This window comes from Bubalus kerabau, chromosome 1 (assembly GCF_029407905.1).
Source record: "Bubalus kerabau isolate K-KA32 ecotype Philippines breed swamp buffalo chromosome 1, PCC_UOA_SB_1v2, whole genome shotgun sequence".
Classification (NCBI taxonomy): domain Eukaryota; kingdom Metazoa; phylum Chordata; class Mammalia; order Artiodactyla; family Bovidae; genus Bubalus; species Bubalus kerabau.
This window is the reverse complement of record NC_073624.1, coordinates 95,307,319-95,446,742: the sequence shown is the minus strand read 5'-3', so window position 1 is coordinate 95,446,742 and position 139,424 is coordinate 95,307,319. Positions and strand designations below refer to the sequence as shown.

Genomic DNA, 139,424 nt, shown 5'->3' with positions numbered 1-139,424 from the left:
ATGGCAGGGAGTTGGAGAATTTCTCAGGGCCACAGACAGCAAGGAACACTGCCTCTTCTCTCCTCCTTCCTTCACGGAAGCCAGGGCTCCACTCAGGGGGGAAGGGGGACAGACTGGAATCAGGATTGGGCTCCCTGCTGGGTCCTGCTCCAATACTCCAAGAAAGAGGGCGAGTCAACTGCCATTTTTGAAGCTGGAGAAGTAGTTGATGGTGGCAGAGAGAGGGAAAACCCACAGGCCACAAGAAATTCACTGTCCTGAATGTCCAAAGTTGCTGCCTGCAATACAGTGCTGTCCAGCCCCGGGACCTAACTTTCTTGGGAGGGAAATTTCTGGCTAGGGGCTGGCTGATAGGAATCCAAGACACTTAGCCTTTGTTGGCATCAGCGATCCTGGCCACCCTTTGCTCCAACTTCATTTCCGGATGGACCACCCATGCTGGGGTGACTCAGGTATATGGCCCAGGCCTCCCAACCCCCAGGGCTGACTCAGCCTGAATTCCGGGGAATGCGGAGATAGCTCTCCCCAGCTCTCCGGGGGTGGAGAGATAAGGTTTACGGCTGGTTCTCTGCAAGGTGGTGCGGACATCCCTCCAATTGCATTCTTCTTGGGCCTGACCTTGTGTTACACAGACTTTTCCAGGAATTTCAGGCATTTCAGCACCATATTCAGAAATCTGTTCCTTGGCACCTCCTCCCCCAGGAGGTCTCCTCACCAGCCAGGCTGTGGCTTGCTCTTGTCCCCTAGAGGCACGCTGTTCCCACTCTCCTCTGGGCCTTGGACTCTGGGCCCCATGTTCCACTGTAGGTCTGAGTGAAAAGAGATCCCCCCGCCAACCCCTCACCGCTCCTTTTGCAAAGGAACATCCCCTCCTTTCCTTTTCCCTCATTCTACTCCTCCTCCTTGCATCAGCCGGTCCTTCCTTCAGTCTAGCCTTTTCTCCCTTTCAATACTTAAACTTCCACTTAATTTAATATTTATTTTCATTTTATCTCCAGGTCACATTCTCTATATTAAAAAATAGTCATATAATAACAATAGATGGAGTATAACCTTTCAAAATTGTGACTATATTATATATGCCTTTAACTTGTATGATATTGTACAGCATTAAAAAAGACTTTGTGAGTATTGGGACTTCCTTGGTGGTCCAGTGGCTATGACTCCAGGCTCCCAATGCAGGGGGCCTGAGTTCCATCCCTAGTTGAGGAACTAGATCCCACATACCACAAGTAAAGATCCCACGTGCCACAACTAATACCTGGTGTGGAGAAGGCAATGGCACCCCACTCTAGTACTCTTGCCCGGAAAATCCCATGGACGGAGGAGCCTGGTGGGCTGCAGTCCATGGGGTCGCTAAGAGTTGGGCACTACTGAGCGACTTCACTTTCACTTTTCACTTTCATGCATGGGAGAAGGAAATGGCAGCCCACTCCAGCGTTCTTGCCTGGAGAATCCCAGGGACGGGGGAGCCTGATGGGCTGCTGTCTATGGGGTCGTACAGAGTCGGACACGACTGAAACGACTTAGCAGCAGTAGCAGCAGCCAAGTAAATAAATAAATATATATATACACACACACACTTTGTAGATATTGAAAAAATTTGGATTTAGGGAAAAATTATATATGATCATACTCCACTTCCTGCATCCCCTACACTGTCAGAGAAAAAAGTGAACTTTACACACTTTGAAAGATGGGATGCACAGAGAAAGATACACCCAAGTAACAACACAGAGACCAAACAGCAGACATGTCAGAAGCACAGATGAGACAGCTCAGGGCTCACAGCAGAGAGGAGGAGTCACAAAAACACTCAAGCTTTGAAATACCATCGCTGGGGCCTTATTGAAAGGGAGAAAAGACCAGACTGAAGGGAGGACTGGCTAATTCAAGGAATAGCAGGAGCAGAAATCAGTGAAGTAGGGCGGTGATGCTCCTTTGAAAGGGAGGAAGGCATTACATTGGAGAAGGAAATGGCAGCTTGCTCCAGTATTGTTGCCTGGAGAATCCCGTGGACAGAGGAGCCTGGCAGGCTACAGTTGATGGGGTCGCAAGAGTCGGATGTGACTTAGCGATTAAATCATCACATCAAGGCATTACTTAAAGGAGCTGATGCTGTTTTGTTCAAGGGTTGGTATTGCAGGGAGGTAGCATTGGAGAAGGAGATGGCAACCCACTCCAGTGTTCTTGCCTGGAGAATCCCAGGGACGGGAGAACCTGGTGGGCTGCCGTCTATGGGGTTGCACAGAGTCAGACACGACTGAAGCAACTTAGCAGTAGCAGCAGCAGCAGCAGACTCTGGAGAGCAGGTGAGAGTGGACTTACCACAGGAGCCCCTTAACGGAGGAGAAGGAGGCAACAGACAGGGGTTGGGTGAATTCTTGGGGAGACTTTATAGTTTTCACCCATCAGAGCAGTAGTTTTTTTTTTTAACTTAAAAAAATCTTTTTATTTTATATAGGAATAGAGCCAACTAACAATGCTGTGATAGTTTCAGGTGGATAGCAAAGGGACTCAGCCATATATATATACATGTCTCCATTCTCCCCCAAACTCCCCTCCCACCAGGGTGCCACATAACACTGAGCGGAGTTCCCTATGCTCTCCCATAGGTCCTTCTTGGTTATCCACTTTAAATAGAGCCATGTGTATGTGTTGATCTTCAACTCCCTAACTATCCTGTACCCCTATCCTTCCCAGCAGTAGTTCTATATGGGGACTGCACAGGGGTAAAGAAAATCTCTTGCAAACATTAGCATTATAGAATTGCCCAAATCAGGTGTGATTTCAAGCTTAATGTTTTCTCCAAGGCATTGCAATCACTTTGGGAAGATCAAAGTTCTAAAAACAAAATGAATTTAAATGTCATTAACAATAAAATGTAATTTCAAGGAATTTTGAAAATAAATGGGACTGCTCCTTCATTGCACAGATGCAACAACTATAGCTCTGAGAGGGGAAGTGACCTGTCTCAGATCACACGGCAACTTAGAGACTGAGCTGAGACTGGAGCACAGGTTATTTGATTTCCCAGTTTAATCCGCTGCGGCCGTATGTTGTTTCAAGAACTGTTGAAAACAATTCTTAAAATGAAAAAAAAGAGAATTCTCCTGACAAAGCCTGGAGCACTTTGGAGGTGGTGGAGGAATCTGCAAAAGTGAAAGGTCTTCAGGGTGTGTCAGCTCGCGGGATTTGTGGGCTGGGCAGGGACTGGGAGCAGGAGGTCAGCTAGCCAGGGAGCCCGCTCTCAGCTGTCCCGGGGTTCCTAAGCCTCCACAGATCAGCAGGGAAACTTCTGCAGGCCTTCTGGAAGTCATCTTCCTTTGTCAGAGGTGCTGGCTGATGACAGCGAACGCTTTCATGCTGGCCTGGAGGGTCTGTACCCTATCCCCTGTGTCTCTGTGTCTGGTTAGACTCACGACGGGGAAGCCCAGCAGGACTGGGAAAGCTAACTGGGTTTCGGAGCCAGAAGAGTTGGGTTGGCTTCTGATCCTGACACCTAGGTGCTACGGGACCTTACAGAATGGATCTAAAGTTTCGAAACTTCTGCATGTTAATGTATAAATAAGACTAGCTGTACTTTCCTCATAGGTTTAATTGTGAGGATTAAATGGGGTTATAAAAAGTCTATGATTCAGGGAGTGCCTGGCATATGGTAAGACCCTGAAGGGATGGGGAGAGAGGGAGGTGTAAGGCAGGGAGGCAGACAGGGCCCAGTTCTACTGTTAGAGCACAAGGTATTCTTAACCTCGATGCTCAGTTTCCTCAGCTGTAAAATGGAGACAGTGCTGATTTCATAGTTTCTCTAAGGATTAAAAGCTGTCATTACTGCCTTAAGGAAACTCCTAAGTCATTGGGTGGGTACTTACACCCATGCCCAACTCTGGGAGACCAGATCAGAGTCCTGGATGGGAAACCCGGGGAGAAGTCTGAGAGGGAAAGTCTGGGAGGGCTTCCTGTAGGAGGTGTTTGGAGTGGAGCCAGAGAGAGAGTCTGGTGAAGAAACCAGGTGGAGAGAGTTTGTGTAGGAGCTCGCTGTCATATGAAATAGGGTCAGGCTGTGGGTGGGGAGGGGTGGTTGGAGGTGGAGGGTTCTTGCGGCTGCAAATGTGGGGGTCATGGAAGCCATGGACCCATGGGACTAGGAGGAGGCCTGGAGACTCTGACTTCTGCAGCGGGATACTCCTGAGCCAGAAGCTCTGATCTGGTAGGGAAATGGCCCTCTCCTTTGTCTCCCAGGGCTTCCCTTGAGGCTCAGCTGGCAAAGAATCCGCCTGCAATGTGGGAGACCTGGATTCCATCCCTGGGTTGGGAAGATCCTCAGAGAAGGGGAAAGGCTACCCACTCCAGTATTCTGGCCTGGTGAATTCCATGGACTGTGTAGTCCATGGGGCTACAAAGAGCCGGGCACGACTGAACCACTTTCACTTTTGTCTCCCACGTTATGGAGGCTGTTTCTGTGCTTCTCTTAGCTTTCCAAGATGATCACCTGGGAAACCAAGGAAGGAGAGAGAGGGCAGTACAGGAGCAATGCCTTGGGGAGCCCTGGCCTCAGGCTGGAATTCTGTTGGGAATGCAAAAACACATACTGCTTTGTGTTGCCATAGAAGCTTGCCTAACACTCCTTGGGGCTAAACAGGTTCCAGCTGGCTGGGCTGGCTGGGACCAAGCCCAATTCCACCTTCCAGGTCAGCAGCTTTGTCACTAGACCTAGGGTGGTATCGCTGTGATCTGTTTTGGAGTTGTCTTAGCCCTTAGAGACCAAGGAGTCCCGGAAGGTATGTTGGATATTGGGTGGTAGGTAGTACAGACCTGACCTGACCTGAGCTGCTCTCCTACCCTCTCTAATACACACACATACACACACACACACACACACACACACACAATGGCATAGACTGAGCAGTGATTAGTGAATTCATTCATCATATGTTGGAAGGTGCTTTCTAAGCACTTTCTAAGGCTGCAGATATAGTAGTCAGTAAGGCAGTCAAGGTCTCTGCTCTCATGGGCTTTCTTTTTTTGGGGAGGTGTCCCCTAGGTCTGTTTGGATTACTAAGTAGGAGAGGTCATTTAGATGTTCAGTAAATGAATATAATATATATTTTTTGGATTGCTAAATAAAAGAAGAAAAATTTTGGGGGGACATTTCTTCTGGGTTATTCACACAGACTCTGTAAGAAAGCATCACTGAAAACAGCATGCCCAGGCTTTGGACTTACCCCAGACTTGAGGTCAAATCTTGAAGGACCTTTAAATTTCTTATCTGTAAAATGGGGTAATGTTACCTTCCTCCTGGGTTATTTTATGATTATAAATATGTAAGAGATCTGACACTTTGACCATTAGTGGAAACCCAGCAAATGAAAGCGGACATCATTATCACCATCATTTATTTCCCACATCACCACCTTCATCATCATCAAGGATGGGAGGGAAAAGAGCCCTGGGTTGGGAGCTGGGGAAGCAGAATGGGTGTCGTGGGCAGAGCTCAGTTTGCATGGCTGGCTTCCTTGGAATTGGATTTGCAAGCTTCTGTTTTGCATTGCAGCAGAGTTTTGCATGTTATCCCTTTATTACAATCCCAGAGACTCCTTCTTATACTCGCAATCACCACCTCTCTCTAGTTACCCTCAACCCTTCTGAACGATCGCTCTCTGCCTTGTGAACACCTCCCATGGGCTGAGTGGACACTGCAGAGGACACAGAGATGCATGAGACATGGTTCCATCCTTCAAGGACTTCAATTTTCACCAGGCAAATGAGTCAAAGTGGGTGTGAACACAAGTTCCATGGGCTGCTGGTCCTGAAGATGGTGAAGGAATGCGGAGGCGATGAGAGTCGAGCTAACATTGATTGAAAATCTACAACTGTCAACTTACCTGATCGTCAGACCAGTCCTTAGGTAGTTGCATTTTCAGCTGTGGAAAAGGAACCTCAGAGGGATTAAGTAGTGTGCCCAGCTTCACACAGTTGGGAAGTGGTTACAAAATTCTTTTGATAGCATGCAGTATCCTCTGGCCTTCAGTCACACTGGCTGCAGTAGCACATGCATCAACAGGCTTGGTCAGTCCCACCAGTGAGGAGTCCACCGCGTTCAGTCCAGTCTTCTTCAGAGCTGTGTGGACTTGGGCACTTACCCATCCTTGCCTGGAGGGATAAACTTACAAACTCTTTGCAAGTTTCCGTGAGGTGAAGTTCACAGTGCACATAGTAGGTCTTAGAATGTGTGTCTGGGGCCCTGCCAACCCATCTATTGAACTTCTGCCACCACTTCCCAGGTGACAATGCAGACTTCACTTGTCCAAAGCTTGAGCCTTGGGGAAGTCTTTTCTCGTAGCCAGCAGAAGTCTCTCTCTGGGGGCTCCTTCCTGCTGGTGCTGGTCATAGCCCAGGGGCCATACAGAGGAATTGGAGAAGGGAATGGCAACCCACTCCAGTATTCTTGCCTGGAGAATCCCATGGGCAGAGGAGCTGGCAGGCTACAGTCCACGGGGTCACAAGAGTCAGACACGACTTAGCGACTAAACGGCAACCACCACCACACAGATGAATGTCCCTTCTTCCTCTGGCAGTCTGTGCCTCTTCTCCAGGGAGCATGCTCTCAGTGCCAGCTACCTAAGAGGTCTGCAGAATGTGGTGTGCATTCATCTCCTTACCCCAGACATCTCTTTGCATTGGCTCCCATGTGTCCAGGTTCCTCGTCAGAGTCAGACAAGAGCTAAACCCTGTTCTCCAAGCACGACATGATGGGAGGGGAGAAAACAGGTTCTCCCAGATTTGGATCTCCTGTTGAGGACCACAGAGGATTTCATGGTGGCCTCATCACCCTGTTGCTGGTGTGAAGGTGTGTGTGTGCATGCATGTGTGATAAACAAAGGTCAGGTGATGCGTGTAAACTGTGTGTGTTCAGGGGGAGAGTCTACACATTTCCTCTGCAGCATCTTCTCTGGGTGGATGCCCTGCCAGACAGAGGTTGGCGCAGGGATGGGAATCAGACATGGATACTGGTGGATGCTGTCCTGTCTGCAAGAAGCTGCGGTCTGACTCTAAGGTCCAGCAGCTCGTGGTGAGTGTGAGCTGCAGTCTGCTAGAGCAGAAGGTGCTAGGGTCAGAAGGGAGCTACTGGAAGTGCCTCTGAGTCACCTTCTCGCTTCCCTTCATGTTGGACTCGGCCAGGCAATCAACTGCCATATCCTGTTGGTTCTTTCTTCTTACCAGCCTCTCACCACCCTGCTCCAGGCACCCCATAAGCCTTCTCTCTTGTGCTGCAATAGCCCCCTGTCTAGTCTCTTGCCAGTTTTAGCCCCTACTGTCTAACCTACACATTGCAGCCCCCTGAATCTTCCTAAAGCACTGCTTTAACCGTGTCTTCCTCCCGGCCCACATCTTTCTTGGCCCTGTGACCTATAGGATAAACTGTCTGGCCTTCAAAACCCTCAATCCCATCCCCTCCTCCACACCTGGCCTTGCTTTTTCATAGATACCTGTTCTTATCCAACAACTCACTGCATTTTATAGATTTATTTTCTAAACTCACTTGCATCAAGCCCAAACTCATTTTGTTTTTTTTCAAACTCATTTAAAACAGCTCTTCTCATCCTCTAAATTCCTATATCCTATGTCTGAAACACTTATTTATCTGAGATCAATATTTCCTTGATAAGTAGAGAAGGTAGACTTTGACCAGGCAGGATTTATATTTATACAACGGCTGGGTACACCAATATCTTTATACCCCTATAGTCTCTATATTTCCATATCTTCTTTGTGTACATTGGGATTACAGTGAGTAGCGAACATCCGTTGTTTTTACCTGCCCAGCATCTCTTCCTCTTCTTTTGGTGAATTATCTTCTTCTGCCCTTCTTCTATAGAGTTTGGGAAGGGCTGACCACCTTGTCCTCTACCTGGCTCACAATCTGGTATCCCAGTCCCCCTGCTACTGTGATTGGTTCCAGGAGGAGCACGTGACCTCAGTCAATCCAATGGGAGTCAGTTTTGGAACTTAAGCCATAAAGACTGGGAAAGTGGCTCTCCCTTGGTTGCCATCCTTGCTGCAGCATGGACATGGTCATGGTCAGCTGAGAAGGAAGCCCATAGAGAAGGAACAGTCAAGGGAAGGAGAGAAAATCCGATGCCATCATCAAGTCCCTCATCTGGCTATACCAAAGCCAAATAAACATCCCAAACCTCCCAATTATGTAAGCAAATAAATGCTATTTCATGCTTAAGCCCATTTGACTTGGGTCTCAGTCACTTGCAGTCAGGAGTCCTCAGCAATAATGAGTACCTGGGTGTCTTGGTTTGGATGATTTAGCTGTGTGTGTACAGGCACTTGTGTGTGTGCATTGAAGAGTGGCATGCATGTGGCTGTGATGGGTGGGAGAGGTGGCACTATTCACGCTTGGACGGTGTGTGTGTGTCTAAGGGGGGAGGGCAAGGGGCTGACTAGCTGTTAGGATCAGAGGGGATGTATGCACACAGGGTGGGCATGTGAGTGGCTGTTTGTCCTTAACTCCTGTGTGTCCTGAGGGCAGGGGCTGAGTTTGAATTACAGGTACCCAGGGAGAACCCAGCAGGTGCTCAGAAAATACCTTCTTATCATCATTAGGCTCTACCCTCTGGAGAAAATCCCCATTGTTTTCTGATTGAAGCCAAATTCTTTGGACTGCTTGAGTGATATATAGAATCATAAAACTTGTGTTAATGTTGACGGCTGACTATCCCCACCCCTAATAACAGGAGAGGAAACAGATCCATATAGGAGTCATTTGTCGAGGCATAGCCAGATGTCACCAGGTGGAGTCTTTACTTCCTTCTTCTCCAAGAGATGGGGACAGAGATGGGCAGGGCTGGCCTTGGGCACTTTTGAGGAGACCTCCCCCGCCCCCGCCACCCACCCAGTCCTGCTTCTCCATGAGCTGTGGTTGACTTTATGGTAGGTGATTAACCTCATGCTGGATGTTTATGGTAGAATTTCTGGGAATTTATTGCCAGCCCCCATGAATCTTGATCTCTGAGCCCTTTCTCCAAGGTGGGCTGGGCCATAGCTGCTTGCATCTCATTTCTTTCTCTTCCTCCCTCAGCTCCTCACTTCACCAGAACAGAATGGTCTCCCCAAGCCAGAGCTTCCCTGCCAGGGTGTCCAGTCACACCAGCTGTGCCAAGAGTGAGCTATACCTGTGTGATGCACTGGGCTCACCAGCTCTCTGAGTGTCAGAGGGAGGCTTTGCGTGGCCAGAGCACACCTAGTCCCAAGCATTTACCCCAGCTTACCATGCACAAATGATCACTTCCTGTGGACCATGACTCTTGACTGTGGAGAAGGTTTGGAATGGCCTAAGAAGTGGCTGTTTTCCGGGATGAAGCATGAGATCTGGAGACCAGGAGAGCTCTCAGAAGATCACACCTTGCCCATGACTTTTCACCACTCCACCTGCATCATGCAACTTTCTCTTCTGAACAAGATGTGGAAGGGTCACAGCTCCTGTGTATCAGGAGAGCAAGAAGGGGCCCTTCTTCTTCACCCAGGGCTGGACTGTGTGCCTGGGCTAGTGTGTCAGAATGTGCCCTACCCTGGGACTCTGATCAGTATGAAGTATCAAGGCCTTCAAAGGTTCTTTTTTTTAAATTGAAGTATAGTTGATTCATAGTGTTGTGTTAGTTTCAGGTATACTGCAAAGTGATTCAGTTATACACGGACATATGTATATGCATTTTCAGATTCTTTTCCCATATGGGAAAGATATTGAATATACTACAAGATATTGAATACAGTTCCTGCTGCTATACAGAACATCCTTGTTGTTTAGCTATTTTATATACAGTATGGCGACCCACTCCAGTACTCTTGCCTGGAAAGTCCCATGGACGGAGGAGCCTGGTAGGCTGCAGTCCATGGGGTCACTAAGAGTTGGACATGACTGAGCTTCAACCACTTTCACTTTTCACTTTCATGCATTGGAGAAGGAAATGGGAACCCACTCCATTATTCTTGCCTGTAGAATCCCAGGGACAGAGGAGCCTGGTGGGCTGCCATCTATGGGGTCGCACAGAGTTGGACACGACTGAAGCGACTTAGCAGCAGCAGCAGCAGTATGTGTCTGGTGATTTTGAAGTGTAGAGCTGGAGAAGACTTGAGAGTCCCTTGGACAGCAAGGAGATCAAATCAGTCAATCCTAAAGGAAATTCACCCCAGATATTCATTGGAAGGACTAATACTGCAGGTGAAGCTCCAATACCTTGGCCACCTGATACGAAGAGCTGACACATTGGAAAAGACCCTGATGCTGGGAAAGGTCGAGGGCAAAAGAAGGGAGCGATGGATGATGAGATGGTTAGATAGCATCACTGACTCAATGGACATGAATTTGAGCAAACTCTGGGAGGGAGTGGAGGACAGAGGAGCCTGGCATGCTGCGGTCCATGGGATCGCAGAGTGGGACTTAGTGACTGAACAACAACAGTTTGTATTTATTGATCCCAAACTCCTAATTTATTCCTCTCCAAAGGTTCCTATTCAACCCCACTAGTTGTGGGTTTTTAAGGGGGTACCTGGGGGATGTTTTTCAGACCACAAAGGGCCCTTTTCGAGCAGAGCCCTTGATTTCTCTGAGGCAGGCAGATGTGGGCTGAAAAATGAATACTCAGAAGTCTGTCACAGCCTGAAACTTCAGGCAATGTTGTGGTAAGGGAGCTCACCTCAGTACCCTTCCCCACCAGACCGCCTGCCTCCCCAGAGGGCACTTGGACTCAGTGCTGACACTCTGTTCTTCTTCCTATCAAAGTACGCTGCTGTCCTCAGCCCCCCTCTCTCAGGCCCTGCCCCTGGGAGTGTCAGTTTGCTGATCTGAAGGTGGTCTCCAGGCTGCTAAACCATCAATATACCAAGTTAGTGACTAAGGACTCCTAATATTCACCTTTCAATAGAAACCTTCAGGCTATACCTTGCTTAATTCATAGAAGGCGCCTACCTGCACTGAACTGGCATGAAAGGAACCAAAAAGCTATCTCCCCACACTGTTTTGGAGCTTCCCTGGTGGCTCACTGGTAAAGAATCCACCTACAATGCAGGAGATGCAGGAGACTGCGGTCTGATCCCTGGGTCGGGAAGATTCCCTGAAGGAGGGCATTGCAACCCCCTCCAGTATTCTTGCCTGGAAAATCCCATGGACAGAGGAGCCTGGCAGGCTATAGTCTGTGGGTAGGAACACCACACTGTTTAGGGTATTGTCTGATAAGCAATACCCTAAGTGGACGAGTGTGAATGAATGAGTGAATAAAAACAGGAGGGAATAAAGGCCTGGGGTCCCTTCCCCTAACTCCCTGCCTTGGTCTTCAGGTTGTTGGGCAGGAAGTTCAAAACAAAAGACCACTGGACAATAGCTCCATTGCTAAGCAACCCAGGCCACAGGTGGTTCAGATGGTAAAGCGTCTGCCTGCAATGTGGGAGACCTGGGTTTGATTCCTGGGTCAGAAAGGTCCCCTGGAGAAGGAAATGGCAACCCACTCCAGTACTCTTGCCTGGGAAATTCCATGGATGGAGGAGCCTGGTAGTCTACAGTCCATGGGGTCGAAAAGAGTTGGACATGACTGAGTGACTTCACTTTCCAGGCCACAGGTGATTCTCAGGGCTAGGAGTTAGGGTAGGCATGGGGGCTGTAGCAGAGACCCAGGTCCTTGCAGTTCCTTTCCCCCTCCTGCACTCCTGTCTGGTTACCTGAACACACCTTTAGGGATGCTTTTTTCTTGCAGTGGAGGTATGTAGGCGGGTGGGCTGTGCAACTCCTTCCTTGGGGACCCATCCTCTTGGGGAGTCAGCGACTCCCTGTCTCCCCCTTCCCATCACTCAGACCTCCTGCACGTTGTCCTCACCTCTATGAGAGGGACCCATCTGGGTCCTCTCTCAGTCTCTGTCTGTGTCCTTGGAGTGTCAGGCTCTGGGGACTGGTCACTATCTTCCTTCCTAAAGGGCAGGTATCTCATTCTTTCTGACCAGGGACCCTGAAGTGCTCTGGACTTGGGCTGCAGCCTATATCCTCTTGGGAGAGGAGAAAGGTGTGTTTCTGGAGGTCTTCATGTGAGAGCAGAGCCAAGGCCAAGAGCTCAACCCTGGCTGCTGCAAGGAAGCTTTTAAAACATGCAGGTGGGCTTCCCTGGGTGCTCGGTGGTAAAGAATCCATCTGCCAAGGCAAGAGACATGGGTTCAAGCCCTGGTCCGAAAAGGTCCCACATGCCTTGGATCAACTAAGCCCGTGTGCCACAGCTGTTGAGCCTGCACTCTAGAAGCAGAGAACTGCACCTACTGAGCCCATATGCCACAACGACTGAAGCCTGCGACTCCTAGAGCCTGTGCTCTGCAACCAGAGAAACTACTGCAATGAGAAGCCCGCATACCTCAACTGGAGAGTAGCCCCTGCTCGCCGTAACTTGAGAAAAGTCTGCAAAGCAATGAAGACCCAGTGCACTCAAAAATAAATTAATAAAATCATTAAAAAAATAAAAGAGTTCTTGTATTAAAAAGAAATACAGGGGCAGCCTGGGCGATTTTGGTGTGCATGCTCCAGACAGAGAACCAGAATTAAGAGGAAGGACAGCAATGACTGAGCTACGGTTGACTGTCTGTCCAGTAGACAGCTGCGTCCAGTTTGGTATCGGTGGAGACGAGGGTATAACGAAGGGAGAGCAGGCTGGAGACCTCATCATCTCCAGGCTGTAGGCTTGTCTCCTTTCCTCCATTAGGAGGCTTACCTTCCTACTTTTCTCCCCGTGCCTGTTCTAATAATTTCTAACTACATCTTCTGTCAAAATAAAAAGTTTGGTTTGGAGGACATTCGTGGTTGTCCAACCAAAGCATAAGTTCTGTGACAGCAAACCATGGATCAAGGCTCTCAGACTGGGGAGGATCGGGAAGTTCTAGTCCAAACCCCTATCTGAGTTAGGAATCCTCCTACAGTAACCCAGAGGACAGCTGGTTAGCACACCTTGTTCTCCAGATTTCTAGGGGCAGGAGCTCGTTGCCTCTCTAGGCAGTATATTGCCATTCGGACTGGCTTGAATCATCAGGGCTGTGTTTATCACAATGACAAATAGTCGCCATTTACTGAGCACTGACTACGAACAATTTTGGCCTTGAGGCACAGGGCACAAAAATGAACAATCAGATCAACTTTATTATTCATGATGTGGCTTACTGATGGGTTTTCCCACCATCTGTGGCTTTCCCCTTAAATTGTTCTTGCTGCCTCAACCCAAAACTCAGGTATTTCCAAAGACTCAAATGCTCATCTTTTAAAGTGACTTCAGTTCTTTGAAGACTCTGCTCTGGTTACTAATCTAGAGGCAGGGAACCTACCTTCAGCATCTAAACAAAATCTTCCTTTCTGTCCCCTGAATCCTATGCTGGTCCGCAAAGTCCCTACTTTATATACGTGGCTGATTTATGCTTTTGTGGATTGCCTGTTTTTGTGACAGCTTTATCAAGCTATAATTCACATACCACACAATTCAACCATTTAAAATGTACAATTCAATGATTTTTACTATTTTCACAGGCTTGTACAATGATCACTATAATTGAATTTAGAACATTTTCATCAGCCCTAAAAGAAACTCTTATTTTTACCAATCACTTCCATTCCCTCCAGCCTGGAGGTAGTTTGGCAACCATGAATCTGCTTTCTGTCTCTATAGATTTGCTGCTTCTGGACATTTCATACAAATAGAATCATGCAATACGTGATCTTGTGTGACTGGCTTCCTTCACTCAGCATAGTGTTTTTCAAGGTTCATCTGAACTGTAGCAGGTATGGGTGATTCATCCATTTTTACTGAGAATGGGATACCATTGTAGGGGGATGTCGCCTTTTGTCTCTCCATTCATCAACTGGTGGATGTTTGCGTTGTTTGCATTTTGGCTACTGTGAGTAGTACTGCTTTGAGTGAGGTGTTTTGCGTCACCAGTCCTGATCACTGAGAAGAATGTGTTCAGACCATCTTTTCGGAGAATTGTGAATGACGTATGATAAGAGCTACCCTGTTCACCCATCTCTTGCCTCAGCCTTGACCTGGGGTCTCCGGGGACTTCCTTGGTGCCATCCTGTGCCATCACCATCAGGGTGGAGGGGGTGAGCATCTCCTCCTTCCCTCTTCTGATTTCCAGGAAAGGCAGTTTGGAGCGGAATCTGGATCTGGGTAGGGCGTCACCAAAAACACTTTCCCTTTTGTTGGTAGGAAGCAGTGTGCAGACCTCAGTGGTCAGAGACAGCTTTACAAGTTGTCCCCTCAGGCCACCTCGGTCCCATTTTCTGCTCCCTCATAACTTGGCCCTAGTCCTGAAAGTGAAGTGAAGTGAAAGTTGCTCAAGTATGTCCGACTCTTTACGACCCCATGGACTGTAGCCCACCAGGTTCCTCTTTCCATGGAAATCTCCAGGCAAGAAGACTGGAGTGGGTTGCCATTCCCTTCTCCAGGGGATCTTCCCGACCCAGGGATCAAACCCAGGTCTTCTGCATTGCAGGCGGATTCTTTACCGGCTGAGCCACCAGGGCTTCCCTCTATTGCTTCCAAGCTGGAATCCCAGGCAGGGGCCACAGGAGTGGGCAGGTCTGGCCTCTTCTCTGGCACCCCAAGCTGGGTTTCAGGCATGGGGGAGGGGTTGGCTAGGGCTCTGGGTAATAGGGAGCTGACAAGAAAGATGCAAGCACTTTCCACCCTGGATCATTCTGGGCTGCCCCAGCAAAGAGAAACTTCCCCTGGGTGAGGTCTGGGCCTTCTTACAGCCTGTAAACCACAGGATCCTTGTAGGCTGCTTTGTCTTCATCTTAAACAAAAGGCACTCCTGCAACCAGGGGACCGGGAGGCTGGGGCTGGGGGTGGGAGAGCTGAGATTTCAGGGGAGGGCTCTGGGCTGCAGTTCTGTGCTCAGGACTTTAGGTAAGGTCTCTCCCCTCTGAGTGTGCCCAGGTCCGCTGTGTGGACCACAGTGTGGGGGAGGAGAAGCAGGGAGCTGCTGGGTTGTCCCTCCCCCGGGCTGCCATACCTGTCTGACCAGCCCCTCCCTCTCTCCTTCCGCCTTCTCTGGGCCTGGTTTGGCACCGGGCCCATACCCCTCCCTTTCATCTCAGGAAAGCGAAGTCTCTCAGCTCTGCTCGGTGTGGGTGTTTGTTGGAGAGGGGGGAGCTTGCATTCAAATCACTCCTTGGAAAACTAAGCATTGTTTAAAGGGGCTGAGAGAGGGCCTGGTACAAACAGGTATGGCCTGGTTCTGTGTGGCAGGAGGCCAGGCCTGGGGAGGGTGGGAAGAGAAAAGAGGGGAGGGAAGAAAGGGATGTGGTCATTGTGTCCCCTCTGAGAGTCTCTGGGTTTGTCTTTCCAGAAGGGACTTCAAAGTACGTTCTTTTGTGTGTATGTGTGCATGGTCTGGTATGTGTGATCTGAGGGGAGCTTATCTGCAAGTCTGTCTTTTGGGATTTGTCCGTCTCCCAGGGAGAGGTTTTCTGGGTCTCGCTCTGTAAGGGTCTCTGTGCCTGTGCTCTGGGTGCCTGGGATGCCTGCTGGAGAAGGACATGGAGTCATCCACTCACCTGCCCTGGGGACAGGCATGGTAGCAGTCACCTTGGTTGGGGCTTGGGGGCTATGGGCCACCTGTCCCTCTCCTCCAGGGAATCTGTTGGTTTCTAGTAAACAGCCACCCACTCCTCTCCATTTCATGCCCTGCAGGATCTATCAGAGAATCCAGCCCCAGCCATTAGGTAATTGCTACTGGAATCTCTGCCTTGGGGACCCAAAACTTGTGCTTTCCACCCACAGCCGGCCTCACCCTGCCCCACCCAGGCCCTGGGTGCCTTATTCAGCTCCCCATTCTCCAGCCTTCTGCAGGTGCATGCGGTGCCCCAACCTGCTCTCCTGACTCATTTTCTTAATGGGTTTGGGGAGACAGGTGCAGGGACTCTTTTCCTTCTCCTATGGCTAGCGGGGGACAGGGAGGTGGCCGGGGACGAAAAAGGGAAGCTGCCGGTTGACTCACTGTTGGAGCTCCCCATTCCACCCCCACCTCACAGTCCTGCCTCTTTCCTGTGATCCACCCACTGGGGGCTGTGGGAATGACTCCTGCAAGGAGTGATGAGCAATGAGATGAAGCCCCCGCTGCAGCCACCTTCTCTCCTGACCTCCCCCAGCCCGCCCTTTAGCTCTTGTTCATCCTTCGCTGTGCCTTTCAGGCCCAAGAATCCTGTGATCTTGGGAAGAGAGAAAGACACCACGGCGGCGTTGTGTCCTGGAAAAGCACTGTGTTGGATCTCACTTTAACTTTCACATACAGCCCCTAAGACAGTGCATGTTCATTCATTCATTCATTCCAAGAATATTTTCCCAGTGCCTCCTGGCACTGCACCAGAGGCTGAGGGCACAGCAGTAACTGAGGAAAGACCAGGCAAATGGTTGACCTCAGATTCAATGATTTGGAACCCAAGTGTCCAGCCTGGGCAGACCTTCGTAATCACACGAAATGGAGGAAAGAACACAGGGTGGTGTCTTTGGAGTATCGGCTGCTCAGAGGAGACTCAAATGCCAGGGGTCCCTTGCTGGCCGTGTTCCCCAGTGCGTGCATTTATTTCCCACGGGAGGGAGGGAGATAAGACCCAGGCTTTGGGGCTGCAGTGGCTGGGCGGCCCTGGGCAAGCTCTGTTACAGGGAGCTTGTAGAGGCTGGCAGAGTCCTTGCACTTTCACATTCACAGAGTTGCCTTTTCCTGGGTTCCGGGTGGTGCAGGCGTGGGCTCCGGGGTGGGAGCAGCTCTCTGCTGCCCCCGCCTGAGTCCAGCCTGTAGGTGGCAGGTGTCAGGTTAGGCCCTGCCCCCTCAGGGCCTAGCCACTCAGCTACAAGGCCAATCCCCTCCTCATGGGCTGGGCTCTGTTTTATAAAAGGCCATCGGGGAGCTGTACCCCACCGAGAAGCAGCTTCTCGACTCCTCGACTCCTCGACTCCTACTCAGCTTCGGCCTCCTCGCCTCCTCTCCAGCCTCCACCATGTCCATGAGGGTGACCCAGAAGTCCTACAAGGTGTCTACCTCTGCCCCCAGGTCCTTCAGCAGCCGCTCCTACACCAGCGGGCCCGGCTCCCGCATCAGCTCCTCGGCCTTTTCCCGAGTGGGCAGCGGCAGCAGCTTTCGGGGCGGCCTGGGCTCCGGCATGAGCATGGCTGGAAGCTACGGTGGGGCCCCAGGTCTGGGGGGCATCACAGCTGTCACCGTGAACCAGAGCCTGCTGAGCCCCCTCAAGCTAGAGGTGGATCCCAACATCCAGGCCGTCCGCACCCAGGAGAAGGAGCAGATCAAGACCCTCAACAACAAATTTGCCTCCTTCATCGACAAGGTGAGGGCTCCCCTCTGCGTGGCGGGCAGTGCCTGGGGCTGGACCAGGATCCCAGCCCTTTCTCTTGGTCACCCCACCCATGGGCACATCTCCAGCCCCTCACTAGTGTCCTGCTGGGCCCCACCCACTCTGGCAACATTCTGACTTCCAACCAGTGACTTGGCCCCTCTGCGCACTTGGGTTTGGGCAGGGGAAGGGATAGGGAGGGATTTTGGAGTCTTCTGAGTGTAAATCTTGGGGGCCCCGACTCACTCGCCCATCTCACCCCAAGTCTGTAAAGCTCTCAGCCTCGAAGTGTTCCAGGTGTTTAGCTGTGGGAGGGGAGTTCCTCCCTCAGGGTCACCCTTCTCCCTATCCCGGCCCCAAGGGCCTTTTCAGTACTGCTCCTGTGCTTTAAAAAAAAATTTGTTTTTTTAAAAATAGGAATTTGATAGAATTCTAGGAGAAGGAAGCAGCAGTCCTGATTCAAGCAGGCAAATATCGATCCAGGCCTATGGCGTCCCAGGGATCTGAGAGTGGGGGGCATCAAGATGAGTCATAACTTGGCCAGGGCCCGGGGAGCTGACCTTGTGGGCGGGCCGGGCGGGGCAGAGACCAGCCCCCACGGAGGGGTGAGGGGCAGAGGCTGCGTGCTGGAGACCCGTGCCTAGTCTCCTGGGGAGCACTTAGCACCTGGGGTTTCCGGGGTGGGGGTATTGGGGGTGTGTCAGGGTGGAGTGGGGTAGGGGTGGGGTGGGGTGGGATGCCAGGGACTGGCTTCAGGAAAGCCCATGCAGGATTCAAAGTCTGCGGGCGTGGGACACCCTACCCGCGTTTCACGTCCTTTTAAACCCCAGGATTTATGGTTTCAGATAAGGCGCCTATCAACCAACGCCCCTCTCCCCCCGCCTCGGCCCTTGTCCCCTCACTCTTCGCTCCTCAGCTCCGCCCCAATGACCTGGCTCTACTTTCCCAGGGAAGGCGCCAGGCCGGGTTTTGCAGCCTGGGGTTGGGAGGGGGTTGTTGCTCCCTTAAGGCCCCAGGGCCCCCAGCGCTGGAGGACGAGTTCCTCTCTGCTGACTGGCTCCTGGGAGGCATTGTGGGAGCGGAAGGAGGGAAATCCTGGGGCAGATTGGCGCCTTTAAGAATTGGAGTCCCCTGGGAACCGGGCCCTCCCCTGTTTTTGGGGAAGGCTTGGTGGTTCCTTGGCCTTAGGAACCCTTGACTTGACTTCTTGACTGCCTTTAGCTAGCTCTGGGGTCTTCCCAGTGAGTAGTTTAGCAGAGGCGGAAGGTCCCCAGTGCTCTACCCTTTCCTTTGATGGACTAACTTGCTAAATCTGATTTCCTCATCTACAAAATGGGCTCCCTAATCCCCTAAATCCAAGAGGTTTTGCCTATTCAGGCATATAATGTATGTAAGAGCTTAGCAGTGCTTGGCCTACATTAAGCAGTCTAATAAGGGTAAATGTTATAATCACTTATTTTTTTATAATTTTGGGACAGAATGAGCTGAGGAAGAAAGGGATTTACAGAGATGGATTTGCTGGATCTGAACCAAACCCTTAAGACAAACTTCTTTTCCAAGTCCTCCTAATTTAAAAGAAGTTCCAACTTTGGGTTAATTAAAAAAAAAAAAAGCATTCCTCTTTTTGGGACCAGTTTATTATTCTTTCTTAAAAAATTTTCTCTTCCAACATAGTTTAATTTCATCCTAAAATCTGGATTCCTCGAACCAAGGAACCTAACCTTTGTGTTTTGGACAGGAAAACAGGATTGTGGATTCAGGGTGGAGTAGGGTGGGGTTGGATGTCGGAGAACTCAAAGAGAGGGCTGTGGGGAGGAGGGTCTTCAGTTTGCAGACAGATTTACCTAGTTTCTTGCTCTTAGAGATGGGGCTTGGATAGGACTTGCCTGAGATCTTCTAAGCCATTGCAGGGTTGAGGAGACCTGGGCTCAGAGAGGGGAAGCGACTCAAGATCAGTAGCAGCGTTAGGCTAAAACCTAGGTCTTCTGGCCAGTGCTTTCCAGACTGTAGGGCTGAAGTTTCCCTGTAATCTATGAGTCTCTCAAAGCCACTCCAAATAATAATCATGATTGATATGAACCATCTATATTTCTTTCAATCATGAAAAGTGTTAGTCAAAACTTGGCTGCTTTTACTGATGTGTAATATACAATCTCAGTCAATAATATCTATTTTTTTCCTGAAAGTATAACTTCAACATAATTCCTAGATATCTACTTCCAACCATGTACCCCCTTGTCTCCCCGCAGCCCAACACTAATGCAGTTCTGGAGACCTAACTGCTTGGGGAGTGGATTAAGGGAAAACACAGCGCTTGCTTTGTGCCAGACCTTGAGCTCTGGCCTGATGTGACTGTGGACTTTTCTGCCCCATCTTACAGGTGCGGCACCTGGAGCAGCAGAACAAGGTTCTGGAGACCAAATGGAACCTCCTGCAGCAGCAGAAGACTGCCCGGAGCAACATAGACAACATGTTTGAGAGCTACATCAACAACCTCCGTCGGCAGCTGGAAACTCTGGCCCAGGAGAAGCTGAAGCTGGAAGTGGAGCTTGGCAACATGCAGGGGCTGGTGGAAGACTTCAAGACCAAGTGAGCCTCTGTCCTCCCCAACTGAAATCATCTCACCCTGCCTGGCCCCTTGGGACCTGAGGTTTCAGACCCTAAGGCCCTCTGGTTTTTGGGCAGTGCAGTCCTAGATAATTAGGTGACTCCAGGACAGTCTAGGTTTATGTCCATTTTTAATAGCACTTCCCCTCCCCCTTCAATTGCAGAACTGTCTTGATTTGGACAACAAATTATCTTCTAGAGTTTACATAGTAAATCTAAGATGGGAGACAGAGGTAGCCAACAGGCCTCTGTTGTATATTAATAGCCCTGGCCCCTAGTTCTTCCTTATCCCTGATTTCCGGCACATTCCAGAAAGTTCTGTCAAAGGTCTCCTGTCAGTCACTGTTACTAACCCTCCTCATATGCCTAATCCAATATATATTCATGGATTTGAGGAAACACTTCCTGCTCTAGGCTTCCTCACTGACTGGGGATGGCATGGGGTAAGCCTGGGGAGACAGTAGCTGGTTGGGGCAGAATGACCAGACCAATTATCTCATATCTTTTTACATTTCCATTAACTGAATTTTCTTGATATTCTTGCCCCCCTCAAAAGACCCATGGCAACCTCACCTTTCCCTTTCATCCTCTCATTCTATGTCTCTTCCTTATCAGGTATGAGGATGAAATCCAAAAGCGCACAGACATGGAGAATGAATTTGTCATCATCAAGAAGGTGAAGGAGCACCCCTCCCCGCCCAGACACAGAAGGCTGGCGCTTAGAGCCTCAGGCTAGAGGCTTTCTGTTCTTAAATGTTTCTAAGTCATGGGACAACATTTAGGTGCCTCCTAGGTATTGAACATAGAAGGACAGAGCTAGGTGCATTTGGACAGAACTATGCAGCAGCATGGGTGTTGGGACATGGTTAAGAAAATGGAGCAGTGGAACTGGAGGTCCAGCTATAGAAGGCTTCCAGGCTGAGGGGGATGCGGAGAGGAGGCGGGAGGAGGTGGAATGTGCAGAAAGCTGAGGTAAAGGGGCTGGGAATGCAGGTGTGGTGGGGCAGAGACTGGACTGGATCGCTGAGGTGGGAAGGCAATTAGAAAGTTCTAAGTATAGGCCCTTGGGTGTCCCCAGCTTGGAATCAGGAGTGGGCACTCAGCTCTGGCTCCCCTTTCCCCACCCCACAGGATGTGGATGAAGCTTACATGAACAAGGTAGAGCTGGAGTCCCGCCTGGAAGGGCTGACTGATGAGATCAACTTCTACAGGCAACTGTATGAAGAGGTACGTTCTTAGTTGCCGGAGACTGGAGTTCCCTGGCCCCATCAGAGGCTCCTTCCAGCCCTGCCAGTGCACCAACAGACAAGGGGCCAACCTGGAATAATTCTGACTGCACAGTAGTAACCTGGCATGGATGTCCTTTATGTTCTGTCTCCCTGAATGAGGGAGGGTTTATTACCCCATTTCACAGATGAGAAAACGGGCTCAGAGAACTGAAAGAGACTGTCCAAGGTCATCATACATACTGCAGAGTGGTGACCTGGCTACCTCAGACCTGCTCTGTCCCTAGGGCTTAGATAGATCCTTTGGGCCATATGGGAGCCCTCTGGGGGTGCCATACTGGTAGCTGAGAGCGTGGAAGGGCTGTGCCCCTCTGGTCTCTCACCCAAAGCCAGATTTCCTTTTAGCCTGGCCTCATTTCATCTTTACTTCCCACCAAGTTCCAGGTCTTCGACCCATCTTCCTTCTTTAGGAACTTTGCCTTCTCTCCCGCCCTAACTGGCTTGTCCCTTGTGGAAGGCCCTTCTACAGAAGGGGACTCCTTGTGTGCGGGGCCAGGGCCTTACCACCTCCCCTTCCTGCCACAGGAGATCCGTGAGATGCAGTCTCAGATTTCTGACACGTCTGTGGTCCTGTCCATGGACAACAACCGCAACCTGGACCTAGACGGCATCATCGCTGAGGTCAAGGCCCAGTATGAGGAGATTGCCAACCGCAGCCGGGCTGAGGCCGAGACCATGTACCAAATCAAGGTAAAGAGCAGGAGCTCAACCTGGTGCTCCCCTTTTGGGTAGTTCTGGGTGCTAGTCCTTTCTTGAGGGAGAAACGAGATTTCAAACTCTGCCTGCTGGGAGTGGGGCTGCTAAGTCATGCCGGGGGATAGGGATGGGATGTTCCAGGCCCAGAGGTGTGGAGCCGGGTGGGCGTGAGATGACCTGGGCTCTGGTGACTTGGCTGAGGGTACTCTTTCCTCGGAGGGACCAGGAGTCCCCTCTCAACCTCACTCCTCATCTCACCTCTGCAGTATGAGGAGCTGCAGACACTGGCTGGGAAGCACGGGGATGACCTTCGTCGCACGAAGACGGAGATTTCTGAGATGAACCGGAACATCAGCCGTCTCCAGGCTGAGATCGAGGGTCTCAAAGGCCAGGTATGGGCTGGGCTGGGGGTGGGAGAGGGTCCTGGGACACCTCTGGGGTGGGAGGAGATAGTACAGAAAGGAGTGAGGTGTCTGGGGGTTGGGGAAAGGATCCCGGGAGTTGGAGGGGTAGCTACAGGCCAGACTGTTCTGGGAGGCTGAGGGGTCAGAACAGGGGTCACGGGTTGGGCAGGTAGGTTGGAGATCCAGGATGGGTTCCCCAAGCTTGCTTTATCTGTCTTATAAATCAGAGTGCTTATATATCAGATGACTTAAGGGGGTTTAGAAAGCAGAGATCTAGTCCCATTGGGAGTGGGGAGTACAGCATCCCAGGTGAGAAGTGTGTGCAGGAGGGATCTGGAAGCTGCTCATGTCCCCCCATTTCACTTCCTGACTCTCACCCACCAGTAACATTTTCTTCCTTTTTTTTTAAAAAAAATTATTTATTTGGCTGCTTTGAGTCTTAGTTATGACACGTGCACTCTCTGTGTCTCGTGGGCTCCAGAGCACACGGGCTCAGTAGCTGACATGTGGGATCTTAGTTCCCTGATCAGGGATCGATCCCTGCGTTGCAAGGCAGATTTTTAACCACTGGACCATGAATAAAGTCCCCTCTAACATTTTTTTGGAATAAGGTGGGGGGAGTTGGTTAGTCCAGGTCGTGGAGAGGGGGTCCCTAAAGGAGAGGAAAGGGAGAGTGGGTGCAGGCGGAGAAGGAGAGGAGGCAACCGGCCTCTGCTTTACCTGCTTGCCTGTCTCCTCCCCCTACAGAGGGCTTCCCTGGAGGCTGCCATCGCTGACGCTGAGCAGCGTGGTGAGATGGCTGTCAAGGATGCTCAGGCCAAGCTGGCCGAGCTGGAGGCCGCTCTGAGGAACGCCAAGCAGGACATGGCGCGGCAGCTGCGCGAGTACCAGGAGCTCATGAATGTCAAGCTGGCCCTGGACGTGGAGATTGCCACCTACAGGAAGCTGCTGGAGGGCGAGGAAAGCCGGTAGGTGTGGGGGTTCCCTGAGCACCCCTGGTGCACCATCCCTAGAGTGCGGGAGACGGGACCTGGGTCCTCAGGGCCAAGGGTTGGTCCTGACGTTCCATGTGTCCTCTGGGTACAGGCTGGAGTCTGGGATGCAGAACATGAGTATCCACACCAAGACCACCAGTGGCTACGCAGGTGAGTGTCCACATCTTGGGGGCAGGGCTGGAGGGCAGCTCCTCTGCGGGTCCCTCTGGTACAGCTGAGGAAGCTGGGGCCCAGCTGAATGTCCTGTCCAAGGTCGCACACATGCGTACGTGTGCTCACTCAGTCATTTCTGAGTCTTTGTGACCCTACGGATTGTAGCCCACCAGGCTTCTCTGTCCATGGGATTCTCCAGGCAAGAATACTGGAGTGGGTTGCTATGCCCTCCTCCAGGGAGTTTTCCTGACCTAGGACTCGAACCCAAGTCTCTAACATCTCCCCAAGCTCACATAGCTAATAGCAAGGCCCTGTCCCACCCTGCTCCTGGTTTTCGCCCAGTCATCTTGGAGAAGTGAACCTGGGCAGTTCCCCCTCCCTGAGGACCACTTCTGGAGTGTCAGGGAGATAGGGGGAACAGCAAGCACCTGATGTGAGCATAGCCTCCCATACTCACATGGCTGTCTTTTCCTGACCAGGTGGACTGACTTCGTCCTATGGGACCCCTGGCTTCAACTACAGCCTGAACCTGAGCTCTGGCGGGGGCCCCGGCTCCTTCAGCCGCACCAGTTCCAAGGCTGTGGTTGTGAAGAAGATTGAGACCCGCGATGGGAAGCTGGTGTCCGAGTCCTCTGATGTCCTGTCCAAGTGAAAGGCTCCTGCGGTCCCTCCCAGCCTCCCCCGCTCATTGGCTCCTGCAGATGGAGCTGTGCAGGGGAGCATCTGCATAGGAGACCTGAGGTTTCGCCCCTGTCCTCCGCCCACACCTGGGGGGAGTCGACTGCCTGGGGTTACCCCTTTCGCCCATGACACCACCTAAAAGCCAATGTAAACGTCTTTTTCAGAATAAATCCAATTCGAGTATCTTTTTTTTTTTCAAAATAAAGCTTGAGTTGGCTCTGCCAACCTGCTATGCTGTATGCAGCCCTTGTTTGTGAGGTGGGAGAGAGGTTGTTAGGAGGCCTCTCTCTGGGATCAGAAGGTGGGGTGGGGGGCCACGTGGAGGACAGTCTGGCCTCTTCCAGGCTGATCCCAGAGAGACTATTTTTGCTGAAAAACTCATTGATGCCTTGGTCTCAAATACCCCACTTGACTTTTATCTGTGCAGCAAACCCTGTTGGGGAGCAGAGCAGATTTTGGGTGGGAATATCAGGAGGGTTTCCTTTCTGTAGGCCTCACAGGTGATTGGCATCAGGATCAGGCCCTGAGAGACCAAGTTGGCCAAGTTAGGCCAATGGCCTAACTAAAAATCAGGTATTTGTACCCCGCACCATCCAGTTCTCAGGCCTGTACTCCTCAACCAGGCATATGGCGTTTTCTTGGTGGCCAGAGATGCCTTTGTACCATCTTCATTCCTTAACATCTGGGGACAAAGAATCCCTAGGGACACAGGAAGTTCCTGGAGAGATCTAGAGTCCATTCTCAGCAGCTGGGTGTGTCACACCCACAGTTTCTAGAAGCCAAGATGGTATAGGGACTTGGCATGGACTGATGCTCCCTTCCCTGCTCTACTCACAGTCACAACCACCCTCCCTGCCCCCCGCCCATGGTTCCTCGGCACTCTTTTCCATCCATTTATAGGCAGTGTTTGTGTGATATACAGCGGAGTATGTAAAGGGCGTGTGTGTTTGCACGTGGAGGGTGTGTTGTGTGTATATGGGTGTGGATGGGTTCTGTGGAATGTGTATAGGGGTTTTGCTTATCTCGTAGGAACACGGGTCTCCAGGGTTCAGGGCAGGAGCAGGGCTGGGTGGAGCAGGGCGTCTCCGGTACTTGGCTCCACAACCACTACCACCACTCATGGAGTTCTGGGCAGATTCGCTGGCCCCTCAGTGCTGGACGAAGTGAGTCCTTACTTAGCACGGCTGAGATGGGGGCATTTTCAGACTTTCCCAAACACCAAAGGAGAACGAACAGGTAGGGGCTGTCTCACTACCTCCCTGCTGCCCACCTCAATGGAGCTGCTTCCAGACCCAGCTGAGACATTCTGCCTCCTCGGCCCCCACCACCCAGCCTGGGACCAGGGTCAGGGTTCCGTCCCCTGTCACAGGAGAGGACTTCACTCTTTGATGATAAAACTTAACAGCACCATTATCCAGAGCAGTGACTCTTTAACTACTGTGGCAGCAGCTCTCAGTACGAAATTCATTTTTATCAAGACCTGCCGATGTTTATTGGAGAAGGCAATGCAGCACCCCACTCCAGTACTCTTGCCTGGAAAATCCCATGGATGGAGGAGCCCGGTAGTCTGCAGTCCATGAGGTTGCTAAGAGTCGGACACGACTGAAGCGACTTAGCAGCAGCAGCAGCAGACGTTTATATCTATATAAATGAAAGAAAAATTTCATAAGACAATATCAGCCATCTGCCCTCTGTTCACATGTGACTGGTTGTCTTACTGGGAGCCCAGAAGATGGGGTTGAGACCCGAACAGGCGCAGTAAGCACCCAGTGAGAGAGATTTCTCCCCCACTGAGGCCTCAAGTCAGTATTTCCAACTGTGCCCAACAGGTGGAAGCCAACCACCTGTCTTATCAGGCCTTGGCCCTGGGGTGGTGGGCACGTGGTGGTGGTCGGGGGTGGATGGGCAGCCATCAAAGCTCTCCTGGAGTTTCCACCCCTCCCTCCATTCCCTCTGCTGTTTGGTTATGGAAGAAAACTCCAGGGAGAATTCCCTTTCTCTCTTCCACTCCTCCTTCCTTTCCTGCTTATTATGTATCTAAGACACCATCTCCTCTGGCTTTGCTGTATTTAATCCCATAAAAGAGCCGGGTCCTCCAATTCTCGTTAGATGAGACACTGCTGAAGGATGGACGCTCATGTTTCCTTCATACCTGCCTGGTGGTAGATCTTGTGTTTCATCACATTTCAAGTCTCCGAGGATCCAGGGGGGCAGGTATTCGAACCTCCCCCTTCTTTCAGGAGCTGTTTTTCCAGCTCCAACCCCGTGGTTCTGGTAGCCTGCCCCTAATAGCACCTCTTCTCTGGGGCCAGAAAGGCGGAGGGAGCCAGGCTTGGCCAATCACAGGCCCCTTTGTGAGGTTAAGAGTAAATCCAATAAAATGCAGACAGTGTTCAATGGGTGTCGTTTGACATTCACACTGAAATGGAGAACATTGCCGTGTCACAGAAGATTCCCTGGGCCCCATGCCAGGGTGCAGCTTTTCTTTTAATTGAAGTCTAGTTGACTGACAATGTTGTGTTCGTTTCTGGTGTAGAGGAAAGTGATTCAGTTTATCTATCTATATACTCACATATACACACATATGTATTCTTTTCTAGATTCTTTTCCATTATAGGTTATTGTTGTCAGTCAGTCGCTAAGTTGTGTCTGACTCTTTGAGACCCCATGGACTGTAGCCCACCAGGGTCCTCTGTCCATGGGGATTCTCCAGGCAAGAATACTGGAGTGGGCTGCCATTTCCTGCTTCCCGGGATCTTCCCAGACCAGGGATTGAACCCGTATCATTGCTTTGGCAGGTGGATGCTCTATCCCTGAGCCATAGTTCCCTGTGCTGGACCGTGGGCCTCCCAGGTGGTAAGAAGCTGCCTGTCAGTGTATGAGACTTAAGAGAGCAGGGTTGAATCCCTGGGAAGACCCCCTGGAGGAGGAAGTGGTAACCCACTCCAGTATTCTTGCCCGGGAGAATCCCAGGGACAGAGAAGCCCGGTGGGCTACAGTCCGTATGGGGTTGCTAAGAGTTGGACAGGACTGAAGCAATGTGGTACACGCGTAGCATACAGTGGGAAAATGTTGTTTATCTATTTTATATACAGTTGTGTGTTTTTGTTAATCCCAAACTCCTAATTTATTCCTGCCTCCGCCCCGCCCTTCCCATTTGGTAATCATTAAGTTTATTTTCTATATCTACAGAGTACACTTTAAAAAATGCAAATCAAAAGAAAATGCAAATCAGATTCAGTTACTCTCATACTTAACCCCCAGAATCTTGACCCCCAGGATAAAACCCCAAGTCCCCTCTGCCTTGGCCCACAGCCTGGGCCAGCTCAGCCTCCAACCCCCCTTAGCACCTCCCCCATCACCCCCCTCCCAACTCCCCTCCCCCCACAGTTGTGCAGCTCCGCAGCATTCACATCACATTCCTTCCGCCCTGGGCCATTGCACATGCTGTTCTCTGCTTGGGATGGGATGGCTTTTCTCAGTGTAGGAGCTTCCTAGGCAGGTGGAATCTTCCTGGACCAGGGATCGAACTTGTGACTCCTGCATAGGCAGATGGATCCTTTACCACTCAACCGCCAGGAAAGCCATATTTTCAGCCATTTTAACCTTTTTAAAACTCTTTCCTTTTGGGGGAAAAAAATCCATTTGCTCAGGCTTAGTCCATGAGCAGCTTATGTATTGATTTATTAAAGTGTCTCCCTGCCAAGTGGACTTAGCCCCATGTGAGCAATAGCCAGTCCTCTGTAATGGTTTGGGCAGGAGTGGAAAAAACAGAGTTAGGCCTGGGTTGGCCTAAATGTGCCTCTAGCAGTGTGCCTGGTACCTGGAGGGTGGGGAGGTGGATGGCAGAGGTGAATGCGAAAGAACTAAGTTAGATCTTAGTCTATTTCCAGCTTACTTGGGAAAACACAATACACATCTCAGAGATATCTTCTCAGTGTGTTCAGTCATGCAAACATTTATGGGTGATCTGGGGTGAGCCAGACACTGGAAAAAGGTCCAAATGCTTGGCACATGGCAAGGTGAGGCGCTGCTCTGCATGGTGGTCTCAGCAGTGATTTAGTGCCTTTCCCTGCTGGTGGCTCCCGAATCCCTGTTCCTCCTCTTTTCCTCAGTAGATAGAACTCTGCTTTTTAGCTGGACACATGGCTACCAGGAAAAAAGACTAATGTTCTTGCTTCCTTTGCAGTTAGTTGTGGCCATGTGAGTAAGGGATAGAAGTGGAAGTGGAGGGTGCAACTTCTGGGAAGTGTTCTTAGAGGCAGAGCATGAGCTGTTTCAGCTCTGTTTCCTAAGGGCAGGAACGCATACATAATGGCTACAGTTCAGGAGCCATATAGGACCATGAGGTGATCTGGGGAAATGAAGCCACCCTTGGCAGAGCAGAAGACAGATAGGACCTGGGTCCACAGCACCATGAAATGTCATTCCTGCATTGGACAGAACATTTCCATGTGTCTGGAAAATTGAAAGAGAAGCAAGCTTCTTTCTGAATTGGGGCACTGTTATTTTGTTTTGTTTTTTTTTTTTCCTGTTACTCCCTGCTAAGCTAATTCTAATACAGTAAGCATATCTGTCTGTCTCAGGTGGGTAGCTGCTAGAGGAGTCCCAAGGATGAACAGAGAGCACACTGCAATAAGCAAACTGGCTTCCAGCCCTGGCCTGCTTCCTGCCCTTGACTTGCTCTGGGATGTTTGGGAAAGCCCTCCCCTCTCTGGGCCTCAGTTTCCTGTTCTTGAACAAAGAGGGCTGGACTCTAGGGTTGCTATGATACCTTCTAGCTCTGCCATCTTATTTTCTGGACACCTTGGTGAGTCATGGAGACCTGGAATGCTGAACTGAGAAATTTGTACTTGATCTCAGAAGCACTAATGTCACTAAAGATTTTTTTTTGTGGAGAGCAAGGAAATGAATTGATGGAGGCAGTGCTTTAGGAAGATGAACCTGGCAGTTCCCAACAGGGACGCGTGACTAAGTGGGACCGGGCACTGGGTGAGGATCAGAAGACCTGGGTGGGCACCCAATCATGGTGTCTATGACCTTGGGCATACTGCTTCCTCTCTCTGAACCTCAGTTTGCAGTCAGTTTTATGGGACAATCAACACCGCCCAGAGTGGCTGTGAGGCTGGAACTGGTCAGCCACGTGAAAGTGTCCTGTGGACGGTAAATGGAGACACTTGCTCTTTCCCCATCCCGCTCAGGATGAATGCTCTCTGTCCCTCTGTATGTCCCCCACCCCATGCACTATACTACTCCCCATAGGACCAGGGAGACTCAAGAAGCAGCCTGGGGCTGAGAAGCAGGCAAAGGCGTCCCAAGGCATATCTCTGCTCCTCACTCCCTCCTCGGTTTTCTTAGGTTTCTCCTCCTCACTTCCGTGTGTATTTTGCTTTGCAATTTTCAAAGTGGCTTCATTTGGTTTGGGTTTGGTTCACTCGCTCTTCCTCTCTGTGAGGAAGGTTCAAGACTCACTTTATGTTTTTAAACTACAAATCCTAAATTTTTCTAATGATAAAAATATCCATCATTACATGAAGTAATAACTCCAACTGACTATAATAGAATTGTATAAAAGGGTGCGCCTTTTATTTAATACAGTTGTGAGTCTCTAAACTCAGTCTCCTTCTACGGTGACCCCTTTCATTCAGAAATACACTTGGAATATTGTCAAGTCTCATTTTATAGGTGAAGGACAAGACCCAAGATCAGGGAGGGGAAGACACTTGCTCAGGGTTGCCTGGCTGTTGGGGGGCAAAACTTGGATCAGAACAAGGACCTCAACCTGTTTTTCCCAGATTATTTTATTAATACTTGCCCAGACTCTTTTATCCTAGGGGGAGGTTGCAGGATTACAGGAGAGGACTGAGGAATGGACCACACTGGAGAGAGGTGGTGGTGGTGGTGGTTTAGTTGCTAAGTCGTGTCCGACTCTTGCGATCGTAGCCTGCCAGGCTCCTCCGTCCATGTCCATGGGATTCTCCAGACAAGAATACTGGAGTGGGTTGCCATTTCCTTCTCATGAGGTGGGAGGAGGGCAGTACAACTTCAGGTTGGCGGGATCCTTAGGTAACTTTACTCAGGCTTCTGGCGCCACCTGGAGAAAGATTTGGGAAGTTCAACCAGACTAGCCTTCCCCACTAGCCTTGCTCCTGGCTTCTGGATGTTTCCTCTAAACCCCCTTTTCTTCTAGATGATGGTCTATTTTGGGGGCTTATTGAACAGAGAATGTAGGTAACTTAGAGTTTTGTTTTTTCTTTGGTTTAGGGGGTCAAAATTCAAATGCTTACAGGGGTCAGACCACTAATGTGAAAGAGGAAAGTGGGTCTGGGGTAAGAAACTGGATAGACACCCGCTGTTTACACTGAAATATCCTTCCGCTCACAAAGAATTGTGTTTTACATTGTGTTTTTTTGAAACTTGCTGGCCTTTCATTCTCCCACTGGAGACTGAAAGACAGACTCAGGGATGGTTTAATTTCTTTTTATCTCTATTATAAGGTGGTCCAAGTGTAGAAAAGACATCTGCCATTTATTCGGATTCATTGTTGGGACAGTAAGAGGGAATGGTGGACTTCCATGATGGTTCAGTGGTTCTGGGTCCTGCCAATGCAGAGGACACAGGTTCGATCCCTAGTACAGGAAGATTCCACATGCCACGGGGCAACTAAGTTCAAGTGACAAGTACTGAGCCTGCACTCCAGAACCCCACAATGAAGCTACTGAGCAGAAGTGCCTAGAGCCAGCGCACTGCAACAAGAGAAGCCTGCATGCAGCATCAAAGACCCAGCACAGACCAAAAAAAAAAAAGGGAATAGCGAGGACTATGCCAGTTACAATTACTGATAATCTCTGGGCCAGAGGCATCCCTACTATGGGGCTCTTGTTTTATCAGGCATTGCTCTGTTACCCTCTGGCTGTGACTCTCGACCCTTGGTGAGGAGTCCAAGGGACCAAGGAAGTGCCCACCCAGACAGAGCTGTGTCTTCCTGTTCCTATCCAGATGGCCTTGAGTGCACTTCCAGGAAGTGGGCATCTTCCTTGGGCTCTGTCTGCTGCCGAACCTCTGGTTCTGACAGTGGCTGTGGGATGGCTGAGTTGGGGATGGAGGGGTGTCCAGAGCTGCCACATCCCATCAGGCACCACATGTGGCAATGGAGGACTTGAAGTGTGGTCTGGCTGAATTGGGATGCACCGTAAGCATAAAATGCAAGGCACATCTTGAAGGCAGTATGAGAAAAAATGAATATAAAATATTAATGATTCAAACAGTTGATTATATGTTGAAATAATATTTTGGGTATATTAAATTAAAAGACACTTGCTCCTTGGAAAAAAAGCTATGACCAACCTAGACAGCATATTAAAAGGCAGAGACAGTACTTTGCCAGCAAAGGTCCATCTAGTCAAAACTATGGTTTTTCCAATAGTCATGTATGGATGTGAGAATTGGACTATAAAATAGCTGAGCACCAAAGAATTGATGCTTTTGAACTGTGGTGTTGGAGAAGACTCTTGAGAGTCCCTTGGACTGCAAGGAGATCAAACCAGTCAATCCTTAAGGAAATCAACCCTGAATATTCATTGGGAGGACTGATGCTGAAGCTGAAACTCCAATACTTTGGGCACCTGGTGGAAAGAACTGACTCATTTGAAAAGACCCTGATGCTGGGAAAGATTGAAGGCAGGAGGAGAAGGGGACGACAGAGGATGAGATGGTTGGATGGCATCACCGACTCGATGGACATGAGTCTGAGCAAGCTCTGGGAATTGGTGATGGACAGGGAAGCCTGGCGTGCTGTAGTCCATGGAGCTGCAGAGTCGGACACGACTGAGCGACTGAACTGAAACTGAAGTTAAATATGTGTGTGCTGTGTGCTCAGTCACTCAGTTGTGTCTGACTGGTTATGGCCCCATGGACTATACCTGCCAGGTTCTCTGCTCATGGGATTTTCCAGTCAAGAATACTGGAGTGGGGTGCTATTTTCTACTTCAAAGTTAAATATGTGTGCTATTAAAATAAGTCCCCCTATTGCATTTTACTATATGAATGTAGCTACTAGAAAATTTAATATTCCATATGTGGTTGGCATTTGTAGCTCACCTTGTATTTCTTAGGGCTTCCCTTGTGGCTCAGCTGGTAAAGAATCCGCCTGCAATGTGGGAGAACTGGGTTCGATCCCTGGGTTGGGAAGATCCCCTGGAGAAGGGAAAGGCTGCCTACTCCAGGCTACCCACTGGCCTGGAGAATTCCATGGACTGTATAGTCCATGGGGTCACAAAGAGTCGGACACGATTGAGTGACTTTCACTTCATTTCACTTATATTTCTTTCTTTTTTTAAGCATTAAAAGATCTATCCATCATTATTCCTTTTTAGCTTTCCTTTATTTATTATTCCTTTTTATTGAAAAGTTTAATTAATGAATGTGAAACAAGGTATATCCCAATGTGAAATTATCATTATTAGACAATCAAATGTTGGCTTTTTTTCATCATTGAGTCAATCTTGAGCATTTGCAAATAAAGGTCATAATTTTTAAAATGGGCAAAGGGGAGTCAAAGGTAAAAAGAACAAAAATACAGAATCATAAATTAAAAAATAATTTAAAGATGAAATCAAACTGTATTTTTCTTGACCGTCAAAAGCATCAAACTGAAGACAGAGCAAAGTGTGTCTGTGACCACGTAATAGCTTCTTCTGTTTTACATCAGTGCTGCTTAGCTGGGCGTTGAGAGGGTATTTTCCCTTGAGAGGGTATTTGGTTCCACGGTTGAAGACAATGTTGGTTGTTAGGTTTCACATTATATTTCTACTGGGCTGGCACAGAGGGCTTTTGGAAGAGTTTTTAGGGTGTTCACAGGTCTGTGCATGAGGGCCTTTCAAATGCAGGGTGAGATTCAGGGTGCAGCTGGGTTAGAAGAACAGGGGGTGGTGGGCCTCTCTCTGTGCCCTGTCCTAGCTCCCCCCAAAATTGGGCCAGGCCCAGGGCAGCCTCTTTCCTCAGCCTCTGCCTGATACAGACACTCAGGGATTCCAGAACTTTCAGTTTTGCAACAAAAATCGGAAATCTGGATTTTTACAGAAACTCTCTTGATTTAAAAATGTTAACAAACTGGGATTTCCCTGGTCTTCCAGTGGTTAAGACTTAGTGTTTCCAATGCAGGGGAAGTCGATTCGATCCCTGGTCAGGGATCTAAGATCCTACATGCTGCACGGGTTACCAAAAATTAAAAAAAAAAAAGTTAACAACTAATTCAAATTTTTAGAAAAAACACTGTCCAGGCCAAGATCACACAAGCCTCAGAAAACATATCTCTGGGCTCTGGTTCAAAAGAGGGAGACTGAGGTACTTTCCTGGTGGTCCAGTAGTTAAGATTCTGAGTTTCCAATGAAGCAGGTATGGTTGGATCTCTGGTCAGAAACTAAAATCCAAGGTATGGTTAAAAAAAAAAGAGAGAGAGAGAGAGAAAGAGAGACAGGCAAAAGAAAAAAAAGAAGTAGGGAGACTGAGGTCAGAGAGACAAAACTTAACTTTGTTTCCAAAGCATAGGAGCCGGAACCAGCACAGAAGGACTGGGCCGGGGGTGGCTTCCCCAGTGGCTCCATGGTAAAGAATCCACCTGCCAATGCAGGAGATGCGGGTTCAATCCCTGGGTCCGGAAGATCCCATATGCTGCAGAGCAACTAAGCCCGTGAGCCACAACTATCGAGTCTGTGCTAGAGCCTGGGAGACACAAATACTGATCCCGTGCACACCCGAGCCCGTGCTCTACAACAGGAGGGTAGCTAGTAAATAAAATTATATACATATTTTAAAAGGACTGAGGGGAAGCAGATGAAAGGGGCTGTAAAATCTCCATCATCAGCTCTCACCTCAGTCCAGCATCTGTTTTATGGGGAACTGAAGTGGTGGAGACCCAAGGGACCCAGAGAGCTCTAAATTTTCCTCTTTCCCTGCAGCCTGTTGCTCAGCCTGTCTGAACCTCCGAAGAATGGGAAGAAAGACTGGGCTGTGCTCAGAGGGAGGTTGTACTTGCGCAAAAAGGAGGTTCATCAGGTGTCCACAGAGGGGCAGCAGAGGAGCAGGGAAGTAGCAGCTCTATGTGTTAGAGCAGAGCTGGCCTGCCTGTGGCATCCTCCCCATTCCAGGAGCCAGAGCTGGGAGGTGGGTTGCAGGCCACCACAAGCCCTCCTCCCAGGTCAAATCAAGCCCACCACCATGATTTGATTCATGCAAATCAAAGGAAGCTCCTGTCCTTTGGGGTCTTGCGGGGTCTTGCAGGGTCTTGCAGTCCCTGGTCAAGCCCTTGCTTGCTAAGTGAATGGAGCTGGGGGTGGATTTTGGTCTGCATCCACCTATGTGCTATGGGCTTCCCTGGTGGCTCAGATGGTAAAGAACCTGCCTGCAATGCAAGAAACCTGGGTTCGATCCCTGGGTCGGGAAGATCCCCTGGAGAAGGGAATGGCTACCCACTCTAGTATTCTTGCCTGGAGAATTCCATGGACAGAGAGAGGAGCCTGGTGGGCTACAGTCCTTGGGGCTGCAGAGTCACACATGACTGAGTGACTAACACACACACACACACACACACACACACACACATACACACACAGACCTATGTCCTACACGCCTGGCAACCCAGGGGCCATGGTTGCAGTGGTCGCGGTGTGGTTGTGGCGGTGGAGGAGCTGGGGGCTGAGGGCAGCCCTGTTCTGGTGGATGCCTGTCCTCTGTACTGCTCGAAAACTTTGAGTTCCAGGTGAGAGGTGACGGGGGTTCCCCAAGAAGGCGCCACACTGCCAGGTGCCAGCTGCTGGCTCCTGCTTCTCCTGGCAGTTGGCAGGCTCCAGGCTCCAAGCTCCATAGGCAAAGCCAGGTGAAGCTGGGGCAGGAGGCTCTGCTGTGGAAGGATCGGGGGCTGGCAGGTGAAGCTGGGGAGGCAGATGAGGTCGGCAGGATCCAGGAGGAGCAGGTATCGGAGGCAGATGGGATTCCTGGCCCTGGAAAAGGGACGCCTGCCCCATCGAATGCAGCTGGCACCTGGCACCACAACCCCACCACCTCCCCCATGAAAAGCAGCACCCCCCGCAGCAGCTCAGCTCCTTGCAGGTTCCCAGAATAAGCGCAGTCTCACACCCCTGCTCTTCGCGTGAGCTTTCCCCTGCGGCAGTGTGCCGACATGGGGCTCCCGTCTTAAGTACTCCTGAGGCTTCTGAATCCTGACTTGTCTGAGGCTGGGCCCCAGGCTCCCCTGCATTCCAACCCATGGCTCTTTTCTTTGCATCGAATTCTGCCCCTCAACCTCTACGCCCCAGCAGATGGTGAGCTTGGTGAGTCTGCCTGGAATGCCTCTCATATCCCTGTTCCTGGCAGGAAAGCCTGACTACATCCCTTCTCCCTGCTCCCAGCGGCAGCCTCACCATCACAGAAGACCTGCGGGGAGCTGGTCATGTGTGTGCATATGTATGCATGTTTGTGTGTGTGTGCTCATATGTGTGTGTGGTAAGTGCACATACAGAGGGCCTCAGGCGGCAGAGGGCGGACTAATCCACATGGGAGGTAACATGTGCGCAGGCGCAGACAGGCACAGACAGGCCTTGCACATCAACCCAGAAAGACACAGCTCTGTATGCAGTGTATGCAATGTGGGGTCTACTTAAAAAAAAAAATTATTTCATTGACGTACATAAAAACATACACACAAGAAGCACTCACATCAAAAGATCCCATGTGCCACAACTGAGGCCTGGTGCAGCCAAATAAATAATAAGATATAATTTTTAGAAATGTACAGCTTGACGGGTTTTCACAAGCTGAACACACCATGCTACCAGCACCAGATGAGGAAAGTTCAGTGCAAGCACTGGAGGCCACGTGGGGCCTTTTTAGAAGCCTGTGCCTTGACTCTGAAGCTGGGATGGGGTCTCCAGAGGGCCGGGAGAGGAGAGAATCTGGGGGGGAGTTTCTGACTTTTGCCTGTCTCCCCAAGGGGCCAGACTTGGGAGGGCACGGCTGCTGGGGTGACATCCGCCCCAGACAGGCTTGTCGTAGCTCCAGCATACAGACCGAACAAGAATTAATGAAATCCACCTCAGTGTCCTAGAACTGCAAACACAAGGAGGGTACAAAGACCTGCCCCCTAAAACCAGCACTTCCAGGATGGAACTGGCTTGATTGTGTCTGGGACAATTATAAATGCCCAGGGACGCTGTACAGGTCTGAGTGACTGGACATGCACAGGGACACCGTTGCCCACTGTGCATATTTTACGGAGACTGCACGGAACCCTGTTTGTGGTGGGGGTTTGCTGGTCTGGTGGTGTTGGGGTACTGGGTATGACAGGCTGGGAGTGGGTGGCTGGGCAGCTGTGCGTGCAGGGCTGTGTATGTGGGGCTGTGAGAAGGGCTGGTTGTGTCTGCATGCTTGGGAGCCTGTGGGCACAGATGTCTGTGGGTGAGGGGACAGCGCTGGGAGAGCTGTAACTCTACCCAGAGGTTGATCTGGAGAAAAAGAAGGGACAGCGGGTGGTGGTGGTGGTGGGAGGCTGCCAATGGACTGCTCCTTTTCCCGAGGGTCTTGCCAGTGGGCTCCTTCTCCTGGCTCCCAGCTCTGGGGGTCAGTCACCCTGCCCACCGCCTGCAGTAACAAGCTAGGTGGAACCCAGGCTGTGGCCCAGATGCTGAGGTGGCAGGCAGGCCTGGGAGGAGGGGGTGGGGCCAGTGACATGCCAGAGCGGCAGCCAGCAGCATGGGGCACCCTGCCCTGTGCTGAGCTGGCAGCTGGCGCTGGGAGCAGGCGGGGCCCCACCCAAGCAGGCCAGGGCAGGCAGGGCAGGGTCTGTCTTGGGCCAGGGAGGGGATGGAGCTGATGGGGCAAGCCTGGGCCTTGTCTGGCCAAGAAGGAAGCTTGAGGGGCAGCTGAGAGAATTCCTTTTGTGCTGAGGGCAGGGTATCCATGCCTGCTTAGTCTTACGGGTGCCTGTGTGACTGATTTGCTTATGCATCTGTTTTTCTCTCTTTAAAAAAAAATACTTATTTTTAATTGAAGGATCATTGGTTTGCAATATTGCTTTGGCTTCTGCCATACATCAGCATGAATCAGCCATAGGTATACATATGCCCCTCCCTCTTGAACCCCCCTCCCAGCTCCCTTCCTTTCCCACTGCTCTAGGTTGTTACAGAGCCTCAGTTGGAGTTTCCTGATTCAGCAAATTTCTCTCTTGTATGCATGGATCCACGGGCCTGTGTGAGGGCCACGGGTGGTTGTGTGTGTGTGTGTGTGACTGTGTGTGACTGGCATCCAGGCATGTTTGTGTGAGAGTCTTGCACAGATGTGTTTATGGGAAGGCTGTGGCCCCTTCTGGAAAGATGCATGTGACTCCTGTAGGTCATGTCTGTGGCAGACAACTGCCTCAGTCAATGCAGGCTTTCTCCAAGGCTATGTGTGTGTGCAGGTCTCTGTGTGTGTATGTGAGTAGTTCAGGTCTTGGGTCTGGAGAGCAGAGGGCCAGTGGTTGGTAGCGGCCTGTCCAGGGTAGGTGGTATGGGGAGGGGAAGGGTCTGGGTTTCCTGAATTGGAGCTTGGCCAGGCTCTGGGATCAATCTGTTCCTGCAACAAATTCAGGTGTTCTTCCCACTCCCCCATTACTCCTGCTTTAAAGGTTCTGATAGTGTGTGTGTGTGTGTGTGTAATGACCCACAAACCAGTGCAACTCTGTGTAACCATTCCACTGACCCATTACAATGTGCTCGTGTTTATAACAATCCTAAAGACCATGTGTGCACCATGTGGAACATGCATGTGTAAGTGTGACACACTCCTACGTGTGTCTGTGTTTCTGTGTGTGACGACCTCACAAGCCTCTGGCTATGTGCCTTGGTGTGTGTGGGTCCCATAGTCACCGTGCACGTATGGTCTCTTCTCAGCCCTGGGACCGGGCACATACCTCCTGTTGCCTCCTGAAAAGCCCACATGTGCTGACACTCAGCTTCTTTCTGCTCCTCACCCCACCCCTTCTCAGCCCTCGGGGATCCTCCCTGGAGACGGGAACCCTGGGTGGTGAAGTTGAGAACTGGGCCTCCTGCGGAGTCGGCTGTTTGCCTCCCAAGTCTGCTTTAGTGTCATGGGGGCAAACAGATGCCATACCAGCTAGGAGCTCAGGGGGTGGCCACGGCCAGGGTGGGTGGGAAGAGCACATGGTTAGAGCCAGGCAGAGCTGGGTTCAAATTCAGACTCACACCACACCTGTAGGACCTTGGACAAGTCATGCTCTATGCCTCAGTTTCTCCTGTTTATTTTTGGAGTTGCTCTGACAAGCAACAGGTGAACAGGATGCTCCCGGCAGTAGGTACACAGACACAGGAGTCTCTGGACAAAGGTGGATCCTCTTCAGTGTGAGGGATCACTTTGAGAACACTTGAAGATCACCCTGAGATCTCGCAGGAAAGAGCCACAGGGGTTGGAGAAGGTGTCTGGAGCCTGGTCTCGAGGTAACATCTGAGATCTGACCGTCAGGGGCCCTGCAGCGTGGAGGGGCGCAAAGCCATGGCTGGAGAACTCTCAAAACATGCAGCCCCTGCCAGGGCCCTCAGGGCCCTGCCTGTCTCAGAGAGCCTTGGGCCTTGCACGCCTCTCTGAGAGTGGCATAGAGGAGGGCACCCAGAGTGTGTGTGGAGGGGGCTATAGGGATGATCTTGAAATGGTGGGATACCCACAAAAAGTCAACTTGCAGGCTCCAAAAGACCACTGTCCATTAGCTGAACCCACAAAGACCCAGGTGAGGAAGACACCCTTAAAAAGAGAGGACACAGCCTCCCATTTCAGAGGGACAGAAATCCCCAGCACCTCAACGACGACCCTTGAAGAACACACACCAGATACCCCTCCCCTCCAGAGGGCCCCCGATTCTTCCAGAAGGGGGTGGACACGCATTCCCCACCCCCTCACCCCTGGGGAGGACGCACAGAGGGCTGCAGGCAGGCCCCGCTCCCCCTGCTGAGTCAGGCTGTCCCAGCTTAGCCGGCGGGTGTTGGGTGGCAGCCGCTGGGCGCCAGTCCAGCTCCAGGGGTGGGGCAGAGGGTGAGTCACAGAGCGGCCTCCGGAGCCGCCCAGGACTCCCCCACCCGCGGCGGCCGTGGGAGCGCGAAGGCCCAGCCAATCGGCGGCTGCCACCCGGCCTAGCGCTCTGGCCCCGCCCCCGCCGTGGGCCGCCGGCCTCTAGGTTCCCAGGGCCCCCTCGCAGGTGGCCCGATGGACACCCCCCCACGACCTGGCACCCGACCAGAAGGAGTCCGTGGTCGCTGCCTGGGGAACGAGGTGCAGAAGACGGAGCACGGGGCTCCCAGGGAACAGAGCTCCGAGCCAGGAAGTCTCTATTCCTCCCCTGGGGTCCCCCTCTTTGCCATTTCCACCTGCTGGTTCGGGGCAGGAGTGACCTTGTCAGTGACAGCGATGGGATGGGAGTTGTTTTTCAGTGGCTCAGTCGTGTTCTTTTTGAGACCCCATGGGGTGGGGATGGGGTGGTGAAATGGCCTTCTTCTGGCTGCCCTGTGAGCTCTCCCCAGATTGTCCCCTCCTCAAAGGGACTAAATTGGCTTTGTGTTCAGGGTCTGGGACTGTGCGGGCCCACATTGGCACAGTCTTGATGGAAGTTCTCTGGCCAGAGTCAGCCACATCACAAGCTCTGTTTTCTGCTTCAGACACGACAGTCACTGTTCTTAGGTTGTCCTTCCTAAGACTCTGGTGATCCCAGCTACTGAGTCCCTCCTGGCCAGGGCCCAGGCTTGATCCAGACACACAGGCAGGTATGCACAGACTCCCCTGAGCAGCCAGAGGTTATGTGGACACACAGACAGACCTGTCCAGATCCTCACGTACATGTAACACAGAGACGTTTTCAGCACAATAGGCAAGCATCACAGCTCTGTTCCTTACTACTTTCCTGACTTTGAGTCTGTCATCAGATTTCTCCAACTGTTTATCTGTAAAATGGGGCTAGCGAGAATCCCTTCCTTACAGGGAGGATTCAAGGAAAAAAAAACAACAACACCTAGAGAGTGCCTGTTGGAGAAGGAAATGGCAGCCCACTCCAGTATTCTTGCCAGGAGAATCCCAGGGACGGGGGAGCCTGGTGGGCTGCCCGTCTATGGGGTCGCACAGAGTCGGACACGACTGATGCTACTTAGCAGCAGAGAGTGCCTGATACATTGTAATAACTCAATAAACATAGCTATAATGATCTCCCAGACCCACAAGAATATATCCTCACAAGCACATTCATAGACCCACACCAATACACACACACACACACCAGACTTCAGACATCAATACATATGCAAGCACCAGGTGTGTTTGCATATAGAAACACAAACAGCCACCCCCTCGCCCCCACTGCCGCCCCCAGAAAAACAGCAGCCTCCGCAACAACCATAAAAGCAAGTTTTACTGCCCAGGGTGTGATGGGAACAGCCAGCCCAGCTGGGCGGGGGGCGGAGGCCTCAGCGTCGGGCGGTGCCCGCCCTGCTCAGGCTCCCACTCAGCCCCAGGGAGAGGACGCTTTCATTCTTCCAACACGCCCCTCTCTGTGCCCTGAGAACAGTCACCCTATCCTCTCTCCACTGTCACCTGAAATCAGGCTCCACCTTCTGGCAACACTCTGAGCCCCACGGTGGGGGACCCCAAGGATTTGTGGTCCGTGGGGTCGGTGGGGGGGCATGGTGGCCTGGCTCGCTGGGGAGGGGTTGAGGGCCGGCAGGGTGGCCCTGTCCCCACCACTTCTCTGGGCTGGTGGATCCTGGAGGGTAGTGGTTGTGAGCATTTGACTGCCGGGCCCTGGAAGCAGCCAGAAGGGGACCATCTGGAGCTAGGAATACCCCTCTGGGCTTAGATTCCCCTGGACTCTGGACAGCTCTCAGGAAGCTTCTCTCTACTATTTATTTTATTTTTGTTGCGATAAGAATGCTTAACATGAGATCTACCCTCTTACATTTTACCTGTACAACATAGTATTGCTACAGGCTCCATGTTGAAGCATCTAGAACTTACTCGTCTAGAAATTGGACCACCTTCTACTTCGTCTTGTGCTCCGCATGCCCAGCTCTTGCTGGACCCTCAGCTGTCCCCAGAGCTGGGGACATTTGTGAGTGGTTCTTCGGGTCTCCGGGAAAGCTAGAGGGAATGCTGCCTCCAGCTCTTTTCTGAGAAACCATGGCCACAGCCAACTGGTCTTCTACTTTAAGCAGGTTCTCATTGCCCTCCAGTCCCCTCCCTCCATTAACACACAAGGATACCGGATACTCCTGGTAGCATAAGCTGTCAGAGCTGAAAGGGCACCCCAAGGTTACTGACACAAGACCCAAGACGGAGGTCCCCGGGTCTGAGGTCACACTGTGAGTGTGTAGACGCAGCAGTAGGACTGACCCAGGGCTCCTGTCTCCTCGTGCAGAAAGGCCCGAGTTTCAATGCTGGCGGTACCCCTCCTCCCCAGTCCCCCTTGTTTCACAGGGCTGTGCCCCTCCTGCATGCCATCTGATCCCAGGAGCTGGGAAGGGGACTCAGGCTGTGTCCTCAGGGCCTCCAGCCTGATGGGGAGGAGGGTGTCAGATCCAGGGAACAGAGAGGCTCATCCTATACATGGGACCTGAATACACCAGACCAGAAGGTCTCACAGTCTTGGGGAGGTTATCAGGCAGTTGCCTGGAGGAGGGTTTTGAGGGAGAAGAGGAACATGGGCAGGTCCAGCAGGGGTGGCCTCTGGATCGTGGGAGTGGGGGTCTTGAGGGAGGTTGGACAGGCTTGCTCTGTCGCCTGCATGGAGTAAACCTCTGCTTCCCACTGTGGGGACTGGATTGTGGGGGTTGCCATTAGATACCAGGTGACTCTGCTTTAATGTTGCAAATGACCAAAGGGAGGCCAGAAAGTCTTGCAAGGACTGGATGTAGTTGTAATGACCTGTAATGTAACCTCCAGGGTGGGGACACTGGTCACCTTCAGAGACTGGTCTCCCTTGGTGGCGGGGGGGGGGGGGGGGGGGGAGGGGGGGGCGGGGGCCGGGGGGTACTGGTGGGGGAGGGGATGATTTCAATAATGTCTTGCCAACCTCCACTTGCCCACAGCCCAGCCCAAGCTTCATAGAGACCAGCTGGCCCTTGAGTGTGGCCATGTCTTGCCAATGGGTACCCAGAGGACTAGGAAGACTTCTCAAATGTCCTGGCCTGCAACAGACCCTTTTCTTTCCTGCTTTCAGATTTCCTGCCCCCTTTTGCCCTCCAGGGCTGGGATGAGCCAGAAGGGTGGGGATCCCAGTTGCCAAGATCCAATTTTGCTGGCTGGGAGTTTTTCAGGTGCTAATTAGAAGGAGCCACCCAGAGAGAATGACTTCACTTGTTCACACACACACCCTGCGCCCTGCCCTTTCTTCTGCTCCCATTCACACGCCCAGCCAAGGCCAGGGCGGCTGGCAAGGGAGCCCCACAGAGAAAGCAGGATTGTGAGCCTGTGTGGCTGTCAACAAGCAAACTGCAGGCTCAGAGCATTTTTGACATTTTTTTCCCCCTAGTCAAATGTTGCAGTCTCAGCATTTTCCCTGTTCCCTCCCCAGATGAACTGGATGGGGAGGGGCCCGTGAGGGCCCCACTGTGGGGAAACACTGAGGCCTAGTCTCAGTCCAGCTAGCTGCAGCCCTGGTGGGTGGGGGGCAAGGGGGCTTTTGGTGGGATCACCTTCAGCACAGGCAGGGAGGGCTTCTCCCCACTTCACAGTCCTCTCTGCTCTCTAAATTCTTCCAAAGATAAAACCACGATCCCTTCCATTCTGGGCTGCAGGATGGGAGCGTGATGCCCGAGGTGGGCATTGGCGCAGAAACAGCGGCATCTTAGGAGAGGTGTTGGAGTGTTGCCCAGAACTCCCAAAGGTTCCTGGGTTGGTGCTTGCTACAACCCCCATGGACCCCTTGGTCTCGGCTAGTTGGGAGGAGGCATGCGAGTTTCTGGATTCTGTCAGGATCGGGGTTATGGTGCGGGGGTCTGCCCCCGGACTCCAGCTGCCGGGGAGCAGCGCGGCACGTGGGAAGCCAAGGGGCTGGGCGGCCGCGCTCCGCGTGGAGCCGGGCGGAGCCGGCACAGGCCCGTTCCCTCTCCTCTGTTCTGGGAACGTCCTGCAGGGGTCGCCCTAAGCCAGCCTCCTGGGCGCCGGGGGCGGTGCGGGCTCTTTCCCGAAGCCGGGTCCCAGGTCAGACCCCAGGTCCCAGACTCGGGCTCTCTTCTCCCTTTGGGGTCCTCCAGCCCTCAGGAGTCTGGGAAAAGCCACGAGGGAGGGACAGAGACAACGTGGGGTCCAATGGCTCTGAAGCGACAGGAGTGACAAGTGTCGTTGGCCCGACCGGGCTCATGCAAATGACATGCAAATGAGCCCAGCTAATCCACCCTGGCCAGAGCCCGGCACGTTTTGACTCGGCGGGGAGACCTTGTCTCCGGTTTTCTTCCTATGTCTATGAGCGTTAGGATCCCATCCTTACTCCCTCCCTCCAAGTAACTGTGCCAGTGCTGTGCTAAATGCTCTGGCTACTTCACTTAGCTGTCATAAGCCACTGGCAGGGACCATTATCCTCATTTATATATGGTTCCCATGCGTTTAGAGTAATGTTTCCCAGGTTTTCCTCTTTTCCCTCACAAAGCACCAGGTATCAAATGAGCTTGAACAGAATATAACAGGACCCATCACCCACTCCCAGCCTCTGGAAAGCAGGGTCCTTCTGCGAGGTCCCTGAGAATGGAGATCTTGGTCTGTGATTTGGCACAAAAGGACTCCCTGAAGATTAGGTCAGGACTTTGAAGAAGTCATCTGGAGCATTCCCTGCCTCTGTGGGGCAGCCTTTCCCTGCAGGACCTGGGTCAAGGGGACCTTGAGCATTAGTGACCCACACTGCTCATGTCCCTTGTCCTTTCCTTAATGGTGTCAGAGGTCTGACTCCATCCCCCTCTCTGTAGCACCGGCCCATTCCTCTGGTGATGGGCCAGGCTTCCCAAGGGACTTTTAAAGGGGCTTTCGGTGCAGTTTCTGTACCCCTTTCTTACGAAAGGCCGTCATCGAGCTGGGGGCCTGTGGGTGGCACTGATCGCTTACCCAGAGTAGAGTCCCAGAGAAAGCAGAACTGAAGCCTTCTTCCCCAGGAGGTAGGCACAGTTCTCCTTGGCACTTGGCTGGTCCTGGGGCTGGGGCCAGAGGAGGTGTGCCCCTCCTCCTCCTCCAAGTGCCTGACAGCGTCCTGGTCTCAGGATAGAATCTCCCCTCTCTACACCCAATTCCTCCCCGACATCTTCATTTACCCTGCCCTGCTATCTCTCCCACCTCCCACTCCTCTGTGGCCCCCTGCCCATCTTCTCTCTCCTGGATCTTACGCCAGGCGCCCCTTCTCTGTTGCTGACCATTTGGGAACCTTGGCTGCTCACCCTGGAGACTTCCTGGATTTCTCTTTCCTGCAGGCCTGGGGCCTTGAGTTCTTCTTCCAGTTGCTGGGAATGAGGTGGTTCGAGGAATGAAGGTCTGGCACATTCCAGAGTTTGGAGGTGCTCAGATGCCCAGCACCTGGGCTCTTTGGAGTCTGAGACCCCTGGCCCTGCAGAAGCCATGAGGCAGATGGCCCAGGCCTCCTTGGGGGTAGGGATGGCACAGGGGGACAGATACTTTGGGTGGCTCAGAAACCAGGCCTCAATTTCTACCATTTCCATTCCCCACTCTGCCACACTGCATGCAACCATGTGCTGCCCTCCCCAGCTGGCTGTCACAGAGGTCGAGGTCCCCCTTCTTATCCCCTCACTCAACAATCTCTCCCTCTTGCTTCCTGAGGCCCACCATACTCCGCTCTTCTGCAAGATGCTGCCAACTGCCCCAGCCCACTATTCCTGGAGTTGTTCCATCTGGTCTGAGCAGGTTTCTATCTTTCTTTAGATTCCCCATCTCCCCAGGTAGAGGGGGAAGAACAGAGGTGCTGATTCAGGTTGAGAACAGGTAGATACAGGCACAGACCTGAGAAAGGGTTCAGGTTTTATAGACAGACCTGGTTCAAATATTGACTCCACCACCACTGGTTGTATGAGCTAAGACAAGTAATTTAACTTGACTGACCCTTAGTTCCCATCTATACAGTAGGGTCACTTAGAAGCACAGTATGGAAAGCACCTGGCATGTAGTAGTTGTGCATTAAATGATAATTCTTCTTCTTCTTCTTCTTTTGACCATGCTGTGTGGCTTGCAGGTCCCAGTTCCCCAACCAGAGATTGAACCCTGGGCCATGGCAGTGAAAACCCAGAATCCTAACCACTACACCATTAGGAATCCTCTGATTATTCTTGATACATATAATAGTATTAAAAGTTGAGACAACTTCCTGGAAGAGAGGTCTTCTCTGGAACCCCTAAATGTAAGGAAGGACCCTTCTTGATGTCTAATCCCTGCCCCCAAGTAGCCTTTCTCTCCGAGACACCCTTCTCATCCAGTTCTTTATTGGGATTTTGTCTTCTTAGGAGAGGCAGGGTGGGGTGGAGTGCCTGCCTCCTGGGAAGGGGTTTGGTTGTGGGCTTGAAGATGATCGCTTGCTCTCCTCCATCCCCAGTTCCCCTCTTCATGAAGTTGCCAGCTGCCCCTGGTTGGGCCTGCCTGGGCAGGTAGGCAGAGTCCTCTCAAAGCCAGCAGAGGGGTTTAAGCGATCTCATCAGTGCCTGGGAGCTGCCCCGGGCACCCTCGGAGGGGCTGGGGAGAGCAGGGAGAGGGTGTGGCCTGAGCAGCCAGTGGGAGGTGGGGGTGCAGGGTGGGGACAGCTGGTGCTGGTTTCCTTCCCGAGTTTCGATCAGTGGGGCGGGTTTAAGGCTGGGCTCTGATGAGCTAGCAGCTTTTCTCTAGGAAACCTGAGAGCTTTGAAGACAGAAAAACAAGTTTGTTCCACATCAAATCAGGGGCGTTGGGGAACTTTTTTTCTGATGAAGCACCGTCTCCAAGAAATGTGTGCTTTGGGTGGGGCTGGGGACTGAGGACATTCACACACAACCCTCATACACACACATCATCACACACAACCTCACCACACAGTCACACTCCTCTCTCCCCTCTTTGCACACCTTTATACGTTGATGTACACAAGTGTCTTCTACCATGCATATTCACAGAAGCTGTGTATTCACACTCTTACCTTACACACACTGCTAGCTTACACATTCACACCCAAACTCTGCTTGCACAGCTCCCTACACTTTTACTTGTATGCACACATATATGGCCTTGCATGATCATATCCCATCCCTTTTTACATTCATGCTCACTCCCTCACATCGTATCAGTTCCTGGTGATACACTCCCCACGTGTATTCACATGCTTGTCCCTACTTTATTTTACTGTGGGAGGTCAGAAGGGCAGTTGTCCTTGGACAGCAGTGAGAGCAGGAGGAATCCCGGGAAAGTCAGTCTTTATTTAGTAGGCTAGGCCTGGTTGGTAAGTGGAGGCTCAGAAAATGATAATAATAATAAAAATTAAAAAAAAACCCTAATAGTTGAAGGGTACCACCCTGTGCTAAGTACTGTTCTGAGCACTCCTCATATATCAGTGGTTTGACATAATGCAGCAATCCTAGGATTGGATTGATTGAAATAGGAATGATTATCCTCATATTAGAGTCGGGAATGCAGAGGCACAGAGAGGTTAAGTCGCTTGCCTGAGGTCACACAGCTAGTCAGTAGTGGAGACAGCATCTGAACCCAAGCAGTCTGGGCCAGTTGGGACTTCTTAAAAGTTCAGAAAAATGCCCAGAAATCACCAGGGCTTAGGTCCCCATTAGGGGGCCTGTTTGGGGCCTCTATTTCTTTGCATTGATCGTTGAGGAAGGCTTTCTTATCTCCTTGCTATTCTTTGGAACTCTGCATTCAAATGGGTTCGTCTTTCCTTTTTCCTTTGCCTTTAGCTTCTCCTTTTCTCAACTATTTGTAAGGCCTCATCAGACAACCATTTTGCCTTTTTGCATTTCTTTTTCTTTGGGATGGTCTTGATCACTGCAAAGAAATAGAGGAGAACAATAGAATGGGAAAGACTAGAGATCTCTTCAAGAAAATTAGAGATACCAAGGGAACATTTCATGCAAAGATGAGGACATTAAAGGACAGAAATGGTATGGACCTAACAGAAGCAGAAGATATTAAGAAGAGGTGGCAAGAATACACAGAAGAAATGTACAAAAAAGATCTTCACGACCCAGATAATCACGATGGTGTGATCACTGACCTAGAGCCAGACATCCTGAAATGTGAAGTCAAGTAGGACTTAGGAAGCATCACTACAAACAAAGCTAGTGGAGGTGATGGAATTCAAGCTGAACTATTCCAAATCCTGAAAGATGATGCTGTGAAAGTGCTGCAGTCAATATGCCAGCAAATCTGGAAAACTCAGCAGTGGCCACAGGACTGGAAAAGGTCAGTTTTCATTCCAATCCCAAAGAAAGGCAATGCCAAAGAATGCTCAAACTACCGCACAATTGCACTCATCTCACACGCTAGCAAAGTAATGCTCAAAATTCTCCAAGCCAGGCTTCAATAGTACACGAACCGTGAACTTCCAGATGTTCAAGCTGGATTTAGAAAAGGCAGAGGAACCAGAGATCAAATTGCCAACATCTGCTGGATCATCAAAAAAGGAAGAGAGTTCCAGAAAAACATCTACTTTTGCTTTGTTGACTACGTCAAAGCCTTTGACTGTGTGGATCACAATAAACTGTGGAAAATTCTGAAAGAGATGGGAATACCAGACCACCTGACCTGCCTCCTGAGAAATCTGTATGCAGGTCAAGAAGCAACAGTTAGAACTGGACATGAAAGAGCAGACTGGTTCCAAATCAGGAAAAGAGTACGTCAAGGCTGTATATTGTCACCCTACTTATTTAGCTTATATGCAGAGTACATCATGTGAAATCCTGGGCTGGATGAAGCACAAGCTGGAATCAAGATTGCTGGGAGAAATATCAATAACCTCAGATACGCAGATGACACAACACTTATGGCAGAAAGTGAAGAAGTAAAGAGCCTCTTGATGAAAGTGAAAGAGGAGAGTGAAAAAGTTGGCTTAAAACTCAACATTCAGAAAACTAAGATCCTGGCACCTGGTCCCATCACTTCATGGCAAATAGATGGGGAAACAATGGAAACAGTGAGAAACTTTATTTTCTTGGGCTCCAAAATCAATGCAGATGGTGACTGCAGCCATGAAATTAAAAGATGCTTGCTCCTTGGAAGAAAAGTTATGACCAACCTAGACAGCATATTAAAAAGCAGAGACGTTACTTTACCAACAAAGGTCCATCTAGTCAAAGTTATAGTTTTTCCAGTAGTCATATATGGATGTGAGAGTTGGACTATAAAGAAAGCTGAGCACCAAAGAATTGATGCTTTTGAACTGTGGTGTTGGAGAAGACTCCTGAGAGTCCCTTGGACAGCAAGGAGATCAAAACAGTTAATCATTAAGGAAATCAGTCCTGAATATTCATTGGAAGGACTGATGGTGAAGCTGAAACTCCAATACTGTGGCCACCTAATGCGAAGAACCGACTCATTGGAAAAGACCCTGATGCTGGGAAAGATTGAAGCAGGAGGAGAAAGGGACAACAGAGGATGAGATGGTTTGATGGCATCACCGATGTGATGGACAGGAGGTTGAGTAAGCTCCGGGAATTGGTGATGGACAGGGGAGCTTGGCATGCTGCCCTACATGGGGTTGCAAAGAGTTGGACACGACTGAGCGACTGAACTGAACTGAACTTGGGGCCTCTGGCTTTCCATCACCACCAGGCACTAGGGAGGCAGTGGCAGAGAAGGGATTCAGGGAAGTCAGGATCAGCCTCCCCTTCTGTTCTTTCCACTGCTGCAGGACTGGTTCCTGCCTAACTCCCAGGCCTGGCTCCAGGTGTCCAGGTAGCCTGCAGGGGGAGTCAAGACTGGGAAAAGCCAGGCTCCAGCTCCTTCCTGCCTGAAAAGAAAAGCTGGGAATGAGTCTGTGCCCTGAAGAATCATGGAAACAGGTCTGGGATCAGGATGAGTTTAGACCTCACAGTCAGTTGAGGAGAGAGCTGTCTTCCACGTCTGCAGTGTGCAGGCTCAGGCTCCTGTATGTGTGTGTGTGTGTGTGCGCGTGCGTGTGTGTGCGCGTGCATGTGTGTGTATGCATGTGCGTGTGTAGACTGGGTTTCCAGAGCAAGGTTCAGGTTTCCTGTGGGAAAGAAATCAGATAGTGGACCTGGTGAAAAATCCTGAGACTTCTTGCAAGGGAATATTTCTGAGCCATTCATGATAATCTAAGTGTATATTTACTGACACAAATGGGGCGGGGGTGGGAACTGGCTAGAAATCTGTGTGTGTAATATGATCCCACTTCTGGGAAATACATATTTGCATGAATAAATGGTGTTTACAGTAGATAGACTACAACCCTATACTAGACATATGAATACACATATGAATACACACATACACATATAATCATCATGAGATGCAAACTCCATAAGGGCTTGGATATTTAAAACAAATATTTATTTTTAATTTCTTTGGCTGCATTGGGTTTTTAGTTGAGGCATGTGAACTCTTAGTTGTAGCATGTGGGATCTAGTTCCCTGACCAGGGAAAGAACCTGGCCCAGTGGCATTGGGAGTGTGGAGTCTCAACCACTGGACCACCAGGGAAGTTCTCAGGGCATGGGTTTTTATCTGTTTCATTTACTACTTTATCTTTAGCACTAGAAAAATATCTGGCACATAGAAAGTGTCCAATAAACATATATTGAATGCATAATGAGAGATATCTACATATGGAAAAGTCTGGAAGATTATGCACCAAAATATTAATAGTGACTACTTCTAGGAGGTAGCATAAGAGTTTGATTTTTCCTAATTTTGTTACGTGCTGCTTTGAATTTTTCAACAATAAATTTGTAATATTTGTATAAAGAAAAGGAAGTGCTACAAGCTCTGAACTCTTCTTCCTCCACATCTTTGAAACAGGAGCCTAGAGTTTAGGAAGCCAGGCAGTGGGTGGGATCTGTCTTTTCATCCCCTTCCACCTGCCCACCCACCATCTTCCTGCCCTTCCTCTCCTCTTTCTGCCCCTTCTCCACCCACCAGCTTCTGCTGGCAGAGCTCCCCAGGCTTTTCTGTCCTGCCTTAGCATAATAAGGTTTAGGTAAAGTCACTGGAACAATGGACAGGCTGACTCAGGAGCCAGGAGAGGGCTCTGTGCAGCATCAGCCTTCTCCCTCCCTTCCAGGCCAGGCTAGCAAGCAGGTGCTTCTGGGGCCAAGAGGGACAGGCTGAATTTGCAGCAGGAAGGAATGAGGTTAGACCCGAGACCTTCCTGACAGTAATAAGAGTCTTGAGCAGGTCAAAGAGGTCTTGGAGCCAGTCTCCTTTCCTGGAGGGCAGGAGGGGCACTTCCTTTTTACCTGGAGGAGATTAGTTGGTGTATCTCTGCATACCAAGCACAGTGCTTGGTGCTGAGAAGTGCCCAGAAAGTCTTATGGGTCGATGATAGTGTGTGTGAGCTTGTTGGGATGGTAGGGGCTCGGGGTCCTCTTCTGTGGTCTCTGTCCTAGTCGCATGACTCTCCGTAGTGCAGGATGAAATGAGTCCTGGCTTAGTGGACTCTAGTCCTGTCCTTGCTCTGTGCCCTGGGCAGGTTGCTTGCCCTCTCTGGACCTCCAGTTTCTTGTGCTATGAAAGAAGGGTATAGGATAAGATGACCTCTAAAATCTCTCTGGTCTGACATCCTATAATAACAGGCAGGTATTATGCACGTGTCGGGGGATTTTGCTGTCGGGTCATTCTCCAGTTATGAGTATTCTGGTCTTAACAAGACTCTACAATCCTCGAGACCTGGTCTGTGTGGCTGTGGCGCACACAGGCTGGCTTGCCTTGCCTTGCTTTGTTGGCAGTCAGCACGCTGCTGTCTGCACTCCCCAGTTCTGCTAACCTTCCCTCCCCTGGACCCAACCAGAGGTTCCTGTCCTTGTCACTGTTGTGACTCAGAGGTTATGTGGAGCAGGGGGCTATGATTCTTCCTTTTGGAGAGTGGGTGGGCTGCAGCGCAGAGCAGGCATCAATGAGCTGAGGGATTAGATTCAGTCTTAGGAGAATTTCCTAACTTTCAGGATAGATTGAGAGAGGGGTCTTCACTCTGAGTCCCCGCTCCCAATCCTGCTTTCATTACTGTCATCCATCTATAAAAGCTTCCCAGACTAAACCTCTCTTTTCCCATCTCCCAGTCCTGACAACTAATGCCACTCCGGGTTCTGTTCTTATTTCTTGGGTTGTGTGTGTCTGGGGGTGGGACCACTTCCTCTATCAGAGGGTTATTCAGCTTTTTGGGACCATGATCCCTGGTAAGAAATGCATTTTATATCACAGTTCTGTATATATTTATACAGACATAATGCACACTGAACACAATTTTATGGTGATACACTCTGATATGCTGGTTGACATCCATTAAATTAATTTCACAGCCTACTAGCGAACTGTAACTTGCAGTTGTTTTTTTTTTTTTTTGGTTGCCCTAGGTCTTCACTGGAGTGTGTGGGTTTCTCTAGTTGCAGTGTGTGGGCTTCTCTTGTCATGGGACATGGGCTCGAGGGAGCATGGGCTCAGTAGTTGTGGTGCATAGGCTTAGTTGCCCCACTGCATGTGGAATCTTAGTTCCCTGTTCAGTTCAGTTCAGTTGTTCAGTCGTGTCTGACTCTGCGACCCCATGCACTGCAGCACACCAGGCTTCCCTGTCCATCACCAACTCCCGGATTTTGCTCAAACTCATGTCTGTTGAGTTGGTGATGCCATCCAACCATATCATCCTGACCAGGGATCGAATCTGCATCCCCTGCATTGGAAGGTGGATTCTTAATCTCTGGACCACCAGGGAAGTCCTGTAACTTGCAGTTTTGAAAATACTATTCTCTCAGGCTGACGTCTGAAAGCAAGGAGACCAAACCAGTCAGTCCTAAAGGAAATCAACCCTGAATATTGATTGGAAGGACTGAGGCTGAAGCTGAAGCTCCAATACTTTGGCCACTTGATGTGAAGAGCTGACTTGTTGGAAGAGGCCCTGATGCTTTGAAAGATTAAGAGCAGGAAGAGAAGGGGGCAACAAAGGATGAGATGGTTGGATGGCATCACCGACTCAATGGACAATGAGTTAGAGCAAATTCATGGAGATAGTGAAGGCTGCAGTCCATGGGGTTGCAAAGAGTTGGACACAACTTAGTGACTGAACAGAAAGAGGCTGAAGTTCCTTGGGGATGGAGGCAGAAGATTCAACCCCCTCCCTAGGGCTTACTGCTTCAGATGGCCATGAGAGGGATGCTGGTGAGAGGGGCTGAGGAGGGGTAGGGAGCTGGTCAGGTAAATCCCCAACTTCATCTCCCAGTCTAGGAGTTCCTACTGGGCCCTGGACCTTATTTTCCCAGGGTTGTAGGAACCCTGGGACCTTTCCCCTAGAAGTTGCCTCATGGGCCTTTCACCCTCGGGTGTCGGGAGGCTGTCCTTAGTAACATGCCACATAAATATTTGCCAAATCAGGAGCGGTTGCTAGAAGCAGGACACCCAACTGGCTGAACCTGATTGGGTCTGAGTGGCAGGGACTGCGTGCTGGGCCCTGATGGGCAAGTCTGGACTCAACTCGTGTTTTCTGATCTGTACTCTTCTGCTTCCCTCTCTGCCCAGCCCTCTCTTCTCTCCAGGTACCGTCAGCTTGCTCCTAAAGGGGGTGTTCGTGGCTCCCACAGTCTGGGACAAGTCGTGCTCCACAGAAGGGCTTCCACCTTCCTCACCCTCGGCCAGTGGTGTGCAGGAGCCAGGTTGTGCAAACTCGCGCGAGCTAATTGTGTCCACTTCTTCCCAGCTCTGCAGCCAGTGACATAATGCTGGTAGCTTGAAATCAGCCGTGGTGGTGGCGTTTATACCCTAGAAAATGGTGGCAAACACTACAAAACAGAGATGTGTTCTCACAACCCTGCCCACAGCCAGCTGTAACCCTGCAGCACCCGCTGTTCAGTGAAGCTCAGGCAGTCCCCTCCCCGGCCCCTGTCCCCGGCTCCTGGCAGAGGGGAGGCTTCTGGTTCTCTGTTGACTAAGGAAACATGTGCACAGGCCTATTATCAGTGGAGGCTGTGGCCTTCCTGAGAAGACTACAGGATCCTTAGAAGAGCTGGGTTCTTCTCCTGGCTGGATATATTCCTCTCTTTGGGATCTCTTGGGTAGTTGCTTTTGTTTCTGTGTCTGTGAACAAGAACAATACCCAGTTTTCAGACTGTGGTGAAGACTAGAAAAGGTTAAGTCTCTACAGGGCCTGGTACAGTGATTGGCACTCAGAGGGTCTCCAATATAATTTATTTTGTAATAAAATTAATTTTTTTATTAAAGTATAGTTGATTTACTATGTTTGCTAGTTTTGTGTAAAACATGGTGATTCAGTTATACACACACACAAACGTATATATGTATATATATTTATTTTCCTTTATAGATAATACAAAATGTTGATATATTTCCCTGTGTTATACAGTAGGCCCTTGTTGATTATTTTATTTATTCTAATTAATTAATTATAATTGGAACATAATTACTTTACACTATCATGATGGTGTTTTGCCATACATCAACATGAATCAGCCACTCTATTTTATATCTAGTAGTGTGGAGAAGGAAATGGCAACCCACTCCAGTATTCTTGCCTAGAGAATCCTGTGGACAGAGGAGCCTGGTGGGCTGCTGTCCATAGGGTCGTACAGAGTTGGACACGACTGAAGCGACTGAGCATGCGTGCAAGCATTGGAGAAGGAAATGGCAACGCATTCCGGTATTCTTGCCTGGAGAATCCCAGGGACGGCGGAGCCTGGTGGGCTGCTGTCTATGGGGTCGCACAGAGTCGGACACAACTGAAGCGACTTAGCAGCAGTAGCAGCAGCAGTGTATATCTGTTAATCTCAAACTCCTAATTTATCCCTTCCCCCCCATTCCCCTTTGGTAACCATTGGTTTGTTTTCTATGTCTGTGGGTTTCTATTTTGTAAATAAATTCATTTGTAACTTTTTTTAGAAAAAAGATTCCTTGTGTAAGAGATATCTCATGGTATTTGTCTTTCTCTGTTTGGCTTACTTCACTGAGTATGACAATCTCTATGTCCACCCATGTTATTGCAAATTCTTTTTTATGGCTGAGTAATATTCCATTGTACATATGTACCAGATTTTCTTCATCCATTGCTTTGTCACTGGACCTTTAGTTTGCTTCCATGTCTTGGCCATTGTAAATAGTTCTGCAAGGAACACTTGGATGCCTCAACGGAATTTTAAAAATATGAGCACGTTATAGATGGAAAATGGCGATCACTTCAAAGTCAAGAGTTTGGTGTTGTCTCTCCTCACTCCCACCCTCAACCAGGAACTTGGAGACACACATTTAAATTCTGAGCTCCCGGGAAAGCTTAGAAAATTGTTCCTTTCCACATTCTTGGAAATGTGCTCCCTGTGGGTTTTGGGGGCTCACTACCTGGGCACAGAGGGCCCACAGAGGCAGTAGCTTGGCTCACCTTGGGGGCACCCTTCCCTGTCACAGTAAGCCCACCCCTGGGTGGGCATCCCCTTCCTTCATCAGCAGTGCAGTGAGGAAGGCAGGGGCTACTCACCCCAGCCCAGAAGGCAGGAGGGTGCCAGGGCAGAGCAGGCTGGTGTGAGGGTGCTCTCTCTGGCCTAGGGGAGCGTGAAGGGCAGGCCTTTCATCTCCCCCCTCCCCTCCTGCGCCGACAGGCCAGGAGAGCTGTCAGCTGTCTTGCAGGTGAGATAGAAATCAGCCACTCCCGTGGGTGCTGCTCCTCCCTCCCTCACTGGCTTTAGGAAACTTTGAATAGGGTTGAGGTTGACCTGTGTTCTCTGTAAACCAAATCAGGCAGAAGAATGTTTTACATTGTAATAGTTAGGTCTTAAGTGAATATGAATTAGCAAAAGATTAGAACCAGCACACAAAAGCTACATTTATGGATATTATGGTTTAGGGTCAGGATAAGAAAGAGGTGAATCCATTTAAATTCTATTTGAAGAATATATTAAGGACATACCAGTATGTCTGGCATTACACAATGGCATGATGTTGGAGGTTGAATGTGAGTGCCTGATGTTTGGGAGACTTGGGAGATTCTGGGTTAGAATTTGGTATGTAATTCTCAGTTGCCAAGGCTGAGCTGAGGGAGGGGTCCATGGTGCCTAGATTGAGGAAGTCATGGGCTGTCTGTTGTCAGGAAAGGGAGACTGACTAAAGGCAGGCGCAAGACGTTTGAACCTTTCTGGTCCAGCTCCGCTCAAACAGGATGGGACAGGAAACAACCCCTTTGTTGACTTTTGAAAGCCAGGAAGACCCGAATGGGTGTGGGTAGCCGTGCCTCACCTTGACCCCAGGCAATGACTTCTGTTCTTTGGGGATGTGCCCAAAATAATCACACCTGCTTTTTCAAGAAGATGCCAGAACCACAAGAATTGTACCTGCATCTATAGCGGTATCTCCAGCACTTATTGCATTTTCAGTTTAGTTTAGTTCAGTCACTCAATTGTGTCCAACTCTGTGACCCCATGGACTGCAGCATGCCAGGCCTCCCTGTCCATCACCAACTCCTGGAGTCCACCCAAACTCACGTCCATTGTGTCGGTGATGCCATCCGACCATCTCATCCTCTGTTGTCTCCTTCTCCTCCTGCCCTCAATCTTTCCAGCATCAGGGTCTTTTCAAATGAGTCAGCTCTTCGCACCAGGTGGCCAAAGTATTGGAGTTTCAGCTTCAAAATCAGTCCTTCCAATGAACACCCAGGACTGATCTCCTTTAGGATGGACTGGTTGGATCTCCTTGCAATGCAAGGGACTTTTTCTGGTCTTCAAAATATATTCCCCATGTCTTCCCTACTCCCCTTCCAGACTGCAGACACCTTGAAGGCAAGAACTTTCATTAACTTTTGTTTACCTTGGGCTGGCATGGTGTCTGACAGCAGCTAGTGTTTAATTAGTGTTGATCAGGGATGAATGTGGAGGAATGAGTTGCACTTTTGGATCTGCTGTGTGATCTTGGGCAAGTCATTCTACCTGTCTGGACTTTAGTTGGTTGAGGTGTCCTTCAACATGGACATTGCTAGGTCTCCTCGAGGAACACAGTGAGGTTGTTAATGGCAGACTCTGGAGTCGGTCTATGTGTGTGCGTGCTCAGTCACTTCGCTCATATCTGACTCTGCAACTCTATGGACTGTAGCCCACCAGGTTCCTCTGTCCATGGGATTGTCCAGGCAAAAATACTGGAATGGGTTGCCATTGCTTCCTCCAAGGGATCTTCCCAACTCAGGGATCGAATCGGAGTCTCCTGCATCTCCTGTATATTGCAGGCAGAGTCTTTAACTGCTGAGCCACTGGGGAAGCCCCGGAGTCTATCTACCTTTGTTCAAATTTTGGCTCCATTCCTACTAGCTGTGTGGCCGATTTTTTCTCTTTGTGCCTCCCTTTATAAGGTGGTGATAATCCTAATACCTACTTCATAGGGTTGGGTTGTTAGGATCGCATGGCTGCTCTATGTAAATGGCTTAGATAAAGGACAACTGGGTAGATTCCCAAACAGCTTAGCATAGAGCTACAGCTGACTTGTAGCTATATGGGGATCTGTGAGGAGCATGCTAGAAGGAGGGAACAGCAAGTGCAAAGGCTCTGAGGCAAGAGTGTTCCTGGCATGTTTGTGAAAAAATTAGGGGATAAACTAGGCTAGGTCTTTTTCATGCCCTGTACTTTCCCCAAAAGACATACACTGAGAGGATGTAAAATGGCAGAGGAAGGGTTTCTAGTGGCATGCCGCAAGGCTCTGTCCTTGTTTTCCTTCAAGACAAAAGAAGAATCCCTCACTACCATAATAACACATCTACTTGCACCCCAGGGCAGTCTCTCTCAGATTTTCCTTCCCATTCTGCATTCATATGTGTGTTCTCTATGGCACTGTATAACTGTACATTCTTTTCAGACGGGAATGGGGCCTTATCCATCTTATGTCTTCTGTATCATTTAGCTCAGTGCTCAGCCCACAGCAGGAGCTCAATAACACACACACACACACACCACACTTGTGCACATACACACACTCACACACACACACGCACACACACCCACACACATGACTACATTTGCTTGCTCCCAACCTTGTCAGGGAGTGAGGTGCTTTGGAGAACAGAATTGAGAGTTACAAGGATATCCAGAGGTTGAAAGATGAAGGAGATCCACAAGATGAAATTGAATGGGGAGTCATTTATTTAACAAGTGTCTACTGAGCACCTACTGTATTAGGCAGAGTTCTAAGTGCAGAGGATATAGAAGTCAGCAAAGAGACCAAATCCTCGCGTTCATAGAATGATATCCTAGAGCAGGAAGACTGACAAACAAAGTGAGGAAGTGAAATATATGGCATGTTAGAAGGTGCCAAGTGTTGAGTGGAAGCAGATAGAGCTGGGAAGCGGGTAGGAAGTGTCAGTGCATGTTTATAATAGCCAGGACACGGAAGCAACCTAGATGTCCATCAGCGGATGAATGGATAAGAAAGCTGTGGTACATATACACAATGGAATATTACTCATCCATTAAAAAGAATACATGTGAATCAGTTCTAATGAGGTGGATGAAACTGGAGCCTATTATATAGAGTGAAGTAAGCCAGAAAGAAAAACACCAATACAGTATACTAACGCATATATATGGAATTTAGAAAGATGGTAACGATAACCCTGTATGCAAGACAGCAAAAGAGACACAGATGTATAGAACAGTCTTTTGGACTCTGTGGGAGAGGGAGAGGGTGTGATGATTTGGGAGAATGGCATTGAAACATGTATAATATCATATATGAAATGAATCGCCAGTCCAAGTTCAATGCAGGATACTGGATGCTTGGGGCTGGTGCACTGGGACGACCCAGAGGGATGGTACGGGGAGGGAGGAGGGAGGAGGGTTTGGGATGGGGAGCACGTGTACACCCGTGGCGGATTCATGTTGATGTATGGCAAAACCAATACAATATTGTAAAGTAATTAGCCTTCAATTAGAATAAATAAATTTATATTAAAAAAAGAAAGTAGCAGTGAAAAATAATAAAGAAGAGGCAAACCTTCTAAGTAATATTTCCACCTTGCTTTGCATTTGATTGTCTTAATTGTCATAACTCAATCCTTGAAACGCTACATAAATGACACAATGCTTTTAGCCAAGACTTTTCCTCTTTTTACAGAATCATTATTACCTTCATCTGAGATCTGGAGATTCTGAATTTCTATGGGATTCACTGTATTTTAAGTTGCCTAAATATAAAAGTAAACAGATTTCCCTCGTTGAATTTTAACTGCATCTTGTATGAACTAAAATGTTGAATTTGTTTGTTCTCTTTTTCTCTTTTTAACAACCTGGAGACAGCTTTGTGAATGATAATGCCAGATATTGTTAGAACATCTGAATGAGAATCTCAAAATAACTTCTTTCTAATAAAGTTGTTGCTACTCAGAAAAAAAAAAAGAAGCGTCAGTGCAACTCGGTGTTTCAGTTTTGCAGCCAGAGACGGTGACTTGTAGCTCTACGGGGTTCTGTAAAGGAGCATTCTAGAAAGAGGGAATAGCAAGGGCAAAGGCTCTGAGGCAGGGGTGTTCCTGGCATGTTCGAGAAAAAATTAGGGGATAAACTAGGTTAGGACTCTTTCATGCCCTGTACTTTTCTCTCCTTATCATAATTGCAATTAAATACATGTTTAATTGCCTGTTCCATGTCTCTTTCTCTACTGGACTCTAAGTTTTCTTAGTGCGAGGGCCAGGCCTTGTTCACTGCTAAATTCCTAACTCTCAGCATAGGTCCTGGCACACAGGAGGTGCTTAATCATAATTTGTCAAGTCAATAAGTAAATGTGGGGATTTCCTTGGTGGTCCAGTGGTTAAGAATGCAGGGGTTGCGGGTTCAGTCCCTGGTCAGGGAGCAAAGATCCCACAAGTCTCAGGGCAACTATGGCTGTGGGCCACAGCTAGAGAAGCCCAAGCACTGCAATGAGAAGCCCTTGTGCTGCAACAAGGGTCCAGCGCGGCCAAGATTAAAAAAATAAGTTCAATGTGAATAAATGGCTATCGGGTAAAAGCCTCCACTGCACAAGCAGAACAGGCTTGAGTGCAATTACAGGGAAAGAGGTTGAGGAGTTGTAGCTGCAGCCAGAGATGAACTCAGGGTGGAGCAGTAAGAAAAGGGGCCGCTGGGGAGTGGAGAATACAAGTAGCTGCCCTGGCTGGGTATCCTCAAAGGCAGGACTGGGGTAGGCAGGGATTGTAGGGCTTGAGGTGTGGTTGAGGCTGTGACTTGGAGCAGGAGATTTAACCCAATGGGTAAAACCCACTGGAACTGTCACATGCTGGGTGTAACGTTAAGTCCATGATTTGAGCCATTCGCACTTTACTGCCCCGTAAGTGGGACCACTTTGTGTAACACTTGGGCTTCCCAGGTGCTGCTAGTGGTGAAGAACCCACCTGCCAATGCAGGTTAGACATGAGACTCCCAGGTTCAGTCTCTGCATCGGGAAGATGCCCTGGAGGAGGGCATGGCAACCCACTCCAGGATTCTTGCCTGCAGAATCCCCATGGACAGAGGAGTCTGGCAGGCTACAGTCCATGGGGTCGCAAAGAGTCGGACGTGACTGAAGTGACTTAGCATGTGTGTACCACTTAGCCTCTGAGGGGCCTAGTATTCAAATCTCCAAATCATTTTGTCATTCTCTCTATCATGGCATGATTTATCTTTTTTAAATGGAAGAAAACATGTTGCAGTAGTGTTTGAGAATTTAAGGGAATTCAAGAAGGTCCCTAGGTATAACTGTCATGAGTAAGAATTCATCTCTTAGGCAAGTGCTTTGAATGACTAGTGTAAGCCAGACCCTGAGCTGGATGGAGGGGTGGACAAGGCAGACACGGTGGAGTCATGATCAAAGGTCTGTTTATGGGCTGTTCCTGGGTCAGTGGTCTGAGCTGGGTGGGGGCTCAGGCTCCAACCTGATCAGCTGTGTGGGTGGCTTTGAGCAAGTCGCTCAAACCAGAGTGATGGGTCAAAGTAGGCTTAGAGGTCATCTGGTGCAATCTCTTAGATTACTCAAGGTTGCACAGTCTCTGCACCTACCCTAAACCCTATGGGGCCTCAGAGTCCTTAAGTGAAAAACAAGGGCCTTGGACCAGAGGACCTTGAAGCTCTCTGGCTTTAATACTCTGTCACGTGCTCAGTTGCTTCAGTCGTATCTGACTCTTTGTGACCCCATGGACTGTAGCAGGCCAGGCCCCTCTGTCCATGGATTTTCCAGGCAAGTATACAGGAGTCGGTTGCCATGCCCTCTTCCAGGGGATCTTCCCAATGGGGGATCGAACCCTCATCTCCTGAGGTTCCTGCATTGCAGGTGGATTCTGTAGTGCTGAGCCACTGGGGAAGCCCTTTTAATACTCTGAAACATTACAAATATGGGGAAGTTTCAAGTGTGACCTCTGCCCTTCACCCTCAGTACTGGTGGGGAGGGAGTGGTTGAATCCAGCCCACAGAGATCTTTCTCCAGAATGTTTGTGGGAGGAATGTGCCTCTGTGGAGTGGTCCCAGGGGGCAGGGTTTGGAGGTGGGTCCTCAGTGGGATTCAGTCCATTCCCCAGATTCTCTTTCTAGACTCCGAGTCCAGCCGCACTGCCTGCTCTCTACTCGGTCTGCCTGAATCTCTTCTTGGATCGTTTTCCTTCCTTCTCTTTCTCACCTGAGTCCTCACTCCCTCGATCGCCTTTGTTTTCCCCAGAGGAGGCCCGGCCTCTTCCTCCCCTTGAGGTCATCTGTCATTCAGTTTCCTTCCGGGTTGTCTGCTGGATGGGGCTATAGGGGAAGGAGGAAGGGACTTTTAATCCTCTAGAGGGAGGAGAGACACGCTCACCGTTGTCTGGTCCCAGGGGTGGAGCGTCTATGGGATTGTTTGCATTGCTAGGACTGACTTCCTCATAGCACATCTCTTGCGTGTTCATTATTCTGTGAGTCTCTGCACTGGCTTTGAGTTGCATTATCAAAGACCCCAGTACCCCAGCTTCAGGGTGCATCAGGCTCTAAGAAATGGTGGGAGGAAGAGGGAGAAATAGCCTGCCCATCATGGAAAGTAGACATTTTGGAAATTTCTGAAAATCAGAGCAGCCAGCCCTCCCTGCCCGCAGTGGGAGGGCAACAGGGGAGGCAGCTGAATGCTGCCTGGTTCCTCCACCAGGTGGGAGAATCGCTGAGTGATGAACCCTGGGGCTCCTCCAGTTAGCAGACTCTCAGGTCAGGGATTGAATCTATCCGGCGGCTGCCCCAAAGCTCCTATGTTTGTTCCCAGGCCCCAGGGGAAGACTGTTTCTAAATGCACATTTTATTTTAGAGCCTGGGAGCTCTGATGAGTAACTTGACAAATGCAGTGCGAGACCCAGGTTGCTGGGCCTGGTGCTGCGTGTTTGTGGAAGGGACACGGGCTGGGCTTAGGAATGCTTTATCTGCCGCCATCCCAGGTGGAGAGGCCTGGTTTGAGTGGGGTGGCGCCTTGTCGATGATTGCTGGGTTGGGCAAGAGGACGGACTTGGATACCCTGTTTTTCTGTTTCATTTCCAAATCTTGCAGTGTCTTTGAGCCAACGATGACAGTAACACCTCTATTAACCTCCTGGCTTCTCCTGTGCTGCAAAGAGCCTTCCTTCTTCTACTCTTGTATGTGGATCCTCCTTTGAGAAGTTGTGCTCCCCTGTCCAGCATCTGCAGGGCACTCAAGTGCTCCATTTGAACCCCCTCCATCTTCTTCTCCCCTTGAATGTGCCTTCCTTCTTACCCATCTCCTCCTCCAGGAAGCCTTCCTTGAATGACCCTCAGTGACTTTGCTCAGGGCCTTCTCTCCCCATTCCCCAGCACTGAAGTCCCAGTCTCTGGCTGCTTCCTGGTCTTCACAGAATGTGCCCACACTTCCTGTAGCCTGGGAGCTCAGAGGGCAGGCTCTGGGTCTCTTCCTTGGGCTCTGCACGTACCGGGCATCTATTCCCAGGCGTGTCAGAAGAGGTCAGCTGGAGCCAGTGACAGACACAGTCAGGCCAAGAGCATCTTGCTCTCCAAGGCCCAGCCCAGGCACGGGAGGGGATAAAAGTCTCGTGCCGGGCCTCAGGGCAGGAACTTGCTCTTGACGATCCTTTGCAGCCCTGAGACCTTCAGTCACTGCCATGTCTCTCTCTCCCTGCCGGGCCCGGAGGGGCTTCAGCGCTCGCTCAGCCTGTTCTGCCCAATCGGTGGGCCGAGGCAGGGCTGGCTTCAGCAGCAGGAGCCTCAGTTCCTTTGGGGGGTGCCGAGGAGGCTCTCGTGGAAGGACCTGGGGTTCGTGGGGAAGGCTAGGGGTGCGGCGCCGGGAGGGGAGTGGTGGGCCTGGGCTTTCCCTGTGCCCTCCGGGAGGCATCCAGCAAGTGACCATCAACCAGAGTCTTCTGACCCCACCGAAGATTGAGATCGACCCCCAGTTCCAGGTGGTTCGGACTCAGGAGACCCAACAGATCAGAGTCCTCAACAACCAGTTCGCTTCTTTCATTGACAAGGTGAGGGTCCACTCAGCTAAGCCCCTGTCTCTGTACCTGCCTCTGAGGAACTGTTTTCGATGGACCTGGGAATTGGGCAGTCTAGCCTCCTACTCCTTTTCTGATCACTTCTACAGCAAGGAAGTCCCTCTTGTGGTCTAACTGGAGTCTCTCTGGTTATGCTGAGGCTATGTTTAATTGGTGTTTTGAAATTCCCTTTATAGAAATGTCATTATAATTCATTGAGTGTGTGGGCAAATATTTATCAAAGGCCTCAAAGGCTCCAGGCTGGCCAGAGGGTTGCTCAGGCTAGAGAGTTGTCCCGGAGGCTGTGCCCAGGCAGGCAGTCTGGCAGGAGCCTCAGGAACTCTCTGCTTGTGCGGCAGGTGCGGTTCCTGGAGCAGCAGAACAAGGTCCTGGAGACCAAGTGGTGCTTGCTGCAGCAGCAGGGGTTGAGTGACAGACCCCAGGGCCTAGAGTCTTTCTTCGAGGCCTATCTGGTCCGGCTCAGGACACAGCTGGAGCAGCTGCAGAGGGAACGAGGGTCTCTGGACGCTGAGCTGAAGTCCTGCCAGGGCCAGGAGGAGGAGTATAAAGCTAAGTATGTGAACCACAGCATCCCCATGGGGCCTGGTGGCAGCTGGGAGGGCTTGAACAGGCTGTCTGCTGAAAGTTGTCCTTCCTCTGAGCTCCCGGAGTCACAGGATAGGCCTCCCCTCTGGCCCCTCTGCATCCCTACTCTCTCTGATTCCCAGGGGGCCCCATCTGCTGCAGGTAAGAGGCCCCCCAGCCCCTGATATCCAGGACTGGAGAGCCTCGATTCTAGCAGGCCCTGACTATGAGGGCCATGTTTCTGGTCAAGGTGGGGAGGGGCTTATTTAAAGAATGTTCCTGTGGGTTTTTTTCTTGAGAAATTCCTGTTGAGCAGGCTGTGGGCTAAAATGACTCAGATACTCTCTGGTCTCAGAGGGAGAAGGGAATGCACTTGGAGGGACCACCCCCGGGCCTGTGCATGATTCATGGCTGGCTGCAGTTCTGGGTTCCCCACGAGGTCACCTGGTGGCACGGGGAGAGCCCTGAAGCCACAGAAGGCTCCCGTTTGGTGACTGTGAGCAAGGAAAACTGTGTGGCCTTGAGCAAAGAATCTCACCTTTCCCAGCTTCAGTTTCCATATCTGTAGACGGGGATAATGCCTTTCTCATATTCCAGAGCCACTGGGAGGTTGGCTCCAGGGCCCAGGGGGAGGGTCCTAGAAAGACTGGGGCCAGGAGACCTGGATTTTAGATCTGCATGGGCCACCTAATTATCTATAACCTGGGCACATCTTATAATCTCTCTGATAAAATCCAAAATACCTGCTTCAGATGATGATTGTGAGTGGTAAGTGAGAAGTGTTTGAAAGTGCCTTCCAGACGTGAAGCTAAGTGACCCGATGTCATAGTGGACCTGGGCCGAGAGAGTGAAGAGGGACATAGGACATGACAGAACTTCCTGACAGAAGAATAGAGGTGCAGGCTGGTGGTGGGTCCTGCTTTGGAGCATCTAAAGCAGAGTGACCTTCTCTTGGAGACTGTGCTTGGGGAGAGTCCTGGGCTCTGATGCCAGCACCCTGGGCAGCGTCTTTCTGTGCTTACTTGGCAGATATGAGCATGAGGCCAACAGGCGTGCCACGCTGGAGAATGAATTTGTGGTCCTCAAAAAGGTGAGTGGGTTCAACTGTTCTACCTGAATCCTTTTTTTTTTTTTTTTTAAATTTGTTTATTAAGCTGCACTGGGTCTTAATTGCGGCATGGGGGATATTTAGTTGTGGCAGGCAAACTCTTAGTTGCGGCGTGTGGAATCTAGTTCCCTCATCAGGGATTGAACCCCAGCCCCCCGCTTTGGGAGCACAGAGTCTTAGCCACTGGACCCCAGGGAAGTCCCTCTACCTGAATCCTGAGCCATTCATTGTGCACAGAATCTGGGCTGCGAGAGCCGTGTGTGTGTGTGTGTCAGGGGGATTCTCAAGAACGACATGCTGTCACATGTCTACAGGGACCCTGTGGGGAAGTGGAACATACACACAGATACAGGGACCCTTGGACAAGATCTGATTGAGGGACTATGGGATTAGCTCTGGGAGTCACTGTGGGAGAGGGTGGGGAGGGAGTGGAAGAAGCCGAACTGGTTGGGATGAATTAGGGAAGGCTTCCTGAAGGCGGTGTGGGTCAGTGTCAGACAAAAGAGAGAGCAGGGCAAGGCGGGGCTGAAAGAGGAAGGAATGGGAGCTGGAGAGGGCCATGGGGGTGTGTGTGCTGGGCAGTGTGTGAACACAACTCCTGGGTCAGAGTGGGACCCCCAAAGAGGGAGTGGGGGTACATTGTTTTTGTCTTTCTGTCCCTAGGATGCAGACGGGGTTCTCCTGAGCAAGATGGAGATGGAAAGCAAGGTGGAGGATCTGAAAGAGTACATCTGCTTCCTGAAGCATCTCTATGAAGAAGTGAGGATTCTCCAGGGGCAAAAGCAATGGTCTGCCTTGGGCAGGCAGGATGAGGGAGGGGGACAGCACAGGCAGGCTCCCTGTGGCCACAGCATCGTGGGAGTGGCCGGGAGGTGAAGCCTGCTTAGCGTGACTTAGACACTGGTCATTCAGTCCTTTGACAAACAATTACTGAGAATGTACCAGGTGAATTGCTAGGTATTGAGAATATACCTGTGAATGACCAGACAAAAATCACGAGGCTGGGAGATAATAAACACAATAAGCAGTAGACCCGGTAAATAAGTAAATTACATAGCATGTTAGAAAGTGATAAATGCTATGGAAAAAGGAAAACCAGAGCAGGGAGAGGAGGACTGGGAACGTGGAGGGGTAGGGCAGGTGGCAGTTCCAAATAGAGTGGTCAGATGGCCTTATTTAGAAGATGAAATTGGAGTAAAGATCTGACAGAGGTGAGGAAGTTAGCCACATGGTGGGGGTGGTGCGAGGGATTCCAGGCAGAGGGAACCAGGAGCCTTCTGGTCTTTGAGGAAATGCAAGGAGGAAGAGGGAGGGGATGTGATAGGGGGTCAGGGAGTGATGTGGGCCAGGTGATGTGGGGCCCTGAGGATATGTTCCTTTGACATCCAGGAGTCCTCGGACTGCCCTCACTTCCAGATAAGGGGACAGGGCATGCTCAGTGGCAGCCGGCATGAATGAGGGCTGCCTCTGAAGGAGGGGGCAGGAAGTCAGGCACTCTGCCCACTTTCCCCGGGGCTCCAAGGGGAAGGGGAGCCGGGAAGCCATGGGACACTGAGTCAGTCCTGCCCGCAGGAGCTGGGCCAGCTGCAGACCCAGGCCAGTGACATGTCCGTGGTGTTGTCCATGGACAACAACCGCTGCCTGGACTTTAGAGACCTCATCGCCGAGGTCCGAGCCCGGTACGAGGAGATCACCCGGACCAGCAAAGCTGAAGCCGAGATGCTGTACCAGACCAAGGTGCCGGGACTGGGGGGCTAGCACTGATCTGGGAAAGACTGGTTCTCCCTGCCTGCCCTCGTGGGGCAGTTGTCCACCTCAGTCTGGCTGAGGCTGTTCTGATAACCTGTCTGGAGCACCAGGGCTGGGTGGGTACCATGTTCCCCTTCTCCGGGAGGGAGGCAATGCAGGGAAACCATGGGAGATGAGCCTGGAGTTCCACAACCTCATCCCACCATGTCCTGGTCTCAGTGTTTCACCTGCATTCCGGATGAGGATGTGAGGAGGCAGAGAGCCGGGGCCATGGTCAAAGGTGAGGGTCAAAGGTCAAAGGTGGGGTGCTGTCCACTGACGGTGCCACCTCTGTTCCCCTCCAGTACCGGGAACTTCAGGCATGTGCCCAGCTTCATGGGAACAGCATGAAGGAGACCAAAGTCCAGATCACTCAGCTGCAACAGACAATTAAGAAGCTGCAGAGTCAGATTGAGACCGTCAAGAATCAGGTAAGGGTCCCGAGCCCACAAGCCCTCTGTCTTATCACCTTTGTGCAGGGGTCACTGTGGGGTTGGTGTGAAACTTTGATAACTCGTTGGAGCTTCGTATAATTTGGGGTTGAGAGCACTTTGAGCCCCACGTCAGAGGGGTTCGGCTCTCCTCCAGGGGATTCTAGCTGCACGGGCTCGGCACTGCCAACCCCGGCATAGCCTTCTCACTGCATTCCGTGCCCACATGTGCTTGGTGCTTTCGGCTCCTAGGGGAGAGGGTTAATTCATCTCTTTTCTAATCTTTTCTTTTGGCACTTACTCCTCAAGTCCAGCAAGGACTCTAAGGCCGTGCACTGAATTTCCTGGTCCCCTGTTGGGGAGGGAGAGAACCAGAATCTCAGGGAGCGGGGGACATGGGCAGGATGGTGGGGTGCTGAGACCCCCTTAGGGTTGGGTGATGCTGCGGATGGGAGGAGTGGGGAGAGGTGGGAGGAGTGGGGAGAGTTAGGAGGAAGGATGTCAGGGGCAGGGAGGTGGTTTCCTGCCCCTCTTGGAGACCTTACTTCCAGATGTGAGGATTACAGATTCTTAAGTTTTCAAGTGTCTTTGCTCTCACTTTCCCCAAGCCCAAAGAATCGCTCTTTTGGGATCAACAGAGGGTTGAGAGCTGAGACCAGTCAGAGGGTTTCCTCAAGCACTTCAGCCTGATTCCAAAGTCATGTGTGGCCCGTGCACGTGTGAGCAGGGCACAGATCTTGGAGAAAGTTCTTGGAGTACAGATCATTCAAAGGCCATACTCAGTCTCCAGATGTCCTGACCTGCTCTCCTTTGAAATGCAAAGCAGGACCTGAGGTGAAGGTGACCAGGTCCTATTACTCAATTTGCTGCCCCTTTGTTTTGCCCATCATTTTGGACTTTTTGCTTTGGAAGCTTGGGGATTCTCTGGGGTGTCTGATAAGATACAGATTCCTGGGCCTGCCACTGGCAACAGGGAATCAGAGTCTCTAAGCGTGGAGCCCAGAAACCTGCTTTCTCAACAAAGCTCACCCAGGTAATGACGAAGCGCATGGAGTCTGAGCCCAGCGGCGAGCGCTTAGGAGAGTCATTATGTGCCCAAGTCTGGGAACCACAGTCCTCCCGTACAGCAAGGTGTCTTTCCTGGGAGAATCCCTCTTGGGGACCCACCCCCTATTACTCCTCCCTTTCATGCACAAGCCTGATGAACAGAGACTAAAGTAAGAGCAGTGGACTGGACCTCAGATGTCCTGGGTTAGGTCCCAGCTCCACCTCTCACCTCCTTTTCAGGGCTCAGTTTCTTCATCAGGAGAATGGAGACATTGTCCCCATCCATGGGGTGCTTTGTGGAAAATGAATAATGAGAGCCTTTAGGGAATGCCTTCCTTCCTGACCCGAATGTGAGGGTAAATCAGCTAGATGGCTGATTAGACAGGGATGCAGTCGTTCCTCTAGGAGTTTTCTACTGGATTGGAGAGGTGAACACAGAGAAAGTGTTTTTCAAATTGAGGCCCATAGTTTGATGGACTCTGACAACATCGGGACAAAGTATTTGAAATGGGGCTGTTCTAAAAAACACATGTATAATGACCCACCCAGGACAGGAGGAGCTGTAAGTACCCTGGGAGAGAGAAACTATTTAAGGGATGGTGCTGAGGATTAAGGCTAGGGGAAGAAATACAGCAAATCACTGGAGAAAGTGGCAAAGGAGATGGATACATTTCCTGTGGCTGCTGTGACAAAGTATCACAAACTTGATGGTTTGAAAGAACAGAAAACTGTTCTGTCTGGTCCAGAGGCTGAAGTCTGAACTCGGGGGTCAGCAGCTGTGCCCTCTGAAGGAGCTGGGGGAATCCTTCTTGGTATCTGGTGGCTCCAGGAATTCCTTGTCTGGTGGCTGCCTCACTCTCATCTCTGCCTTCATCTATTTCAGTGTCTGTATCCCCTCATCTTTTTCTTGGACATCGGTCACTGGATTTAGGGCTCACCCTGAATACAGTATGATAGCATCCTGAGATCCTTAACTCATTACATCTGCAAAGACCGTATCTTTCCAAATAAGGTCATGTTCTGGAGTTCTTGGTGGACATGACATTTTTGAGGACACTACTTAACCCGCTCTAGGACTTAAAGAAGCAGAAGAAGGAACCCTTCCTTTTAGAATGAGAAGAGCTGGGAGTGGCCAGGAATAATTTTGGGCTCATGAAATTACGGTCCATCTCAGCTTTTAAGTTATAGTAGGTGCTTTGGGGGCCTGTGCCATGCCGATAGTCACTTTCTCCCTTATCTCCATGCTTTGCTAGAATGCCAGCCTGCAGGTCGCCATTGCTGATGCTGAGCAGCGTGGGGAACTGGCCCTCAAGGATGCTCAGACCAAGCTGGCTGAGCTGGAGGCTGCCCTGAGAACCGCCAAGCAGGACATCGCGCGGCTGCTGCATGACTACCAGGAGCTGATGAGTGTAAAGCTGTCCCTGGATGTAGAGATTGCCACCTACCGCCGGCTGCTGGAGGGCGAAGAGTGCAGGTGAGGGGCTGGTGAGGGTCCTGGGGATGTGTGAGAGGTGGGGGTGGGGGATGCCAGACCAACACAGGATGCTGAGAGATTTCTCCACACTCTGAACTGCTGAGGGCCACCCGTTCTGCTGGGAGGGATTTAAAATTGGGGGATTTTATCTGCTCAGAGGGTGCTGCTCCAAGAGGCTGAAAAACACCCCGGGACACATTCTCTGCAGCCTTTCTTAGTGTTTCTTCCTCTTGTTTTTTCTCCGCTAGGATGTCTGGGGAATGCGCCAGCCAGGTCACTATCTGTGAGTATCAGGGGACTTTGGGAGAGGGGTTCCCATGGGGAATCGAGGACTCTGCTGTGACCCTGGCCCCTTTCTCGGCAGCTGTTGGGGGAGGCAGCACTGTCGTGTCTGGAGGAGCAGATGGTGGCCTGGCGGGCACTTGTGGACTTGGAGGCGTGAAAGGCAGCTTTGGGTCTAGTTGCTCCAGCGTCGTGAAGGGAGGCTCCAGCGTCGTGAAGGGAGGCTCCAGCGTCGTGACCGGTGGCTCCAGCATCATCCTGGGCTCTGGGCAGGGCCCCGTTGTGGGCTCTGGCTCTGTGTCCGGCTCTTCCTCCAGCTCCACCAGCCACACTATACTGAAGAAGACGGTTGAGTCAAGTCTGAAAACGTCTTTCACATACTGAGAGACCCAGAGGCCACCTACTCACCCCCGCTTTCCTGAGCCCTCTCAGGCCTTCTCATCCTCATCATTCCCGCTTCTGCGCTGCTGACTCTACGTCCACTGCCCACAGCCTGAGCCAGCCACAGGGGACTCTGCAGAAGTCAGCAGGTCCTGCCTGCTTGCTGTTCTGAATGCTCGTCCGGTCTAGCCTTGCTCTGCGTACTCATTTGCATCTTACTTGTCTGCTGCCAGCCCCAACCAAGAAGCACAGTGGCCAGCCTCAGCCCACCAGCCAGCCTCGTCCTCCCCTCTCTCTTCAGCCTTTGACCGAGCTGGGAAAACTCCTGATTGGGCTTGGCCAGATTGCATCTCCATCCCAGGAGAGAGGCTCGAGGCCCACTGACCAGAACCTGAGGGCTGGAACCACGGGCCACACCTTTGCCCTCTTCACCTGCCTCTGGGCCACCATTTCTGTATTTCTGTCCATTTATTTTCTGTGAAATAAAGCAGCACCCAGTTATCCCTGCAATGGGTCTTCCTTTCTTGCTCCCTCCCGTTCCCCTACTCCTTCTTTCCCATAAATTTTTTTGAGTGTCAGGACTAGGGTTACTCTGGTAAGTAAGATCAGCCCTGTCGTGCTCTCCTAACGTGTCTCTCTTACCACTTCTGTCTCCAGTATAACCCCTCCCATTCATGAGAGCCAGACCTTCCTTCTTGGAGCCCTTGGTTTCCAGGGACAGAGCGTGGTTTGGTCCATAAGTCATGTTTGACTCTTGCAACCCCATGGACTGTAGCCTGCCAGGCTCCTCTCTCCATGGGATTTTCCAGGCAAGAATACTGTGGTGGGTTGCCATTTCCTTGTAACTTGCCTTTTACAGCTAATTCACATACCTGGGGTTGGGAGATCAGGATTTGTGCTGAGGTTCTTTTGTGTCCTCTTGCTTCTTCCAGCTTCCTCCCAGTGATGTGCTGGTTCTAGCTCTACCCAGAGTGATAAGCTTGGGTCTTGTTATCTCACTTCCATCTCTTACCTCAGAACTTTAACCTGCCACTTCTCCTGGACAGGTTAATTCAGCACCAATGCTATGCCACAGCCTTATACATGTGTTCTAAGGGCATTTAGAGGACAGGCTGCAAGGCAGAGACAAAAGTTCCTTTTGGCAATGTGCAGCTTCTCTGCCACTTCTTCCAGCAATTCTGCTCTGCCCCAGGGTTGCATAGCTCACCTCCCAAACCCCCACCCCGCAAAACAAAAACTGTGCAGGTACTCAGCTCACTCTCCTTAGAAGGCAATTTATGGAGTATCTATATTGTTTGACTAAGTCCTGTGGGCATCTCACACTTAAGGGATTCCTTCCAAACCTCCACTATGCTCCCTGTATGCCCTCCATCTCCTCCATCCCCACTGATGTTTTAGTAGCTCTCATAGCTTGCTCCCTAGTTAATTACCTACAGTAGGCTCTATTCCCAACCAAGGACAGCTCCATTCATCCCTGTTCTTTCTTCTTCCCAAGACTGTGCCCATTTTTCTCTCCCTTGGAAACCTTCCCTAATTCTGCATGTCAGAATGCACCAGACACTTCCTGGCACAGCCTGTTGTGATTCTTGACTCTGTTTCTATATGGTTCTGGTCTGGAACCCAGCTTCCATATTAGTCTGAGACCTCTGGGACCTCTGGGTGATCTGCACCCTGGGTGGGGATCAGCAGCTCAGCTTGTGTCTGGGGTTTGTTGGGGACTTGGGACTGAAACTATGCCCATTTCTCCTGCCTCTTGGTGTTCATCCTGTCTCTGGGCCTGTCTGAACGTGACATTGGAAACTTCTCCCTCCCTCTTTTTCAGGGAGCTCTGCAGGAAACCGGGAGTGTGGGCATCAGAACCAGGTTCTAGGAGGGTGGGAGAGTCACCTTTTCATCCCCCATCAGCCCATAGGCTCCTACATGTCTTCTTTCCTTTTCCTCCTCTCTACCCAGCCAGCTCCCAATTCCATGGCCTGAGCTGCAGGTTCAGTTCAGTTCAGCTCAGTTCAGTCACTCAGTCATGTCCAACTCTTTGCGACCCCATGGACTGCAGCACACCAGGCCTCCCTGTCTATTACCAACTCCTGGAGTTTACCCAAACTCATGTCCATCGAGTCGGTGATGCCATCCAACCATCTCATCCTCTGTTGCCCCTTCTCCTGCCTTCAGTCTTTCCCAGCATCAGGGTCTAGGTCACACCATTGTTCTCTGCTTTAAGGGGAGGCCAGCCCTTTTCTCAGACCCATAGGTTCTCTCCATCAAAAGTATCTAAGAAGGAGCTTTCCAGCCTTTGCCTTCTGTGAGAGAGACATTAGTGGGTGAGCACATAGTCCTAGAGCTAGACTTCTTGGGCTTGAATCCCGGCTCTGCCCTTTGCTGCTGATGTGACCAGTTCCTTGACCTCTCCTCTCCATGCTTTAGTTACCTCACCTGTGAAAAGACATTCGTGACACTAATACTCAGCTCAAAGGGCTACGGGGGGATGGGAACATTTAGGGTCCTAGAGGGAAATCAATGTACTCAAGAGGGTTCAGCTAAATGAACTTTAATGAAAGGAATCCTCACAGAGGTGTGGGTGTGGCTAAGGACACAAACATGGGATGGAAAGTCCAAAGGTGGTTAGTGGTGGGAAACCATTGCCACTCCCATCACTCCCCACTTGCCCCTCTGGCAGGAGTGGCCAAACTCTGATTTGTCCAGGGCACAGAGGTTTTCTGGGGTGTGGGATTTTCAGTGCTAAAGGAGGATGTTCAAGCATGTTAGTTGCTCAGTCATGTCTGGTTCTTTGCGACACCATGGGCTATAGCCCTCCAGGCTTCTCTGTCCATGGAGATTCTCCAGGCAAGAATACTGGAGTGGGTTGCCATTCCCTTCTGCAGGGAAACTTCCCAAGCCAGGGGTTGAACTGGGGTCTTCTGCATTGCAGGCAAATTCTTTACCATCTGAGCCACCAGGGAAGGGGCTAAAGTGGGATAGTCCCAGGAAAATCAGGAGGGGATGGTGGCTCTGTATAGTGCTGAAGAGATGAGAGAAAGAGTGGATGACTGATTGGGTGATAGAGATGTAGGAATAGGTGGAAGCTGTAAGCATGGAGGAAGGGAGCAGGGATAGGAGGAGATGTAGGAATAGGTGGAAGCTGTAAGCAGGAGGAAGGAGCAGGAGAGGAATAGAGCAGGGAAGAAGTACCTCCCATGTCTCCCAGATCTCCTGCTAATGTCCCTGCTCCTTGGCTAACCCCCACCTCTGGAAGCCAGAGAGCCAGGGAGTGGCCTGCAGGGATCAGGGAGGTCGGGGAATCAATCGGAGCAGAAAGGATGCATATGGAGAATCCCCAGTGTGGGGACTGGATGTTTTTGTTTCGAAGGTGTTTTTGTACCGAAGGTATTTGCCCTGTAATGAGTGCTTAATAAATGCTGACTATAATAATTGTTCCTATTAGATGAGAAAACCCTGCCCTGGATGGGGCTCCTCAAGGGCAGTGACTGTTTTCTTCACCTCTGCATCTTTCCTATCGTTCAGCCCATGTTGGGTGCCAGGTTGATGCCATCGGCTGTCTTGCCTCATCCGTTTTATATCAGCAGCAGCATTCTGTCCCCTCTGCTCCTGTGTCCTGTGCAGGGAGGGGCCCTGGACAGGAGAGGGTCTCTAAAGATGCTCCTTGGTTCAAGCAGCAGAGGTGGGGAGGGAGCCACGCCTCTTCGGCTACGGAAGAAAGGTCTGAATTTGGGTGTCCTGTATAAAGATGAGTGGAGAGCCAGACTGGAGGAGGCAGAGTGGCTCCCACACTGTCTGGGCTGGGGCTGGTGAGACTGTCTCTGATAGCAACTGTGGGCTTCCTCCGTGGCTGTCACCAGCCCCCAGCACATGCCTTGGCACTGAGTGCCAGGTAAACACAGGAGGGTGTCAGTCCCTGGGGAGGGGTGGAGGGTGTGTTTGTGGCCAAGTCTACTCTCACCCTGCTGTGCCTGACTCAGATGGCTGACATCACTCCTTTCCCCACTTGCCACTGTCTCCCCCTCCCATGCTCCCTGGGGAAGAGATAAGGAATCTGAAGAAGGGGTTACAGCCTCAGGGACAGGACACAAAGCTCAGCAGGGAGTGATGGTTCAGTCTTGGGATGGAGGGCCAGCGCTTTTGAAAAGACTTCCCTGGCGGGCCCTGGTCATAAGCAGAGGCAGGGGGGCCCAGAGAAGTTGAATGTTGTCCAAGGACACATTGGAGGTGAACCTCAGTGGGGGTTCACCTCCCAGCTCAGCTCCCCCAAATGCCTGGTGTCCTGACTCCAAGCAGGGAGGAAAAACCCCTTCCTGGCCACTGAGGGACTAGTTCTGGGAGCATCTTCATACCCATCCAGTGTGGGAAAGTGAAAGTGTGAGTTGCCCTCTCATGTCTGACTGTTTGCAACCCCATGGAACCTGCCAGGCTCCTCTGTCCATGGAATTCACCAGACAAGAATACTGGAGTGGGTAGCCATTCCCTTCTCCAGGGGGTCTTCCTGACCCAGGGTTGAACACGGGTCTTCTGCATTGCAGGCAGATTCTTTACCATCTGAGCCACCAGAGAAGCCCTGGGAGGCTGGATTCAACTCCTTCAGGCAACTGGGGGCCACTACAGCCTCCCAGCCACCTAGAAACCATCCCACAGCCTCCTCTGGGCCCAGAGCACCTGCTCTCTGCCTGTTTCCTGGGGCAGTAGGGGTGGTCCCTTGTCCTCTCCCACCCCAACCCCGGTCCTGGCAGCTGTGTGGGGATCCCAGCAAGAGCTGTCCCTGCTCCTTTCTTCGGGCAAGTCTCCTTCTGGGACCACTTCCTTGCCAAGGGTTGAGGTGGGCAATCAGTGGCACATCCTCACCACTTCCCTGTCCTAACACCTGGCTAACATTACATCTCCAGGTCCTTCCTCAGGGATGTGTTTGGTCCCAGCCGCCCGAGGTGGTAGGCATGGACGAGACTCTGTGAAGTGATTTGAAGAGCCCCCCAGCCTTCTGGATCGAGACCCTGGGCTCTGTGGCTGGGAAGATGGGATGCTGGGGGTATCTATAGGCTTCTTGGGGCTTTTGTTGGAGACATCTTATTTTTTTTCAGCTGTATCTTGCAGCATGTAGGATTTTAGTTCCCTGACCAGGGATTGAAACTGTGTCCCCTGTAGTAGAAGCATGGAGTCTTAACTAAGGGCAACCAGGGAAGTTCTGACGCTTTTTGAATCTGTACTATGTCCAGCCAGAGTGGGGTGTGTCCACCCACTTCCGGCTCCTTCCCAAATGGCTGGGCCCTTCTGGGGGAATGCTGCCAAGGGGGACTTAGGTGGCTGTTGAAACCCCCAGTCTTTGCCTCCTTCATCTCCTGGATTTGGCCCTTCTTCCTCCTTATTATTAAGTGCCCAGGCCTCTGAGTCAGGCAGGGACCGTCTCTGTCCTGTGTCCCCTCTGCCCAGCATAGGCTCTCTACCAGGCAGACAGTCTGCCAGTATACAACAAAAGAACTGGTTACCCCAACCCAGACTGGCACCTGTGTCTCCAGCCTGGACCTGCCAGAAGGCGCCAAGGCTGTGGGCCAGGACAGCGGGACTGGAGCAGGCCTGGGCACCCTCTCCACAGCCCATTGCCCAATGCTTCCGCCCCCACCACCCGCACAGCTTGGGCCCTGGGGCCTTTGCTTACCACAGGGGCTGGGGACCAACCCCAGAACAGAGCCCCACTGACTCAGAGCGGCCACCAGGGCTGAGTGGGAGGAGACCAGTCTGCCACTGTGTGGTGGGGGTGGCCCTGAGAGCCCGTATCATCCTGTTCCAAGTCAGGAGCACCCCAGCGGGGGAGAAGGAGGTGGCATCCGGCCCCAGACAGTCGGCTCAGCCCCAGCTCTGGAGCTCAGGTGATAACTGGGAGCTGCCCCTCCCTCCCTCAGTGGGGAAGGAACACCCCCGGTCCTCAGGGCCCCTCCCTCTCTTCCTGGGGCGATGGGGCAGGAGTGTCTGTGGAATCCAGGAGCCGGCCCAGTTGGGAAAAGATAAAAAGCCCATCAGTGGCCCAGCAGCTCACTGTGCTCCCTCCCAGCTCTCCTGTCTGCTCTGGCCCTGCTGCAGCGATGAGATCCTCCGTGTCTCGGCAGACATACTCCACCAAAGGGGCCTTCAGCTCCAGCTCAGCCAGTGGCGGGGGTGGTTCCCAGGCCCGCACCAGCTTCAGCTCGGTGACTGTGTCCCGGAACAGTGGCAGCGGCGGGGGGCCCTGCTGTGGCCCCAGCACAGGTGGCTTTGGGAGCCGGAGCCTCTATAACTTGGGGGGCAGCAAGAGCATCTCGGTCAGCGTGGCTGGAGGGGCCTCGGCGGGGCGGGCGCTGGGAGGCTTCGGCCTTGGCGGTGGGGCCTACATGGGCCTGGGGGCTGGCAGGCCGATGCTGGGGCCCGTCTGTCCTCCCGGCGGCATCCAGCAGGTCACCGTCAACCAAAGCCTGTTGACCCCCCTCCACGTGGAGATCGACCCGGAGATCCAGCGGGTGCGCACGGAGGAGCGGGAGCAGATCAAGACCCTCAATAACAAGTTCGCCTCCTTCATCGACAAGGTGGGCCCAGGTGGAAGGAGGCAGGAAGGGGTCGAGGAGTGCAAGCTGGGCCCCTGAGAGAGGGTGGGCGGGGCGGAGGCTGTTGCAACCCATATGCACTGGGGTGGGGATGGATGGAGTGACTTTTGAAGCCCTTTGGGGATGCCTGGACCCGAGTGGCTGGGTGGTCTTTATTTGCAAGTGATGATGACTCTTGAGTTGCGCGCACGAGGCCTTTTGGCCCAGCCCAGCTTGATGGTGTTGCAGTCACCATTAACGGGGTTACACGGCAGCCTTATAGTACGATTAAACAGTGGATTGTCCTCGTTATTCCTCTTAGTGGGGTGGCCTTCCTGCTTTCTGTCATTTTTTAACTGGGAAAACTGGCTTGAGTGTCAAGTCCCCAAGAACCCCATGTGTTGCCTGTTCTGTTGGTTTTGGAGGCGTTCTAAGGACAAAAATGTTATCAGGACACAGTGCAGCGGTGGGAGTTCTAGAGGAAGTCTCCTTTTGGCTTCTCCAATTCTTCCTTTCTGTTCCAGCCAAGAAGCTCAGTGTGGGGTGGACATGAATTCAGTGGTCACAGGTCACCATGACTCAGGGATATGCAGTTTGATCTGCCTTAGATCAGGGGTATTCTGACTCCTTCTCTGGCCCCCAGGCCAATGAGGCAAGCATTTCCAGGTCCACTTTGCTGCGTTGTCTACCACTACCCCAAGGCCCCCAGGCAGTGGGACCATGATGAGGAGAATCCTGGTGGATGACCATACCCTGGTTCAGTGATCTGTGGGTTTCCAAAGGAGCCTGATGCCCCCTTTCCCATATGATACTTACAGTGTTTCATGAGAAGTCAGTCTAGGTGACAGTGAGTCTATTTTTAAAAAGAGAAAATCGAGGTCTGGAGAGACGAAGTGATTTGCCCAGGATCACCTGGAGGCAGTGGTGGGCCCGGGACTCAAGTTCATGGCTTTAAGAGGTCACTGCTCCTGGCAGGTACACCTGTGGCATGGTGCCCTGGGGCCATGGAACCATGGGCCTGGGGTGCTGTGGAGGTGGGATCCGGAGAGACCGGATGGCAAAGGATGAGGCAAGCTGTTTCACCCAACCCCTCACTGTCCCCCCGACAGACTTTTAGTTCTTCTGTGGGACTGTCCCAGAGGTCAAAGAAGCAAACCCCTCTCAGGCTCTCAGAATCACGGCCTGGGACCTGGGGGCCTGATAGTTTGTCCGCGTCTGGTGTCTTAGAAGCCTGGTTGGGCAGAGAATCCCCCTGGGGGCCGATTAAACTCACACCATGAACACCCTTCTAAGTCTATAGAGATAGGGCTGGACATCTGTATTTTAAAAACTTAAAAAATGTCAAGTTTTCAGAAAAGATTCAATAATAGTACAATATATTCCTATATTTCTTTTCACTCAGATTTACCAGTTTTTAGCATTTGTCACTTTTGCTTTCTTTTTCCCTCTTTGTAGGTATATTTGTATATATACATATGTACATATATATATATACATATATACTATAGATGTATCTGCATTTGAATTTTTTGATCTTAATGCAGAATTAGGGTTCAGAAACATTGATTTAGTCTGATTTACCCAGGATAATGAGAAGAGGAGACCCAGGGAGAAGTGACTTGACTGTCACCAACCAGTAAATGACTGAACTGGACCTTTTAAGAGTCCTTGTCATTGGATCGAACTGTCTTTTTCAGCAAAGATGGTTCCCTCAGGAGCTCCTCCCCAAAGCAAGGCATAGACCCTGCACTGCCCCGTGCTGTGTCCTGGTCAGGACGGATGGTGACGATGAGCCTGGTCTTGGTCCCTCCTGGGGCTGGGGGAGGCCCCAGCCCACCCTTCTTGTTCTGGCTCAGGTGCGGTTCCTGGAGCAGCAGAACAAGGTGCTGGAGACCAAGTGGGCGCTGCTGCAGGAGCAGGGTCAGAAATCGGGCGTCACCAGGAACAATCTGGAGCCCCTCTTCGAGCGCTTCATCAACAACCTGCGGGGGAAGCTGGACAACCTCCAGAGCGAGCGGGGGAGGCTGGACTCGGAGTTGAGGAATGTGCAGGATCTTGCTGAGGACTTCAAGACCAAGTGAGGAGGGCTGGACCAGCTGTGGCCATGTGTGGATGGGGAGGGACAGCATGGGGAATCTCCCAAGAGGGGCACCCCGTTCCTGGGTCCTAGGACCCAGTTGGGTGGGCGCTCAGACAGAGCTGTTTCCCATGGGGGCTCAGGCTCTGGACCCATGGCCTCCTGGAGGGTTGTCACAGTGTGTAATAATTTTAAAAACTATTCTAAGATAGGGAGAAATGTTTAATGAACCTTTATGGTCCATTACCCAGCTTTTATAATTACCAACTCACAGCCAATCTTGTTTTGTCTTTACCCCTACTCACTTCCTTCCCCTCTTCCCTTATTGTCTTGAAGCAAATCTCATTCATCAAGTCATTTCACTCACAAGCATTTCTACTGGATGTATTCATAGAGTTCATTTGTGTAACTTCACTTAATAATATACAAACACAATGCCATAAGAGCACCTAAATCTTTTAAAACAGTAATCCTTAGTATCATCAACTATCTAATCAATGATTGAATTTGCCCTTGTTCCATAAGTGTCATAAATTTTAAAAATACAGTTTATTTGAATCAAGATGCAAGTAATGTACTACACAAATTCACATATTATGATTGGTTGAGCTGTATATTTATGAGTTTAAAGTATAAACTTTCATAACTTTCCCCACTGCTTGACACTGGCAATTTTAAGATCTTAAAAATCTCAGCAAAAGCAGCTGGACAGAAGTTGGCGTTTTCAATGACATCCTGTTGTAGAAAGTGAATGCAAAGGTTAATCACTGTTGACACGTCTTCGCCTGTTCCCATAAAGCCTCCCAAGGGCTCTGATTCAAAGACATGGCTGCTCTCCGTTGCCATATTATTGCACAAATACTGTGTTCACTTTCTCAAAGAGGGTGGGTGGATTATTTAAAGACTGTATCCCAGTTTCTCCATTGGTTGGCTGCATTACAGAACTTCTCCCCAAAGGTGTTTTTGGCCATGCAAAATCCCGATTAGGGACTCCTTAAAGCCAACTAGGTTCAGTGTCTTAAAAGGTGAACTGGGCTGAGTCTTCCTTGTGTAACAGGTATGAGAATGAAATCAACAAGCGCACTGCTGCAGAGAATGAGTTTGTGGTCCTCAAGAAGGTGAGCAGGGTGGCAGGGAGTGGGGGCAGGTGGTCTTTATCTGCCAGGGTGCTGGGCTGACTTGGAGAGGGGCAAGAATCCTGGGGGCTGAGCCCACTGCCCTTCTCTCTCTCTACCCCAGGATGTAGATGCTGCATACGTGGGCCAAATGGATCTGCATGGCACAGTGGACCGCCTGGTGGAGGAGATGGACTTCCTGAGGCATCTCTATGAAGAGGTGAGATAGCCAATGGACAGGGATACTTACATTCACATACAGTTTTGGGGATTCCTCCTGGAAGTCTGATCAGAATTCAGTAGTGCAACCTCATTGATAGAATATAGCACCTGGACCCTTAATCAATACTAGCATCCATGTCTTACGTGCTTATGATGGGCCAGGAACTGGGCTAAGTTTTTTATATAATCCCCTCAACAACTCCATAATATAGGTACTGTTATTGTCTCCATTTTATAGTCTTGGACCCTGAGGCTCTGAGTAAGTTGCCCATGCTCTCATAGCTAGCTAGAGGGAGTTGTGGAATTAAAGCTTCGTCCTTGGACTGTTATACTGTTTTCCTTATTTCCCAGTTTATAACAGAGCAAAGGATGGAGGATTTGAGACGGGTAGAGAGTGTGGATTGAAATTCCAAGTTAGAGCAGGAGGTGAGGTGTGGGTAGCAGGTAAATCACAGAGTTTAGGAGGGATTCCAGGAAACGAAGGGGCTTTGGAGACTAAGGTAAAAGCATTTCCAAAGAGAAGGAAAGAAGATGTCTTCCAAAAAAAAAAAAAAAAAAAAAAAAAGAGTCTTGGTCAAACAGCATCCATGGCATCCTTATTAGTTTGGTAATGTAGGCATAAAAGAGAATCTATGTGGCTTGATTTCTCCTTAGGGCTGTCTTGTTGGGTCCATGCCTTTCACACACAGTTTAGAGTTCATTCTAGAGGCTCATGGGAGATTTACGTCAAGTTTAACTTGGAGAAGTCTAAATCTCTCCCCTTTGAAAATGAGGACATTTCCATGTCTCAGGTTCTGGTATCTCTTCTACTGTCCATATTTCTCATGGATCTCTGGGGGTGTTTGTTTCCTTAGCCATGGCCATGAGGTCCTAGTATTTGCTCCTCTGGCCTGGACCACTGATGTCAACGAGGCCAAGGCCTTTCCTACTTTCAGTATCTGTCTTGGCTTCCATTTCCTCCCAAGCATCCTGCCCCTTTCAGTTTGATGACTGTTTCCCTTGATAGGAAAGAGCAAACGATGTAGGAGTAGAGTCGTTGGCTTGGCCTGGGTTGTCTGTAGGGTTAGCCCAATGCTGCCTTCTTGTTCTTCTTGCCTAGAGCTTACCTAGAGGCTGCTATCCACTGACCTTCACATTTCCCCAAGGATGAACTCCTCATGGTCATCCTTGGCTATGCTGCTCTCCTTCAAACATCTCTGTGTGTCCTTCAGGATGAGCTCGTGGGGGAGTGTTCTGTGTCATGCTGCTGATTTCTTAGGTGTCTCCCTAGCTTTTTCTTTACTGGGATCACTGATGGTCATTCACCATCTGGGATTTCCTCATTCTCTTCTCTTAGGATGGTCTCTCTTTTAGGACAGGTCAAGGGGGCCCAGGCCCTTTTCTCTCAATGGGAAGGAATTGGCTTTTCCAGTGTCTCAAAAAGCTTTCCTTTCCTTTGCTGTTTCCTGTCCATTTGCTGCATATTGTTAAGTACCTTCTGCACAACCGTGGAAGGACAGTCTGCCTTTGCAGGTTTCCATATGATATGTTTAGAGCCATGTTGGGACAGGTGAGGTACATGGGACAGGCCGTGGATGACTCTTCCTGGGAGGGCTGGGAGAGTTTCAGAGGAGAAAGCATTTTGGATTTTGAAGGAAGGATGGGACTTCTAAAGAAGGGGCAAGTAGAATCTGCTTGTGTTTGGGGAGCAGCAGGTGAACCAGGCATCAAGTGTGTGGGAGAATGAGGTGAGGAGGTGAACAAGGAAGGCGAGCTGACCAAGTGACCAAGCCAGGGTCACTTCCGGTGCCTCCTTGGGAGGTAAGAGTGAAGACCAGAGCAGTCGTTCCCTTGCTTGCATACCAGCTGCGATGGCTAACACAGCACTCGGTGATCGATTTGATGGTCTGGTTTTGGTCAAGCCAGATCTTAAGGAAATTCAGAAGGCCAACCACCAATCCTGGCATGTCATACAGGGCAGGAAAGTTACCTTGTGGCTTCCCTCTGGCCTGGGGGGGTCCTTGTGGGATCCAGCCCTTGCTCCAATGCCATCACTTCATCTCTCTGGCTCCTTCCCCATGCATAGATAAAAAGCTCACACCTTAACTCCACAGAGTTCTTCCCTCTCCACTTACATTAGCTCTTTCTTTGGAAAGCCTGCCCTTTTTATCCTCTAGTCCTAGCAAGAACACTCTTATCCACTCTTGGTGGTGTTTAGTAGATAGTGTTTGCCTCTTGTCTGAAAAATTCCAAGTTAATTTTCCTCAGGACCACACTCTGGCATGGGGCTGTAGAGGGACCCTGAGCCAGGGAGGGTGATGAGTGATGCTGCAAGATAATGCTGGCAATGCACGGCTGTGACAATGATTTTATCTGTGGCACATGATTCATGGGCATATTGACTGAACTTTGGAGAAGGCTGGGCAAATAATGCATTTTACTGAGCACCCACCATGGGTCATGTATGAATCTGAATCCTCAGATCAACTACATTTTGAAGGTATTATCACGGCCATTTTACAGAAGAAGAGACTGAGGCCTTGTAAGGCTTAGTGAGGACCTCAGTACCACGGCTGGTGAATGTCAGACTGGCATTCAAACTTAGCTTTGTCTGTCTTCAAAGCTTGTGTCTTTCTGCCTGGCACCCACCTCCAACCCATTCCACCTTTTAAAAGCCAGTCTAATTTGAACATCTAAATCTGTGTCTATACAGATACCAGTTTTGGCTTTGGTAGTCCTTTCTTTCTTATTTTTTAAATTGAAATATAGTTGATTTACAATATTGTGTTAGTTTCAGTTATATGGCAAAGTGATTTGATTATACACACACATATATGTATATATATATATGGGCTTCCAGGTGGTGCTAGTGGTAAAGAACCCACGGCTAATGCAGACACGCAGGGGATGTGGGTTTGATCCCTGGGTTGGGAAGATACCCTGGAGGAGGAAATGGAAACCCACTCCAGTATTCTTGCCTGGAGAATCCCATGGACAGAGAGGCATGGTGGGCTATAGTCCATGGGGTCGCAAAGAGTTGGACATGACTGAAGAGACTTAGCACAGCACAGCACAACCTCCCGTGGGCCAGCTGTGGCCCTGCCTGCCTCCCAGGGGTTCTGAGGATTAAAGGTGAGCCTGCTGGCTCAGGGCCTGGCAACAGCTAGAATGTACTCCTTCCTTCTTTAGGCTCTTGGAAGCCTGCAAATCCATACCAAGAAAGAGGTCTATTCAACTGGGACCCCCGTTTCCAGCTGGAAAGACTGAAGCTCTGCTGGCAACCATAGATTCCTTTTAGGGTGGATCTTGGAGGGGCAGGAGCACAGCCTCCTGATGCCAAAATCACTCCCTACCCCCTGCTCCCCTGGCCTGGTGCTGGAGACAGCAACATCTCTTCCTGCAGGAGCTGGGCCAAGTGCAGACTCACGTGTCTGACACCAGTGTCATCCTCTCCATGGACAACAACCGCAACCTTGACCTGGACAGCATCATCGCTGAGGTGAAGGCCCAATATGAGCAGATTGCGCAGAGGAGCAGGGCTGAGGCTGAGTCCTGGTACCAGACCAAGGTGAGAGAATGGCTGGCTCAGGGGTGTGGGTTGGGCCTGCACCCGGACCTTCCCCCTTGGTGAGAGGCCTGGGCCCCTGGGCTCCTCGGAGGCTGGGGCCAGACACATCCAGCCTACTCATCCAGCCGTGAGGGTGGGTCCAGGGGCCAGCAGCTACCCAGGTGGGCCTGGAACGATTTGACAGCTCACATTTCTTTGGTCTCCAGTATGAGGAACTGCAGGTGACTGCTGGGAAGCATGGGGACAACCTGAGGGACACCAAGAATGAGATAGCTGAGCTCACCCGCACTGTGCAGAGGCTGCAGGGGGAGGCAGATGCAGTCAAGAAGCAGGTGAGCCTCTGGTGGGGGGCCTGAGGGTCAGGCCTGGGTGTTGGCAGAGATGTGCTCAGGGGTAAGGCCTGTTCTTCTCCCCATGGATGGGATATGCTCAAATGCTGGACCAATAAGATCAAGAAGCTCCTCTTACAGGAGAGGAAACTGAGGCTCAGAGAGGGACAGGGACTTGCCCAAGATCACACAGCATATTAGCGGTAGAGTAGCCCCCTCAAAGAAGATTGATCCCATCTCCAGAAGGTCAGAGCAGGAGTCTGAGCATTCAAGAGTCCAGGTCACAGTTGCTGACTCCATCTAAGGCATGGGCTCCTCCTAAGAGCAGAGTGAAGCATTTGGTTAATGGTGAGCTTGTATGATTTATTTTATCTCTTTTGTGCTGGGATGAGTTGCAGCAGGAAGTTTTTTTTTTTTTTTTTTTTAAAGATTTCTTTCTTCCTTTTGTTTTTTGACTGTGGTGGGTCTTTGTTGCTGCATTCGGGCTTTCTCTAGTTGTAGTGAGCAGGGACTACTCTTCATTGCGGTGCACAGGCTTCTCATTGTGGTGCCTTCTCTTGTTGTGGAGCATGGGTTCTAGAGTGCTTGGGCTTGGTAGTTGTGGCACATGGGCTTAGCTGTTGCTCAGCACGTGCGATTTTCCTAGATCGGGGATCAAACCCATGTCCTCTGCGTTGCAAGAAAGACTCTTAACCACTGAACCATCAGGAAAGCCCCCAGGAGGGTCTTAAGATTAGACTTCAGTAAGAACTTTCCCAGTGGAGCTACATGATTTTGTTTGTATAGTATCACCTCCTCTCTCAGAGGAACATTTCTCTTTTCCTTCATTCTCAGTTGGTTGGGGTGGCAGTCAGGGGAGCTGGGGATGGTGATGTCTAGTTTAAGGGCAGAGAGATGGATGCAATGACCCTGGAGGGTGTGTCCAATACCTCTCACGCCCTGGGCAGTGCCAGCAGCTGCAGACTGCCATCGCAGATGCGGAACAGCGTGGGGAGCTGGCATTAAAAGATGCTCAGAAGAAACTTGGGGACCTGGATGCTGCCCTGTATCAGGCCAAGGAGGACCTGGCCCGGCTGCTGCGTGACTACCAGGCGCTCATGAACGTCAAGCTGGCCCTGGATGTGGAGATCGCCACCTACCGCAAGCTGCTGGAGAGTGAGGAGAGCAGGTGGGTGGCCCCTCTTCCCCGTACTGATTCTGAGGGCTCCCGGCCCTGCTCTGTGGGAGATCCCATGTAGTTGGTTCTTGTGTCAAGGGGAGGAGGGTGAGGGAGCAACCGTGGAACTGGGCTTGTAACTCATCACCTGAGACTCTCCTGCTTGTGTTCAGGGCCTCACTGTGTGTCTCCTTGGCTGGCACTACCGTCAGTAATCCTGATGGTGTCCGGCAGGCCAACAGGGGACAGGGTTTTCTTTTCCAACACCAGATTCTGACCCTGGCAGAAGCTTCGAAAAAAAATTCATCATCTCTGTTCTTGTGGAAGGCATGAGATGCAGAGAAAGTCACCTTAGCCAGAAAACGGGCAGCTCTGTTGTGGAGTGGGTTTTGTTTCCCATCCCATTGGAGCAGGGGCTGCTGCTTATGGCCCAAGTGTGGAGGGAGGAGAGGGCAGAAGAAGGATGGAGCTGCCTGGCCTACTGAATCTCTGCTTTCTCTGCTACACTGGCTTTAGGAGCTGGCGGAAGGGTGCCTGGCCCAGGGCAGCCCTGGGCCAAGCTTTGGTCCCCTGGTTTTGTCATGTGGCCCCCGCTCCGAATCTCAAGGCCCACTAAGTTGATCTATTGTAAAGACAATGAGAGGGAGACAGAGGGTTTTTACCTGGGCTCCTGGGGCCACTGATGCCTCACCTGGCCTGTCTGTTCCCCAGGATGTCTGGAGAATGCCCCAGTGCTGTCAGCGTTTGTGAGTATTTTGCCGCCCTGGGCCCGGCCCCAGTCCTCTGCTCAGTCCGCTCAATCTGTCCTTGAGCCCTGGAGACAGGTTCAGGGGGTCCCAGAGAATGAGCCCCCTGAGCCTGGTTTCCCAGGGCACCACTGTCTGAGTTCATTCCCATCACTCACTGATGTCGGGAAGCCCTGGATCCTCTCCTCACACGGCTGCCCCGCCTCACCTAGACCCTTTCTCTTGCAGCGGTGACGGGCAACTCCACCACTGTGTGCGGAGGCGGTGCGGCTGGCTTCGGGGGTGGCATCTCCCTGGGTGGGGGTGGAGGGGCCAGCAAGGGCAGATTTAGCACAAACGCAGGCTACAGCACCATCAAGGGAGGGCCTGTCTCTGGGGGCACCTCCATCCTGCGGAAGACCACCACGGTCAAGACGTCCAGCCGGAGGTATTAGCTGCTGTCTTGCAAGCCGGGGCCCCTGCACTTCTCTCCCCACTCCCCATCCTCAGGAGCAGGAATAGCCCCAGGACCACTGACCCAGGGTACAGGCATGCCAGACTGCTCATGGGATCTGCATTTTGGGAAGGGCTCAAATCTACCCAGGTTTCCTCCTTGGTTCTGCAACAGGATGGGAGGGGTGGTTAACGCCACCAGTTTTCGGGATGTGTTTGGATGATTCAGGGATGATATTTTGACCACAGAGAGGAGGTTGGATTTCCCCAGGCCATCTTGGCTTCTCTCACCTCTTCTGCTCATCTGCTCTGGGCTCAGGTCAGGCTGAGGGAGGATAAAGTCAGAAGTGGTCTCCCGTCTCCCACCAGACCACCCCCTCCCTGAATCTACCTATGTCCCCCTCCCCGTCTGTGCTGTGATGTATCTCAATAAATGGCAATTGCAGCTAGCTGTCTGGGGCTTGTCTGTCCTGCCCAGAGAGCAGAAACTGTCAACCGATTAACTCAGTGATGGTTAGGCAGCAACAACCACATGCTCACAATATCTCAATCTTGCTAAAAGCACATTAGTTCAGTACCATCACCACTCTAGGCTTTGGCTCTTACTCTCCTCCTGGAGGGACTATGTAAGTAGCTCCCAGCGGGACCCAGCTCCCAGCATCTGTCTGTTGCTCAGCCCCTCCCCTAATGCTACTGTGTCCCCTGCCAACTCTGCGGGGCAGGCAGCACGTGTTCAGTGGAGAGGTCTTGGGCTTCACAATAGGTTTAAATCCCAACTCTACCACTTACTAGCTGACCTTGGGCAAATTACTTAGCCTCTTTGGACCTCACTTTCCTCCTTTGTAAGGGGACAACAGAGGGTGAGATAGAGGATGGTTGGAGGGCATCACCGACTCGAGGGACATGAGTTTGAGCAAGCTCTGGGAGTTGGTGATGGACAGGGAAGCCTGGTGTGTTGCAGTCCATGGGGTCTCAGAGTCGGACATGACTGAGCAACTGAACTTCCTCCTTTGTTAAAACGGGTGTGATGGAAACATGTGTAAAGCATTTGGCTTAGAAGAGCCTTGGCAGCAACTACTTTCCTTACCTCTGGCTTCTGGTTCCCAGCTCATCATCTTGGAGTGAGATGATTTCTCTTTCAGCCCTCACAACCAGTCATCCATAAAACCCCACATTTTCCTGCCAATAACAGAATATATACTGTTCTTAAGTGCATATGGAGCACTTTCTGGGATAAATCCTGTCTTAGGCCACAAAATAAATCTTGGAAGGCAGCTATGCTCACCACTATATCACCGATGCTGCACACAAAACAAGTCTTAGCAAATTCAAGAAGACTTAAATAATATAGAGTGTCTTTGCTGACCACAAGAGTATGAAACTAGAAACCAATAACAGAAGGAAAAGTGGAAAATTCATGAACACATGGCAATTAAACAGTACACTCTAAACAACTCCAATAACCAACAGATCAAAGAAGAAATTTAAAAATGGAAATACAAAAGTATCTGGAGACAAATGAAAATGGAAACACAAAATACCAAAACTTATGAGATGCAGCAAGAGCAGTTCTAAGAGAGAAATTGATAGCTATAAACACATGTATTGAGAAAATAGAAAGAACCCAAATAAACATTTTAACTTTACACCTCAGGGAACTAGAAAAAGAACAGAGTAAGTCCAAATTTAGAAGAAGGAAGGAAATAATAAAGATTAGAACAGAAGTAGATTAAATAGGAAACAGGAAAATAGTGGAAAAGACAAAACCCCCTAAGAGTTGGATCTTTGAAAAGGTAAACAAAATTGACAATCTTTAGCTAGACTAACCAAGGGAGAAAGAGATGGCCTGAATCAATGAAATTATTCAAGAAAGAGGAGACATTCAACTGATACCACAAAAATACACAGGATCAGACTTCCTGGTGGAACAGTGTGTAAGAATCTGCCTGCCAATGCAGGGGACATGGGTTCGATCCCTGGTCTGGGTAGATTCCACATGCTGCAGAGCAACTAAGCCTGTGTGCCACAACTGAGCCCACGTGCTGCAACTTTTGAAGCCCATGCGTCTAGAGCCTGTGCCCCACAACAGGAGAAGCCATTGCAATGAGAAGCTCACACACCGCAATGAAGAGTAGCCCTAGCTTGTTACAACTCGATAAATCCCGTGCAAAGCAACGAAGACCCAGCTCAGTCAAAAATAAATAAATAAAATTATAAAAAAATACATAGGATCATAAGAGGTTGTTATGGACAACTATATGCCAATAAACTGGACAACCTAGAAGAAAGGGATAAATTCTTGGATATATATCACTTACCAAGACTGAATCAGGAACAAACTGGAAATCTGAACCGTTCAATTACCAGTAAGGATATTGAATCAGTAATTAAACATCTCCCAAAAAGGAAAATTCCAGGACCAGATGGCTTCATTGGTAAATTTTTTACTAAATATTAAAGAAGAATTAATGTCAACCCTTCTCAAACTTCTCCAAACCCCAAAGAGAATGGAAAACTCCCAACTCATTTCATGGGATTAGCATCAAAGCCAGATAAGCACACTACAAGGAAAGAAAACTACAGACTAATATCCCTGATGACTATAGATACAAAAAAATTCCCAACAAAATACTAGAAAACTGAATTCTGCAGCACATTGAAAGGATAATACACCATAATCAAGTGGGATTCATCTCTGGGATGCAAGGTTGGCTCAACATACACAAATCAATGTGTGATACATTAACAGAATAAAAAATAAAAAAATCATATGATTATCTTAATGTGCGTGCTTCATGCTAAGTCTCTTCAGTCATGCCTGACTCTTTGGGACCCTATGGACTGTAGCCCACCAGGCTCCTTTGTCCATGGGATTCTCCAGGCAAGAATACTGGAGTGTGCTGCCATGCCCTCCTCCAGGGAATCTTTCTGACCCAGGGATCTGCATCATCTGAATACACGCAGAAAAAGCATTTGAAGAAATTCAACACCCACTCATATAAGAATTATCAACAACTAGGTATAGAAGGAACATACCTCAACATTTATCACAAGCTCACAGCTAACATCACACTTCAAGATAAAAGGTCACAAGCTTATCCTCCAAAATCAGGAACAAGGCAAGGGTGCTCACTCTCACAATTCCAATTCAGCTAACTGGAAGTGGTAATCAGATAATTAAAAAAAAAGGAAGCATAGTTAATTTACAGTGCTGTGTCAGTTTCAAGTGTAAAGCAAAGTGATTCAGTTATACATATACACATATGTATATATCCTAACAGAGAAACAATTTTATTGAAATTATATTTCACTTCAGTTTAGTTGCTCAGTCGTGTCCGACTCTTTGCAACCCCATGGACTGCAGCATGCCAGGCCTCCCTGTCCATCACCAACTCCCGGAGCTTGCTCAAACTCATGTCCATCGAGTCGGTGATGCCATCAAGCCATCTTACTCTCTGTCGTCCCCTTCTCCTCCTGCCTTCAATCTTTCCCAGCATCAGGGTCTTTTCCAATGAGTATTCATCCAATGAAAATTCAGGGCTGATTTCCTTTAGGATTGACAGCCTCTACCATCAGGAAGCTTCCATAATAAGCCTCTTATTCTTATCCGTCAGAGGGCAGACAGAGTGAAAACCATAATCACAGAAAACTAATCAAACTGATCACATGGATCACAGCCTTTTCTAACTCAATGAAACTAGGAACCATGCAGTGTAGGCTCGGGCGGGTCATGTGGAGACTTCTAACAAAACATGGTCCACTGGAGAAGAGAATGGCAAACCACTTCAGTATTCTTGCCTTGAGAACCCCATGAACAATATGAAAAGGCAAAAAGATATGAAATTATAGTTAGGACTTAAGAAATAGAAACAGCTTCATCATATAACAAAACTCAAAGATTATACTATGGGCCAGGAAGATCCACTAAGGACAAATTGTTATGTTACTTAGAAATACTCGTGTAAATCTGGGAATGGCCCGGACACAGGGGTTTCCAGGCTGAATTTCTGGAGACTCAGAACCCCAGGGGCTGCTCTCAAGGGGTCTGGGAGAGGCCAGCAGGCAAGAAGGTTCATAGTTCCCTCCTCTGCACCAATCAGAGCATCTCCTCTTTTACTTGTTTTACAAATGGGGCTGTGCATTTGTTTTTGATGACAAGAATGGTTTTGCTGCCAGAACATGTTGGGTTACCCCTGCTGACACATGCCCGGGGGGCGGGGGAGACCAGAAATGCTCTCTGTCCCTGGGAAAGGGGGGACAGTGCACAGACCCCACTTTCCGATTCTAAGGGCTCCCCACCCTCTCTCTGCCCTCACTGTCCCCGTTCCGAAATGCTGACTGGTCCTTTCTGTAGAATTTCTGATCCCCAAGTTGGCTCTGGCTCCCCACGGAGTGACTCAGGGGTGGCTGAGGCTGGGTGACTGAACAGGGTGAGGGCACCAACCCGGTCAGGGCAGGCGGGGGTGCTTTCCCACACCACACACCAGGTTTGGGGCTAAGAGTAAAAGACTTGGGATCCCCGTAATCCCAGGACTGAATGCCAGGGCTTGTCTCCCTCACCCACAAAGCCCAGGGCAAACACACCCTCCGCTCTGCTCCACACCCCTGTCAGCTGCTTATTCCTCTTTGACAAGATGGGGAACGGCTGCCAGTTGAGGAAGGGTCACAAGGACAAGAGTGGAAGCTGTGGAGGTGGGTCAGGGAACCGGATTTTAGCTGCTGCTTCCAGGTAGAGTCACCTGGTCCAGTTTCCTGCCTCTGGCCCAGGGCTGCAGGAGGCAACCTTCCCCTTTTCATGGATGGAAACTCTTCTTTGCCTTTCTCCCTCGGGGGAAAGGGCTCTCTTGTACACTGAGGGCATGCTGCCTTGAGTTTTTCAGGCTATAGTCCAAGGATTTTGTGAACTTCTGGGAATTTTGACTTTATAATGAGCCACAGAATAGGGTTAGTCTAGAACTTTCTTTCTGTTTGGTTTGGGTTTATTGTAGGATTTGTCATTTAGCTAATTTGGACTTAGTTGGAGGACACAGAATTGGCCCCCCATGAGAGGGTCCTATCTTATTGGTTACTTGTAAGTACAGGGCTACATGATCCGATCAACATTCCTTGGCAAAAGCAGGGATAGAACATTTAGCTTGCTGGCCGGCCCTGTGGCTGCTCTGGTGGACCACAAGCTACGGGTCAAAGTTCCCATATAATTGTTTTTCCTGCAGATTCTGATATAAACCACTGGGGTGTAGAGATCAAGGTCACAAGCTTTGAAGTTAGATGGACAGGACTGGCCACCTACCTCCACCACTTCCTAGCTGTGTGATCTTAGTCAAATTATATAAGCTCTCTCAACCTTGGCTGTCTGTAGCTCTAAACAGCCTGGCGACCCCCTTTAGCTGGGTTGTTGTGAGGAAGGGAATTCTTACAAGAAAAGCACTCAGTGTCCAGCGCATGATGGCAGTTCTGTGGGAGAGTAACTGCTACCTGGAAAACCAGGCAGCCTTTCCCTCATCTTTCTGTCTGAGGGATGACCTCTGCCTCAACTTAGGGTTTGCGTGATGAGAAGTACCTCCATTGAAGATCCATGGTTTGGGTGTCCCACAGGCACAAAATAAGATTGATTATATATTATAGATTATTTCCCTTAAAGTCCCTTCCACCTCTGTTGGCTTTCTGTTTTATACACACCTTAAGGACGCAGCATTCTCTTGTATTGGGGTGTCAGAGCTATAGACTATAAGACACAATGGACACATCACAAGACACTGTGGGGCTACATCTCTGGGGAGGAAAAGCCTCCTCCTAGCCTACAAAGGTCCTCGTCAACCCTTAGAGGCAGCCAGGAGGATCGAGCCATGAGTGGGAGGTGAGGCAGGTGAGGGGTCTGAGCCCTGGGTTCTGCTCCTTCCCACCCTCGGGGCAGAAAAGCAGACAATCAGACCTCAGCTCCCCTAGAGGGTGGCTCCAGCTGTTCACTGCTCCTTCAGCTACAGCCTCAGCCATGCCCACTAGGGTGGAAATTGGTAAACCCTTGCATACTCGCGCCCTCAGAGCCGGTTCAAGGTTTGCTCAGGTGCCCAAATCTGGATTGACCGCTGTACAAATTAGACAAACTGACTTTATATCAGGCAGGATGGTATGGGTGAGAGGCCAGGGAGGGCAGAGCCTTTGGGAATAGACTGTTGTCAGTTGGGGTCCTAGCTCCATCACTGTGTGACCCTGGGGGCTACTTCACTGCCCCGGGGTCTTCCAAGTCATCATTTGTAAGCACCGTTGTGATGCTGGCTACAGAGAGCTTCTAGAAAGATTCCATGATCACATGTATATAAAGTAGTCAGCACAGAGCCTGGCACAAAGCTGGCACTCCATAAATACTCATTGAGAGAAGGATGTCCAACCCTGACCTTCACAGGAGATGGTCTTGGCTCTAGAATGCTCCCCTACTACAGGTGGATGGAAAGCTCGGGCTTTCTCCAGTGGACCTTTGATGGAACCCCGGTGGAGGTGGGTGTCTCCTGTCCTCCCTGGCATAGCCCTTCCAAGCACTCATTTACTTAGAGGCCATCTGGGCAGGTGCATAGAGAGCCCAGCAAAGGCAGAGGTAGATGGGGACAGAGGGTGAGGTGTGGATGAGAAGTAGAGGAAGAGGAGGGCAGGGAGAGGCAATGAGGGTGGGGGTGGGGAGAGAGGAGCTGGCTGGAGGAGACAGCTCCCAGCCAATCCAGTCTTCCTGTAGCCTGGTTCCCATGACCTGGATCCATGCAGCACCTTCTCATCCCACGGGCCTCTTTAGTCTCTTTGCATGGAAGGGGATGCTCATTTTTTTTTTTTTTTTATTATTTTTGGCTGCGCTGGGTCTGCGTTCCTGTGAGGGCTTTCTCTAGTTGCAGCAAGTGGGGGCTACTCTTCGTTGCAATGTGAGGGTTTCTCATTGCAGTGGCTTCTCTTGTTGCGGAGCCTGGGTGCTAGAGCGCAGGCTCAGTAGCTGTGGCACATGGGCTTAGTTGCTCCATGGCATGCGGGATTGTCTTGGACCAGGGATCGAACACTTGTCCTCTGCACTGGCAGGCAGATTCTTAGCCTCTGGACCTCCAGGGAAGTCTAGGGCTGCTTGTTTTTGCAGTGGCCAGTTTTCAGTTGGTCAGGGTCAGCTCGGGCCTGTGGGAATCAGGAATGCCCTCTTCACTGCCGTTCCCCAGATTCGGGATAGCAGTCTCATTAGAGATTGAGAAGAGAGATAAAGATTCATCTGATTTCTCCTCAAAAGTGGCAACACCGAAGCCTGGGCAGGATGTAAGAATGAATGTCTCCAGACCTAGTGTGTACCAGGCACTGTAGGTACATCATCTCATGATCTATGAGATCATCTAAGATCTATGGGTTCTGAGAGATTAGGGGACCTGCCCAAGACTGCACAGCCAGTTAGTAGCAACAGGTGGGATTTGAATACAGATCCACTGCACTCAGTGGGAAAGACTTTAAGTTCGAGCTTAAAACTAGGGTATTGTATTTGAAAACATCGCTCTGAGAAGGGGCTCATAGGTTTCATTATTCTTCCAAAGATGTCCCCATCACCCCATTGTTCCAGCTCCTGCCCCAAATGCTGAGATTGTTATGGGAAAACAGACATGGCCTGTCCTGGTGAGCCAAGCAAACGACTGGGCAGCAAATGGAGTAGCGCGGTGCACAGTCGGGAACCAGGCTGGAGAGTGCTGACCCAGAATCCGGTAAATGCAGGCTGGAGTCCCAAGAAGGAATGGAAGTCCTGAGAGCCCGAGGCAGAGTCACCTGTATTTCGCCTCCAGCTCCATGCCTGGCAGATAGTAGGTTTTCAATAATTGTGTATCAAGCCAAGCTGAGTCTTTTAAAAACTACTTATTTATTTTTGGCTGCCCTGGGTCTTTGTTGCTGTGCACAAGCTTTCACTAATTACAGACAGCTGGGGCTACTCTTTGTTGGGGTGCGTGGGCTTTTCATTGCAGCGGCTTCTCTTGTTGCAGAGCATGGGCTCTAGGGCATGTGGGCTTCAGTAGTTGCGGTGCGTGGACTCTAGAGCTCGGGCTCAGTAATTGTGGTGCACAGGCTTGTAGTCTGGTGGCATGTGGAATCTCCCTGGACCAGGGATCGAACCCATGTACCCTGCATTGGCAGGTGGATTCTTAACCACTGTACTACCAAGGAAGTCCCAAGCTGAGTCCTGATCTACAGGTTTGGAAGTCTAGCAGGCTGGACTATGGATTTCCCCTTTTGTATATATGTGTGTGTGCTTGTTAGTTGCTTAGTCGTGTCTGACTCTGTGTGACCCCATGGACTGTAGCCCACCAGGCTTCTCTATCCATGGGATTCTCCAAGCAAGAATACTGGATGGATTTCCAGGCCCTCCTCCAGGGGATCTTCCTGACCCAGGGGTTGAACCTGGGTTTCCTGCATTGCAGGCAGACTCTTTTCCATCTGAGACACCGGGGACACCCGTTTTGGGTCCAAGTGCACACAGAGGAATAGAAATGCTAGTGACAAATATATGTGCAGTCTCTGACAGGTTACAGAGTCCTCATTCCTTGTAATCTCAGGATCTTGACAGAAGGTGAAGGCAAATATTTGTATTATTTCCAATTTATGGGTGAAGCAGCTGAGCACCAGAGAATGACTAGCTGCAGGTTTGCAAAGCGTGCATTTGAAGTCAGCCTCTGAGGTTCCAAATTCTGTGGAGTGAGCAACAGAGCGACGGTTGTCTTGTCTGGAGCAGGGAGGCCCCTGGAGGCTGGTGAGATTAGAGTGCAGTGTCGGGTGGGGGGGCGGTGGTGACCCAGGAGGCCCTGGGACACTGGTTCAGCTTCTCAGGGAAGAGAGTGTGCCCTCCGAATGACTTCTGTAGGTGTGTTTGTGACATGTTCAGCAGGTGCAAGAAGGATGGGCCAGTGCCAAAGGCCAAGCCCAGAGATGTTTCAGATTTTTCCCTTTATGCCCCTGCAACCAAGCCCTGCTCTCCAGCACATATAAGAGACCCAGACTGGTACTGCTGCAGTCAGTGACCTGGCCCCTCTTGCTTCTCCCTGACAACTCTGAGCTTGCTCCTCTCTCTCCAGTCATGATAGCCAGACAGCAGTATGTGCGAGGCGGGCCCCGTGGCTTTAGCTGTGGCTCGGCCATCGTAGGTGGGGTCAAGAAGGCTGCTTTCAGCTCAGCCTCCATGTCTGGGGGTGCAGGCCGCTGCTCCTCTGGGGGCTTCGGCAGCAGAAGCCTCTACAACCTCGGGGGGAACAAGAGCATCTCCATCAGCATGGCCGGGTGCCGGCAGGGTGCCGGCTTCGGGGCTGCAGGTGGCTTTGGGGCTGCTGGAGGTTTTGGGGTTGCTGGAGGTTTTGGCTCTGGTTTCGGCGCTGGCGGCTTTGGCAGTGGATTCGGGGGCTCCTTCGGTGGACGAGGTGGTGCTGGCTTCCCGGTCTGCCCTGCTGGAGGGATTCAGGAGGTCACCATCAACCAGAGCCTGCTAACCCCACTCCACGTGGAGATTGACCCTGAGATCCAGAAGGTCCGGACTGAGGAGCGTGAGCAGATCAAGCTCCTTAACAACAAGTTTGCCTCCTTCATCGACAAGGTGAGCGGCCCCTTGGTCAGATAAGGTGGTAGAAGCCAGGGTTTTTGAGTCCCAGCATCTCATACCTAAGCCTGCTGCAGATTTGGGAAACCTGTGGATTTCTCTGGGCCTCTGTTTCCTACCCAGTTAAGGAGAACCTGTACTCTTTCTCTTTTGTCCTGTGGCTGGTGGGAAAATAGGCTGCTCAAAGCAGTTCAATGTTTGAATTTCCCTGAGATTGCTATGTGCTTCTGGGCAAATCATTCAACTTTTCTGGGCCCAGTCACCCCAGCTATAAAATGGGTACATCATTTCTTTGCTTTTTCTCTAGATTTTGGTTTCAGAAATAACATGGTTAATAATATAGTTAATTCATTCTAGTTAATACGATTGCTTAACTATTGGCACTTCCAATTTTGGGGCAGAAGAAAACCAGGCTGCTTTCTCAAATGAGAGAGGGACTGACTCCTGTGGCAGATTCCAGGGCCCATGAGGACCTCAGAAGGTCATCGAGTTCATCCTCCTGACTCTGGGCAAAATTGCTCATTTTGGGGTCTTTTTGAAGGGGGAGTGGGCTGAATCTCTCCTTTTTCTTTTGTAGTCTACTTTCCTCTCCATGCAAGGTCTAGAGGTTCAAGACTTTTGCACTGTATGCTATGTTTATGTGTGACGGATGATAGTAGACAGATTAGTTCCAGAGAGTCATTAATTCCAAGACAAATGACCGAATGGATGGGTGAGCACATTTGGCCCAGAGTGCCCTGGTTCTCTGTGCAATGAAGTCTCAATTCTCTTAGATGAATGGGGCAAGAATGAATGATCTTGGCGTAGATTGAATGGGAATATTTGTTCTTGCTAGCTTGAAGAAATCCCTAGTAGCTTAAAAGGGCTTCATTGTGACTCTAGGACCTACAGGTGCAAAAGTAAGACTGACGGTTGGGTGCTTACTTGTCTTATCTCCCATCATCGGTTTAAGTTCAGATCATGATCAGTCACCCTTATCTGCTTTCTTTTCTATTCTGAGGCACATAAAGTGGAAATGTCATGCTACACCTTGGTTTATCTGGCTAGATCTCTTCCTAGAGGGAAAGTTCAGGGAAGTTCCCTTGCAGGACTGAGTCTAGGAGACTCAGAATATGTCTAGGGCTGGATCTTAGACATTTTATATTCCATTCTGCATAGGTTCACAGGGACACATGAGGTTCATCTATAAGAAAGCTTGTTTAAAAACATCTTCAGTGAGTTTATGATTCCTTTGCCTTGGGTGAGGTCACACTGAGTGCAATAGCCCCTAGGCTCTGGTTGTATTTCCTGAATTAGTTTTATTATTTCATAGAAGTTCAATGTTCTTCTTAGCAATTCTTCCCAGGCCTTCTGGACCCCTGTGGTCCAGTTGTTCTTGCTGCACAGTCAGGCCCCGATGTGTGGGCTCTGCTCTGTTCCTCCCAATACATGTGGCCCACTTGCTTCCACGGAGGGGGGTTGCCATATTGACTCCAGCAGATGGTGCCTGAAGTTGTAAGGTGGTGGCCTTACTCTGAAGGCTCTTGGGCTTCCAGGTTGGCTTGGGTTGACTGGGTTGGTGTGGTCCAGCCCTCCTGCCAGAGTTTCAGGCTCTCATCAGTCGGTTGGTGCCTTTGTTAAATACAGGTGCGTTTCTTAGAGCAGCAGAACAAGGTGCTAGAGACCAAGTGGAAACTCCTCCAGCAGCAGACGACTACCACATCTGTCAAAAACCTTGAGCCCTTCTTTGAGGCCTACATCAATGCCCTGAGGAAGCAGGTGGATACCTTAGCCAACGACAAAGGACGCCTGCAGTCTGAGCTGAAGATCATGCAGGACAGCGTGGAGGACTATAAGACCAAGTATGTAGGGAGCGAATGCCGTCCAACAAATCTGTCTGACTGTGCCCCAGCTGGGGGCTCCTCTTCAGTCATTTAGAATCCCAGGCTCAGAAGAGACCCTGAAGAGTCAGGGATGACCTCCAGTCTGTTCTGCATCTACATGGTCACTTTTTAAAATAGGATGTCGTCAGCTTTAAGTTGCCCCAAACAGAAAATGAGTGATAGGTCCAGGGAGCTGGGCGTGGCATATACCAAACGGATGGAAAGTAACACAGCAGGGTGAAGAGAATACAGGCTGTAAGGAGAGATGGACTTGCTTGGCATACTGACTCCTCCACTTACGAAGCTGTGTGATCTTGGCCGGCTTGCTTAACCTCTCTGAGTCTTAGTTCTCTTCATCTTTATTATTATTATTTATTGGCAGCACTGTGCAGACTGTGGGATCTTAGTTCCTTGACCTAGGATCAAACTCATGCCCCCCTGCAGAAGAAGTGCAGAGTCTTAACCAGTGGACCACCAAGGAAGTCCTTCTTCATCTTTAAAATGGGAATAATAGTTCCACCTTATAGGTTGAGAGAATTAAATGACATTAAATGAGATAGAGAAAGCAGGTAGCATAGTGCTGGGCATACAATGATCATTGAATGCATAGTAGCTCTTAGTATGCTCATTATGGGATGAAACAGAAAAATACCAGCTCCCTCTCTCAATTCACTCTCATACCAAGGAAAAAGAACTAGAGCATTGGCAACTCTCCTAAGAATTTAGTCCACCTAATGGCCAAAGGACAGGTCTTCTACTGAAATCAGATGAACCAGATCATGCCTGTTCTCTTCCTCACATCTTATCTCTTGCAAACAGTCTTTTTAAAATTTGGTTTTCACTCCTCTGAATAAACTAGAATCTAGACTGTTACCTCAAACAAGGTCATTACTCAGCCAATGTAAATGAAATTAATATCTGCATGAACATGCGAAAATGTAGCCAATTAGATGGATTTTTTCCAATAGATGTTTGAAAACCAGCAGGAAAGAGTGAGAAACACTAGCTCTCTGTGGAGCTATTGTCTTTTCTTTCTCATCTTCCCACCCCCAGGTATGAAGATGAAATCAACAAACGCACAGCTGCTGAAAATGACTTTGTGGTCCTCAAGAAGGTGAGGGTTGAAGGAGGGTAGGGATGTGCTCCCACTTCCCTCAGGAGTGGTCTTTGGCTTGAATCATGGGTTTGGTTCATCCTGACCTTCTCCCCCCCCCCACCCCACCCTTCCTTGATACTATCCAGATCTCACTGAACTAGGAATTAAGGCCGTGAAAAAAGCCCACATGGATAATTAACTTCCATGTCTGCAGGTGGCTTTAGGGGCAGAACAGGCCAAATCAGGTGAGGCCCTTACCACCTCACCTGGTGCTACCTGTGTGTCACATAATGCCCCCTGCCCCTCACTGGAATGCTTGTACCTTGTCTCTTATCCTCCCTTCTCTTCTGCAGGATGTGGATGCTGCCTACATGAACAAGGTGGAGCTGGAGGCCAAGGTGGATGCCCTGAACGATGAGATCAACTTCCTGAGGGTCCTCTATGCTGCGGTGAGGACTCCATCTTCCACCCCCTCCATTCAGGGAAGGCCTCCACCTGTGAGGCTGCTGGTTGGAACTGACAGTCCTTTGAAAGTGCTCCAGCTCCCTTACTTCAGGGCCATGGCTATCAGCAAGATCATGGATAGAAAGGATTGAAGTGAGAGATTCAACTGAAACCGAGAGGTTCTCTAAACCAGAGGTTGTCTTAGAGGATTAGATCTGAAGTTTGCACGGGATAGAAGTGATTGCTGTCTAGCATTTCTCCAGTGAGAAAGATCATTATCTTCCCTTCCATGCCAACATACTTGAGCCTCCTGACCTGGAGTGACTTGTGGTCCTCAGAGAGCAGGGAAGACTACAGGCATTGCTCTTCTGTCCTGAGATGTCACCAGCCACTTGATTTCTACATAGAAATTTACCCCTCCTCCTCTTCTGTACACTTAGGGAATGCCAAGTTGGCTCCCATCTGAACCTGTGGCATGGCCATTTCCATGATGATGGTGTGTCTCTGGTGTTAGAGATTAGGGAAGACCCTCCAGTACACCTGATATGAGACGTTTTCCCTGCAGGAGCTGTCCCAGATGCAGACCCAGGTCAGCGACACATCTGTGGTCCTCTCCATGGACAACAACCGCAATCTGGATCTGGACAGCATCATTGCTGAGGTCCGGGCCCAGTATGAGGAGATCGCCCAGAGGAGCAAGGCTGAGGCTGAGGCCCTGTACCAGACCAAGGTGAGTGCTAGGGGTCTCTCTGGAGTTGGTGGCTTCTGGGGCTCTGCTTTTGATGTCTGTGAGCAAGCCATCATCAGCTCAAGCCCAAGAGAAGTCAGAGGTAAACTGATTCTTCTGGGAGTCACTGATCCTGGTCTGCCTGGAGATTATGTGACATTTTGTATTACCCCTGCCACCTGTGGCTATTTTTGCTGAGTTCATTGGAGGATAGACCTCACCCAAACGACCCTGACCCTTGCTTCCCTGGGTCTCAGGTCCAGCAGCTTCAGACCTCAGTGGACCAACATGGAGACAGCCTGAGAAACACCAAGAATGAGATTTCAGAGCTTAACAGGTTGATCCAGAGGCTGCGGGCTGAGATCGAGAACGTCAAGAAGCAGGTAGGTGTCACCTCTACCTGAGAGCCTCACTACAGGGCCGGGGCCCAAGATATGTCTCCAGAGTAGACAAGCAGACAAGGCATGAGGCTGGAAGACCTTGAGCTGGTCTGCAGGGAATTTGTAGCTCTTTGCACAAGGAAATGGCAACCCACTCCAGTATTCCTGCCTGGGAAATCTCATGGACAGAGGAGCTGGCGGGCTACAGTCCGTGGGGTGGCAAAGAGTCGGACACGACTTAGTTACTGAAAACAGACAAGTCATACCCAAATCTTTTCAGCAATAACCTAGTTAACATGATATGACACCTCAGTAAATAAGGTTTCTTGGCTATTTTTCATTGTTTGTTTTATTTTTGTTGAATCAGTCAGGTGGAGGCATTGGTGGACTCTAGCAGGAGTGAATAAAATGCATGAGTCAGGGAACGTGGGGAGGACAGACAGAATCCTAACATCCTAAGCCAAATAAAGTGGCTGCAGGAGAGGGGACAGATTTCGAGGTCTTGACAACAGGCCCTAATGATTGACTGCCTGTCCCTTGCCGTTGTCTTCAGTGCCAGACTCTGCAGGGATCCGTGGCCGACGCAGAGCAGCGTGGGGAGGTGGCCCTAAAGGATGCCTACAGCAAGCGCACAGAGCTAGAGGCCGCCCTGCAGAAGGCCAAGGAGGAGCTGGCCCGGGTGCTGCGAGAGTACCAGGAGCTCATGAGCGTCAAGCTGGCCCTGGACATCGAGATTGCCACCTACCGCAAGCTGCTGGAGGGCGAGGAGTGCCGGTGAGTGGGGAAGGCAGGGTGGGAACAGGGGAAATGGAGAGGGTCCAGAGCCATGGCCAGTCCAGGGCGCCTCTGCTGCACTGCTTGCTTCAGTGCTGGTGTGTTATAAACCGGGATGTTACACGCAGGCTCACATTCAGGCCTCAATTCAGCTTAACAAGGGGGAGGGTGCTTGCCACCGGCTTGTTGAATGAAGCGTGGCTCCAGGCTTGCTGAGGTTCACTGCTCTTTCTCTCCCCCACAGAATGTCTGGAGAATGCCAGAGTGCTGTGAGCATCTGTAAGTACTGTCTGCTCCCTACTGTGGCTGTTTGTTTGCCCTGGTTTGGGGTGAGATTCCCGGTAACAGTGCTGATGGAGTTACCTTGTTCTTGCCTTTTTCCCGCAGCTGTGGTTGGTGGAGCTGCCAGCGCAGGAGGCCTCGGTGGAGTGTTAGGAGGCAGCTCTGGATTTGGCCTGGGCTCTGGCTCCTGCGCAGTTGGCCTCGGTGGAGGGTTAGGAGGCAGCTCCGGATTTGGCCTGGGTTCTGGCTCTGGAAGTGGCTTTGGATTTGGTGGTGGCATTGGCGGCAGTTCCAGTGGCAAGATCATCTCTACCACCACCGTGTCCAAGAAATCCTTCCGATAAAGGAGACGGGGGCCCTGCAGCGTCTGCGGCCAGCCTGCCCAGCCCTGGTGTCTCTGCTTCCTTCAACCCTACCTCCACTCTCCTTTCCTGGGGCTCATCTTACCAGTGTCATCTCAGTGCCAGGACATGGACTCTGCCCTCTTAGAGTTTGGTAGCTTCTTCCGATTTGGGCTTGTGATCCAGCTGGAATGGGAGAGGTGTCAGCTGACTCTTTACCTCCCATGGACAGAGGAGAATCCAACCAGGTGCCTCATCTTCAGGATTATCAGGGTCATGTGTCCCCTCCCAGCTCAACGCTGCCTCCTACCAGATCCTGCATCTTACTCTACATCAGGACCAAACTCCTTCTCCATCACCGGGCAGCAACCGACCCTGCAAGGTCGGGACAAGAACCCCGGAGTGCCCTGTCCTCTCTTCTTCTTCCCTTTATCCATCTTCGGGTGAATCTTCAATAAAACACCTTTGTCATTCATCTCTGAGCAGTTGTGTTGTTCCTTGGGAGAAGTCCCCAGAATTCTGGTGAAAGGGAAAGAGGCTGGGGCCCAAGGGATCTGTCAGTCCCTATTAAGGTCATCTGCCCAGATTATTGGGAGAGAAGTGCGGTGTGTGAAGCCTGAAGGCTGCCTTCAGAATAGGAGCACAGACTCAAAACAGCCAACAGTTGTACAGAGACTGCTCATTGCAGGCAAGCAGGGCAGTACCATTTCAGTGCTGAGACGCAGGCATCTGGAGGGAAGGCGTCCAAGTGTGGAGGCGTGGGGCGTAGGGCAGGTATGGGGACAGGCAGTCAGGGGTCTCCACTGAATACAGAACAAGAGGTTATGGCGCTTATGGAGAGTTCATGCTTAGTGTCTAGCAAGGCCTCCTTGTCTTCATGGAACTCCAGGCACCGGCTCTCCCTCCAGGTCAGCAAGGCTTTCAGGAACTTGTTGGCACAATCAACAACGTCACGGTTGTTGGATGGAGCAGTGAAAACACGTTGCTCTAATAGAGCTCTCATGCCGAGCTCACTTGCCCCTGTCCTCAGGTGACTCTGTCAGGGTTATCTGAATGGCTGTCCCTGTGTGGTGGGAGAGTGGAGGCAGTAGAGGATGCCTGACTGGGGCCAGCCCTGGAGGTTCTGGTTGGACAATCAGAGGTGGGGGTCTGGGTATATAGCCTTTGTGGACCCTCTGTTCTGGACGGATGATACCTGGAGCATCACCATCTTCCCTTCTTCAGCAAAGTTCCAGTGTGCGGTCTGACCTGTATCCCTCTTGCTGTGTTTGCAGATTGCACTCCCCTCCCCCTTCGCTGTCAGTTGGTGCCTCCCACCCTCCATTGCCAGGGAGTGTCTGCAGACTCCAATCGTTCCACAAGGTGCCTCCCACCTTACTGTGTGCAGACGGAGGGCACACGGTTTGCCCAGGCTGGTCTCTGCTCACAGGCAGGCTTAGGGCAGTAGGGCAGAACAGTGAAGGGTGCACCTCAGGGGCTTGGCCTCCCTGGCGGGGGCCTCCTACCAGAAGCAGCCGCTCCCTGGCCTTGCTGGCTGCTCCTTCACAAGTTAATCTCCGCATTGTCCCGGAGCTCACCCCGTGGGCAGAGCAGGAAGTCTTGGACTTCTTCCCCTCACTGCAACCCTCCCCTGGGTGGATGCTGAATAGGCCTTTTCCCTGAGCTTCTGGGGTGGAAGGAGGAGTCAAGGATTAAAAGCAGGGGAGGGGCTTCTCAAGTTCACCCCCCAGGAAGCTGCAGGTCACAGTGAACCACACCAGAAGCTGAAACCCAGAAGCCTGGCAGATTAATGCGGGTGGGAGCACAGGAGTGTCACTGGGGGGCCTCCCAGGCCCTCCTCAGTTGAATTAAACGACTTGCAAAGTTAGATCATAGAGAAGACATGCACGTGTGTATCTTAGCATAGACAGGTTTGTATTTGTAGGCAAGCAGCTATGCAGGTGTGTTTTTAAAATTTATTTAAGAAGACTCCTGTTTAACATAAAAGAGCCCCTTAGGGAGGTGGCTGAGGGAGCTGTGACCCCCTTTGTGGCCCCTTCAGGATTCGGTGCTAGGGCAAAGGGAAGGGTGGGCCGAGAGAAAAAGGTGCCACTTTAGCACCTGCTCCATCTTTTGCTGTGTTGAAGATCGGGACTCAACGGTAGACTCTTTCTCCCATGTTGGTGAGGTGGTGGAAGCGGGCAGGTAGGTGAACTGACAGAGGGCGGGGCTCTAACCTTTTCTGAGAGGCACCCTTTCTTCTAGGAAGTCTCCTGGGAGCCGTTCCACCCTCTTGGCTCACCCTGCTCGGTCTCCCTTAGGCCTCCTGGGGCCTCCTTCTGATCACACTCCCTTCTCTGCATGCTGTTCCGAGGCCTGCTGACCTCCTCTCATCAAACCTCTGTCGGAAAATCCACAGTCTGAGGACTTTGGCTGGACAGGCTTCACTGCGGGGCTCTCTCCCTTGGGGAGGACATAGCTTCATGTGACTGTGGGTTCATGAGTATGGGGGTTGTCGGGCAGGCAGACACGCCAAGTTCAGACTTCCCACACTTTCAAGAGAGTGGCAAGAGCAATGGTGTGTGTGTTAGTTGCTCAGTCGTGTCTGACTCTTTGTGACCCTATAGACTGTAGCCCGTCAGGCTCCTCTGTCCATGGAATTCTCCAGGCAGGAATATTGGTGTGGGTTGCCATTCCCTTCTCCAGGGGATCTTCCCGACCCAGGATTCGAACCTGGGTCTCCTGGATTGCAGACAGATTCTTTACCATTTGAGCCACAGGGAAGCAAGAACAGTGGTAAATGTAAACAATGAGGCTCTGAAAGCACAGGGGAGAAGCATTCAGTTTTTAAAAAGAAATATTTTATTATTTGGCTGTTCCAGGTCTTAATTTTGGCATGACAACTGTTAGCTGTGGCACGTGGACTCCCAGTTGCGGCATGTGGGATCTAGTTCCCCAACTAGGGATTGAACCCAGGCCCTTTGCATTGGGAGTGCAGAGTCTCGACCACTGGATCCCCAGGGAAGTCCCAGAAGCATTCACTTTTGCCAAGAGAATCAAGGGAGGCTTCCTGGAGGAGGTGATCCCTAAGATAAATCTTGAAGCCTGAGAAGGAGTCAATCAGGTGAAAGAGTTGTGGACCTGGAGTTGGGGCAAGGGGCTTAGGGAGGTAGGGTGCTCTGGGCAGTAAGAATACTGGAGTAGAGGCAGGGAATTGAGGCACCATGCAGCGTGTATAAGAACCCACAGTAGCTTGGCATCACACCAGATTAGGAACAGGATGTGGTGGAAGGGAGCCTGGAGAGCAAGGCCCAGGCCAGGCATGGAGGGTGGCTTGGCCCATCATCTGATTTGTGTGGGGCTTTGGCTTTGTGTTCCAAGACTAGGCAAGCTCAGAATAAGGCTTGTCTGAGACAGCAGATCTGAAAGAGACAGAGGGAACTCTGGGGAACCTGCCTTCAGGGAGTGGCCTTTAGGCCCAGGACATGCTTTGGACTCCTGTCTGGGAATGGCCACTTCTGCATCTCACTGCCTTTCCACATGGCTGTCAGGCTGAGTCTTGTGATTCTCTACCTCCTTTCCTAGTCTTGTTCACCAGGAGGAAATGTTCTTTGCTGTCATTCCCTTGTCTTCTATCTCCCCATAGTGATAGTAATTTCTTCAGTATTTGTTGAGCATCTGCTTTATGCCAGAGACTGTAAATCGCTGTTCCTAAGTCTCCTTTGATAACTTACACAGTATCTCATGGTCACCTTATTTCTTATCATGAGCACAGCCTCTGCTCTACGTCCAGCTGGACTCCCTGAAATTCTGCAGTGAAGAGCGCAAGAGCCATGCTTTTAAAAAATCATCATACTCAAAAATCAATTTAAATTTCCCCTTGACTTTCTCTACCCCAGGTTAAACGATTGCTTAACGTTTTTTCCTCCTCCTCTTTTTTCCTTTTGTTTCAATCAATTTATTTACTAACTTTCTATTTTTGTTTTGAATTTCCCAGCAAGGACAAGATGTGATTTCTGCTATTTACAACTTCTGGTTTGAGGAGACACACCAGACTAACAAGATTCAGCATAAGTATGGTGGAGAGCTCCTATCACACAGAGGAATCTTTCATAAATAAAAGGCTCTTCAGGGCGAAACTCGTGTTCAGTTTTTTTTTTAATTAATTTTTTATTGGAGTATATTTGCTTTGCATCCAGTTTTACTGCCCTGTTGATTGTCTCTGGAATGTTCTGTCGCTGCTGGCCCTTCAGTTTCCTCTTCCAGCAGGAGGTAGAAGTGAGCGACTTAAAAGCAGAAGGCGGGTTTCTGTCTTGAAAGGTAAGGAAAGTGGAGTAGGTCTCATCAGTTCCCCCTTGACCCCTAGAATCTGTCACCTTGTAGCTGACCTTTGCTGAAACCCTTCAATGGGCTTCGCCTCTCAGAGTAAAAGCAAGTCTTAGTGTGTCAAAGTCACATGTGTGATGGGATTCCACTCCCCACCCCGCACCCCCAGCCCCAGAACTCATCTCTGATGCCTGTCCTCCTCCCTCACTCTGCTTCAGCTCTGCTGGTCCCCCGCTGTTCCACAACACACTCCTCCCCTGCCTGCCTCAGGGCCTTTGTACATGTGCTTTCCTCTGCCCAGCGCACACTTTACTCAGGTGTGTGCATGTCCTTGCCACCTCACCACACTCAACTGTCTGCTCAGACCACTCTCAATGAAATAGCACCCTTCTTATGTCTGCTGCTGCTGCTAAGTCACTTCAGTTGTGTCCGACTCTGTGCGACCCCAGAGACGGCAGCCCACCAGGCTCCCCCATCCCTGGGATTCTCCAGGCAAGAACACTGGAGTGGGTTGCCATTTGCTTCTCCAATGCATGAAAGTGAAAAGTGAAAGTGAAGTCGCTCAGTCGTGTCCGACTCTTCGTGACCCCATGGACTGCAGCCCACCAGGCTCCTCCATCCATGGGATTTTCCAGGCAAGAGTACTGGAGTGGGGTGCCATTGCCTCCTCCGCTTCTCATGTCTACCCACTTTTTTTTTCTGCTGCCTTTATTTTATAGCACTTTTCACAGCCTGGTATAATGTGTACTTACTTCTTTTATAAGTACTTCTTTTAGTTGTACTTCTTCCAACATTAGAAAATACTGTTGAATTTCCAGAAACTGTCCTCAGCTGTGTTGGGTCTTAGTTGTGGCCTGTGAGATCTCTGCTGAATCATGTGGGGTTTTTCTCTAGTTGTGGCACGCAGTTTCAGTAGTTGCTGGGCCGGGCTTAGTTGCTCTGTGGCATGTGGGATCTTAGTTCCCCGACCAGGGATTGAACCTGTGTCCCCTGCATGGCAAGGTGGACTCTTAACCCCTGGGCCACCAGAGAAGCCCTTGTATTTACTTCTTTACTGTCTGTTTGTTGCTGGCATGTGAGCTCTAGAAGAGCAGGAACTTCATCACTGCTTTCACGGTGCCTGAACACAGTGACTGGAAAGTCGCAAGTGTTCAATAAAGATTCATAGCCCCAGGGCAGGCTGATTGGGGCTGATGCTCTGCATCTGAGAAAGAAGAATATGAAATCGGAAACATGGAGAAAATGAAGTGCCTGGGTCATCACAGGAGCAGTCCATTTGCTGAATCGACCTATGATTTGTCCAGAGCAACAGATGAGACTGTGTTATTGTATTAGGACAGAAGTACACCCCAAAGTGGCATAAAGTGACAAATACAAAGTAACAGCCAGGGTCCCCCGAGTACTAACAATGTCTAGGCCGCATTCTTCATGTTTGCCATACCTTGTTTAATTCAATTCTCACAACAGCTATGGCAGATTAATCTGTTATTTCCATTTGACAGATGAGGAAACTTAGGTTCTAGAAGGTTTCCTGTGTGATCTTGCCTCAGATCCCACAGTAAGAGAGTAAGAGGCAGAGCCAGGCTTCAAACCCAGGATGGCCTGACTTTCATGGTAAAGCCCACGTCTAACCCCTCCACCGGCTCAGGATCGATAGGAGCCGACTGCTAAAGAAGGGCAGAGACTCTTCCCCTGCACTGGAAGAAGCGGTGCCCACATCACAGGCAGAAAGTGTCCCCCTAAGGGTTTCAGTGCATGTTATACCAGCCCTGATTTTTAAAAATTGAAGTGAAGTTAGTTACAATGTTGTGTTACTTTCAAGTGTAACGAAAAATGATTCAGATTCTTTTCCATTATAGGTTGTTACCCTCCTCTGATTATTTTATATTATTTAGATGCCATGATTTTAAGAGCAAAATGGGGTGAAGGGAAACCATGTGTCCTGAAGATCGGGAGAAGCAATTGGGGATATGTAACTGAGAGGACAGTTTCTGGAAATTCAACAGTATTTTCTAATGTTGGAAGAAAATACAGAAACCAAGGAAGCTAGTCTGTGTTACTCTGAAAGGCCAGATGAGAGCAAATCCATTCCACTTCAGGCCACACTGAAGGCCTGCTAGGACCAGATGCTGATGGACACAGAGGAAGGAAGCCTGGCTGTGACAGCAGCGTGGAGGGTCACAGTCCAGCAGGGCATTTCAGCGGGGGACCATGAGCCTGTCTCAGGGACAGAGCTGTCCAGCAGAGGAAGAGTCTGGTTGGCAGGAGTTTGAGACCAGAGGCTGACAGGCCTCAGTTAGGGTGGCTGCTGGGTTACTGTCAGGGTTCTGAGCATCCACATGTACACAAACATTTGTAGACTGAATAAACAGTATGTGCTAAGTTGCTTCAGTTGTGACTCTTTGTGACCCCACAGACTGTAGCCTCCCAGGCTCCTCTGTCCATGGGATTTTCTAGGCGAGAATACCAGAGTGGGTTGCCATTTCCTCCTCCAGGGGATCTTCCCGACCCAAACATCGAACCTCAATCTCTTATGTCTCCTGCATTGGCAGGCGGGTTCATTACCACCGGTGCCACCTGGGGATAAACACTATGTCTTCATATATATGTGTTACCATTTTCAAATGTATGTGATTATAAGATGCAGTTTTATTTAAAAGTATTGCTGAATTCATAGTAAAAAAATACATTCTCAAAAGATACTGAAAATATAAGTTTTGAAGGTCAGGATCATTTCTGATGTTAAAAGGGGCCTTCAGTTCCAGAGAGGGTTGGGTTCCAAATTCACTGATCCCATGAAGAGGAGTCCAGTTCCCACTGGATCAGAAGGCATTAAAGCTAGATCTAAGAAGATCTTCCTTGGGTGACGGTGGTGCCTGGCTGGCCTAGGCAAGCAAGATTTGACGAATTGCCTTCCATGGGCATTCTGAATAGGATAGGCTGCTTGTGTGCATGTGTATGTGTGTGTTTGTGTATGCGGGACTGTCCTGAGGTAGAGGCACGGACTGGCTGGCCTCTTGGCTACAGAGCCCTATGAGACTTTGATTTTATACATTGCAACACAGTGACTCACTCTTCTCTCTAGGGAGAAGGTATTTAGGCTACTTACTTAAGCTTCATAATCCGGGTGCTGAAATGAGTGTAAGCCAACTCTGATTTCTCAAAATGTTTACTGGGTCTCTCAAGCCTGGAGGGCTGAGCCCAACCATCAAGAATTTCAACTCATGGATTGCTTCCTCCTCTTCTATCATTTGCATCCCTGGTGACTCTCCAATCAGAATCGACACCCTTGTCCTGCTAATGGACTCCCGATCCCTATTTTGCTCCCCGTCCCCTAGTGGACAATGTCTTCTCTGCAATCCCGGGTGCAGAATAATAGATTAAATGCACTTTGCTGTAAAGCAGAAATGATCACAACCTTGTAAATCGACTATACTTCAATTAAAAAAAGAAAATAGATTAAACTTCTTTTCCCATTTCTTCCACCACCTGTTGGAGAGTTTCTAGATCTGATGGCAATGGTGGTTGTGACTTTCCTTCTCAAAGATCCCTCTCCAAGGCAATTCCCTTGAAGGAATGAAAAATGTGACTTAGGATCAGTGGGCTCTATCTGCCCCAGTGTGGGACAGAAAGGTATCTTGCTTCACTTCAGGCCCCACACCTGGTCATGCAGCAGCCTCATTCTCTTTGGCACAAAAGACGGGCCCTCCATCCTGTCTCAACCACATCCCCTATGTCTTCTACAATCCCTTTCTGCTCTAGCCAGGTCTGTCTCATCCCTGTATTGATCAGCACTCATACTTGCATATATGAGCATCCATTCTGCCTGGGATGTAAATAGAAAATAATTTATTAAAGCACATTGTTGCTCATGGCCTCTCTGGGGGTTCTACGGCCTGGAACCATGTCCAGCCACCCCTAGAGGCAGCTCTGGAGCAAACATTATGACCATTGCTGCTGTACCAATGATGCGCAGGGGCAGTAACAAAACTTCACCTCTGTCCGTGTGTGGATGTGTGCTCAGTCACTTCAGTTATGTCCAACTCTTTGTGACTCCATAGAGTGTAGCCTGCCAGGCCCCTCTGTCCATGGGATTCTCCAGGTAAGTATACAAGATTGGGTTGCCATGCCCTCCTCCAGGGGATTTTCCCAACCCACGGATTGAAGCTGTGTCTCTTGCATCTCCTGCACTGCAGGCAGATTCTTCACCTCAGAGCCACTGGGGAAGCCCCCACCTCTGTCCATCAGGACTCAGATGTCTCCATCAGAATCTAGGTGTCACGAGGGTGTCTCTCATTGAAAGATTCCAGGCCACAGGCCTGGCTTCTAGCTGCAAAGGAGTCTGGGAATGTGTTTCCTGGATTTTACCCTGAGAAGGTAGGGATCTCACTGTGGGAAATGACCAAAATGAAGGGAAGACATTCAAAGATGTTGTGTAGCCACAGATGACAAAAGTCTACCCAGGTCACCAGGTCCTGAACCTAACCATGCTTGCTTTCGTGCTGAGCCTTGGCTCATGACCAACTGGGTTGGAATGTCTTTCCTTCTGTCTAGCAAATTCTGCCCTTTTTGAAAATTTCAGCTCATGTCTCTTCCTGAAGCCTTACCATGCAATTCCCCTTTTTCATTGCATTTCTGATTCTCCATGCTCTCAAAGCAACTCTAACTTGGGACTTAGTTTTGCACAGTCTTATAATGTTTGGCTTTTCTGCACTGCGAGTTCTTTGGAAACCATTCTTTTTACCACATAGTGATCTGGAGAGTCCATGTCACGTCTCTTATTGGTTCATGGATTTCTCTTTGTTGGGCCGGAAGCTGAGGCCTGCTTCCTCGCATCTCATCATGGAGTTGATGTGGGTCTAGCTATCTGGCCCCATACTGTTCTCACACTCCCTGGGGAATCTCAACTGTTAATTAGCAAATGGAATCATTACTTTATTGGGTTGATTCTTTTGACAGGTATGAAAGCTGAAATTCTCCATGTGATTTGTAAACAAAAATAGCTAAGAATATCAGTGGACACTGAGCACTTACACTGTGCTAGGTACTTTCTGGATGTGACGATGACTATGAGAGAGGTATTTTTAGCAACTTAACTTTACAGATAAGGAAACCAAGGCACAGAGAGGTTAATGAATTTCCTCACAGACACACAGAGACAAAGCTGAAATTCAAAACAGAGAACAGACTTGTGATTGCCATAGGGGAGGGGGCAGGGGAGAGACGGATTGGGAAGTCGGGGTTAGCAGATGGAAACTATTAAATGTAGAATGGATAAACAGCAAAGTCCTACTGTACATCACAGGGAAATATATTCAATATCTTATGATAAATCATAATGTAAAAAAAGAATTTAAAAAAGAATGTATATATATATATGTATAGGTGAATCACTGCTATACAGCAGAAATTAACACAACATTATAAATCAACTATACTTAAAAAAAATGAAATCAAAGCCGAGTCTATTGGGCTCTAAAGTACATACAGTTAAACACTAAGAGAGAAAAAAATATAACCTAATTTTTGCTATACGTTTCATAAAACTCATCCATCTATTATCCTATGAGAACCAGAAGGGTAGAGACTACTGACCATCTTTATCGGTTAATAATGCTGATACACAGAGAATTTAAATAGCCTTGGTCATGGTTAGTCATGGGGAGAGGCTAGTCCAGCGCTGAGTTTGGTTCATTTTTTAAACTCTGGTTTCTCTGAGGGAGCAAAGCTGAGGAGGGTGTGTGTACAGCCACCCTCTGGGCCCTAAGCTAATTTTTCCTGCCAATAATCCTTTGGGTAGCAATTGTGGAAGATGAGGGGTGTAAGTCAGACCTGTTGCAGAGGGAATCCCAGTACTGGGTGGGAGGCAGATTATGTGACTCAAAGGCCCAGTCAACTTCAACGTGATTCTGTGATGGATTCTTCAACTGATTCTTGATACTGTGATTCTAGAGCCTTTTTAATTTTTTTTACTGGAGAGGAGATGCCACTCATTTGCACATATATTTTCTTATATCTGAACACCAAATTCAAGAGGTCTGGATTCTTTATGTTGAGATCATCTCTGTTAGCTTGGACTACCTTATGTAAAGAAAGAAAGTGAAAGTCACACAGTCGTGTCTGACTCTTTGTGATCCCATGGACTGTAGCCCACCAGGCTCCTCTGTCCTTGGAATTTTCCAGGCAAGAGTGCTGGAATGGGTTGCCAGTTCCTTCTCCAGGACGTTATGTAATGGGATTTCAATTAAACTTTGACTAGTTTTATTTGGCTTTAATCCAGCAAACAGGCTTAATTCATTCATCAATTGTTCCATTGAGTGACTGATCATTCACTCAACCAACCAACCTTTAGGAGCATCTATTATTGGCAGAGTGCTGTGCTAAGAACCAGAGGTCCAGTATTTTGACAAGACTGTAAGCTCCTGAAGTTTATGGCTTCATTCTGCGGGAGGGACCACGATGTTGCAGAGCCTGGAGGTAACGAAGTAGGGAGAGGACAGATGGGAGAATCAGGCCACTGAAGAGAGTATCACTTCCTCGCATGTGGGCCATCCCCAGCCCAGCCCAGTGAGTGCTGAAGAATCCACTGTCCTTCTCTCCTTTCCCCCATTCTGAGGAGGCTCCTGCCCAGGCCACACAGGCCACACCCGTAGCAGGGCCATCTGTGCAGCAGACAGAAGGAAAAAGTCTCGTGCTGGAGCGATCCATGGCTGACTTGGCAGGCTCCAAACCTGCGCAGGAAGGCTTTCCTCTTGAACAAGCCAAGCCCAGTCCCTAAGCCTCTGAAAAACTTTAGACTGGCAGATTCTCAGATTTTTGGAGTCAGACACGTACGACTGTGCTGGCGGCCCTGCTGGGCCTGGACTCCTGAGGCTGGGGATGGGGGTGGGGGGTGGGTGTCTTGACACTGAGGCCATAGACCCCCCCAGGAGCACTTGTCCCCTTCCGACACAGAGAACGGCTCCTGTGTCTGTCTCCAGTGGCTCATGCAGTGCCTGAGACGAGTTAGGTCATCTGTCAATAGGTGTCACATTTGTGGTATAATTGATGTTTGAATTTCCAGTCGTCTGGGTCTTGGACTGAAACCAGGGAGATGCCAAAAATGAGGGGAGCAAGAAAGGAAGCTTTAGAGATGTTATGAAGATAGGGAATAGTGTATGGCTTTCCTGGGAAGTTTTCAAAATGAACTGGCTTGTTGAATTTTGCTGACGGCTTATCAAAGCACAGAGTGTTAATTCCCTCCTCTTTTTCAAGAAGAGTTGTGAATCCAAATGCTACCGCCTCCTGAACCACAGCTTAGGAGACAGGGGAACCCAAGAGGCAGCTTTGTGATGCTTCTGGGCTTTGTTTCCAGGAAGGGAAGAGGAGAGATCATCATTTCATCCTCAAATCCAGCACAGAGCTGGGCACACAGTGGGTGCTCCGTGGCCATGTGCAGTCTGAGGAATAGACTGTATCACCCCTCCTGTTGAGATATTTCCCTGAGCCCTTGGGTGGGCTTCACCGTCTCCACCACCCAGACAACCAGAACCTCTCCAACCCACCTTCCACTCCATCCTTTCCAGAGCTGAGCCCAGCTGTGGCAGGACCCAGGACAGCTGGCCAGTAGACAGATTAGTGTGCCTCCTGGGTCCTGCCAGACAAAGCTAGGAGGTGGCCATGCCCAAGCACGGGGCCAAGTCAGGCACCTCCCCCTGTCAGGTAAGCCTGCCACCTTAGCACTTTCACCAATTCAGATTATTTTTAAGGTGTGTTTAGTAGCCCAAAACTAACATTGCCTGGAAGGCAAACCCAACCCATGACTACTTGAGATTAATTATCTCTCCTTCGTTTGAGCCCAGCAGCCTCCTAGATGTATATAAAGGGATTTATCCTGCACAGGTCTTCAGTTTGCTTCTCTCTTCCTCTGGCTCTGAGTGGCCCTGCTTAACTCTTGCACTTTCCCTTCATCGACTTTGCTCACCATGAACAGACAAGTGCGCAAGACATCTGGCGGCGGGAGCCAGGGCTTCTCAGGCCGCTCTGCTGTGGTCTCTGGCAGTAGCAGGATGAGCTGTGTGGCCCGCTCTGGGGGAGGCGGCGGAGGGGCCTTTGGGTTCCGGAGCGGAGCAGGTGGCTTTGGCAGTCGCAGCCTCTACAACCTGGGTGGCAATAAGAGCATCTCCATCAGTGTGGCCGGCTCCCGGGCTGGTGGCTTTGGAGGAGGGCGCAGCAGCTGTGTCAGTGGCTTTGGGAGTGGCTACGGAGGTGGTTATGGAGGGGGCTTTGGTGGTGGTAGAGGAATGGGAGGTGGTTTTGGAGGAGCTGGTGGCTTTGGAGGGGCTGGTGGCTTTGGAGGAACTGGTGGTTTTGGTGGGGCTGGTGGCTTTGGAGGAGCTGGTGGCTTTGGTGGACTTGGTGGTTTTGGTGGACCTGGTGGCTTTGGCCCTGGTGGCTTTGGTCCAGGTGGCTTCCCTGGGGGAATCCAGGAAGTGACTGTCAACCAGAGCCTCCTGCAGCCCCTCAATGTGGAGATTGACCCCCAGATTGGGCAAGTAAAGACCCAAGAGCGGGAGCAGATCAAGACTCTCAACAACAAGTTTGCCTCTTTCATTGACAAGGTGAGGAAGCCCTGATGTGGCCCCCATTCCTAGGTTGGAGACTTTGAGTTTGATATTTACATACAGTGTTTAGGATCAATCTGGAGTGGTCCAGGCTTGAGGGGAAGGATTAGGCAGCATTCTTGGCTCTTATGAGGATGTTCAGGGCTGATGAACCTGCCGATGTGGTCATGTGATTGGGAAAGATGATGGTCCCCTATTTGGATCCCCACATCCCCAAGTCCTGTTTGTCTGCCTCTTTGCTCAAGGCTCCCACCCCTTATCCAGCCTTGGCAGGTAGAGCTGGCAGGGCAGGGTGGGGGTCATGGCCTCTGACAGGCAAGGGTCTGACCCAGAACTGGGGGCTATTCAAACATGAGCTGCCCTCTGGGGCTTTCCAGGAGGCCTCTTTTCTCTATGGTGATGTGCCAGGCAAAGGAGGCAGGCACCTTAGTGAAGGAATTTAAGAGGCTCAAGGGAGAACCTGAGTCCCAAGGGGCTGCTGAGATCCTAGAAACTCAGTCTGCACCCCAATCAACCTCATCGGGAAGAGGAGGGTGCTCAGGGACCTCCAGAGCAGGGTAGCTCACACTGACTGTCTCTCTCCTGTCACAACGATGACAGTAGCATTTCAACTGTGTCAGTTCCTAGCCATTCACATCCTTTGAAGTGAATATCAGTGGGGCATCAATGGTGTCTTAGATGTAAACAATGCTGTTGAGGTTTAAGCACCTTCTTGCAGTATGCTCTATGTTTTTGAAATTGGGCTAGAATCATGAAGTCCCCAGGAATACTGAAGGGTCACGTCTCTCGCTTCCAGGCAGGGGTTACTTCCAGTTTCCCCTCCCATTTCTCCTGCTTCTGTAAGGAAGCCGTCTTGCATCTTCAATGGCCTGACTGCTGTGATTGTCTGACCATACCCTCTCCAGCCACAGAAGGAGCTTTCTAGGCCTTTGTGTAGGGAGATGGGGAGATGCAGACACCCAGTTCTGCCCAAGGCAAGGCCCCTCTGCTCCAAGCGCTGCCTGAGTTTCCTTCTCTCAAATGCACTCCAGGTACGGTTCCTGGAGCAACAGAACAAGGTCCTGGAGACTAAGTGGAGCCTGCTCCAGCAGCAGGGCACACATCCCATCACAGGCACCAATAACCTCGAGTCCCTTTTTGAGAACTACATCAATTCCCTGCGGAGCTACCTGGACAGCATTCTGGGGGAGAGAGGCCGCCTGGACTCAGAGCTGAGGAACATGCAGGATCTGGTGGAAGACTTTAAGAAGAAGTGAGTGACAGGCGCATGTGGGAAGATGCTGGGGGGACCCTGTCTCGGAATCCCAGCTTTCACTGCGTTCCCTTTGCCCACTGAGAGGGCTGTCACTTAGCCCACTTTCCTATATCTTCATAGAGGACAGTTTGGTTCATTGGGTTCCTCCTCACCTTCTTTCCTAAAGGATAGTCCTTTACTAAGAAAATTAGAAGGCTAGAGCTGAAGAAGCACCTTATCATGAGCCAGGCTGGGGAAGATCCTGGCTGTAGGATCTGAAGGATGCTGGGACGACTCACAGGGTGGTGACCAAGCATCCAGTCTACTGGGGATGGAGGGGTTCCCAGGACTTGGAACTTTCTGTGTTAAAACCAGACAGTCTGCCTGAATGAATGGGAATGGTTGGTCCTTCTAACTAACAGGGGGACAGTGAGAGGGTGTGTTTATTTAAGAGGGGAGGGAGGGGGACAGAGGACAGAAGAGAGGTACTTTCAGAGTTTCAGAGAACAGTGACGTTTCTGACTACCTCATACTGCAAACAGTGATTTCTTTTTAACTCTTACAGATATGAGGATGAGATCAACAAGCGCACAGCTGCTGAGAATGAATTTGTGACCCTGAAGAAGGTAAGGGCTGTAGTGTGAGGTTTCTAGGGCTTGTAGGCACTGGTTTCCATCTGGGCTGTGGGGAATCCTTACTCCACTGCCACAGAGCTGCCAAGTTCAAGCAGTTGGAACCAAAAATAAAAGCCAAGTGCATCTTAGTCTGGAGAGATGCCTCAAGGAGTCAGTTCACTCATTTTTTAGCTTTTGAGTAGGACTGAACTTCCGCCACCCCCTTGATGTGAATCCTTCACGTGGAGACCAGCCTTGGACAAGTACGGGTCTTGCTGTGGCTGCAGCTTGCTGTGCATTCTTTGGAGGAATAAGGCCTTTAAGTGTTTATCTGTCTTTCTTAGGACGTGGACGCTGCCTACATGAACAAGGTGGAGCTTCAGGCCAAGGTGGATGCCTTAACAGATGAGATCAATTTCTTGACGACCCTCTATGATATGGTGAGGATGTTTCCTACTAAGAGGGGGCAAGAGAGAGTGAGATATTTTCAGATTTGATAGGTAAGGCCCAGGAAGACTGAGCCTTGAGATAAGGCCTCTTGTTGGGGCTCCCCAGGAGGAACTGCAAGCATGGGATCTCTGAGAGGCTGGCAGGCAGGGCGGAGCCGATCCACCTTCCAAGCTGACTCAGCAGATGGGTCCGTTGATCAGGAGACTCTTGGGCTTCTGTGTGCTGGCTGTAGAGGCCCCAACAGTGAACAGGCCCCTCTGCGTTGGCAGGAGCTGTCCCAGATGCAGAGCCATGTCAGTGACACATCCGTGGTCCTGTCCATGGACAACAACCGCAGCCTGGACCTGGACAGTATCATCGCCGAGGTCAAGGCCCAGTATGAGGAGATCGCCCAGAGGAGCAAGGCCGAGGCCGAGGCCCTGTATCAGACCAAGGTGAGATCCAGGCACCTCTCAGAGGATTCACTGAAGGTCCCAGGGAGGCTGTGGTCCACGGGATGGCTGGGTGGTGGCCATTGGGTGGCCCCTCTGGATTCTCCTCTTTGGAGACATCCTGTCAAGGTTGTTCAGTTACAGAAAGTGCTGCCCCCTAGGGGGAAGTGGTTCCACTGTCCCTTGCCAGACCACATGGAACCCACTGCAGCTTGCTCAGGGATCAAGGGGTGGGAGAACAACAAACCAGGTGTTCTCTTCCCTGCTGCCTCAGAGATGTCCCTGTAGAAACATAATTCAATGTCATTTAAACACAGTGCTTACTAAGTACCTCGAGTTTGGCTGGGTAACATTAGGGATGGAGAAACACGCCAGGCAAAGCTGCATCAACACCTGACTGTCCCTTCTATTCTCCAGTTGGGTGAACTGCAGACCACGGCTGGCAGGCATGGGGATGACCTGAAGAGCACCAAGAGTGAGATCTCGGAGCTCAATCGGGTGATCCAGAGGCTGCGGGCTGAAATAGAGAATGTCAAGAAGCAGGTGGGACAGCCACGGATGCTGGTGTCTAGGCTGATGGGTGAGGGGTGGGGGCTAGGATTTCAGAACTCCTAGTCTGGGGGCGGGGACTTCTGGGGTCATCTCAGGCAGCACTGGCCTTCAAGGAGTTCAAAGACAAAGCCAGTTTAGATGGCTGGTAAGCCACAGCCATCCATCTGTCTTCCGTGCATGAAGACAGACAGAGGTGCTAAGGAAGGGGTGAGATTGACTGACTAGCTCTGGGATAATCTAATCTAAGACTCAGAGAACCCTCCTACTAGGCTCATCATTCCTCCTCCCTCCCCCTGCTCCAGATTGCTAAACTGCAATCAGCCATTGCTGAAGCTGAGCAGCGTGGGGAGCTGGCCCTCAAGGATGCTAACGCCAAGCTCCAAGAGCTACAGGCCGCCCTTCAGCAGGCCAAGGATGACCTGGCCCGGCTGCTGCGCGACTACCAGGAGCTGATGAATGTCAAGCTGGCCCTGGATGTGGAGATCGCCACCTACCGCAAGCTACTGGAGGGCGAGGAGTGCAGGTGAGCCTCTTACTGCCATCTCCCTGCTTCTCCTGCCCCAAGTCACATGCTGAGGGCCAGATAAGTGACCAAGGGAATGGGGAGGAGGCCTGTTATAGAGAGAGGCCCCCACATGGCACAGGGCTTATAGGCAACCACTTGCCTTTGCCAGTTCACGCCCTCCATAGATGGCCAAGTGCATAGGTAACCAGTGCGCATAGGGGTTCTGTGTTGGCCCATGAACAGTAGAGAAAGAGTACTGATGTGCCAGGCTGCTGAATTCTGTTCTGGTTGCTGTCACTTTCATTCATGGACTTGTTGGAAATTTGCTTTGTGACTGAGCTAGCCTTCTCTTGCTTTCTCATACAGGATGTCTGGAGAGTGCCCGAGTGCTGTTAGCATCTGTAAGTAGCCAAAGAAACCGTGACAGTGAGAATTGGTTCTGAAATATCTGTACTAATTCAAGGCGACAGTCCCTAATTTAAACAATATTTCCATGGCGGTTGGACACGTTTTCTGGGGGGCAGAAGGGGCAGCAGATATGCTTTGGTAATGGTTCTGGGCTCAGAGCACTATTAACAGTACTATATGGAGTGTGGGGGGATATCTAATAGGGAGCTTGTTAATAGGAGGAGAAATTCTGGATAATCTCCATGGGGGGTTCTTCAAGAGTTGACAGTGTGTAGAAGGAACCATTGGAAAATTCAAACTGATTTAACACTGAGGGGGTGAACACCTCACCACATCAGAACGCAAAACAGTAATCATCAGGTTCAAAGCCGCCTTGATCGCCTCTCAATCGTTATGATATAGAGAGGTGGTGGCTGGGAGCTGATCGCCGTCTGTGGTCTCCCCTGCAGCCGTGGTCAGCAGCAGCAGCACCACCTCCGCCTCCGCGGGTGGTTTCGGAGGCGGATACGGAGGTGGCGTCGGCGTGGGAGGCGGCGCCCGTAGCGGCTTCGGCGGCGGCAGCGGAATCAGTGGCAGCAGCGGCTTCGGCGGCGGCAGCGGCAGCGGCTTCGGAGGCGGTAGCGGATTCAGTGGCAGCAGTGGATTCGGCGGCGGCAGCAGCGGATTCGGCTCTGGCTCCGGGGTTCGCTCTGGGGTCAGCGGTGGAGGCCTCGGCTCAGGCAGCAGCCGGGGCGGCAGCGTCAGGTTCTCCCAGTCCTCCCAGCGCACCTCCAGATAAAATACCGCGCAGGGCACCGCAGCCGCCCCAGCGCCGACCGTCGTTCCCATCCGCTCCTCAGTTCTCACCTCTGCAGCCTCCTCAGCGCCCTCCCACCCCTCTGCCTCTCCCCTCTCCAGTCCCCGCCAGCAGCCGCTTTTTGGGGCTAAAAGACCGGGGCCTCATGTCCTTCAAGCATCCAGATCCCCGAGCAAGAGCAGCCAGGACAATTTCAGACTCTCTCTCTGGCTCCCGCTGGAGCCTGTGATTGTCTAGGTGTGGCCTCAGCCACCATCTTCGCTGCCCTTGGGGCCTCCTCCCGGGGTGCAGTGGTCACCACAGTTCTGATGTATATAACACACAGGTCCCTCTGCCCATCCGTTCTGTCGCCAGTAAAATGCATTGTGTTTACGTCTGGCCTCTGAGTCTCTCTGGACGCCTTTCTCCCCGCTGAACTGACTTCTTCCATCCTGTCCCATGTGGGCCGGCCCTTCTACAGGATGGCTGAGTACTACTCCTCTGAAACCCAGACAGTTACTCTCTATTGTCCATCGTATGGATCTGACTGGGCGAGATCTGGTTGTTCCTTTATTCTCTGAGCACTGGGACAACTGAGCTACTGGGAGAGGTGGGAGTGGGGAGCCGGGAGGGGGAGGATGGGGCCACACTCCAGGAGCCTGGTGGGGAGTTCTTGGTGGTGTCCCAACTGCAGACATTCCTTCTCTAGTTTGGGGGAACCATGAACTGAACTGAACTGAACTGAAGAGGGCCTTGAGGTGTCTGGGGACAGAAGATTTTTTTCCTTGGTGCTGGTCCCCATTCCAGCTGACCCCCTGAAAGCTTTCCCCTATCAAGGTGCGCCCGGGAAGGTGTGAGCTGAAAGAACCCCAGGGCTACTTCCCACGGGCCACCTGTTTCAAAGTCTGACCCACGACCCGCTGTCCACGCCCCCTTCAACACACACACAAAGGGTTCCATGTTCATTGAATCTTTCGTCTTTGGAGCACATATTAGAGGTTCTGAGAAGTCTTGTAGGAAAGAGTCACCCGTTAGTTATCTGTAACCCAGAATTTTCCACACTCCCTTCCTGGTAAACAATTATTAACATCCCTCAGAAAAGGCCCTGTTCCTGAGCACGCAGGCATGCAGTCTGGATCCCTGGGGTGTGTGTAGCAGCCGTGGAAGTTCCTGGTGGCTGCCCTACACCAGGAAGCCCTGATAATGTGGTCATTGGCCTTGGGAGGACTGTTCAGAAGGTCATGATTGGAAGGGATTCAGGCAGGAGGAGTGGCCTGCTTAGAGTCCAGGAGCAGCCGAGGGGCTGAGCTGGGAGCGAGCGCACAGGAGGATCCTGAATCTGGAACTCCTCCGCTTCCCCACACTTATCTCTGAGGCTGTGGCTGCTGCCCTCCAGGCAAGGCTGGCTGCCTGGGTACCCAGGGAAGACACAGATGATGGAGTGGGACGTTTAGCCAGGCCAGGCCAGGAAAGCAGTATTTCCATCTTAGGCCAAAGCTGAATTTATTTCAGAGAATGGAAATGACAGTTCAAGAAACAAATAAAACTGGCTACTGGGGCGCAAAGAGATTTATATAGAAATTCCACACCCAGGCTTGGCAGAGCAATGCAGTCAGTGGCAATTCTTTGATCTCCCAGGAGGCTCTCTGAAGGAGGTGGTATTCGGTCATTGCTGCTCCATTCTGGGGCAGGATGGAACTTTTTCTTGTTGGTATCCTTCTGTGGAAAAGGAGCGGGAAAGATAGGTGGGGAGATTCAACGCCTGCCCTGCCCAGACTTGACGCCAGGCCAGCTATGGGACAAGTGTTTCATGCTGGATGAAGTCATCATTAATGGATGCTTGCCTTCCTTCCTTCAGCTCATATTCATTAAGTGTTTACTTTCTGGCCCTAGGCTAAATGTCGGACTTACATTGGTGAGCGAAATATCATTTCTCATTTTTGTAAGGGAGCCCCCAAACAACCACAAAGTAAACAAATAGCTTTAAGCTGTGATAAGAATATGAAGAGAAGAAGCTTGGGGGCTGCACTGGAGAATGAGAGGACTGAATGGAGTGGGTGAGGCGGTGAAGGAGAGGGAAGATTCATCGTGATGCCCAGCTGGAGCAACTGGGTGGCTGGGGTGATGCCATGCATTGAGGTAGAGGGGTGTGTGTGGAGGTGGGGTGGGTCTGAGGAGGGACTTCAGGAGCTCTGCTCTAGAGAAGTTTGAGTTGCTTATGGGACAGCTGAGTGGAGGTCTCCTGACTGCACTTGTGGATTTAGAGGGAAGCCTGTCAGGGCTGGAGACACCCATTTGGACAGCACTGCATCAGGCTCGTTAGAGTGGTTCCTAAGCCAAGGGAACTGAGGAGAGAGAGGAGGGAAGAGGACCCAGGTGAGCTCCAAGAAAGCCTGGCATTTGGAATCAGGAAGAGGAGGAGAGAGCCAGGCTATAGAGCCTGGTCCAGGTTTTCCAAAATGCCTCCCTCCATCTAAGAGGTCACTGCTGCTGCTGCTGCTAAGTCGCTTCAGTCGTGTCTGACTCTGTGCAACCCCTTAGACAGCAGCCCACCAGGCTCCCCTGTGCCTGGGATTCAACAGGCAAGAACACTGGAGTGGGTTGCCATTTCCTTCTCCAATGCATGAAAGTGAAAAGTGAAAGTGAAGTCACTCAGTCGTGTCTGACTCTCAGTGACCTCATGGACTGCAGCCTTCCAGGCTCCTCCGTCCATGGGATTTTCCAGGCAAGAGTACTGGAGTGGGGTGCCATGTTTTTAAATGGGCTCTAAGGGAAGCCCAGATTGGGCCCAGGCTTCCTGGGGACACCGTCCACTCCTTTCAAGTCTCATATTCAGATGGGAGCTTCTTGCCTTTGCTGCTTCTCTCTGGACTCTAACTTATATCCACAGGGCCTTGTTCATCCTGGGCGGGTGGTTTACAGGAGACCACAGGGGAAATCCATGCAGCATCTTCTTTTCTTTAAAAAAAAACAAAAACATTTTTAATGTATTTTTGGCTGCATTGGGTCTTAGTTTTGGCACTCAGACTTCTTTCTAGTTGTGGCATGCAGGCTTAGTTACCCTGAGGCATGTGGGAATCTTAGTTCCCCTACCAGGAATGGAACCCACATCTCCTGCATTGAAAGGTGGATTCTCAACCATTAGACCACCAAGGAAGTCCCCCTGCAGCTTCCTTTTTAAAAAAGAAATCCATTTATTGTATTTATCTTTTGGCTGTGCTGGGTCTTTGTTGCTGTGTGCAGGCTTTCTGTAGTTGCGGAGAGCAGGGGCTGCGCTCTCATTGTGGTGTGTGGGCTTCTCACTGGGGTGGCTTCTCTTGTTGTGGCGCATGAGCATGCGGCGTGTGGGCTTCAGTAGTTGCTGCAATGGGCTCAGTAGTTGTGGTGCATGGGCCCAGTTGCCCCTTGGCATGTAGAATCTTCCTGGACCAGGAATCGAACCAGTGTCCCCTGCACTGCAAGGTGGATTCTTTACTGGTCCACCAGGGAAGCCCCCTCCCTCTGCCACCCCATGCAGCTTCTTAAAGGAGAGAATAACCAAGCGTTGCCCAGCTCAGAGGGGATGGCACCGTGGAAAGGGCTATCTCCCTGTTGTGTCATTCACTGTCCCAGAGGAATGGCCAGACAGGTGAGCTTGGTGCAGGGACCTGTGAGACAGAAGGAGTTAATCCCATACTTGCCTGGATCTCAGCCTAGCCCTGACCATTTCTAATCCAGACTGACAGCACCTCTAGGGAACTTTGCCTGATTATTATCCCCTTTCTTTCGCCTCAGCATGCACATCATTTGTTTGTGAAGATCGATGTTGACTTTTCAAGTGCTCTTCAATCCCTGGCCTTGGGCCTGCTTGTACTTGACTCTCCATTCTTTGAGCATGCAGCCAGTTGGTGCTGTGTCGTTCGTTCCATTTCCTGTCTTCTAAGGCATGGTTTCTTGCCCACAGAGGAACCCACAGAGATTGCTGAATGATGCTGACTTGTGTGTTGGAACCTAAACTGGGATTTAGGGTCATGGGTCAATGATCAAGTATTTATGGTTTTTTATTTTTTTCATTATTTAAAGGGACTTCTCTGTAGCTGAGATGGTAAAGAATCTGCCTGTGATGCAGGAGATCTGGGTTTGATCCTTGGGTCTGGAAGATCCCCTGGAGAAGGAAATGGGAACCCACTCCAATATTCTTGCCTGGAAGAGCCTAGCAGGCTAAATAAAGTCCATGGGGTTGCAAAGAGCTTGACTAAGTGACTAACATACACCACACACTCATGGATCGATGATCAAGTATTTATTTTTTCATTATTAAAAAATTTTTTTTTTAATTGAAGGACAATTGCTTCAAAGAATTGTGTTGGTTTCTGCCAAACATTAACATGAACCAGCCATAGGTATACATATGTTCCCTTTCTCTTGAACCTCCCTCCCACCTTCCTTGCTCCCCTGTTTTGCTCCATCTCCCTCTTCCTTGGGCGTGGAGTGGTACCACTTCCTGTGAGGACACAGAGGACCCCGGCTGTATCCTCCACCACATTCCCATCACCGTCCATTCCTCTCTGCCTAGTCCCCTCATGCCTCAGTTGGAAAGAATGCTCAAGATAGTACCTTCCTGTTCTCAGAGCTTATTGACTCACCCCTTGATGTTAAGGAGACCAAGACATGTTTTTAGATTTCAGTTATTCCCTTCTACCTCCTCCTGGGATGTGGGCTACATGCCAGAGAAAGTATCAACAGCGATGGTGAAACAGCTATAGAAGGCTCTCTGAAGGAAATCAGGGGATTGCTTCCCATAAGAATCTGTCTGGGGATAATCCAGACTTGATTGCTGATGATCAAGTCTGAATATAAAATTTTGGGTACTTGGTAGGTCAATCTCTATATGACTCTCCCCTGTTTTGCCTTAGAGTTGGGTGGGGTTTTGTTAGCCAATCATCAGAGATCTCATCTTTTGGGATGTGGGTTGCCCCTTCCCTCTGCCTTCTCAACACCTTAATCCAGGTACATTCTGCCACCAAGACCAAAAATGTGGACCCTTTGTAAGTCTCAGGATGACTGAAAAAGACTCACTTGAGTTCTGAAAACACTTTACATATTTCATCTGTATTTTATCTACACTCCTCCTGTTGGGCAGGAGTTTAGTCAAGAGCTAAATGAGAGGCGACTCCTCTGGCTGCACATCCAATGGGCCACCTAATCCCACCAAGCTACTTACCAACCCCACCCCCAAATGCCCCCATCATCACTCCAAAATAGTCAGGGGACAGGAAAAAACCCCCACTGGCTGACTGGAGGGACTTTCTCTCCTCTGGCACATAAACTCACACCTCACACTGTCATGTACTTAGATAACCTTTGGCAGCCATTTGGCTCATTAAATAATCATAAATATTCTATGAATACATACATCTAATTATAACAGACTGAATTATGGAGAAGTGCATGCACAGTAGAGCCTCTTGTTATGTAACCTGCAGCTGTCATTCAAGACTGTCAATCAGCAACTTCCTGGATTATGCACATAACCTTGCCTTAAACACTCTGCACCCCAGCCCTCCAGGGCCATTGTCTCCCTTGGCCCAGCCCATCTCCCTCTTGAGGTATTCTCTCTTTCCTTGTCTTCAATAAACTCTCTTGTAACGGGTAAGAACTCAGATTCTTCTTTGAGTCCTTACCAAAAACTGAGGCCCATGGGAGGTGGGGTCTCCAGACTCTCCTTTGCAAATACTCCCAAGCCCGTCTGGCCTGCCAGCTCCACAGATGCACATCTCTGCTGTGGTTAAGATCAAGCTCATCACCCCAGCCTTTCCATCCCAGACCAAGTTGGAAGGCTAGCTGGTTCTCCTAGGAAACCACTGACAAAGGTATGGTGGGAGCAGTTCATACCTTGGAATCCATGGTGACATCACCAAATGGTGACAGCTTCATCAACCCTGAGAGAAGACAGGGGGCTTCAAAGGATGGTTCTGGATGCAATAAAACAGTGATTCTCAGTGGAGGCAATTCCCACTCTCCCTCACCCCCCAGAACATATGACAATGTCTAGTAACATCTTTGGCTGTCATAGCTGGAGAAGTGTGTGTGTGCTAAGTCGGTTCAGTTGTGTCCAACTCTGTGTGACTCCATCGACTGCAGCCTGCCAGGTTCCTCTGTCCATGGTGTTCTCCAGGCAAGAATATTGGAGTGGGTTGCCATTTCCTCCTCCAGGGAATCTTCGTGACCCAGGGATTGAATCCGCATCTCTTATGTCTCACCTGCGTTGGCAGGTGGGGTTCTTAATCACTAGTGCCACCTGGGAAGCTAGTGGTAAAGAGCCCGGAGGAGAGTTGCTTCTGGTATCTAGAGGGTAGAGGCCAGGATGTTACTAAGTATCCTACAATGCACAGGACAGGCCCCATGGCAAAGAATCATCCAACCTGAGATGTCAACAGAGCTGCTATTGAGAAAACTGCAGCCATGCAGAAGGCTACTTCACTGTCCCCTCTCCTTGGGAAAGGAGCCTTGGCTGGAGTCATAGTGTAGGCAGCTGAGCTGACCCAGTCCATTCTGAATTTGAAGGAAGTATATATATTTATTTTAAAATTGTTATTGGGGTATAGTTGATTTACAATGTTGTATTAGTTTCAGGGGCACAGCAAAGTGGGTCTGTTATATATGAATATACACATTTTTAGAAGGTTGTTGGTTTTATATGGGAAATGCCCTTTTACCTTGGGCAAGGACATGGGAAGCCAGCCAGGCAGACAGCCTAGCCTTATGTAGGTACTTTCAAGACCTAAGCTGATGGCCTGTGAGATGCTTGCCATTCTGCAACAAGCCTGGCTGTGTTAGGCCTCTGTGCCTCTGGTAACCTGTTCCCCTTGCCGGGAATGCTCACCCCACCTTCAATTACTGGACCAACCCTTACTTCTCACCACAGATCACACCAGTACTGCCTCCTGAAAGCTTTCCTGGATTGCACACATGGCACTAAATGTCTGTTTGGGTTCCTGTCGGACTCTGTTAATCTCTGTTTATCACTTGTCCTGTTCTATGAAACTGACTCATTTCAGTGTCTGTCCTCCGCTAGAATGGAATTTCCTTGGAGGGCGGGATGTGCCGCCTTCATCTCTGGGCCGCTCTTTGCCCAGCACATCCTAGGCGCTGAGAATTTCAGTGAGCTAATGGGGCACTTTAAGAGGAGAGGGCTGGACTCTAAAATGCAACGACTGTCCTGACGTCCTTAACAAAAACAACGCAGTTTAAACTACTCACTTTCATTTGGTGCTTACTGGTGCGTGTCATACACGGGACACCTCGTGCAGTCATCTCATGTATCCTCATCACTGCCGGAGGGGGCAGGCAGCAAATGTCCTCACTTTCCAGATGAGGGAAGTGGGGCTCAGAGTGGCAGGGTAACACGCCCATGTTAGTGATGGAAATGGCAGATCCGGGCCCCGAATCCAAAGTCTACACCCATAACCCCTGTGCTATGCTGCTGGATGGGGCTGGCTGACTTCTTCTCAGTCTCCTGGAGGCCCTCTCTTCCACCAGCTCTCACATATGCTGCTAACAGCTTCATGGAGTCTTGAGGAGCCAGAAACCAAACCTGAAGTTCTGATGTGAGCAGGAGAGGTTTTCTCAGGTGTCTGCTGTGGGCGGGCCCACCTTCAGCTCTGGAGAGTTCCAGTCTCCAGTAGAGGAGTCAGAGAGACTGACTTGGGGGGAAATACCTTGATAATGATGGGTGTCACTCCTTGATGCCAAAAAGGAATTTGTAAGATTTAAAGCTATTTTAAAGTGGCTGCTTTGAGGCATATCTATCCATCATCTTCTATGATGGGCTCTTTAAATGTCAGAGTGGACTTTCCACTCTGGGATGGTGTCATTTGATTTGTTGAAGCCCACACAGATAAAAACAATCCATTGATTTATGACAGGCTTTGGAGTTGTATAGTCTGAGTAAAATCCCATCTCACTCAGCTGATTGTCTTGGGACAAGTTAATTAGTTTCATTAAGCTTATGCCCTTATTTGTAAAATAAGAATGAAAATTTCAATCCTGCAGAGTTTTTAGGACAGCTAGAAATGATAATTGTAAATAATCTAACTCCGTGGCTGGTATATGTCTGGCAGTCAATGTTAGCCATTTTTATATACTTTCACAGACAGGTGAAAGGAGTAAAGATTTGAAAGAGGAAATTATTTTTACTAAATCATAGTCCTTCCAACTCTGAGAAGTATGCAGTACCTCAATTAACATTTGCTGATTGATGAACTGCTTTACTGATGAGCCCCTGTAGTGGGAAACTGGCTTGGCCAGGCATGGAAGAATGACTTGTAGGTGACTCACAAACTTTGCAATTTTATGCCAAAATTATCAGCCTTCAGTGCCACAAGGACCCTAAGCTAGGCTACCCCTTAGAACTCCTTCCTCCTCTTCAGCCTCCACACTGACAACTCCCGGGAGGACTCTGTATATGGACATTATCATTGTCATGATCACAAAGGCTGCTGTATGGAGACCTGCCCTGTGTAAGGGCTTTCCATCACACTTTCTATGGTCCTCACTGCAACCTCACAAAGAGGCTGTGCTTACCCCAATTCACAGAACAGAAAACTGAAGCCAGACTCCCTGGAGTCCATGTAAGTGGAAAGTGGCCAGGCTGGGATTTGAACACAGGTCTAACTTCAAGGCCTCCATGTTTTTCACTCCTCCAGACTGCAAGGAAAGAGAGGGAGCAGTTGCCGTCGTTTGAGTTTCAGAAAATCCAGCACAGGGAAAATCCAAGAGGATGAGGCCCCTTGCCCAGGGTGCTTCCCTAGGGATGGTCCATGGCTTTCGGAAAGACCCAGAAAAATCTGTGGCTGGTGAGAAATAGAGGTTGACAGGAGCATTGGTTCTCCCAGACCTTCTCTATTTCCCAGCGTTAAAAAGTGCTTCTCCCTGCTTCTTCATCCCACAGGCCTTAGTCTGCCCACAGCCTTCTCTGTCACTGGGAGCAAGTGCTTTCTCTCCAGGGATGAGGCGAGTCTCCTTGACTTTAAGTCACTGTCCCTTGACTGTCCTTTCCATGCATTTAAAAAAAAAATAATTTATTTAATTGGAGGCTAATTATTTTACAATATTGTGGTTTTTGCCATACATTGACATGAATCAGCCATGGGTGTACATGTGTTCCCCATCCTGAACCCCCCTCCCATCTCCCTCCCCATCCTATCCCTCAGGGTCATCCCAGTAGACTGGCCCTGAGCACCCTGTCTCATGCATTGAACCTGGACTGGTGATCTATTTCACATATGGTAATATACATGTTGCAATGCTATTCTCTCAAATCATCCCACTCTCGCCTTCTCCCACAGAGCCCAGAAGTCTGTTCTTTACATCTGTGTCTCTTTTGCTGTCTCGCATATAGGGTCATCTTTACCATCTTTCTAAATTCCATATACATGTATTAATATACTGTATTCATGTTTTTCTTTCTGACTTACTTCACTGTGTATAACAGGCTCCAGTTTCATCCACCTCATTAGAACTGATTCAAATGCATTCTTTTTAATAGCTGAGTAATATTCCATTGTGTATATGTACCACAGCTTTCTCATCCATTCATCTGCCAATAGACATCTAGGTTGCTTCCATGCCCTGGCTATTGTAAACAGTGCTGTGATGAACATTGGGGTACATGTGTCTATTTCAATTCTGGTTTCCTCGGTGTGTATGCCCAGCAGTGGGATTGCTGGGTCGTATGGCAGTTCTCAGAGAAGGCAATGGCAACCCACTCCAGTACTCTTGCCTGGAAAATCCCATGGACGGAGGAGCCTGGTAGGCTGCAGTCCATGGGGTCACTAGGAGTCGGACACGACTAAGTGACTTCACTTTCACTTTTCACTTTCATGCATTGGAGAAGGAAATGGCAACCCACTCCTGTGTTCTTGCCTGGAGAATCCCAGGGACGGGGGAGCCTGGTGGGCTGCCGTCTCTGGGGTCACACAGAGTCAGACACGACTGAAGTGACTTAGCAGCAGCAGCAGCAGCATGGCAGTTCTATTTCCAGTTTTTTAAGGAATCTCCACACTGTTCTCCATAGTGGCTGTACTAGTTTGCATTCCCACCAACAGTGTAAGAGGGTTCCCTTTTCTCTGTACCCTCTCCAGCATTTATTGTTTGTAGACTTTTTGATAGCAGCCATTCTGACCGGCATGAGATGGTACCTTATTGCGGTTTTGATTTGCATTTCTCTGATAATGAGTGATGTTGAGCATCTTTTCATGTGTTTGTTAGCCATCTGTATGTCTTCTTTGGAGAAATGTCTGTTTAGTTCTTTGCATTCTTATTCATTTTGGATGCCTGGTTGTTTTAGTGTTTCTTTTGAGCATACTCCGGGAGATAGTGGAAGACAGAGGAGCCTGGGATGCTGCAGTCCATGGGGCTTCAAAGAGCTGGACACGACTTAGCGACTGAACAACAACAACAACAACAACAAAAGTATATTCAAAAACAAGTTAATAGGGGTTAACATAGAAAGATTTTGTTGCTAGGTTTGTTTGGGGAGCTTCTATTTAGTAAAAGTAATTCTTTGTACAAGAAAGAGGCTTTTAATAGGCGAATAAGGTTTAATAAAAACCCAAGAGAAAGCTAAACAATTTTCATTTCCCAAATTTATTTAACCACAAAATGTCTTAATCAAGGCTAACTGGGGATAGATTTCTGCCCTAGATAAGCCCTGGGAGAGAATCTAGTACTAGATAAGGATTTAGGGGTGAGTTGAAGAGTATTTTAATCCAGTCTGGAGAGGGAACCAGAATTTAGAAAAAATTGTGATTGCTAATAAGGTTTAGTAACAAAAGGATTTAGCTGGACTTAGGCATTCACTTCTTTATCAAGCTTAAGCGGTTAACGGGAGCTACAGAGTAATATATTTTTACTGTTAGGTAAAAATTTACATTTTTACATTTACATTTGTTAATGTAAAAAAGTTTACATTTGTTAAGTAAAGTTATTTCAGTAGTGCCAAGTTTTTATTTTAACATGATAAAAAGGAGAAAATAATAATTCTTAGTCCAGGGGCAGCAGATCCAGAATGACTGCTTTTTTTTTGAAGAACAAATTAATGATTATCTTGAAAATTGGATCTGAGAATCCATATGTAGAAAAGGGCATGTAAGAATCACCCCTTCATCCTTATCTCCTATATGGAGAAGGATGTCTGCTCACTTTGACCTAGAGGTAATGACTACTGTCTCATGATTCGTTCTTCCTCTTACAATTACGTTTTAGGAAACTCAAGCATTCTCACTGCAGTTGAGTACCAGAGAACAATTTGGTTAGAGGGAACCACTCAGCTTCATGAAAACTGTCTTATTTTCTAGGTGAGGAAATAAGGATTCAGAGTGTTCTGCCACTTGGCAACCTTACACAGAAGGTTCCAGCAAGTGAGGGATTAGAACTCACACTGTTGGCAGCAGGTAGTTCATTGGAACTGCCCTAGAAGATCAGCGGGAATATAGCCCAGGATGCTAACTCTGGATATTTTCAGCAGCTTTAGTCAATTGCTGAGAAAACAATCCCAACCGGCTAAATAAGGTGGTGGTTGGCAGGCTCAGGGTATGTGGATTGGGGGAATCCAACCCAAAACTGTGCTTCAGTGACCTGCCCATCACCTCTCTCCATTTCTCTTCTGCAGTATCTACCAGGATGGCAGAAATCAGCCATACATAGGAGGCTGCCACCCAATGCCTCAGCCCTGGACCCAAGGGAGGGGAAGGGAGTCAGAGACATTGATGTTTGTCCTTGTTTGCTTTGAGCTCTCACTTGGGGCTTCAGGTGAGCCTGGCTCAGCTTTGTTCCCAGGGAGGGCATTTTGTCTTCTGCTTTTCAAGGAGTTTCAAAGATTATGAACACAGACTTCACCAAGAGGAGTGGCATTCAACTGATGGATGGAGTAAATGTCTCAAAGAAGAACCTGACACAGATCCCCTTCATGAATTGGCTATGGATGGGTAATGTTGACTTAAAAACCCAGTTTGTTGCTGGACATGATTTAAATCTCAAAACAATCCTGTGAGTAGGGCTCATTTTACATATAAGAGAGGCTAAAGAATTCTAGACTTAGCGACTAAACAGCAACGACAAAGAGCTCAAGTAGCTTGACCGAGGTCATCACGTGGTAAGAGGGAGACAAGACATTATTTGAACCCAGGTCTTCTGAAGTCCACGATGACAGGCTTTCTGTTAGACCCCAGTTACCTTGTTTTGTGCGGCATTTTGTAACTATCAAGGACTTTCAACTTATATTTCCTGTGAGGCTCATCACAAACCAATTAGGTTGGAAGGGATTTGACAGATTAGAACACAAACTTGTGTGTTGAGTCACTGCTCAAGGCCACCCAATCCAAACCAATTCTAGCAGAGGCTTACTCTCTACTGTCCCATCTTGTTTATCTTACTCTCCACTCACACTCAGCTTCTTTCTCAGGGGTGAAAGTTGTCTTGAGGACAGTCAAGGCCAAACATAAGTTACTCCCTCCCCCATGTTCCCAAGTAGAATATTAGCCATAAGTGAACATAGAGTGCTTACCAAGTGTTAAGCACCATAGTAAGCATTTCATATTTATTTAACTTGTTTAATGCTCGAGTACCTGCTATTATCATCCCCATCTTATAGTTGAGGAAACCAAGACACATAAAAATTAAGTAACTTATTTAAGGTCAAAGGGCTACTGAGCTTCTAACCAAGTGGACTAACTTTAGACAAGAAGCAGAGCAGAGAATTGAGAATTAGCTGCAGAGCACTTGAGGTTCTTGAGGGTTTTCCAGACCAGTCCTCTGTACCAGACTGCCTTGTCTGGAGACCATCCCAGAAAGAGAGTGCATGTTGCCGACTTGACCAGCATTCTGGAGATAGACTCACCACCTATTTCTCAGGGTGTGAGAATCACTTGCTCCTGTTTCTGCCATAGCTTGTGAAGCCCCATATATAGGTAACAACCTGAAAATTTGTTCTTGCCATGAGTGGTGTGGCTGGGTGTGGAGATGGGTTTGTCCAGGGATGGGAGACGATTGAGCTGTCAAAAGTCAGAGCAGTAATGCATCAGTGTACTCACTCTACTCCAAGGGTCCTCCATTCCCCTCACTCCCTGAGCCCAGAAGGAACACCCATCTTCTAGACCAGGGCTTCCCAAACTTCCCTGATCATAAGGATTACCTAAAGGGCTTGTTAAGAATTACAGACACCCAAACCCTTCCTCTGAAGATTTATATTCCATAAGACTTGGTCTAGACTATTTATCGGAGAAGGCAATGGCACCCCACTCCAGTACTTTTGCCTAGAAAATCCCATGGATGGAGGAGCCTGGTAGGCTGCAGTCCATGGGGTCGCTAAGAGTCAGACATGACTGAGCGACTTCACTTTCACTTTTCACTTTCATGCATTGGAGAAGGAAATGGCAACCCACTCCAGTGTTCTTGCCTGGAGAATCCCAGGGATGGGAAGCCTGGTGGGCTGCCGTCTATGGGTCACACAGAGTCGGACACGATTGAAGCGACTTACAGCAGCAGCAGACTATTTATACACTTAGATACTAGTCATCAGTTAACACACATTCTCTGTGTGCTTACCCTACGCACAGGCTGGAGATTCAGAATGAGTAGGATTCAACTCCTTCCCTTGACAAGCTCAGGACCCAGAGGGGTCCTGACAAATAAACAGATAGTTCAGTTCAGTTCAGTTCAGTCGCTCAGTTGCGACCCCATGAATCGCAGCATGCCAGGCCTCCCTGTCCATCACCAACTCCTGGAGTTCACTCAGACTCACGTCCATCGAGTCGGTGATGCCATCCAGCCATCTCATCCTCTGTCGTCCCCTTCTCCTCCTGCCCCCAATCCCTCCTAGCATCAGAGTCTTTTCCAATGAGTCAACTCTTCGCATGAGGTGGCCAAAGTACTGGAGTTTCAGCTTCAGCATCATTCCTTCCAAAGAAATCCCAGGGCTGATCTCCCTCAGAATGGACTGGTTGGATGATCTTGCAGTCCAAGGGACTCTCAAGAGTCTTCTCCAACACCACAGTTCAAAAGCATCAATTCTTCGGCGCTCAGCCTTCTTCACAGTCCAACTCTCACATCCATACATGACCACAGGAAAAACCATAGCCTTGACTAGATGGACCTTTGTTGGCAAAGTAATGTCTCTGCTTTTCAATATGCTATCTAGGTTGGTCATAACTTTCCTTCCAAGGAGTAAGCATCTTTTAATTTCATGGCTGCAGTCACCATCTGCAGTGATTTTAGAGCCCCCCAAAATAAAGTCTGACACTGTTTCCACTGTTTCCCCGTCTATTTGCCATGAAGTGATGGGACCAGATGCCATGATCTTCGTTTTCTGAATGTTGAGTTTTAAGCCAACTTTTTCACTCTCCTCTTTCACCTTCATCAAGAGGCTTTTTAGTTCCTCTCCACTTTCTGCCATAAGGGTGGTGTCATCTGCATATCTGAGGTTATTGATATTTCTCCCAGGAATCTTGATTCCAGCTTGTGTTTCTTCCAGTCCAGTGTTTCTCATGATGTACACTGCATAAAAGTTAAATAAGCAGAGTGACAATATACAGCCTTGACGTACTCCTTTTCCAATAAACAGATAAGGATACTCTGAATCAGGGCCATGGTGGGAAAAGCACAGGGTGTGGTGGAAAAAGAGGGAGGGGCATCTAACTCAGACCAGGTGGTGGAGGGGAGAGGGGGTCAAAGGCCACTAGATCTGATACAGCATGCACTCTCATTCTAAGATGATTAATGGGGTCTTTGAGCTGACTCCATCAGCCAACTGGTCCCACGTTCTGCCCTCCCTTGCTTCTAGATCCAGAAATCACCTGCTGCTGGTCTAGGATGGTGGTAGAGGGGCTTGGTCTGAGACTCCTCTCCATATGCATCCCCTCTTCTTTGCAAGCTTCACACTTGTTGCATATCTGACCTTCATTGCTCCCACAGGTCAGATATTTTATCTTCACATGTGTTTCCCATGACAGCAGCACGTCTCAGCTCAAGAGACAAGCTGGCTTAAGGGATGATTTGGCAGAGGTGGTGCCAGAGTGGATCCTTGTGGGGTCAGTGCACCTCTCAGCCCTCCATCCTCCCTACCCTAAGCCCTCCTCTGGATATTTCTTTGAAGTATCACAGACATGCCATGGAGTGGTGGCAGTCTGCATGCAGGGAGGGACTCAGGTCACCTGGAAAAGGTTGCGTGGTCCTCAGCCTGGTGTCACAGAGCTCAGTAGCTCCTGACCCTCTGGTATCAAACCCCCATTCATCCTGCTGGATCAAGTGCTGTTTGAGTTCCCAGAGACCCTTGAGGAAACCCATGGAGGGAGGAGAGCTCCAGTCCTTTGTCAACTGAGGCATTTGGATGATTAAGCCAAGACAGCAAAGTCACTTTGGTCCGGGGGATTATTTTTGAGGTGTGTTTGCAAAGTGCAAGTAACTTATTGCCTGGGAGGCAAACCAAACCCAAGATGACTCTCAGCTAATTGCTTGCCTCTCCTTCTTCCAAGCCAAACTCCTTGGTATATAAAGACCAGTCTCCTCTGTTGTCCCCATCCTCTGTCCTCATCCCTCTTGCAGCTCCTGCTAAGTGATTGCTAGCTTGCCTTTGAGCTCTCTCACCATGAACAGACAAGTCTGCAAGAAATCCATCAGTGGAGGGAGCCAGGGCTTCTCTGTCTGCTCTGCCGTGGTCCCCTGCAGCAGCAGCAGGATGAGCTGTGTGGCCTGCTCTGGAGGAGCTGGCACAGGGGTCTGTGGGTCCCGGAGCAGAGCAGGCAGCTTTGGCAGTCACAGCCTCTACAACCTGGGTGGCAATAAGAGCATCTCCATCAGCGTGGCCGGCTCCCGGGCTGGTGGCTTTGGGGGAGGGCGCAGCAGCTGCATCAGTGGCTATGGAGGTGGTTATAGAGGTGGTTATGGGGGTGGCATTTATGGAGTCAGAGGAATGGGCAGTGGTTATGGAGGGGTTGGTGGCTTTGGAGGGACTAGTAGCTTTGGTGGGCCTGGTAGCTATGGCTCTAGTGTCTGCCCTGGGGGAATCCAGGAAGTGACCATCAACCAGAGCCTCCTGCCGCCCCTCAATGTGGAGATCGATCCCCAGATTGGGCAAGTAAAGGCCCAGGAGAGGGAGCAGATCAAGATCCTCAACAACAAGTTCGCCTCCTTCATCGACAAGGTGAGGGCAAAGCCCAGAGGTGTCCTGGAGGGGTTGGGCTGCCCAGGGGGATGGTATAGGAAGATGCCCATGGGACCTGCCAGGCTTAGAGGCAGGGGCTCCAGCTTCTTGTGCTGGTTCTACCTTGGCCCCCACAGGACAGTCAGTATGCCCCTCTTGCTCTGCAGGCCCTGTCTTCCCAGCTGTGAAATGGGAGAAAGGTTTCATCTCCTGATTTTCTTCTCGGGACAGGGCCCAGGAAAGTGAAGTGAGAGTCCAGGAATGCTCTTAGCTCTTTTTAAGAAAGGGGCATTAACCACGAAATTATTATAGCTAACTTTCAGTGACTCTTGAGGAGCAATTGCTTGGTAATCCAAACTAGCTGACAACCAAACCTGTATTAGGAGGAATCTCAGGACTGCCTCTCAGTGATGAGTAGTGGCAATTGACTTACCTTCTAGATGATGCTATGCTTCAGCCCACATTACACCAAGCTGTCCATATTCGGGCAGGGAAAGGTGTGCTGGATGTGAAGGAAAGAGCCTGGGATTTGAAGTTAAACTGAAGTGAGCTGGAAGCTGAGTAACTGAAAGGGGAAACAATTAAGGAGAATAAGAAAAATTTAGCAAAAGTTAAACCTTGTTGACTATTTTCCCTGCTTGAAGGGAGGTAAAAAAGCTTTCCTTTAAAAGATGATGAGAAACACCTTCATCTGTGCAGGTCTCCTTTAGGCGTATGCTGAAGGATTCCAATAGACTTGATGAGGGCTGGGTTTGTCTCTTAGTTTTGTCACTTAGTAGTCACCTCACTTTGGGCAACTTATTTAAGCACATGGAGCCTCAGTTTCCTTATCTACAAAATGGGGACAACACCCTTTATAGGTAGTTGTATGGGAGGATTAAATGAGTTAGACTATGTGAAAACAGCATTCAGGAAGCACTCACTGTATCTCTTCCTCCTTTTCTAAACCCTCATCCTTCTCAAATTCCTGAAAAAACAGGCTCTTGAAGATTGGATGACCGGGTTGAGTTTCCACATATGGAACCCTTTGGGTTGGATGGCCCCACCTGCCCAACTCAAGAAGCTGACTCTTTCTGTACCTCCCCTGCTGCAGGTGCGGTTCCTGGAACAGCAGAACAAGGTCCTGGAAACCAAGTGGGACCTGCTCCAGCAGTGGACCGTGGGCTTGGGCTCCAGCTTGGGCTCTGGAGGCCTGGAGCCTTTATTTGAAAGCTACATCAACTGCCTGCGCAGGCAGCTGGATTCGGCTCTGGCGGAGAAGGGGAATCTGGAAGGAGAGCTAAGGAACATGCAGGACCTGGTGGAAGACTTCAGAAAGAAGTGAGGGCCCCAGCTGGGGAGTTTCCCCTTCTGGGGGATTAGCAGGGAGGTGTGGTCCCAACTGAGGATTTTTAACTGTTCCTGACTGTACCTTCAGTCAGGACTTGTGGACGGATTTATTGAGTATGTGAGAGGGTTGAGGACTGAGACTTCCAAGTGGCTGATGATGCCAGATTTGTCAGTCTCCAGGCAGGGCCCTTCTACACCAGCCCATATGGATGAGAGAGTCCTCCCCGAGTTCAAAGTCCTTCAGACTGGAGGGCCCTCCACACTTTACTGTACCAAGGCAGCACCCTGGAAACCCATCAAAAATGCAAATTCCCCTGCTCTGGTCCTAGATTCTGAAGCGGTGGGTGGGGCAGGTCCCAGGTTCCAGGCAGACTGCTGTAAAGTGCTCTTCCAATGTGTCCAGCCCAGTCCCATTTCTGCAGCTCAGTCAGCTCCCTCTTGCGTGTCTGCAATTATGGCTGACATCCTCTGAGGTCTGTAAGAGGTAAACAGGACCTCTCAAGATGGGAAGGGGGGTCCAGACATCCCTGGGGGTCAGGACCTGCAAGAAGGGGAAAGCCTGTTCTGGGGAGGCCCCATTCCACTCCATATGCACAAGCTTGTGGGCACCTGCTCAGATTAATGAAAAGAGAAACAGAGAGAACAGAGGTTGAAACAGCCAGCCTGAGCAAATACCTCTCTGGGCTTATCTGCCCACGTGCTTCGTGATGTCTCTAGAGCTGGGCTCCTTGAAGCCTTCCCCTCCCCTGCCTGGCACTCTTTGGCATGTCACTCAAACCTAGAAGGAGGTGGTCGAGGCAGTGGCCTGAGCTCCGAAAAGCCTCTAGGCAGGACTGGCTACATCAGTTTGGGGGTTCAGTGTGAAATGAAAACTCAGGGCCCTTGTCAAAAAATTATTAAGAATTTAAAGACTGGGTCAACAGAGCTTTAAACCTAGCATAAGGACCTTCTGAAGCCAGGGCTCTGTATAACTGCACGGGTTGCACACCCTTGAAGCTGGTCCCGTCCCTTGGTGAGGAGATTCTGCCTGAGTTCTTAGGAGGCTCTTTTTTTGTTTTTTTCCAACTTCTGAAATATGAATGTCCAAACATGTGGCTCTTTCTGTCCCAGGTATGAAGATGAGATCAACAAGCGTACTGCTGCAGAGAATGAGTTTGTGGGGCTCAAGAAGGTGAGGAATCTGGGACAATGGGGACCTTGGCTCCCTTTCTGGGTGTGGACCCTCCAGGAGGGAGAGCAGAGCCAACTTCTCTGGGGCCCTGTGACGCTATGCTCTGTGGGCTGTTTACATCTTTTCTTGCATTTTTGGGGAATGAGGAGTTTGATGAAGGAAGCTGCTCTGAGTATGTTGCTGGTGGAGATGACATCTTATAATGTGACTGATGAGCTGATTGGTGATGTGAAATAATAATGCAGGCTTTATCTATAGCATTGACTCAAGGTTTTCAGCCTACAAGTGTACCCTGGATGTTATTAATAAAATCAATCAGCAAATACTGATAGCTTGTGTCAGCGAGTCATCATAAGGATGAAGTTGTGAGAAGAATGCCTTCCCTTCTCTTCAAGAGGCTGGGTTTTTGGTCCTACCTAACCAAAGTCACATACTGGATAAATGTGATTTTGCTACCCTTACTCCGTACCTGGCTGATGGGGTCTATGTTTTGTCAAAACATTGGGATTTGATCGGCCAAGGCAATTAAAAGGAAGAAAATCACTTTCCCTTTTTTTCAAAAAAGAGAAGTCCTAATTAGAAAGAGGAATGGGGAGGGGCAAAGAAGAACGATGAAGACTCAGAACAGCGCTGTGGGTGGAGGGGGAGCAGACGGTCACGTTCTTCTGGGTTTCCGACTGCCCTCCTCCCTTCCTTTTGTTCAGGACGTGGATGCAGCCTTCATGAACAAGGTGGAGCTTCAGGCCAAGGTGGACGGCCTGACAGATGAACTCAACTTCCTGAGGACCCTCTATGAGACGGTGATTCCTTGGTCATCCAAGCCCCAGAGCCTTCTTAGCCGCATCTTTCCAAGCATGCTTCCCAAGTGTGACATCAGGAGACAGTCACGTGGCAGGATGGGGCTTCCTAGGTGGCTCAGTGGTAAAGAATCTGCCTGCAATGCAAGAGACGTGGGTTTGATACCTGGGTAGGGAAGATGCCCTGGAGAAGGGCATGGCAACCCACTCTGGTATTCTTGCCTGGAGAATCCCATGGACAGAGGAGCCTGGAGGGCTACAGTCCATGCAGCCACAAAGAGTCGGATGCAACTGAGCGACTGGGCACATGCACCCACATGGCAGGACACTCACTAAACCAGCAGAAGGGCTCAGACCTCAGCTCTACTCCACCCAGGAAATGCCAGCTTAACTCCTCATGGTTGCCTGGACCTGGCTC

The 139,424-nt window shown here is 50.1% G+C and overlaps 6 protein-coding genes across 8 annotated transcripts in view; all 6 read left to right on the top strand.

Moving 5' to 3' along the window:
* The first annotated feature begins 16,973 nt into the window (after nt 1–16,973).
* Nucleotides 16,974–24,444, top strand: KRT8 (keratin 8). Its single transcript, XM_055583840.1, has 9 exons — nt 16,974–17,377; nt 19,764–19,972; nt 20,606–20,666; nt 21,122–21,217; nt 21,802–21,966; nt 22,239–22,364; nt 23,124–23,344; nt 23,463–23,521; nt 24,004–24,444. The coding sequence occupies exons 1-9, from the start codon at nt 17,033–17,035 to the stop codon at nt 24,174–24,176; spliced, it is 1,455 nt and encodes a 484-aa protein (XP_055439815.1). The 5' UTR covers nt 16,974–17,032; the 3' UTR covers nt 24,177–24,444.
* Nucleotides 24,445–62,272: 37,828 nt separating this feature from the next.
* KRT78 (keratin 78) lies at nt 62,273–70,472 on the top strand. Its single transcript, XM_055566376.1, has 10 exons — nt 62,273–62,871; nt 63,237–63,451; nt 64,492–64,552; nt 65,234–65,329; nt 66,143–66,307; nt 66,664–66,789; nt 69,090–69,310; nt 69,559–69,593; nt 69,675–69,773; nt 69,816–70,472. Exons 1-10 carry the CDS (start codon nt 62,506–62,508, stop codon nt 69,974–69,976), a joined length of 1,545 nt encoding a protein of 514 aa, XP_055422351.1. The 5' UTR covers nt 62,273–62,505; the 3' UTR covers nt 69,977–70,472.
* Nucleotides 70,473–76,056: 5,584 nt separating this feature from the next.
* Nucleotides 76,057–86,697, top strand: KRT79 (keratin 79). The gene is made up of 9 exons (XM_055566375.1): nt 76,057–76,533; nt 78,387–78,607; nt 79,665–79,725; nt 79,847–79,942; nt 83,327–83,491; nt 83,698–83,823; nt 84,768–84,988; nt 85,688–85,722; nt 85,951–86,697. The coding sequence occupies exons 1-9, from the start codon at nt 76,057–76,059 to the stop codon at nt 86,154–86,156; spliced, it is 1,608 nt and encodes a 535-aa protein (XP_055422350.1). The 3' UTR covers nt 86,157–86,697.
* An 8,536-nt stretch (nt 86,698–95,233) lies between these two features.
* Nucleotides 95,234–102,157, top strand: KRT4 (keratin 4). Of its 3 annotated transcripts, XM_055566374.1 has the most exons (10): nt 95,336–95,743; nt 97,373–97,587; nt 98,662–98,722; nt 99,058–99,153; nt 99,714–99,878; nt 100,133–100,258; nt 100,809–101,029; nt 101,274–101,308; nt 101,417–101,425; nt 101,531–102,157. In XM_055566374.1, exons 1-10 carry the CDS (start codon nt 95,336–95,338, stop codon nt 101,653–101,655), a joined length of 1,461 nt encoding a protein of 486 aa, XP_055422349.1. In that variant the 3' UTR covers nt 101,656–102,157. The 3 variants fall into 3 exon arrangements, with proteins under 3 accessions (XP_055422347.1, XP_055422349.1, XP_055422348.1); XM_055566372.1 differs by having other exon boundaries at nt 95,234–95,743; nt 101,417–102,157; XM_055566373.1 differs by having other exon boundaries at nt 100,133–100,264; nt 100,815–101,029; nt 101,417–102,157.
* An 11,764-nt stretch (nt 102,158–113,921) lies between these two features.
* On the top strand, nt 113,922–119,917 carry KRT3 (keratin 3). Its single transcript, XM_055566370.1, has 9 exons — nt 113,922–114,557; nt 115,592–115,812; nt 116,360–116,420; nt 116,753–116,848; nt 117,128–117,292; nt 117,707–117,832; nt 118,144–118,364; nt 118,713–118,747; nt 119,204–119,917. Exons 1-9 carry the CDS (start codon nt 113,922–113,924, stop codon nt 119,530–119,532), a joined length of 1,890 nt encoding a protein of 629 aa, XP_055422345.1. The 3' UTR covers nt 119,533–119,917.
* Nucleotides 119,918–135,154: 15,237 nt separating this feature from the next.
* Nucleotides 135,155–139,424, top strand: part of LOC129652230 (keratin, type II cytoskeletal 2 oral-like) — an 8,284-nt gene continuing 4,014 nt past the window's right edge. Inside the window, exons 1-4 of the mRNA XM_055580625.1 lie at nt 135,155–135,709; nt 136,803–137,029; nt 138,149–138,209; nt 138,914–139,009. Of these exons, the coding sequence (XP_055436600.1) occupies nt 135,155–135,709; nt 136,803–137,029; nt 138,149–138,209; nt 138,914–139,009 (939 nt within the window). The remainder of the gene's footprint in view (nt 135,710–136,802; nt 137,030–138,148; nt 138,210–138,913; nt 139,010–139,424) is intronic.

What these genes read in the sequence shown, in the direction of transcription:
- KRT78 (XM_055566376.1), top strand. Translation starts at nt 62,506, where the DNA reads ATGTCTCTCTCTCCCTGCCGGGCCCGGAGGGGCTTCAGCGCTCGCTCA. An exon ending in TGAAGCATCTCTATGAAGAA is followed by an intron (nt 65,330 to 66,142) that starts GTGAGGATTCTC and finishes TCCTGCCCGCAG; the next exon opens with GAGCTGGGCCAGCTGCAGAC. An exon ending in AGATGCTGTACCAGACCAAG is followed by an intron (nt 66,308 to 66,663) that starts GTGCCGGGACTG and finishes GTTCCCCTCCAG; the next exon opens with TACCGGGAACTTCAGGCATG.
- KRT3 (XM_055566370.1), top strand. Translation starts at nt 113,922, where the DNA reads ATGAACAGACAAGTGCGCAAGACATCTGGCGGCGGGAGCCAGGGCTTC. An exon ending in TGACGACCCTCTATGATATG is followed by an intron (nt 116,849 to 117,127) that starts GTGAGGATGTTT and finishes CTGCGTTGGCAG; the next exon opens with GAGCTGTCCCAGATGCAGAG. An exon ending in TAGAGAATGTCAAGAAGCAG is followed by an intron (nt 117,833 to 118,143) that starts GTGGGACAGCCA and finishes CCCCTGCTCCAG; the next exon opens with ATTGCTAAACTGCAATCAGC.
- KRT4 (XM_055566372.1), top strand. Translation starts at nt 95,234, where the DNA reads ATGATAGCCAGACAGCAGTATGTGCGAGGCGGGCCCCGTGGCTTTAGC. An exon ending in TTGCCTCCTTCATCGACAAG is followed by an intron (nt 95,744 to 97,372) that starts GTGAGCGGCCCC and finishes TGTTAAATACAG; the next exon opens with GTGCGTTTCTTAGAGCAGCA. An exon ending in TCGAGAACGTCAAGAAGCAG is followed by an intron (nt 100,259 to 100,808) that starts GTAGGTGTCACC and finishes CGTTGTCTTCAG; the next exon opens with TGCCAGACTCTGCAGGGATC.
- KRT79 (XM_055566375.1), top strand. Translation starts at nt 76,057, where the DNA reads ATGAGATCCTCCGTGTCTCGGCAGACATACTCCACCAAAGGGGCCTTC. An exon ending in AGTTTGTGGTCCTCAAGAAG is followed by an intron (nt 79,726 to 79,846) that starts GTGAGCAGGGTG and finishes TCTCTACCCCAG; the next exon opens with GATGTAGATGCTGCATACGT. An exon ending in CAGATGCAGTCAAGAAGCAG is followed by an intron (nt 83,824 to 84,767) that starts GTGAGCCTCTGG and finishes CGCCCTGGGCAG; the next exon opens with TGCCAGCAGCTGCAGACTGC.
- KRT8 (XM_055583840.1), top strand. Translation starts at nt 17,033, where the DNA reads ATGTCCATGAGGGTGACCCAGAAGTCCTACAAGGTGTCTACCTCTGCC. An exon ending in AATTTGTCATCATCAAGAAG is followed by an intron (nt 20,667 to 21,121) that starts GTGAAGGAGCAC and finishes CCCACCCCACAG; the next exon opens with GATGTGGATGAAGCTTACAT. An exon ending in ACAGGCAACTGTATGAAGAG is followed by an intron (nt 21,218 to 21,801) that starts GTACGTTCTTAG and finishes TTCCTGCCACAG; the next exon opens with GAGATCCGTGAGATGCAGTC.